Below are 144,179 nucleotides of genomic sequence, written 5' to 3' on the forward strand. Positions count from 1 at the left end.
TTTTCGAAACATTGAGATTTCTATTCAAACTTTTTATGGGAAGGGACGATTCAAACTTTTATCTATTACACATCATAGAATTGCGATAACAAAAAAGTAAAAATAAGTCACAGTAAGTCTAAAACCACATTAAGCATTATATAATATATAGAATTTGATTATAATTATATAAATATATTTATAGAGTGCATGTTTAATCAATGAGCACATAGATAGACGTAGCTATCAGTTGGACTAGTGTTCAATTTAATTTACCTGAAAGTGTATGAGTTCTTAAAATGATGCAATTTAAATATTTGCAACTTCATTGAAATAAGATATTTGTTCAGTAATGAAACCAGTGGAGTCCATAATTTATTGTGTTTCCTTTTTGTAATATTTCCGTGGTGCAATTTGCATGTACAATTTCGTGTATAATGAATTGAATGAATTGACGCGCGGATGCCTTCTTAACTTAACATGCAAAAGCTCGTTTCACTGCATGCATAAATGACATGAGAAAGAATTTGATAATTCATAAATGTCATGATGCATTTATATGACATGAGAAAGAAGAATATAGTGGTTATATATTATTTATGTAGTGTATCTACCGATCATAATTGAATGCGTGAAATAGGAAATAAGTAGTTAACCTTGTACCTAGCAGTTAACTAATCCAGTCCACTGTATACAAACTTGAGAAACTTGATCTCACCTGTTATCTGATTTAAGCTAGAGAGCACAACAAATTAAAGAACTAGTTCCAGAAGAAAGACAATGACATGCGACTTAAAAATAACCAAAACAAACACTCCAAAAAATAACTTGTATTCTCTCCACTCAGCTCACTCACTAGCTATCACCACAGCACACATATATAGGAAACCATTCTCTGTCTGTAATTAATTAACAGCTGGCTTGCTGTTAGTATAGATCCATCAATTGCGCCCTATAAATTATGCAGTCTCTTGTATCTCTCAATCATCAATTGAATCACATTCACTAACTAATTGAGTTTACTCTCAACTTCTTCTAACATAATCCGTTTGGCTACTTAATTGCTATTGGATAATAGCGTTCATTCTAGGTAATTTTCTCATCTTATCTTTTCTTTATTATATTGCTAACTTCTTCATTTTATATATATATAGATATGCTTTTCTCACTAACTTGTTTTCTCTGTGCTCATCCTTTGCTAGCTTCTTTGGTTGGATCCTTAATTTTTCACTTTATGGGAGCAAGCCATGCATTGAGAAGAAGAACAAAGACATCGACCTAGCAGCTCCTTCAACAAATCAAACTCCAACCTTTTCTTCATCTTCAGTTCTGCCGCACGCACACTTTTCCACCATCGACTTTTCCTCCGCATCACCTTCAACATAGAACTTATATACTATACGTAATAGTCTCTCACTCTCTTATTTGTGATCAAAAATATATTTTCTTCACTGATTTCTAATTAACCAATTGCTCCCCTTGCCATATTTTCCAGGGTACGGTGGTGTTGTTGCATAATTATATTTGAACTCAATTTTCCATAGGTAGCCAAGATGATTCTCATTCATGAACTAACGAGTTTTATTTTGCTTTCAAAATATAAAAGAAATTATATTCCCCAAACCTTGTTTTTTAATTTGAACCAAACCATGAAATAAAATTTCACGGTGGTTTTATACTATAAAGTGTTCTATATACTTCTACCCCACTCATGCACTCGATCTGATTCTTATTTTGCTATAGAATGTCTGCAATAAATTGGTTTTTTAATGGCCTTTTCATGTTTTTTTTTTTATTTTGTGCCCTCGGCCGTGTGAAGAATTCATGATGATATGATTGTTATGGAAAAAGAAACATGATAACAAATGGAAAACATGATATATACAAGAGTGTTTCTTTTAAGACATTAATTCCTTAGAAACTGTAATATAATTCTGAGGCTGGTGTTGACTCTAATTGTGATTGCTTTTTGTCTATTTGCATACTTTAATTTGAGGTTACGTGACCTTTTCTTTAATCTTCTATTCATAAATTTACTTTGATTATTGGTTCTCAGATATAATATGATCTATTTCTATTGTGACTATGGCCAATTTTCAGATAAAAAAATTGCACACTAAATGTATGTTCTATAACTTATCCTGTGAGTTCTATATCTCAAAGTCAATTTTCTTGCCTGTAGGTTTTAGGTATTATTTTCCCTTTTATTTTGTAAACCAAATAGAATTGATGGAGAGCACAAGGAGTGCCCAGCTCAAAAATAAGTAAATAGCAAAAGACAACATGCTGTGTCTCTTAATTTTTCTAATATTACATAAATATCACAATTCCACTTCCTCAAGGGATCCCGACACACTTGGTGCCACAGCACAGAGTTAACACTCCCCAAACCACCACTCTCTTCCCCAACAGATAGCCTTGTTTGCGAGTGGTACGTGGTGGCTGTGTGGTAATTGCAACAGCTTTTTTTTTTATAAGCAAACTATGTATATAATAGGGAAGTACTAGGTGTACTTCAAACTAAATTACAAGAGAAGAGAAAGAAAGAAAGAAAGAAAAATAAGGAACTAGCTAACCCATCTCTGGAAAGACTATCTAACAATATGGCCAACACTCAACTACCAATCTTTACAATAATCTTAGTCTACCAGAAACATACAACGAACTCCACTAGAAATCACAAGAAGGCAGCAGCCCAAAAGGACCAGGATCTCAACGTGGAGTGGAGGCAGCCAGCAGAAATTAGAGCAGCATCAATTAAGAGAAGATTTATAGGCTACTCAAACAAATGAGAGGGTTTGACAGCCATTCATACATAGAGAAACAAAACCCTTTCAATTTACCTCTTAACCATAGCCATGCCTTGTATTGGATCATATCCAAAGCTGTTGTGAGGTCCACTACTACTCCATTAAAAATCACATTATTTCTCATGTTCCAGATGAACCAGATTGTAGAGAGCCAAATGAAACCCAATCCTAATTTTTGTCCCTCTCACAGTGGCTTCCTAGGAACATTAAGAGGTGAATATTACCTTCACTTGGCGAAGCCGTTGTAATACCAATCCAACTGTAGACAAGGTTCCAGATTTGCCAAGATTTTGGGCAGGTGAAAAACAAATGTGTTGTTGTTTCCTCATGAGCAGAACATAGAGAGCACAAGGCTTGAGCTGTACCTTGAATTATCCCCCTCCTTTTCAGATTCTCCTTCGATTGCACCCTATTTAGAAGAACCTTCCAAGCCAAGGATACCGCATTCGAAGGAGCTTTGATGGACCAGAGTTTGCGAAAGACCTTGTCTTGAGGTTCAATCACAGCAACTTGTAGAAGTGCATTAGCAGATTTTACAGAATAGTTACGAAAGACCTTGCAACAGCTACTATTCCTCCCTACTACATGAATAAAGAAAATATTCTTCCCTGCTACTTTTAAAATGAGAATGCCACTCTTAATATTAGATAGAAGCTTCTTCATATATATAGTTGCAAGATAAACTAATCGTTTTTCTTTCTTTCTCAAGTACTTTCACCATGGAACCTCCTACACAGAATACACAGCCCACCCCTCTAAGGAAGGTGATTGTTGTGGCATCCATCGCGGCTGGGATACAATTCGGTTGGGCGCTCCAGCTTTCCCTCCTCATGCCTTACATCAAGCTTCTAGGCGTTACACACAAGTCTGCCCCTCTTGTCTGGCTCGGTGGACCCATATCTGGGGTGTTCGTCCAGCCCATTGTGGGCTACTACAGCGACCGTTGCACCTCCCGCTTTGGCCGTCGCCGCCCATTTATCTTCGCTGGCACAATTGCGGTCGTTGTCGCGGTCTTACTCATCGGCTATGCCGTGGACCTTGGGCATGCATTTGGGGACGACCTCTCAAAGAAAACTCGCCCCGGCGCCATCACCATCTTTGTAGTCGGATTTTGGGTACTCGATGTCGGCAACAACATGCTTCAAGGCCCCTGTCGTGCCTTCCTCGGCGATCTTTCCACTGGTCAGACGAGCAGTTTTCGTACCGGCTACACCCTCTATTCATTTTTCATGGGCCTTGGTAATAAGAAAAGAACAATCCTATATCATTTTGCATTAAATTCAAATGACATTGCTATCTTGTAATACAATTGGCATTTGATACTTCAATAGGTAATCTGCTGGGATTTGCGGCAGGTGCATACGGCAGGCTCCACAATATCGTTCCCTTCACAAAGACGAAGGCATGTGACGCGTTATGTGCTAACCTGAAAACATCCTTCTTCATAACGATCATCCTTCTGCTCCTTGTTGTCATCTTCGCACTCGTTTATGTGCGCGACCCTCCAATCGGGCCTGTTCAAGAGACCGGCCACAATGTGAGTAATCAGTGGTTCGTAGGGCTCATCGGCGCCATTAAAGAGTTGAAGAAGCCAATATGGATGTTGATGCTGGTGACCGCCATCAACTGGATTGCTTGGTTCCCTTTCGTCATCTACGACACTGATTGGATGGTGCGGGAGGTGTATGGTGGGGATGCAGGGACGGTAGCGTACGATGCTGGGGTTCATGCTGCCACATTAGGGCTGATGCTGAATTCGATGGTGGTGGCTTTGACTTCACTAGTTGTGGAGCGGGTGAGCCACGGTGTTGGGGGGACCTAACAAACTATGGGGGATGGTTAATTGCATTCTTGCAGTTTGCCTCACCATGACAGTGCTCATTGCCAAGGTGGCAGAGCATGAACGCCAGGTGAGCAGCGGCGCCACCGTCGGGAATCCATCCACTGGAGTGAAGGCCAGTGCCATGATCCTCTTCTCCGTCCTCGGAATCCCTCTTGCGGTAATTTTCATTTCTTTTTCAATCTTTATTGCCTATCGTCAAAAAAATAAACTAATACACTCCTTTTCTTAACATGTGTGCAGATTACTTATAGCATCCCATTTGCGCTTGGATCGATATACTCAACCAGTACAGGGGGAGGACAAGGTAAATCAAGTCACATGCCACTCGCTGTATTTTTTCACGATCTGAAATAATTCATGGATGCATTAAGCTATATTTGAATAAATTATTGAATTTGGTCCCTATTTAGTTTTTTTATTTTGGTTCCTCTAAAATAGCAAATAATTGATTTTTGTCCTTCTGTTCTTTTTATGGCATTGTGTGGCGGTTAGAAAAGCCACTAAAACATGCTGTAATAGTTTTTGTGCATTTGTGACATTTTTTTAAACCACCACAATTTTTTTATGAAATGTTTATTTAAAAATTTAGGCCAACTAATATAATTAATCGTTGTTAACTAAATATAATCAGTTTTTTTCTTTCCATTTTCAGGTTTATATTTTGGAGTTCACAATATTGCAATGGTCATTCCACAGGTTAGAAATCTATTTACTTTAACATATTTGCCTCTTTCTATTCTTAAATACCTTAATAATTGTAACCAAAAATGTTTGAAAGTAAACCAAAAATTACTTAATAATTAGATATATAGGCGCTGAGGAATAGATGGAGGGTGGTTATTTAATTGAAGTGTTGCAACTGATGCCTTTTTCTGTAAGTCTGGTTTGGATGTAAGATGGTTGTTTGTCTGGTATATGAGTCTGCAAAAATGATTGTCAACCTGATATACGCCGGCCTTAAAATTTAGTTATAATGGCAGCGTCCACGTGTGTTGTGCGTTTGATGCTAACCATGCACCTTATTGAGGTAACTTAAGTTTAAATCTACACTCTCTTATAAATTATATATAAGTGTAAATGAGGTGGTAATATATAATAGAAATATTTAAAAAATAAAGATAAATAGGACATGTCATAACTGACATAACTAAAACATAAGAGAGATAGATAGAGACGAAAGTGGAAATGAAATGAAAGGGATGACAATTTTTACCTGCATATGGGGATCCCTGCGGGGATTGCTCCATTTGGGGACCTGATCTAGGGAAATTTTTCTCTGTGGGGATGGGGTGGACGGAATTTCCCTGAGGCAAATTTTGGGATGGGGTGGGGGATCACCCTTCCACCCCATATACATAGGTAAAACTTTAATAATACCCTTAATAATAAAGTCAAGTAGCTAATAAAAAAATATAAAAGATCACAAGCGTAGCTAATCAGGTACTTCAAAATTTCAATTTGAACAACATATATTTAATGAAAATAAAGATGTTGACTGAGGTAAAGAAATAGCTGGTTTTTACATATATATAAACATTTGTGGTCCAAGTATAAATTTATGTATTTTTTATTTTATTTGTAATGATGTATTAGTGATTCTCATGGAGACTCATGGGGACCTGTGGGGAAGTGGAGATTGGGGATATGGTGAAAATTGACCCCACCACGAGATTAGGGAGTATGAATGGGGACAGGGAAGAGGTGCGAAGATGGGAAGTGGAGAAGCACTCCCCGCCCCCTATGGAAGTGTGAATGTGTGATGACCCAATAGTAGTTATTGTCAAATGCTTTAAGTAGTTTTAGACTATTAGGTGTACTAGCTCTTTAGATAGTTGATGAAATTTATCGATAATCTTATTTATATGCCTAATAAAACCATTTTATGTTACAGATAATTTAACTACTTATTGTGCATACATGCAGATAATTATATGGGGATTAAGTGGACCATGTGATGCTTTATTTGGTGGTGGTAACTTGCCGGCGTTTTTGGTGGGTGCCATAATGGCCGTTGTTAGTGCCATATTGGCAATAGTTTTGCTGCCTTCTCCAGCGCCAGCTGATCATACGGCAAATGCTTGATTTATTATGCAACATTGATATTCTTATTGTTAACTTTTGTTTTGCCGTTTCTTTGGCATTGGTTTTTTTTTTTTTGAAATTGCATTGGTTGTTAACCATATTGATGTTTTCTTTTGAACGTAACCATATTGATGTTTGTAACACTTGTATTATACCTTAAAAGTAATAATTGTATTATTAATTTAATGATGAGATCATTGTTTTTCTACTCCACCTTTCATAACTGGAAAAATTGAGTTGACATTTATTCATATTTTTTATTGAAACTATCTTATTCATAGAATCTTATCAAAATAAGAGTTGTACGTATATACCAGAAAGAAAATGAGCCATTAACATCAACAGTTACTAAACACAATCTAATTAAATTGCACGATGCCTTGCTTTTCATCAATATGGGCAGAACTAAATATTAAAAGTAGAGATTCACACCTTCGTTCCTTCCTTCACAACAAATGCTACAGTTCCAGACACCATATTAAGGTAGTTCTAGATCACCAACAAGCTGCATACATTATGTAAGATAGTTTGAATGAGTGATTTTCTCATTGATCTGAACTCAATATAAATACATACAGTAAGGCTAAAGTTAAAATATCTAACTTAATTACATGAAATCAATTGGCTTAATTACAAGAGACTAATTAGCATATATATAATTCATATTCTGTGATGTCCCACAGCTGAAGCGGGAGTTTCACGGACGCTTAAACTGATCCGGAAGGGAGGCCTTTGGTGAAGATGTCAGCAATCTAATGGCAGGAAGGTGCATGTAGGACGCGTGCCTGGCCATGGGCAACATTTTCCCGAACAAAATGAATATTCATCTCAGTATATGTTTGGTACGTTGATGTTGCACAGGATTATCAAAAAGATAGGTCGCACTAGTATTATCACAGAACACCAAAGTAGCCTGAGAAAAGTGGGAAGTGAGGAGCAAACAAGATTCGGAAACAACATTGGCAACGTCGTCTCTGTACTCTACCTCAACAATGAAACGAGAGAGAGTGGTTTCTCTCTTTGAGGACCAGGAAATGAGGTTATCTCCAAGAAACACACAATAACCAGAAGTAGAGCGTCTGGTGTCAAGACCTCCATCCTAATCAAAATCTGTATAAGAGACAAGTTTCTCTATAGGGGATGGATAAAGATGTAAACCATAAAGTAGAGTGCCTAGAACATAAAGCAGGATGCGTTTCAGCGCTAGCATGTGCTTGGTGCAGGGGGCATGCATGTGAAGACAAACTTGCTGAACAACATAAGAAATGTCAGGACATGTGAAGGTGAGATATTGTAGAGTTTCTGCAAGACTCTAATGTGGTAGGATCCTCATACAGAGTGTCAGATGAGGTACTGAGCCTCTGCTTGGTGTCAACCGGAGTAGCAGAAGGGTTGCATGCATAGTTTTAAAACTCGGCTCGGACCGGCCGATCCGACCGGTTGGACCGGGACTCGATCACCTGACCGGTCCGAGCCACACATCAAACCGGTTAAGCATGTAGCTCGGTGGGAACCGGCTTGACTCGGCCGGTTCATAGGTTGGCTCGGTGACTCGGCCGGTTTTTGGTTAGACCGGCGAGTCACCAGTTTAATTTTTTTTTTGTTTCTGCTGATATTGATTTCAAATGTTGGCCCAATTTAATGATAGAAGAGTTATCAAGCTGCCATTTAATATATTGGGCCTATTTTGTGGACTGTAGCAGCAGGCTTGGTAATAATCATACCAAAATCATGAAATAATTTGTAAAAAGTGTTGTGGGGAGGATTTGAACGCTGGCCATGAAGGTGAAAGTGCAAAGCATTAACCATTACACCACAATACAGGTTGTTAATTGGTAACGTGTTTCATTATATATATTTTAACTCCATGTTGCATTGAATTTTATATAATTTTTTAGTAGGCACCGAGTCAAGCAGTCCGCCCATTGACTCACTGGTCCGACCAGTGACTCAGTGACTCAGTACCTCGACCGAGTCGATCACCGAGCCGAGTCTTAAAACACTGGTTGCATGAGGTCATTCCGGCCCGAGTAATAATCTCACTAGCATAGGTACTCTTACTGAGGAAAATATACCACCTGCAAGTCTAATCACGGCAATATCCAGAAAGTAACTCAGAGGACCCAGATCCTTTATAGCAAATTCAAAGGCAAGTAGTGCCATGATAGATTTGCGAAGGTCATGGGAAGAGGTAATGAGAATGATCTCATCAACATAAAGAAGGATGTATGTCATGTCAGAACCACGACGGTAGATGAAGAGAGAGTGATCTGATGTACTATGTTGGAACCCAATGGTAGAGATATAGTCAGCAAAGCGCTGGTACCAGGCACGAAGTGCTTGCTTCAGACCATAGAGAGATTTTCTTATATGACAAACATAATCAGGGTGACGAGAGTCACGGAAACCCAGTGGCTGATGCATGTAGACAGTCTCATGAAGATCACTATGTAGAAATGCATTATGAACATCCAATTGATGAATAGGCCAAGATTTGAAGAGAGCAATGGTGAGAAATGTGTGAATCGTCGCTAGTTTCACCACAAGACTGAAAGTCTCATCACAATCCACACCTGCAATTTGAGACCTGCCATCACCTACAAGACGAGCTTTGCTACGCTTAGAACAACCATTAGATTTCTTTTTATGCCGAAAAATCCCCATGTAGAGAATAACATTAACATCACAAGGTCAGGGGACCAAATCCCACGTATTATATCTAATAAGAGCATTAAATTCATACTATATTGCGGATTTACAATTAGGGTCAGATAAGGCAAGCTTAGGGTTTTGGGGAAGGGGAGAAATGGTTGGATCATCAATGGTAACTAAAAGGTTGAATTAAATTCAAAATGCGTGATCGTGTTGAATTGCTCCTCACCCCTTTGTTATATGTCTTGTTGTTTATATCATTTTTTATTAGTGATAGGAATTGAAGATGGAGACTGTACCACTGAGAGACATGGGGCAAGACCTTAGGTATAAATCAAGTATCGTGTGTTGTGCGCCGAAGCTATTATGTCATGGTAGATATCGGTGGGTAACAACTTAGGACTCATGATCATGCCTCATTGTATTCAATAGAGTTTGTTTCTTAATTGTATATATAATGACTTTGGAAAGTTTCAAATCGAAGTTGTAACTTAGAGATACATTGAGTTTTAGTGTTATCGTTAGTAAAGAAAAAGTTTAAAATTTCTAGCCAAGTCTTACACCATTGGGCTTTAATTTGCATTGCAAGTAAAGACATCGCATAATCCCTTAAGGAAAGTTCTAGTCATTGTCTTGATCTACACTCGTGGTTTTAATTTTTGCAAAAATTCCTTTTTTATTTTTTTAAAATGTGAAGTTTTGAGCTTTTTCCACCTTCATTAAAGTTGTTATCATGAGCTTCATATTCATCTATTTTTTCTAGGAAGATTTAAGGTTTTGAAACTTTACATTTTTTACCAAGCCATATGTCCCCGAAGGATAGCTTAAGTGGTAAGAGCTAGGGACATAAGGGTTGGGTGGGGTGAAGGGTACCAGGTTCGAACCCATATGAATGATTAATTGACTAACATTTCTAACAACTAAAATTTGCCTATAAAAAAAACTAAGCCATATTTTTCAACTTTGAAGATGTTTTTACCATCAAAATACTTATCCTTTGCATGTGTGCTAATAAGTTTTGAAAGAAAAGTTTTTGTTGATGTTTAAAAGGGTGGGCTGAGAGCATCACTTAGAGTTTTGGGGTGGAAAAATATTTTTTGAACCTTGGTTATGTGTTGGATGAGTTGGTTATGAAAATTTGTAAGTCGTGGAAAAGATTTCCAAGCAAAAACGATGTGAATGTAATTTAAAATGGATTTTTAGGTCTTAAGAAAAATTAAGTTTTGATGTTGCGATGAGCCTCAGTGAATACCTCAATTTGGCTTCAAACAACCTAAGAGCAAATGAGAGGAAAAGTTTAGTTTGGTCACTTGGAGCGGAGTGCAACCATTGATAATGTGGAAGTCGAGTCGTGCGTCTGCCCCCAATGCAACTATTTTTAGTAAGAAACATGAACCTAGAGATGTCTTTTCATTTGTTTGACTAACCGTGATTTCTGTCATGTACACATTTATAGCTTGATGGAGCGGTCATATCTATTCTAAGGACAATGTAGCCATTGTGCCTTTAGTTGTTGGTAATGGAGTGGTTACCAACTAAGTGACATTCGTTAGTTAAAGGTCGATAGCGGAGCAGTTATTTGACCGATTGGTTGTTGTCCTGCATCCGCTATGCATTGGCATTTATATCCAGATCATAATGAGCATTGCACGAGCATGACATGTAGACTGACTATTGGTATTGACTATATATGCGTATGTTGTGTCGAGATGTTATAACATGATTCTGATTGAATGTGATGTAATTACTTATTCGATGTATGTGGTTGTCTCCCATGTTCATTGATGTATGTTGATGTGTATCATATTTTTCCATGTTCATTGATGTATGCAGTTGTCTCCCATAAGAAATTGACTCTCGCATTTCTTCTTTGTGGATGTACCTTGGGCGGCTCCCCTAATCGATGGGGAGGATATGTGGCTGGGAATGAGATCCTCAAGGGAGACTATTTTACTATTTCCATCCGCGAAGATTCAGCCTCATTGGAGTACGATCACCACTCCTAACATGCAACATACACATGATGGGTGATGGAGGAGAGCATCGACGTACATGGACTTATGTTGCAACCTATTATTAATCGAAGGACCTGCGTTGGCCTCTACCCCACTTCCCTCTAGCCGGTAGAGTTGGCTCTTCTTTTGCTGGGACCTCGTCTCCATCGGAGGCATAATCTTCTATCGAGGTTCCTGAGGTGACACTTGTCCATCAAGAGGGTGGTGTTTGCTCTAGTGAAGATGGAGCCTCTTGAAGGTGTGAAAAACGACTAGAAGGGGGGGGGTTGAATAGCGTTTTCAATATAAAAACTTTCCCCTTAAGATTTAAAGTAAATCTTTTCGGTTTCTCTAAGATAGATGGTGCAGCGGATAAAGATAGAGAGAAGAGAAAAGCACACAAGTATTTTATCCTGGTTCACTTGATAAATCCCTCAAGCTAATCCAGTCCACCCGTTAAGGTGATTTCTTCCTTCTTAGAATGAAGGCAATCCACTAATCAGATAATTGTTACAACTGCACTTGAAACCTACAAGTGACTAACAATACACCGACTTAGCTCACACTAAGATTCACTCTCTTAGTCTTCTCTAGGATCCGATCAACCTTGATCTCCTAAAGGAATCACCACTAAGATTCACTCTCTTAGTCTTCTTAAGGATACTGACCTACCCGGTCCCTTAAGGAAAATCAAACAACTGTTTGAGGTTGGTGTTTACAAAGGTTTGCTTCTAAATAAGCTGAGTGTAAACTACATAAGAATAGATGAAGAAAGTAGAGTCTTGAATCTTTTCTTGTATTGCAGCTCTTGATTTTTCTCACTCTTCTCGCTCTCTACGTCTTTCTTCTTTTCTTCAGCCTTTTATAGTCCAAGGTGCAAAGGATATTTCTGTTGAGAGAATATGACCGTTGGAGGGCATTTCTGGAACTTCCAGAACCTGCTGTGGCTGAACCTTGGTAGGTAGGCTTTTCAGAATAGTACACTGCTCTTGTACTTCTCGATAGAGACATTTGCCTTTAACCATTGACCTCTGATCAGAGTTATGCTTCGTGTTGGAACTTGTGAAGCTTGGTGATCAGAGTCAGAGGGATGCTTGGATCCTCTGACCTTCGTAACTTCTGCTTCTGGACCTTCAGAGCTTCTGAACCTTCAGAGCCTCTGGTCCCTCAGAGCTTCTGGTCTTCAGATCTTCTGATCCTCAGATCTTCTGATCCTCTGATCTTCTGATCTTCTGATCCTCAGATCCTCTGATCTTCAGATCCTCTGATCCTCAGATCCTCTGATCTTCAGATCCTCTGATCTTCTGAACTTCTGACGAATATATCTTCTGGTGTCAGAATCAGAACCTGTTTGTCAAAACACTCAAGACAAACATTAGAGTATCATAGTTGTTCATCCACAAATAAATACTTGTTATCATCAAAACATAGAGTTGTACCACATGACCAAATCTTGATCTTACAATCTCCCCCTTTTTGATGATGACAAAACCATGTATTTTGATGAACAACTCTAAACAAATAAACTGAATACACTCAGAGTATAAGGTATCAGAGTTAAAACTTATCCTGATGTGTATAGTTTATCTTGCTCCTTCTGAATCCAAGACTCGTGCTTGATTCTGAGCTAAGCTCCCCCTGAATCTAATACTTAATATCAACGTTAGTAAAGTCTAGATTCTGAGCTAAATGATGTAGGAGTTGAGTTGTCAAGATACTATAAGTTCTCCCCCTTTTTGTCATAAGCAAAAAGAAGGTTGAACCTTGGTAGGTAGGCTTTTCAGAATAGTACACTGCTCTTGTACTTCTCGATAGAGACATTTGCCTTTAACCATTGACCTCTGATCAGAGTTATGCTTCGTGTTGGAACTTGTGAAGCTTGGTGATCAGAGTCAGAGGGATGCTTGGATCCTCTGACCTTCGTAACTTCTGCTTCTGGACCTTCAGAGCTTCTGAACCTTCAGAGCCTCTGGTCCCTCAGAGCTTCTGGTCTTCAGATCTTCTGATCCTCAGATCTTCTGATCCTCTGATCTTCTGATCTTCTGATCCTCAGATCCTCTGATCTTCAGATCCTCTGATCCTCAGATCCTCTGATCTTCAGATCCTCTGATCTTCTGAACTTCTGACGAATATATCTTCTGGTGTCAGAATCAGAACCTGTTTGTCAAAACACTCAAGACAAACATTAGAGTATCATAGTTGTTCATCCACAAATAAATACTTGTTATCATCAAAACATAGAGTTGTACCACATGACCAAATCTTGATCTTACAATCTCCCCCTTTTTGATGATGACAAAACCATGTATTTTGATGAACAACTCTAAACAAATAAACTGAATACACTCAGAGTATAAGGTATCAGAGTTAAAACTTATCCTGATGTGTATAGTTTATCTTGCTCCTTCTGAATCCAAGACTCGTGCTTGATTCTGAGCTAAGCTCCCCCTGAATCTAATACTTAATATCAACGTTAGTAAAGTCTAGATTCTGAGCTAAATGATGTAGGAGTTGAGTTGTCAAGATACTATAAGTTCTCCCCCTTTTTGTCATAAGCAAAAAGAATGAAGGTGGAAAAAAATAGTAAGAGTAAAAGACGAAATACTCCCCCTCATAAGTAATACCAAGGGATACTTGGCTTCTGATTAGCATATCTTCTGATGAGAGCAGAAGTGTGGTTCTGGTGACATCTCCGTTCTGGACAAAATTTCATCTTCAGATACTTCAGAATGAGAAGCTAGGAACCTACTCTTCTTCTGATGACGCAAGTCAGAAGTTGTAGTAGCATCTTCTGATGTTGTTGCTTCTGGTTCGTCAAGTTCTGAGTCTTTGTTTCTTTCTGAAACGGTCATGCTCATCTCTGCAAGCTTTTTCAGCTAGCTTTGACTTGTCAGAGTCAAGCTTATCATTAATTCTAACATGAATAGCGTTCAGAATATCAACAGAGGGGTTCATATCAAAAACCAATGATTCCTTGACCAAATCTTGCTCTACTGATGCCTCCAAGATCAACTTCACCTTCAGGTTCAAGTTTTGGATCTTGGGACATATGCCTTTCTCCCGTCATGTGTTGCTTGCATCCACTGTCCAGGTTCCACGGTTGGAGTTTCGATGGACCTATTGAAGATATCTGCAACATATATAATCTTATCCCTAGGTACCCACTTTCTGGGTCCTTTCTTGTTAGTTAGCCCAGAAGTTCTGACAACTTTGGGTCTTTCAACAGGATAATATAAAGGAATTTTAGCATGATATTTTGACATAGAGAAAGTTCCTTTTATAAGAGGAGGTTTAGCAGCTTCAGCAGGTACAGGGTCAGGCAATATGGTACTAGAGGGAACAAAGCATTCATACAAAGATTTAGCTTTAGGCACAGAGGGCTCATTTCTAATTGGTTTAGAATAGCCAATGCCATGCATTCCATTTCTGCTTACACCATAGATCATTGAAGCCATTAAGCTTCTATCTACGCTTTTAGCCAGGAATCTTTGAAAAGATTTTTCATACTTAGATTCATGCTTACTATCAGAGGCATCGCAGGCAATAACTTCTTCTAACTTTGCAATTTGATTCTTAAGCACAGAGTTAGAATTAACTAAAGCATGGTTATCATTTTTCAAATCAGAAATAATTTTCTCATGTTCAACAGAAGTTTCAGAGGCAGCAGAGAAATTCTTTTTCAACCTTTTATGCTTAGTCAAGAGAGAGTTATATTTATCCATAATTTCAGACAAAGCATCTTTAAGTTCAGAAGTCGAGAAAGAATCAAATACCTCATTTTCATCGTCAGAGTCTGGATCTCCTTCTGATTCTGAGTCAGAGTCAACAGCTTCCTTTGACTCTGCTCCTTTGTCTTTGACAATAGCTATGAGTCCTTGGACTTCACCATCAGAGTCAACATCCTCTGACTCTGATTCATCAAATGTCACCATCAGACTCTTCTTCGTCGTGAAGTGCTTCTTTGGCCTTTTGTCCTTTGATGAACCTTTGTATTTGCTCTGCCTGTGCTTCCAGATGCAGTTGAGCTTTCTGGATATCAGAGTCAGCTCATCTTCATCAGAATCTTCTGATGCTTCTTGGAATTCTTCTGTTCCAGCTTGGAGAGTCTTAGCCTTTTCAGATTTGGATTTCAAGGCAATAGACTTCTTCTTGTGATCTTGATGTTCAGCACGCTTTAATTCATGACACTTCAGTATGCTTATGAGTTCTTCCAAACTCATCTGCTCAACATCTCTAGTTAGCTCCAAGGAAGTTATCAAAGGCATCCAGCTTTCAGGAAGACTTCTGATGACCCTTATGACATGATCTTTTGTAGTGTAGCTTTTGTTGAGAGGTCTTATTCCAGCTACGAGCAACTGAAGTCTGGAAAACATATCCTCAATGGATTCGTCAGGTTCCATTTGGAAGGATTCATACTGCTTGATTAGAGACAACGCCTTTGTCTCTTTCACTTTCTTGTTTCCTTCATGAGACATCTGCAAGGATTCAAAGATGCCCTTGGCGGAATCACGATCAGTAATTTTCTCATATTCTTCATATGAAATGGCACTTTGCAGAATAGATCTTGATCTGTGATGATCTCTGAATTCCTTCTTTTGATCTTCACTCATCTTCACCCTTGGGATCTTTACACCATGTTCATCAACAGGAGGGGTGTAGCCATCAACAACAAAATCCCAGAGATCAGGATCAAAGCCAAGAAAGAAGCTTTTGATTCTATCTTTCCAGAAATCAAATCTCTGACCATCAAAGATAGGTGGTCTTGCACTGTATTGATATTTACTTGTAGTAGTGGTGGAATCCATGAGTTTTTCACACTGGCCCGGATCTACTGAACACTGTTAAGTGTGGTAATCAGAACTTGCGCTCTGATACCAATTGAAGGTGTGAAAAACGACTAGAAGGGGGGGGTTGAATAGCGTTTTCAATATAAAAACTTTCCCCTTAAGATTTAAAGTAAATCTTTTCGGTTTCTCTAAGATAGATGGTGCAGCGGATAAAGATAGAGAGAAGAGAAAAGCACACAAGTATTTTATCCTGGTTCACTTGATAAATCCCTCAAGCTAATCCAGTCCACCCGTTAAGGTGATTTCTTCCTTCTTAGAATGAAGGCAATCCACTAATCAGATAATTGTTACAACTGCACTTGAAACCTACAAGTGACTAACAATACACCGACTTAGCTCACACTAAGATTCACTCTCTTAGTCTTCTCTAGGATCCGATCAACCTTGATCTCCTAAAGGAATCACCACTAAGATTCACTCTCTTAGTCTTCTTAAGGATACTGACCTACCCGGTCCCTTAAGGAAAATCAAACAACTGTTTGAGGTTGGTGTTTACAAAGGTTTGCTTCTAAATAAGCTGAGTGTAAACTACATAAGAATAGATGAAGAAAGTAGAGTCTTGAATCTTTTCTTGTATTGCAGCTCTTGATTTTTCTCACTCTTCTCGCTCTCTACGTCTTTCTTCTTTTCTTCAGCCTTTTATAGTCCAAGGTGCAAAGGATATTTCTGTTGAGAGAATATGACCGTTGGAGGGCATTTCTGGAACTTCCAGAACCTGCTGTGGCTGAACCTTGGTAGGTAGGCTTTTCAGAATAGTACACTGCTCTTGTACTTCTCGATAGAGACATTTGCCTTTAACCATTGACCTCTGATCAGAGTTATGCTTCGTGTTGGAACTTGTGAAGCTTGGTGATCAGAGTCAGAGGGATGCTTGGATCCTCTGACCTTCGTAACTTCTGCTTCTGGACCTTCAGAGCTTCTGAACCTTCAGAGCCTCTGGTCCCTCAGAGCTTCTGGTCTTCAGATCTTCTGATCCTCAGATCTTCTGATCCTCTGATCTTCTGATCTTCTGATCCTCAGATCCTCTGATCTTCAGATCCTCTGATCCTCAGATCCTCTGATCTTCAGATCCTCTGATCTTCTGAACTTCTGACGAATATATCTTCTGGTGTCAGAATCAGAACCTGTTTGTCAAAACACTCAAGACAAACATTAGAGTATCATAGTTGTTCATCCACAAATAAATACTTGTTATCATCAAAACATAGAGTTGTACCACATGACCAAATCTTGATCTTACACCTCTTTCTCCATCCCCATGCCCTTACTACACACAATCTTCACACTATGGTATCACATCAAGCATCTCGTCTACGTTGAGGAGATGGTGATTCAGACTTTGGTGATGGATGTGGACGTTGAGGTGATCATCATCAATGACTCGGATGAGGAATTGTACCCTTCGGTTGAAGATGCACTAGACTTCCTCTATGGACAAGGAGATGCAGTTGTAACTAGTGCGGTTAACGGTGTATATATAGGAGGGAAGTCACCTACTACAAGTTAGTAAGTAAGGTGTTTAGTAGTTTACCAACATATGTCTGTATTTTGAAGTAAGGTAGGTCCTTGACGAATTACTTTCTATGTGATTATCCTGCACTTAGTCACAAGGAGTAAGTCGCACATACAGAGTTGTGAGCTTTGGATACTATCGTTGAGTCTGATAACTTTCTTTTGCTAAGTTGTTGCATATTAATTGTACTACCGATGGACGACTAATTTATGGCTACAGGCTTGGTTGTATATATTTATGGGTGGATTATAATTAATTATTGTTGTAAGTCATGCATGGCATCGTTGAGAAAAACACTTTGAAACCGAAAAAATGATCTGCATTTTATGATTAATTGTGGAAAATTTAGAATACTTATTTAGACACATACTTTCGTGACCCTTAAAGTCAGGACGTTACAACTTTCAAAAAGCCACGTGAAGGATAAGGCTTTTGATCTCATTATTGTTCTTATTATATTATTGTTTATATTATAAAGTATATTATTTGTTAATTAAATTTTATTTACAATATATCATATGATAATATTGGTGGGCGTGGGGTGGCCGTGGGGCTTTTTTTGGCTAGTTTTGGTTGGGCTCTCAGGTTTTTTTGGTTGGTTTTGTTTGTTTTTTGAATCTCTTTAAAGAGGGTGAATATGGTGTATATCTCCTCATCTTTTTATTAATTCATTTTTACTTTTGAAAAAAAAAATTACATTATAATAAATCAAAATATATGATATTCTGATTTCTTAGTTACAACCTACTTATTTAATATATATTTTATATTAATATAATATTTTTATATTATGATAATATTATATATTATAATTTAATACATGACAATATATTTTTAATTATTACTAAATTGAATTACCCAATATATAATTAAATATGATGATTAATATTTGATAAAAATTTCAAAAAATTAAAGTTATAGTTAATGATCACATGTTTATGAACTCATCAATTACATCATCATTCATCAATACTTCCACTTTCCCGAACCTTCCTGAAATCAAGATGCATGAATGAACAAAAATATACAACTCTCAATATGCATATAAATAGGTGCATATTTTTTTTTACACATCAAAAGTGAGCCTTCTTTGTTTTATCTTCTAAATAAATCGGGATATCATGGTTTCTTTAAAGATGGGGTTGAAGTTAGCCGTGTTAATTTTTGCTATTATGAGCACTAATCTTGTGGAAATTACATATGGGATAGGTAAAGTACAAGAGAATCTGAATGCTGATGACAAAGGAAACACCCAAGCGTTGGGCGTTGCCCAAGGGATAGATAGTGTAGATCTGATTGTACCAGGTGTACCACCCCTAATTTGTTGCCCTTGTAAGAAATTTTTCCCTTGTTGCCCTTGCCCGCCTCCCTTGTAAATTTACAATGTCTATAAACTTTTTCTGTCATCCTCTAATTTAAATAAATGATTTGGGGTCATGAAACCCAATTCCTGATGTAGTATTTTGATTTAATGATGTGATTCAGTGAAAAGTTTTGGTTTTTTTCCTTTTTCTTTTATGGTTAGCATTTTAGATTGAGAATGACAACATCTTTTTAGAAAATATATTGATTAAATAAAGGTTTAAATATGTTCGGGGTCCTTAAACTATAGTGAGAAATTGGTATACGTCCCTAAATTTTTTTTGGTTGGTTTCCATCATTAAAAGTATTTAACCGGTTGGCTTCCATCCCTTTACTGGCTGGGGTGCTTACCTGGCACAGGTACGTGTTCACATGTCGGTATTTTTTATTTTTTTATTTTTTTTCACGTAAGATTTTTTTTTCTTTATCTCATCTTGATTTTCATATCTAACGTCTTCATCTTCTTCACCTTTTTCAGGCTTCATCTTCATCATCTTCTTCTTTTTCTTCTTCTTTTCAATCTCACCATTTCCCTCCCACTTCCTGCAACTCTTCACACCACCATCACATCCTCTCCATTTTTAACACCACCGTTATCTTCTCCATCACCTTTCTTCACATTCCAACACAAACATAACCCAGACCCCAGACCAGATCTTTTTTGTGCATAACCTATATCAGGTCCACCATAGATTTACGTCGCACCTTCTATCTCTTGCTTCAGATCACCAAGTTCGAACCTTTTCCTCAACAGTTAAGGGATTTCGAGTTTGTGCGGCTTGATTCAGACCCCCAAGTCCCCTCTTTTGGAATCAAGCTTCTCGATCTCTCTTTTTCCATGTGTGGGTTTGTGCTTTTGATGATTTGGTTTCAGATTTGATGTTTCGGTTGTTGGTACTGGGTTGGCTGTGATTCTATGACTGGGCTTGTTGGGGGAGGACAAGAGGCTTGTGGTCCATCTTCATGAGCGTGGAGGCTCCTTCGGTGGTGATGGGGAGGTGCTGGAATTGGGGTTCTTCTTCTTCATCTTCGATTGAGAAGGAAGAAGAAGAAGGGAGCTCTGGGTTTAGTATTCACTTTCTGGGTTTCATGTTCGTTTTTTTCTTTCTTCTAGATTTGTTGTTTTGATTGTTTTTGGTACTGAGTTAGGTAAATTTCAGAACGTTTGACTTGTAAAGATTCAAGCTTTCTATGGATTGGCTTTGTATTATCTATTATTCATTTTCTTTTGATTGGCTTTCTATGGAGTTCTTTAATAAATGGTTGAAGAAGATGAAGTTGTGGGTGGTTTTTTGGACTTTGTTATGATTTTTGGTTTTAGTTTTTTTTGTAATTTGTGAATTTTTGGGCTTGTTGATGAACATAGTGTGATTAGGGAAGAAGATGATAATGTATGTGATTTTGTTTGTTTTGATATAAAACCGTTTTGGACTTTGTTTATTTTTTAAAATATTCTATGTATAAGAAATGGAAAAGAGGGGGGAAATGTAATTATAAATGTTAGGTGAAAAAAAAAACAAAAACAAAAAAAACTAGACATGTCAGCACTTACCTCCTAGTTGGCATGCCATGTCACATGGGAACCGGTAAAGGGATGGAAGTTAAACGGTTTTATAAGTTAAAAGATGGAAAACAACGAAAATTTAGTTGAGAGAAGAATACCAATTTCTCGCTATAGTTTACGGACCCAAAACATATTCGTCCCTTAAATAAAAGTTCTTGAGGACATCCTCCTCAAGTAGGAGATTTAGAATCAATTAATTCCCGAATCGGAACCACCCCATTACATCCTTTTTTTTTTTGCCAAATAATAAGTTAATTGATTGACCACTTTAAAGATGTGAATATAAAAAATAAAATCTATCTTGACTATATATTCAAGCCATTAAGAAGATTCCATGGTCAATGGGTCTTGTTCTGAACCCAGTCAACCGCAAGTGATGCCATCATTTTCAATGATGATATGAGAAAATTAAAATTGTTTAGAAAAGAGACGAGAATTATAGACCACTTTCACTTCCGCTTCAATGGCCCAACATATCACCCAGCCCCTCTGAAAAGAAACCGAGAATATGGCTATAAGACCTAGTTTTCCTACACAGGGCTAAAACAGTCTTTTCACAACATTAATAATATTAATAGTGGTATTTTTGGTGAATATATTGGTTTATTTATGTGGGAGGGAAAAGCGAATTATCTATCATAACTAGCTTTTTTCTAATTGAATTCCATTCAAAAGAAACTTTGACAATATTTTTGGACATCACCATAGTTATTCGTATCTCTGAATTATCTAGTTCAAGAATTTCCAAGATTCGATACCCCACAGTTGCATATGATTCGCGGACTCTTCTTGTAGTCCATATATAAGATAAAGTTAACCCCATCAACCAATACCATATAGTGCCTTTGTCGATTTAGTTTGACTGCAACCTATTGGGTCGGTGGGCCAGCATCCTGCCTACTGGATAACGTTCGAAACGAGGCGTTGACTGCTACGCTATAAGAAAATAACGTTGCACCCTCACTAACACCAATTGCTTTTGGCGTAGTGGTAAGCGCGTGATTTAAAAAGTGGTATCATAGTAGGTCCCGGGTTTGAATCTCACATAAGGCAATAAGGCATGTTGTGAAGTTGGGCTGGCTGGCAGGTGTTGGGGGGATTGTTAGGCTGGTGGGCTAGCATTCTGCTTGTTGGATAGCGTTCGCAACTAGATGCTGACTCCTACGCTATAAGGAAATAACGTTGCGCTCTCACTAACACAAATTGGTTTTGGCGTAGTGGAAAGCGTGTGATCCAAAGCAGTCCTCTATTCACCGGCTTGCCATAAAAACAATAATCTTTGGAGGCACAATTTTCCTGATGCGCTTGGAGATAATCTAATTCAAGGTTCAAGCAGTCGCTCTTCCACTTAATTGCAAATGGATTTTATAGTGAAGAAACAATTTCGATCTTAAATCCAGAGCAATCCATATTCTCACGTACCTACATAGAAATTCCCTTGTTCTTTTAATTCTCATCCAATGCATTATCTTCTAACAGCCAAGTTCCTCTCCCATCCACTATTAGAAAAATGACCCAACTCACTGATAAGAACATGTTTCCTAGCCATGTTTGACTCTAATAGGCTCAAGATTATTTTAGAGAATTGTTTGATGCTTAAGTTGCTTTGTGTGTGCATAACTTGCTTTAGATTTTTGGCTTGAATGCGTAGAAGATAGATGAAGTTCTTGACTTGTCCAACTGTGTAGTCTTCTTTTTATACTACTTCATATGAATGTTTTTGAACGTTGATGAACCTCGAAGCTTAATCATCCATAACTCTGCATAGTACAATGATCATTTGTCTTGCATTAATTGCTTTTGTCCGTTGTTGCAATTGCCTCAAAGAAGATCTTTCAAACAGTGATCTGAGTGTTCGGTGAGATTTCTCGAGCAGTGGATCTTCTATCCTTTGGAAGAAAGTTTAGGATTGATAGGTGACTGTCCAATTTGACTTCATATGGCAGTTATGTGCTTTCACATTTTTCTTTTTGCTTTTTTGCACCTCTCGTGATTTCTTTTCTTTCCTGGAGCTTTGACTTAGTTTCTCCAAATAGTATTATACTATTATTAAACTCGAACTGGTGATCTACTTGGTCAGAGAGCTGGGTCAATGAGTATGAGGTAGAACCAATGAGTCATAAGTTGGATATATTAAATATAAAATATCCGAGTTAACATGCGTTGTCCTCAAATGATAGCTCAAATTATAAGAGTTAGGGGACACGTGGGTTGGGTGGGGAAGTCCAGGGATCAATCCCTAAAAGATGAAATTTATCTTTCCGATGTACCAAAAAAAAATATCAAATGCATGTGTGATATAATTATTAGGACTATATGTGTGTGTGTGTGTTTTTTTTATCATTATGCGAATAGGGTGCACCACCATCCGCTTTCTGGTCTTTATATTACAATAGTTTTTTTTATCAAACAAATTATAATATGTTATAGCCTTACATGTATTAAGTTAAGGGCCAAAAAGACCAGGCCCACTTATGGTACTTATTCCACTAAAAATTAAGAACCTTAATGCTCTCTCATTAACCTTGCACACCAGCTTCTGACATCTGTAAGATATGAACATAGTGGTTGTTGCAGAGCCATCTTATAGAGTGGGAGATGAAAATTTTAGATGACCAAATTCATAAAATCTCAGCCATGAAGCACGAGGAAGCTAGCTTTCGATGGTGGAAAAGGAACCTGATCATCTCATTTTTGTGTAATGCATTTTTTCCATTGTGGTCTTCTTTTTTGATGATCTTTTTTTTTCAAAACATCTATCCAACCATTTTTTCATAAGAACAGTCTGAGTCACCGATTTTTTGGCTGAATCGACTAAGTCATTCCGGTTATCGTCGAGTTAGTTGCATGGTCGATCCGATGTACAGCTCGGAATGGTTAGGGTACTGGTTCACTGGCTCCAATGGATCTATTTTGTTTCTTCAACTAAGTTTTGCGTTCCTTTTGGACGCCAAGGGCTTCAAACCGTGCTGCATCGAATTTATCTCTTAATTTAAATTTGAGGAGCTTAGAAATATAGTTATTTGAAAACCTTACCTTATAATTCCAAATTTTTGTCATCTTTTGAGAAGATGAAGTGTTAAATTTGTGCCATCTTTTAAGAAGATGAAGTGTTTTGTTCAAACTCAAAGATGAGTTGCTGAAAAAATAAAATAAACCTCCCTCTAACTAAGGCTTGGTCGAATGGTAGCTTGTGGAAGGGGATAGGAATTTCCTTCTATAAATAGGGTCATTTGCTTCATGAAAATTCATTCACCTATCATAACTAAAAATACACTTGAGGAATCATAAAACCTCAAGCTCCCATATTCGTCCCTTAGCCGAAAGCCCGAAACCATCACCCTCTCCCTAAAGAGTTCAAGTTTTGTTTCTTTCGTTCCATATAACAAGGTTATGATCCACTCTTTCTTTCCCTTTGATTCCTTAAGCTTTCTTTTCTTTTTGGTTGGGAAATTCTCTTCCTCTCACAAATATTTTTTGGAAAATTTCTATATTAAGGTTTATAGAAATCTCTACCTTGCTCTATTTTTTGAAAATTTTATGAGAAAACATGTTGACACCTTTCTAAAGTTTTGAAAGAAAACCCTCCTTTTTACTCTTATGGGGTCGCAGGTTCATGTACACCATGGGGTGTTAGAAAAGGTTTTCAAACTTCTCCTCTTTTCCTTGTTGGTCATGGATTTAGTATAAGAGTTTGAGTTTATTTCATTAATTAGAACTTATAATTAATTAAGGAAGCGTTGTTTTGTTCTAGGTTTGCAAGTGTATGCATTACGTACTACTTGAAGAGGTAAGGGTAACTCGGTCATGTGTGCCTTAATACCTATAGCATGTATTTGAGATGAAGGTTCTATTGTTTGTTGTTGTTTGGATGAGGTTTTGGCAAGATTAATAACTTTTATGTTTGCTGATTTTTCTATGATTATGGCTTATTGATTTGTTTGTTAAAATGTGTATAAGCCTTGATTTACTCAATTACTTGTTTGCTAGAAATTTTATGAGATTAATCATGATGTTAATGTTGTTTTGGGAAAGTTTTAAGCATGTTAAAGAAATTGTATGTGATCAGGGAGAGATCAAGCTACCCGTTGACAAGGGGTAGGAGAGAGGGGATCTGGACGTGTTGAAGGACTCCAAGAAGGCAAGGTCCCGGGAGGGGCTCCTGCAAGACACTCCGATGCTAAAGTCAGTGAGGGAAGTTGTAAGAATGGTGAGTTTGGAGAGAATACGTTACCTTTAGCTTGAAGGAGTGTTCCCTTTATATAGGAGAGGTGGAATTAGGGTTGGAGCCATGCAACGTCATGCATGGCTCGTACTTGGGGGCACAGACCACCGTTGGATCTCCTGCTGAGGAATAGTGATCCAACGGCCTGGGGGCCCCTACGGATCTGCACCAGCCAACCTACCCCCTAGGGTAGTTGGCCTAGGTCAACCTCTACGTAGTGGGCCCCGGGCTCCTTGTCCTCACCCTTGGTGGTGGGACCCAGGAGTAGGGGGTCCTTAAACTCCCTCAAGGTGTCCCCTAGCCGGGACGTTCCGTGGGGCCCAGCCCCGTCCCGGGTGCCCTGTCCGTTCCCGGTCAGGGTTCCCAGAACAGTAGCCCCCTAGCCCTGGTCGGCTGTTCCAGCGGAGCGAGGGCTATCAATGTCCTGTGTTTGTGGTGTCATAGACGTTCTCGGGGTCGTTACATAGGGGTCATAAATTTAAATCTTTATTCATTAATGGTGGGGGGCCGTTTGGCCGTTACATTCAGTACCCCTAGAAAGGGGGTGTTACTCGCATGGCATTGTATCGAAGGCGAACGGTTCGTAGGTCTCTGTCGAGACTCTCTCTCACGGTCAGGAGGGGGGTCAGCTCGGCTTTGATTTCGTCCATTGTTCCCTTCCCTTCGCCCTGGTGTTCCGTGGCAGAAACCTCAAGGCCCCAAATCAGCATGCTAACCTCCGAGCGGCGTCGGTGTAATTCCCACATCTCCTCCGTCAGCTCCAAGAAGGTTAGCAGCCCCGCCTTCAGTTGGGGGTCAGGGTCCTCTACCAGAATTCTGCCAACTAGGGATCTGATCCTACTGGGGGTGGTGGCTTGCGTTTAGTAGAAGTAGTATAGGTTGTCGTCTAGAGCCTCGGCCCTGAGTGCCTTCAGGTAAGCCTCCATGGAGGTCATTCGGGCCTGAGGAAAATGTGGATCCTACAAGGGGGTGGTTACCATTTATAATCGAAACGTTCTTGGGTGGTAACGCCCATTAGCCTTTTCCTAGGAGTTTTCCTTGGGAAATAAAACGGGGCATTAAATGTAGAGGTCAGTGGTCAACGCGCGCCCTCCCGAGGCTGTGTATACGGAGTCGACCGACCGGATCCGAGTGGTTTAGGACGCTCGGGTATACGGAGTCGACCGACCGGATCCGAGTGGTTTAGGACGCTCGGGTCTCATACCGAGTGGGTTGTCGCCGGGTTTGAATTTGAGAAGTCAAAAAGATGCGGGAGAAGGAAATGGTGTGAGGCTTTGGGCCCACTGCATTTAATGTACCTGACTCTTGAGGTGGTACGTGTCGTTTCCGGGTGGGTCGCGTCGCTTCGCGACTCCTCTCCCACGTGCCTCTAGGGGCGTGTGTCGCTTCGCCGTCACTGCCTCTTTTCTGACGTGGCAGGGCCTGATTGGACGAAGCCCTTTGGTTTCCCCAAACGTCATGATTAGGGAACTAGGGCTGTCGAAACGTCACGTCTCCCTCCTCACTTTCTATAAAAGAGGGAGGAGGGGGATTCATTTGCACTTTCGCATTTCTGGATTTTCCCCAAGCTTTCCCTCTTTCTTTTCGTCAGGTACCGGTGTTTCACGGTGGTGTCTTCTTTCGCACGGTGGTCGTTTGGAAGCTTTTCCAGTTTCTTCTTGTAAGTCCTCGCTTCACTTGACTTTCCTTCTTAAGGCTTTAATTTTTTCTTTCTTCTAGCAGAAAGGGTGGCTTGCTCTTGGGGGAGTTGGGAGTTTCCCCTCCCCTGGCGGCCCCCTCTTGCGGCGGAGGAGATTCTCTCTGAGGGTCTGCGCCGCCGCACGGTCGCGTTGTCCTGCCTAGGGCAAAGATGGATTCCGGGTGGGTCCTTTTTTGAGCCGATTCCAACGACCTAGGTGTTGATACGGCGTTTTCCCTTGTGCAGGTGTTGTTATGGGGAAGCCTACCCAGAAGAAGAAAGGCAAGACCGTAGACGAGGCTTCGGGCGGGGCCTTAACTTCTAGGCCCAGGTCCGGGGCCCCCAAGAATAAGAAGATCGATCGGGAGAAATACCCTCATCTGAAGGGGGACGATGCCGTGTATGACAAGTGGTGCCGCACCATTCTCGATCTCCCGTCGGAGTACGCAAACGAGAAGGAAGATTATTTCTGGAGTCAGCGTTTTATGTCGCAGACTTAGATCGGCCCCGGTCACATGGTGTATTCGCCGGGCAAGGAGGAGCGGCTACCCCACACCCCGCCGTTTGGGGTGTACATGCATATCTACACCATGAAGAAGGTGAGAGTGAGGATGCCAGTCACGGACTTTCAATGTGACGTTCTTCGCCATATGGGGGTCGCGCCGTCGCAGCTCCATCCCGGCGCTTGGGGTTTCGTGCGAGCGTACGAGGTTGCTTGCGTCTTGTTTGGCCAGAAGCCGTCGATTCCGCTCTTTTTCCATTTATTCGAGGTGGCCCACACTCAAGGATATGGCAGGCACGGGATCGTGACCCTGAGGTCGGGTAAAGATCTCCAGATCTTTCACCCGTTCGCAGAGTCTTACCGGGACTTTAAAAATCAATTCTTCCGGGTGGCGCCTACTACTCCGCCCCCTTACTGGTGGTTCGAGAGAGCCCCGAACGGCGGCAGTCGTGCCCGGTTCCCGCTGACCTGGAACGCCAAGCACTACGACGTGAAGATCAGTGCTTTTGGTTACGAGGCTGGGGCCTTGTCGGAGGTGGACTTGGCCTTCAAAAACCTCTTGGTGGCCGCCATACGGAAGGAAGTGAGGGGTAATCCACCCAAAGAATTTTGCATTCGGCCATTGCGCTGTTACGATCTTTGTACTTATAGCGTTCGTAGGAACGCTTGCTTGCTGCGCGAGAGAGGTAGGGTTTTTTTATTACTATGTCTAAAGCGATGCATGTTTCTTTGTCTGACTAACTTTCTTCTTGTGATGTTTATGCAGGAGCTAAGATGGAGGTCAACGCCGCTTTGGTCGCCGCGCTGCAAGTTCCGGTCGACGAAGTCGAGACCGACAGTGAAGGGGAGCGGGAGGTTCCTCGAGACGAGGGCGATGGACTTGGTAACCAGGGGCAACCTTTAGCCGGGGCCAACCCCGTTGGGGCCGGTCAGAGTGGCCCGGTCGGTGGCGAAGAAAACGCAGACCCCGGGTCGGGCTCAGGGAATCCCGAACGTCAGCATGAGGGCTCCCTTGAGGGGGATAGGGTCGGCTCGGAGCGCCCGGTCAAGAGAAAACGCCGCTCCTCAGGCGAGGAGGTCTGTTCTCCTGAACGAGCGACTCTGATTGCTCAAGTGTGTCCCTCGGAGCCAATTTCTGTGTGGGGTCGAGATGCGATGGACACGGATGAGCACAACAACCAAATCGATGATTTGGTGTACAATGAGCTCGACCATTCGTTCCTGAGCACAAAGGAACCCTACAATCTCTTGAACTTTGCTCTGAAATCAGTGCTTCAGACTGCCTCCATCATCCGTCATGTGCAGCAGGGGCCGGTGCTCGACGTGGAAGAAGTCAAGGAGCAGTTGAACGCCCCCGAGGATAAGTTCGCTAAGGCGGACAAAGAGTTGGCTGACTCCAAGAAATCGGTTCAAGAGCAGACCGCTGCTAAAGCGAAGTTACAAGGGGAGGTTCACGAGGTGACGGCTGCGGCCAAGAAGTTTGCGGAGAAGCTGGAGCTGAGCGAGAAGGATAACGATTGGTTGCGCTCCCGGGCAGAGAAAGTCGAGCAGGCACTGAAAGACGAGAAGGCTGCTCGAGAGAGTGAAGTTAAGGAGATGGAGGCCTTGAAAGCAAGCAATGCCGAGCTCAAGAAGAAAGTTGCCGATCTGGGGGCTGAGAGAAAGAAGCTGAGGTCGAATCTGAAGGAGATTCACAAGGCTTCCTTTGACAATGCTTTGGCTCAGCTTGAGGTGGTCCATCCGGGACTGGATGTGGGCCCTCTTCACTCCCGGAAGGTTGTATTGGGGGGAAAGATCGGGACTCTGGACGACCAGAAGCAGTTTACTCCGACCTTCCCAGCCGAGCCAGCTCCTTGAAGTTCCTGTCTTTTTATTGTAATTTGATGTGTTTACTGATCGTTCTGTGTTTGTTTAAACTTGTTTGTTCCGTTTTTGTAAAGACTCGTTGTTCCTACCTTTCACCTGGTGTTTGTAAGAACTTATTATTATATTTTCTTTTTGTGTTGTATTCTTCGTTCTTTACTCGTCTTAGAGTTATTTCGTGCCTGAAAGGTCTTTAATGTTTTTGTGCCCGACGGGTCTTAGTGCCCGGAGGGTCTTTAATAATCTCTTGCCCGGCGGGTCTTGGTGCCCTAAGGGTCTTTGTTAATTTCGTGCCCGGTGGGTCTTAGTGCCCTATGGGTCTTTAATAGTTTCTTGCCCGGCGGGTCTCGGCGCCCTATGGGTCTTTGTTAACTTCGTGCCCGGTGGGTCTTAGTGCCCTATGGGTCTTTAATAGTTTGTCAATGCGGTCGAATATATTGCCAGTTCGAATAATTCAAATTCAACATAAAAAACTGCTTCATTTCTGCGTTTGGAGCTCGTGGCTCTAGTCGTCTACAAACTTGGACGAGATGGGTGTGTACCCTTGATTACAAAAGACTAAATTAAAAGACCATGCTTAGGCCGATAGCGGGTGCCTGGTCGGTCGCGGCTTAACTATAGTATCTTCTCAGGTTGGCTGCGTTCCATGTACGAGGGATTTCCTTTCCTGCTAGAGTTTCCAGTTTGTAAGCTCCCGTGCCGGTTGCTTCGACAACCCTGTAAGGGCCTTCCCAGTTGGCCGCTAGCTTTCCCCGTTCGGTTGATCGTGCTCCGACGCTGGCCTTCCGGAGGACCAAGTCCCCTGCGGCAAAGGAGCGGAGAACTGCTTTCTTGTTGTAGCGAATGGCTGCCTGCTGCTTTGCGATTAGCTCTCTACAGTTGGCCACCGCTCTCCTTTCAGTCAGGAGGTCGAGGTCTTCCCCTATGAGTTGATCGTTCTGGTTGGGGTCAAAACCCGCTGTTCGAGCGCTCGGTTCTCCTATCTCAGCCGGAATCACAGCTTCTGTGCCAAAGGTGAGGCGGTAAGGGCTCTCCCCCGTAGTCGAGTGCGGAGTGGTGCGATATGCCCACAGGACGTGATCGAGCTGTTCGGCCCAGTCGCCTTTGGCACTCCCCAATCTCTTCCGGAGGCCTCGGAGAATGACCCTGTTGGCCGACTCTGCCTGCCCGTTTGTCTGGGGGTGTTCGACGGAAGTGAATCGCTGCTTGATGTGCAGCCCGTCCAAGAGGTCCCTAAACCCTTTAGAGGTAAACTGGGTTCCATTGTCTGTGACCAGGATCCCAGGGACTCCGAACCTGCTGATGACGTTCTTGTAGAAGAAGCATTGCACTCGAGCTGTGGTGATCGTTGCTAGTGGCTCGGCTTCGACCCACTTGGTGTAGTAATCCACTGCTACCACCAAGTACTTGAGTTGACCAGGCGCAGTGTCGAACGGGCCCAATAAATCCATGCCCCACTGGTGGAAAGGCCAAGGACTGACTAGAGAGGTAAGATGGGCCGGAGGAGCGTTGTGCAGATCGGCGTGCCTCTGGCAGGGGTCGCATTGCTTCACATGCTCCGCGGCGTCTTTCTCTAGGGTTGGCCAGTAATAGCCGGCTCGGAGTACCTTTCGGGCAAGGGAACGCCCACCCGGATGATGGCCGCAGCTGCCCTCGTGGATTTCCGCCAGGACATAGGCTGCTCTGTCTTTAGCCAAGCACTTCAGAAGGGGGGTGGAGAATCCCCGCTTGAAGAGATCATCATTAACGATAGTGTACCAGGAGGCGCACCGTACCAACTTCTTGGCTTCAACCTTCTCTTCGGGCAGCCATCCTGATCTGAGGTACTTGATGATCGGGGTCCTCCAGTCTTCTTCGGTACCGATCGGCATCATAACTTGTCCTACTGGACGATCGGGGTCAGCTACATAGGGGAGGGCTAAGGTCCCCTGAATGACCGTTCCGTTCAGGCCAGGCTTTCCAGTGCTGGCCAGTTTGGCCAGGGTGTCTGCTCGATCATTCTGGGCTCTGGGGACGTGGCGGAACTCCACTTTGGTGAAGGTCGAAGCCAGTCGTTTCAAATGGGTCAAGTACTGCTCCAGGATGGGATTTTTCGCCTGAGCGTCTCCGTTTGCTTGTGAGACGACCAGAAGTGAATCGCAGCAGACAAGTATCTCCTTAGCTCCCAGGTCTCGAGCTGTGACTAGCCCCGCAATGTAGGCCTCATACTCAGCCTGGTTATTTGTAGTTGGGAAATTAAAGCGGAGGGATTGTTCGACCACCATCCCGGTGCTACTTTGCAATACGATCCCAGCCCCGCCACCTTCCTTGTTGCTCGAGCCATCTACGTTGACCACCCAGGTGGTCTCGGCCGGGGGCTCTTCCTCATTGGTGAGTTCGACCAAGAAATCCGCTAGGACTTGTGCTTTAATGGCTCTCCTGGGCTCATAGCGGATGTCATGCTCAGAGAGCTTGATGGACCAGCTAACCATCCGACCGGCTAGGTCGGGCTTATGAAGGACCTGTCGGACCGATTGATCGGTTCGCACCACGATGCGATGAGCTTGAAAATACCTCCTTAGTCGTCGCGCCGTGGTCAGTAGGGTCAGCGCCACTTTTTCCAGCATCTTATACCTGAGCTCGGCACCCTTCAATGAACGGCTGACAAAATAGACCGGTAGTGTCTCCCCTGGTTTTGGGCTAGCCAGAATAGGGGGAGGAGAGGGTCTCTTTCAGCTGAGTGAAAGCAGCGTCGGCCTCCGCCGACCACTCAAAAGTTGCTCCCTTTTTCAGGAGGGTGTAAAGAGGCCGGGCCAGGAGAGCAGCCTTTGGCAAAAAGCGGCCGATCGCGGCCATGCGACCAGCCAGCTGTTGGACTTCCTTGACCGTGCGTGGGCTCTTCATATTCATGATCGCCTGACATTTGTCAGGGTTCAACTCAAAGCCGCGGTTGGTGAGCATGTATCCCAGAAACTTCCCGCTTCGAACGCCAAAAGTACACTTGTCAGGGTTGAGGCGAATGTTGTGCTTCTTTAACTGCTCGAAAACGACTGCGAGGTCCGCTGCGTGGTCTCCTCCCTTTGGGGTCTTGACTATGATATCATCGATGTAGACTTCGACCGATTTTCCCATTAGGTCTCCGAAGATTCGGGTCATCATCCTTTGGTAGGTTACCACTGCGTTCTTGAGGCCGAAGGGCAGCATAGTGTAACAGTAGGTGCCCCGGTCGGTGATGAAGGCAGTTTTCTCTTCATCGTCCCTATGCATGGGAATCTGGTTGTAGCCTGAATAGGCATCCATAAAGGAGAGGTATTCGTATCCCGAGGAGTTGTCGACCAGCGCTGAAGGTATGAAAAACGGTAGAAAGGGGGGGTTTGAATAACGTTTTCAGTATAAAACTTCCACCTTAAAGATTTTGACAAATCTTTCGAGAACTTAAGTGCTAAAGATAAGAGATAGAAAAGCACACAAGGATTTTATCCTGGTTCACTTGATAAATCACTCAAGCTACTCCAGTCCACCCGTTAAGGTGATTTCTTCCTTCTTAGAATGAAGGCAATCCACTAATCAGGTAAGAGTTACAACTGCACTTGAAACCTACAAGTGACTAACAATTACACTGACTTAGCTCACACTAAGATTCACTCTCTTAGTCTTCTCTAGGATCCGATCAGCCTTGATCTCCTAAAGGAACTAAACAAACTGTTTATCAAGGAATTGTTTACAAGAGATTTGCTTCTAAAAAGCTAAAAGTAAACTCAATGAATTTCAGATGAAAGAAAGCTTAGAAGAATTTAAGTTTGTCTTGCGCGTATGTGAATGCTTCTTGCCGTTTCTTTCAGTCTTCAGCCTCTTTATATACTCCAAGGATTAGGGTTGAGCGTTGCATGGGAAATGCTACCGTTGGAGGGCAGTTCTGGAAAATCCAGCTTCTGCTGTGTCTGAGACTGTTAGGTAGGTCGTCAGGAAGGTACAGTTGCTTTTGTACTTGGATAGCGACTTGACCTTTAAACCTAAGAGACTTCTGATCAGGGGAATGCTTCATGTTGGAACTTGTGAAGCCGGTTGATCAGAGTCAGAGGGAAAGCACAGATCCTCTGACCATTGTATCTTCTGATTCTGAACTCAGAGGGAAGAACATGGCCTTCAGAGTTTCTTGCTTCCGGACTTCAGATTTCCACTATTCAGCTTCTGCAACTTCAGAGTCTTCTACACCATCAGAACATCTGAACCTTCAGTGTTTCTTGGTTATCAGAACTTCTGGATCTTCAGAGCTTCTAGTGACTGAGTCCATATCAGAGTTTGTGTAGCTTCAGAACTTCTGAAGCTTTTCCACTGTTCATACTGAACATGGTGAATGCGAAAGCGTTGCTTGGGTTGCTCTTTATACACAGTGCTTCTGATTTGTGTGAGATTGAATAGAGGTCAGAGCCTGTAAATAGCACACTCAGAAAAACACGTTAGAGTACCACAATTGTTCATATCAAAAGATTAACTTGTAATCATCAAAACATAGAGTTGTACTACTAGATCAGAACTTGATCTTACAAGCGCATCAATGCTCGGTAGGGGAAACGGGTCCTTGGGGCAAGCCTTGTTGAGGTCAGTGTAGTCGACGCACATGCGCCACTTCCCGTTTGCCTTCTTGACCAAGACCACATTGGAGAGCCAGGTTGTGTACTTGACCTCCCGAATGATCCCGGCCTGAAGCAATTCTGTGGTCTGTTGCTGGATAACCTGCTGCTTCTCGGCGCTCATTTGCCTTTTCTTCTGAGCGACTGGTTTGAACTTCCGGTCGACTGAAAGTCTGTGGCTGCAGAACGCGGGGTCGATGCCAGGCATATCTGCTGACGACCAGGCAAACAGCTTCCCATTGGAAAGTAGTAATTTTTCCATCCGTTTGGAGAGGTCTCTGGGAAGACCCCGAGCGAGGTTGGTGGTGTTCTCTGGAAGGGGACCGACCTGGATGGGGTGGGACTCCCCGTCGGGTTTGAGGCGCTGATCGTCTCTAGACGGGTCCACGCGGGGGTCGAGGTTGGTCATGAGACTGGTGTGCTGAACGTGACAGTTGTCGTGCTGGTCGTGCGCTTTGGACTTCTTTCTCTTCCTTTCCTCCCTGGCCAGCCTGCAGCTGGAGTTGTAGCAGCTCCTTGCCATTTCTAGGTTGCCGCGTACTGGTACCGCCCTTCCTGCCCAGGGGTACTTAAGCATTAGGTGGTGGGTGGATATGATAGCCCTGAAGGTGTTGAGGCTTGGACGGCCAAGAATGGCGTTGTACGCCGTTGGACACTCCACCACCAGAAAGCGAGCCTTTATAGTCCTGCAAATTCTGTGATCTCCCAAGGAAAGGCAAGTATCAAAATATCCTAAGGGTAGGACTCTGTCCCCTGTGAATCCGACCAAATCATGGTCGTAGGGGAGCAGATCCTTCACAGATAGTCCTAAGCTCTTGTAAGCATCATAAAACATAATGTCAACAGAACTACCTGTATCGATGAGTGTCCTTCGGATCTTACCGTTGCCGATCAGGGCTTCAATGACGATGGGGTCATCTTCTTCGCCGGTGTCCTCGCCGTAATCGTCCTCCGTGAAGGTTATGGCCACCTTCTGCCTTGGGGGGTGGAGGGACCCTGGTCGGGGCCGTCCAGCCGCGGACATGATGACGCGGGTACTCCTCTTCCGGCTGTTGTTGGTGGGCCCGCCTGCGGCCCATCCTCCTGCTATTGAACCGACGTCGACTATATTGCTTCCATGTTGTCTTCTGACTTCATCCCGGTCGTGGCGGTCGGGGCTTCTTCTCCGTTCTCGGCTTCGTCCGCGACGCTCGGGGCTTTGGCGACGCGGTGGAGTTCTGTCTCGACGTTCCGCCGATCGGCGTTTGGGGGGAGTCCGGTCTCGGTGTCTTGGAGGGGTCGGTGTCCGCCTTGGGGGTGGCGAGCGCCGGCGCGGGAGGGCCCCCGTCGACACAGCTACATACCTGGACAGTCTTCCTGCTCTGATCAGTTCCTCCACCTTGTCCTTGAGGTTCAGGCACTCGTCAGTGTTGTGGCCCGGGCTGTCGTGGAACTCGCAGAATCTCTTGGAATCCAGCTTGTCCCCTCTCGTCAGGAGTGGGGTGGTCGGTCTCTGAGGTCGGTGGAGGCTTTCTCCCTCAGGATACGTGAGAGGGAGGAGTTCAGTGGGGTATAACTATCATACTTCTTCCGTTTCGAATTCCGTTCGTCCTGACCCTTCCGTCGGGACTCCCGGGTCGAGGGCTGGTCCTTATGTTCCTTCATCTTCTGTGGTCCTTTGATCGCGAGTGTCTGACTCGCGGCTCTTAGGGTCGCGGCATCCTCCATATTTATGAATTTCTCTGCTCGATCTAGAAATTCCTCTAGAGTGTTGGTTGGCTTGCCGTCCAGCGAGGTCAGGAACGGTCCTGGTGCAAGGGCTGCGGTAGCCAGGACCAACCTAGTGTCGGGGAGGAGACCGGTGATATCGCCGGCCTCTTTGTTGAACCGATTGAGAAACGCTTTCAGAGATTCCTTCTCTTTTTGCTTAACCAAAGCCAGAGTCTGCGCGGTCTTCGGTATGCTGCGCACCGAGGAGTACTGGGCTAAAAAGCAGGTCACGACCCCGTTCCAGTCGTGCAGCGAGTTGCTCGGTAAATTCTGGAACCAGTTCATGGGTCCTTTTCCAAGGCTCATGGGGAAGCATCGGCAGTATAAAGGGTCGCTGGCCCCAGCATACTGCATCGCGCCCACGAAGAAGTTCACGTGTTCCTGCGGGTCGGAGTCTCCCTCGTAGAGTTTCACTTTGGGCCGTGCCCACCCCTGAGGAAAAGGAAACGCCATGATCTCCGGGGATAGAGGACCTCCGATCGGCGCTGGATAGGTGACAAGCGCGTTGTTGGACCTGGGGCGGTTGTACGTCCTATCCCGAGTCGGAGATGGGCTCCTGCGCCTGGATGGGCTCCGGCGGGGGGAGTAGCGTCTCCGCGGTGTATGGCTGGCCACCCGCTCGGCCGCGGGTGCCCGGCGGCGTGCTTCCTGGTAGTAAGGGGGTGGGATCGGGCCCCCGTTCGTCTCCTCTTCCTGGGAATACGCGGGCAGGGGGCGCGATTGAGTTTCCTGCTCTTCAAGTTGTCACAGGCGTGCTCGGAGCATGTGAATCTCCTCTTGAGCGTCTCGAATCCTCATACTATGGGCCTGCTCTCGCCCCGCCCCATTGTCCTCTTCCATCGCCCGGATGCGAGCTTCCAAGCGGCAGAGTGCCTCATGGGCCGCATGTGGGGTAATGGCCGCGGGTTCCGGCGAGCGAGGGGGCTGTGGTTGAGGAGTCGGGGGAGGAGGATGTTGTGGAGGAGGGGGAGGAGTTCTGCGGTCCGTAGTTTCGTTTACAGTCTCCACATGGCCCTCAGGAGTTGGTACAGGACGGCGCGAAGTTTGACGTGTCTCTACCATAGCTTGCTAGTTGGTGACTTGAGGCGACGACACGCGGTGTTGGGGAAGAGTTTTACCAGATCCCCACAGACGGCGCCAATTGATCAGGGAGAGATCAAGCTACCCGTTGACAAGGGGTAGGAGAGAGGGGATCTGGACGTGTTGAAGGACTCCAAGAAGGCAAGGTCCCGGGAGGGGCTCCTGCAAGACACTCCGATGCTAAAGTCAGTGAGGGAAGTTGTAAGAATGGTGAGTTTGGAGAGAATACGTTACCTTTAGCTTGAAGGAGTGTTCCCTTTATATAGGAGAGGTAGAATTAGGGTTGGAGCCATGCAACGTCATGCATGGCTCGTACTTGGGGGCACGGACCACCGTTGGATCTCCTGCTGAGGAACAGTGATCCAACGGCCTGGGGGCCCCTACGGATCTGCACCAGCCAACCTACCCCCTAGGGTAGTTGGCCTAGGTCAACCTCTACGTAGTGGGCCCCGGGCTCCTTGTCCTCACCCTTGGTGGTGGGACCCAGGAGTAGGGGTCCTTAAACTCCCTCAAGGTGTCCCCTAGCCGGGACGTTCCGTGGGGCCCAGCCCCGTCCCGGGTGCCCTGTCCGTTCCCGGTCAGGGTTCCCAGAACAATATGCTTGCTGAAAATTTGGGGTAACATGAGTTTCTTGAACATTACGTATTAGCTTATCCAACTTAGATTCATATGCTTGCCTCAGCCTCAGAACTCTATCTTGTTCCTCGTTCCTTACACATTCTGAAACATGTGTGGATTGATGATGCAACAACTGCGGATTAATTAGTTCATGATTAATCATTCTTTTCTCGACCATTTCCAATACCTCTATAAAATAAAACCTGCTTAGTCAATAAATTAACAAGGTAATAATTAGTAATTAAATTACATGACGTAAAGTTTGAAAGTGATAAGAGAAGCGTTTGAGTGTGATGAAGTGAAATGTCGATTGTGTGAGAGAAGGGTGAAGTGTTGAGTATGTGACAAAGAATAAAGATTTAAAGAGTGACATGCACACAATGAAACTCACCTAGCATGAGGGGGAGGTGTGTCTTTATGTAGCCTTGCACTCCTAACTCCTGTCCCCTGCCACACTTCCTTCGTGCAGATTGCAAAAATTGGTTTTATGTTGAGTACAATAGTGATCCAACATAGAACCAACTTTCGCAGCCATTGGCTGCAATAATGACACAGTTGGAACTCGCCCCAAACTAGGCGGTTTACGTACACACCACTACATAGTAGATGTGTTGATAATCGATCTAATCCAATAAAAACTAAAAAAAATATAAAAAAGAACATCCAATCAAACTGAAAACCAGAAAAACAATTTTTTTTTATTGGATTAGATTGAATTTTGGGTTTGATTTTCAAAACCGAATATTTGCAAATATATATAATTTATCTATAAATATATAATATCATTTGTAATATATTAACATCCTTATATGTTTATATATTTATTGTATGTTACATACTTGTTTATAATATTTTAGTAAATAGAGTTTCAAGTAATTATTTAAATAAATATAGACCAAATGAACACATTATTATAAATTTTCAAAATATTGGCTAATGTTATAATTTATAAATGTTATATTAATAATATAAATTATTTATCATTGTATTAATTATATATTGTATATTTTTAAGATTTATATACTACAATCTCAAAAAATAAAAGTTAAACTAAAAAAAAAAATCAATCCAATTGAAACAACAATAAATTGGATCGGATTATAATTGAGTTTTGAAATAAATCCATCGAACCAAAAACCAGTAAAATAGAACTACATAGTTTTTCAAAAACAAATCGATCTAATCTAATCCGCGAATATCATCCATGCGCCAAAATGTGCCCCATATGTTTCATAAAAAAAAGAGGCAAATTGTTAATTTTTTTTTAGAGTTATTATTTTTACTTAAAAAATAAACCGGATTTATATTGGTGGTGTGGTCACACACACACACACTCCCCAACACCAGCACGTAATGTAAAGAAAACCAAACGATGAAAATCGGAAAATGACAAGAATGCATTGTGTCCGGATTAAAGAAAACCAAACCTTCGTTTCTCAGTTTCTCTCTCTAAGAACCGCACGCACTCTCTCTCTCTCTCTCTCTCTCTCTCTCTAAAACCCACCACGAGCTTAGCTTTCACTTCACCAAGATCTACCCCGGTACTGCACTCTTTCATTCATGCCTCTCAAATTTTGAATATTTATGCTCTTCTCTTTAATGGGTTTTCTTCAAAATCTGTTTTTTTGTATCTAGCTTTGCAGTGTTTGTGTTTTCTGCAAAATATGTTTTTTATTATTTTCTTGTGGTTTTGTTGAATTGTTGAAGTTTTAATTGTTGCTAGATACACTCTCCATGGAGGAACCAGAGAAGGGGTTGTCTACTTGTACAACTCTAGAATCCCATGATGAGAAAGTGGGTGCTGAAACCCTAGATGGGTCTGGGGATTGTGGGGGTCAGGGTTTTTTCTCAGTTGGAGAGGGCGGGCCTTGTAACGGGAAGGATGTAATGTTGGAGGTTTTGGGTTCAGATGTGTACATAGATGGTGTTTGCACTCGTGGGAGTGACGCTGAGCCGAATGTTCAAGTGGGTTGTGGTGATTCGGTTGAGTCTTACTCGGTTGTCGATACAACATCCAGCTACATTGAAGTTCCCATTATGGCAAATGTCGGGGCTGATGGGGCCCTGGATCACGGGGTGTCAAATACTAGACGTGATAATGCTTTTCGATGTTCATTAACAGGTAGTTCTGTAGGGGGAGAAAATGATTGTGGAGCTCTAGAAGATGGAAATGATGTGACATTAGAAACATTGGATGAACAACAGAACATTGCTAACTCGCATGGTCATAAAATAATGGAGAAAGAAGCACATATTTATGACAAAGTTGAGTTTGATGATGAGTTAAATTCAGTTGGAGTGCAGCAAATGGGGAACAATAAAGTTGATGACAACTCCAATAATACACTAGAAGATGTGGCTGGGGGAATGGAAGTTGCAATAGACAAGGCTCCTTTGAATTCTGAAGAAATGCAGCGCTTTCGCTTTCAAAAGTGCACTGCAGAAATTAAAGGTACAATCTTTGTAATCTCGTAGAAGTTTATTTTCCAGTTCAAGTAGTGGTTAAATATGAAAGTGCTTTAGGAAATGAAAATATTATTCTAATTCCAAATAATGATGCTTGTAATTCTGTAGCTGCAGATACATCAGTATCTTTTGGGAGTGAGAAAAATTTAGATGCTAATGCAATATCCATGATTGTGGAAAAAGATACTCATGTTGCTGGCCTAGGGCACCTTGCAGTGATGGGTGCTGTAGAGGAAAAAATCCATGATGAGTCAAATATTAGGCAAAATGTTGAACTGCAAGTTGGCGTTTCTGAGCAGGTTGGTTTAAATGGAGGTCAGGAAAATGAAGATGAATTTAAGGAAGCTGGGCAGAGCAAAACAACAGATGAAAATGCCATAAAACGTGCATCCATGAAGCTTGGGAATTCAGAAAAGGAAGGTGAGTTTTCTGTATCTGATATGGTTTGGGGTAAGGTGAGAAGCCACCCATGGTGGCCTGGACAGATATTTGATCCCTCAGATTCATCCGAGAAGGCAATGAAGCATTATAAAAAGGACTGTCATCTGGTAGCGTATTTTGGGGACAGAACATTTGCTTGGAATGAAGCATCTCAGCTAAAACCTTTTATGACACATTTCTCTTCTATTGAGAAGCAGAGCACTTCAGAAACATTCCAGAATGCTGTAGGTTGTGCTTTGGATGAAGTCACCAGACGAGTAGAATATGGGTTAGCATGTTCTTGTATACCTGAAGATACCTATAACACAATTAAATTGCAGACTGTAGAAAACACTGGGATTCGGCGAGAACTAAGCTCTAGACAGGTGGTAGATGAATCTCTTAATGCTTGCTCCTTTTCACCTAATAAACTTGTAGAATTCATGAAAACACTATCTGAGCTACCAACTGGTGGCTTTGATCGTTTGGAGCTTGCGATTGCTAAGGCTCAGTTGCTTGCATTCTATCGTTTCAAGGGTTACACTTGCTTGCCAGAACTACAATGTTATGAAGACACCTTAATTGATGAAGATGAGGAAAAATTGAGTGAGATTATTGAGCATACAACTCCTGTAATCAAGAATGATGGTCAAGCTGGTCTTGGAAATTTAAAAACCCAAGGTAGCTCTCGTCGCAAACGGAAACATAATTTGGAGGACACCATTCATCTGACAAAGAAGGAAAGAACCATGTCAGAACTAATGGGTGGGACTCCAGATTCTCCTGGTGGTGATTATTGCCCTGATGTGAAGGTAACTGATAATCTGGTTTCACGTGGCCGTCCCAAGAAAAGGAAGACTACTGATCTCCATGCTGATGACTCAGGGCTGCAAGATGGGAGAAAAACAATATCTCTTGCAAAAGTTTCAAATACCCCAAAGCAGTCATTTAAAATTGGAGACTGTATTCGAAGAGTTGCTAGTCAACTTACTGGGTCACCGTCTATGTTGAAGTCTGGTGACCGGTCTCAAACCACAGATGGAAGCACTGATGGTTTTCCTTGGAATGAATTTGACGTTTCTTTCCCGAAACTTGAGGAGGCACCGAGGTCAGATGTGATTGTTCCGACAGAATATTCATCACTAGATGATTTGTTATCTTCACTGCAGTGGGTGGCACAAGAACCCCTTGGAGAATATAGTTTTCTGAATGCCATTGTGAGCTTCTTCTCTGATTTCAAGAATTCTGTAGTTGTGACTGATGATTTTGGAAATGAGATGTTACATACAGATAAAGTTGGTAGTAAAAGGAAGAAACCACCCATAGCTGGACCATCTGAAACATTTGAATTTGATGATATGAGTGATACATACTGGACAGACAGGGTCATTGACAATGGTAATGAAGAGCAACCAGCCCAACCACCACATGAGCAACCAGGACGTGAGCAACCAGTACAACCAGCACGGAAAAACCGGAAAAAATACTATCAATCTGTCGCTGCTGAGCCAGAGAAGCCTGTTAAAGTTAATCGTAGGCCCTATTCCAGGAAACAATATTCCGAGAGCAATCACGCTGAGGCTCCTGAAAAACCTTCTGGTTATATAGATGAGAATGCCCCTGCTGAACTCGTTATGAACTTTGCTGAGTTGGATTCTGTTCCCTCAGAAACAAACCTCAACAAAATGTTCAGGCGTTTTGGACCATTAAAGGAATCTGAAACAGAAGTTGATAGAGTAAGCAGCCGGGCAAGAGTGGTTTTTAAGAAGTGTGTGGATGCAGAGGTTGCACTCAGTAGTGCTGAAAAGTTCAGCATATTTGGATCAGCACCTGTAAATTACCAGCTCAATTATACTCCAAGTGCATTGTTTAAAGCTTCATCTGTTGCCACAACACAGGATCAGGAGATGCATCTTGATCTCTCCAATTTTGAAATGAGTATGATCTAAATTGTTCGGTATGTAATTCTAAACTATATTTCACATTCCTAGATATTAATTGGTTCTCTTTGATAGGCGTGCTTTTATGCTATTGTGAATTATTGATGGGTTATGCACTAGCTTCATTTAAATTATGGTTGAAGATCCAATGATCTTGGAAAAGGCTACTTTAGAATGAGCTTGTTTCTAAATTGAGCAAATAATGGTGTATCCGCCTTTAGTTTGATCAAAGGTGCTTGATTTAAGGGTGTATACTCCCTTACTTGCTAATTTTAAGACAAGCACACTTGAATATTTAAAAATATTAAGGGGTAGTTGAAACTTTTAAAAATATTAAGGGGCAGTTGCAATTTTAAAGAAATATGCCATCCACACATAATAGAACACAATTAGGAAGAGAATGCTCCGGAACACAATACTTTACGACCTAGAACTTAAGCGAAACAAATGATTTTCCAGAACAACCGGAGAGTTGAACTAGTGAAGAAATTATTTTGGGAAATAACGAGGGTATTATATCTTGGACCGTTTGATTATTAATATTTTGCTCACGTGATGTCAATAGGTCCTACAAGAATTTTATTTTCTTTCTTAGAAATGTCATGTGCATTACAAAATGAAAGTTCCAGTTCTGGAGCAGGTATTCTGAAGAATTTTTTAAGGATCTACATTGATGTTCAATTGTATATTGGCTTGAGAACATTGATAAGTAAATCATGCTTCCTTTGGTAGAAAAAAAAAATTTGAATTCGGTTCTTGTGTTAGATCTGTTCCAGTTTTATGTTTGGGTCAAATTAATATCCAATTCAAATGTAATATTCTATAAACAGTAAATGATGTTTGTGATTCTCATTTTAGGGAGTATTGGCAAAATAATGTGGCGGCATAAATTTGACTGAATGAATTGCGGAAGCAACTATTTACCGAGTGGCTGCTGAAGGAGGTAGCCAGAATGTTAATTCATCTGGTCATCCATTTTCTCTAAGGGATATATTGGCTGTAGGATTCCTTTATTTTAGCTCCATAATTCAAAATCTATTGCCTAGTTTTCTGTATAGCCTTTTCAACTGACCCTCTTTTGTAGTTGCCATCTCTCTCCTCCTAGATTTGCTTTAATTTCTGTAGTCTGAATACTGGTTTTGTATCAATATCAATCTGCATATAATACTCATCTGGAATTATACTTACCCTTCAGGGGGATAGATGTTAATGCTAGTCATATTGATTTTCTGCCTTGGTAATTTTAAGTGCACAAGTATGTTCCTCATTGAAATCTTCATATTTTGTTGCATGTGTTTGATAAGATATTGTGAGATCCTGATGAGTACCAGCTGGAAAAGGTGTAGGGATTGAGCTGAATTTAAGTACACATTGTGGTGAGGTGTATATGAAATCTCTAGCCAAAAGATTGCTGGAAGAGACTGCAATAATTTCACGGCTGCTGGCGCCAGGAACAGCTCCTCCACCTGTGGTGCGCTGGGCGGTTCAACCCTTGAACCTCATTTCAGCTGCCCCCACCACCACCGTTGGTGTACTACCCCAAGATCATCCACGGTTTTTGTTTGCATTCAGCAGTTTTGAGATACAGTGAGGGAGGGGTTGATCCGTTGATGCCTATCTTGAAGTCCGTGAACCAATCCCTATTTCTTTTCTATTTGCGGAAAGTGTATGTAAATTAACCTAGTGTGTTCCTATATCCTTTCCATATCACCAAAGTCTTGCCAATGGTAAGCAGAAAGAAATGCTTTGGAAATTTCCGAATGGAGAATGCATAAGTGGGAGTGCTGAATTTTGATCTTTATAGCACTCCCTTTCCTGAGTTTTCTGTTTATATGTTGGTCTGATGCTTTGTTCTACATTTCAAAAGCTGAACCAATTGATATGAATCTGAAGAAAGCAGGATGTAGCTATGCAAAGCAGTGTTCTACTTCTAGAGCTGTCCATGTGTCTACAACTTTTAGGCCTGCTCATTGAGCATTGTTTTCAGTGATGTAGATGACTTATTCTGCTAGCAATGGCTTTGAAACCTTGACACACCACTTGATCCTCTCTACTTGTAAGTTATGTAAGTCAAAGGTCCTGGACCTTAGCACTCGTTTCTAGTCGCAAACCTGGTGTCGGCTATGGTGCGTTAGTAAAACTGCGTATGCGCGGTACAATAACAACGAATTTTTCTAAACGTTTTAGTTTAGCCCTTTTTTAAAATTCAGGTTAATCATAGTTTACCCCTCATTTTACTAAAATTGATATCCTGCCTTTGTTGGAATATTTGGAAGTGGAGGAATAGCTTTGTGTTTGACCAATTACCGTGGCAGCTAGGAGAAGTTCTTCAGCGAATTCACTTGGATGTAGTGGAATTCCAGCAATGGGGAGGAGGCTCAGCTCGAAACGACTCTGTGGGTGTGCAGGACGTAACAAGAGTCACGTTACACACTGACGGAAGTTGGCAGCAGAGCGTCGATATGATGGGTGGCGGTGGAGTTATTAGGGACAGCGCGGGGCGCTGGGTTTCCGGGTTTGCAGCGGCGTTGGGGATGAGTGATGCGTTCAAAGCGGAGATCCTGGCAGCAATCAGAGGCCTTATGCACGCTTGGGACAGTGGATGTCGCGACGTGGCTTGCTATGTTGACTGTGTTCAGCTTCAGGAGGTGCTCATAGGTACTGAGAATGTTCATACCTTTTGGCATAGGGATGAGATTGAAATTGCTCGTGGGCTACTCCAGAGAGATTAGAGGGTTACGATTAATCATGTACCGTGGGAACAGAACAAGATTGCCGACGCTCTAGCCAAGATCGTTGTTCGTGAAGGTTGGGATTGAAAGATTTGGAAGGTTCCCCCGTCTGAAATTGTTCCCCTGCTTTGCCAGGATCTAGTTGCTTAGTTTCTTTGTTTGTTTAATTTCCATCTTGTACCAAAAAAAATAATCCCTTCTGTTCGCTAGGGTTCCATTCTATTTTTCCCTAGAAGTCCGTCCATCAGCATCACCGGAAACTCCACTGCCAATTACTCCCTCGACGACATTCCAATCACCCACCTCGACCTCTACTCCACCCCTTCCCTTGCGTCCACGACCTCCCTCCCCTTCGGTGTTGCACCCCTTACAACATCCCTTTCTTCTTCCCCTGTTTGCTGTTTCGCTCTTCTACAACTCTTCTTTATGTTTGCAGAAAGGGTTTATTTAATTTGGTTTTTGTCACATGTTTAGTTTCTGTTGATGTGCATGCACTGAATTTTTTCTCTATAAATTTCTTTTCCCTCTCCGCCTTCATGTGTTAGATTTCACATTAGCGTCAAAAAGACGAACCCAGTTGCCCTTGCTTGAATACCGCCCTGGTTATGTGCTTGAAATCGAAAATCATGGGTAGAAAATCCCAACTGTCATGAGGGACTTCATGACAAATAAAGATTCATTTTTAACGTTTGCACCATAGCAGCACCATGCCAACCTCATATATAGTTTTTTGGGCCCCAAGCACCAATTTTAGACCTCATTTTAATGTAGTAGTTTTCTAAATTTTACCATTTTTTTTGCTTTTCTAGTTTTTGAAAACCCAGTAATATATTTTAACATTCTCAGACATAAAATTCGGTTGTGTGTGTATTTTTTTTACATATTGGGTTTTTTTTGAAAACTTAGTATGTTGCTTTTAACATATTGGAGTTTTGAAAATATGGTACGTTGTTTGTTTTTCATATGCCGGTTTTAGAAAACTCAAGTGAATTTTTAATATTTCCATATTTTAAAACTGCAATTGTATTTTAACATTCTTGAGAGAGAACGTATATGAACCTTTTAAAAAATCACTTTTTTTACTTATTTTTTTATCTTTCTTCTACTCTAGATATTATTTTAAGGAAACTATTAAAATTAGCTTCTCATTATAATCTAAAAACATTATATTAAAAATAGTTATTGGAAAAGCTTACCCAAACACCTAAAGCATTTTAAAAAAAAAAAATTATTAAAAAATTTGTGGAAAAAAACATAATCAAATAGAAATAGGCTCTAAATGTACTCTTTTTTTTTAATTTATCTCCTTTTATTGTTCTAGTTTTTTTTATAAGCCAAATAGATTTAATAGAAGCACAATGGGTGCATCAACTCATCTACAATAAAATGAACAAGGTTCTAGCATATTAGATTGACATTCAATATGTTGACAGTACTACTGCAACTAGTGGGTAAATGAAAGAGTTTAATGAATACTCATCTTGAGTGTAAATAAGTTTTGCACCAAGAACCAAATCAAACTATATCTCATAGGACTAATTAGTTACATATTTTTTTTTAATTTTAATTAAAATAAAAATAAATTTCTAATGTGAGGGAAATTGGATGTTGTAAAAGAAATTTTTAGACTGCTTCTGATTTACCCTAGGTCTCTGTTTTTTCTTATTGCTTCTATTATCTGAATATCTATCTGATATTCTGATTCTAATGTAACTAGTTAACAGAAGCAAGTTGATGCTAGAAGAAACTGCTACCACTCACGCACGCATCAAGGGTGGTGATGAACAACTGCTACCACTCCAACTCCATGCCTTGCTTGATAAGCTGCTGCTGCTGCATCTACATTCTATTTTATCAAGTCTGAAGGTGGTGGTGGTCTCCACTTTACAGGTATTGTCCCTTTCCAGCACTCACTGCAGTATTATTTGGCCGTGTTAACTACATTTGTAAAATTTGTGCCTTGTTGTTTGTCTAAATTGGATCTTGTTTTGCATTTCGAAATAGAGACTTTGCATGCTAACTGTGATGCTCCCTGATTAGTGTCCTTAATTTTCCATGGAACCATAAAATTTTAATTAAACCTGTCTTATGAGTCCTGTAGAGGTGTTAATTGAGTTGAGAGGCCAGCTAGGTTGGTCCTCTCTTATGAGTCCTGTAGAAAAAATGTTCCAGTGTCTTCTTCCTCAGAAAACACCTCCTCAGATGATTTTTATCGATGAAAGGAAGAATTCTACAGTGCAATATTTCTCTATCATTTCATGCGTTTTGGTAATAGTCCTCGCCGAAGGACGGAGCATCAACGAGGCCTCACGTGGCACGGTTACGTGTTAAACTAGTCCTTGTTGGAATTATATTTTTTTTAATACATTACACATCAGATAATTAATTAAAATTGAAAAAAAAAACTTTTAAAAACCAAGATTACCCTTCTATTTAGAGGTCTTGGAAATCTCCTACGGTATTTTTGTCGGACCAAAGATCCCTATCTCTACCAACTAGACTTTATGTAGCCTATAACCCTTTTACAACATGTAACAGACCCCTAATTAGCCGTTAACAGACTTCTAACTAACAATACTAGCAGCCTGAAACAACTTTTAAGTTTTAACTGCAATAAGAGATTCTTTAGTTCATTTTCTCCTAACATAGATCCGAAGTTCCAAACACATTATATCTCAAGGAAGATTGTCATTCTTGCAGTTCTCCACAATAATGCTGAGGAACATCCACTCACCACCAACAGCAGCAATAGTCTTGTCGATCTTTAGAAGTACAGAACTTTACCTTTGTGAGAATGAAATTAGCCATAATTTCTCTCGTTCATTTTAAATAGTAAACAGCAAGCCACTCTCACTGTTTTTGAAGGACAACTTCTAAATTAAAGGATAACTTCTACTAACTTGATTATTTCTCGGTTCCTAAATAATTACACCTGTATTTATAAAGTTGGTTTATAATTGACTTCAGGAACCAATTTTGAACTGGTATGAAGCCAGATTGGATTTCCAATTTTAAAAAGAAGCTTTGGTTTAAAACCCCGTTTTGAACCACAACCCGTTTAATGAATCAGTTTTTCCATTTTCGATTACCCATGGTTGGTAGCTGGAGAATGGGATCAGTGTCAGGATCCCTTGCTGTTAAAATTTTACATATTAAAATATTGTGTAAGTCTTTCTGTTTGCTTTAAATAATTGTGTTTCCATTGAAGTTTTTAAATATTTACAGAGAGACATAAACAGAATGAAGTGATTATGTTCCAATGATATAAGCATCAGGATCCTCTCATATTTGAAGCAAGGAAAACAAACAAGTTCAAACTATATAGCCGTTGTTTATTTATACCAACAAATGCAGTATCAAGTTTAAGGAGTGTCATGTCACACAGTCACAGCGCAACAAAATAATAAAGGGAACATGTATTTCTCTTCTCAAAAGCTGCAAATCCATGCGGGAGTTGAAGCAAATTCAGACCCTCATATTCTGTGCAGGCCTGGAACAAGACCGAGACACCCTCAACAAGCTCATGGCCATTTGTACAGACTCCTTCATTGGAGACTTTCACTATGCGCTTAGAATCTTCAACAGCATCCAACAGCCATCTTTGTTCATCTACAATGTCATAATCAAAGACTTCGCGAAAAGGGGTAGTTTGAGAAGAGCCATTTCTCTGTTCCAGCAACTGAGGGAAGATGGGCTATGGCCTGATAATTACACCTTATGTTTTGAAGGCCATTTGGCTGCATGGGAGAGGTTGGTGAACGGGGGAAGGTTCATGCCTTTGTGATCAAGACTGGCCTTCAGTTTGATGCTTATGTTTGCAACTAGCTGATGGACATGTATGCTGAATTGGGGCATGTTAGTGGTCTCAAACTGTTATTTGAGGAATGCCTGACAGGGACAGTGTTTCTTGGAACATCATGATTTCGGGTTGCATAAGGTGGAGTGGGTTCCTGGAGGCTATTGAATATTTTCAGCAGATGAGAATGGAAAGCGAGGAGAAACCTAATGAAGGCACCGTTGTGTGCACTCTAACGGCATGTGCAGTGTTGAGGAATGTGGAGGTTGGCAAGGAAATTCACAGTTACATTGCAAAGGAACGGTATTTTACAACCATAATGGGGAATGAATTGTTGGATATGTATTGTAAGTGTAGGTTTGTGAGCGTTGCCTGGGAGATTGTTAATGGGATGACCATGAAGAATGTGAATTGTTGGACCAGTATGGTTACCGGGTATGTGAATTGTGGTCAGTTGGATCAAGCTAGAGATTTGTTCGAGAAGAGTCTTTGGACAGCCATAATTAATGGGCATGTGCAGTTTAATCGTCATAGGAGTGAAGCCTGACAAGTTCATTGTGGTTTCTCTCCTTACATGTTGTGCTCAATCAGGAGCTCTGGAGCATGGCAGGTGGATTCATGATTACGTAAATGAAAACAGAATCATGGTGGATGCGGTGGTTGGTACTGCCCTTATTAAAATGTATGCTCAAAGTGGATGTGTAGAGAAATCTTTGGAGGTTTTTAATGGATTAAAAGAAAAGGATACTGCCTCATGGACCTCAATTATTTGTGGACTTGCCATGAATGGTAAGACAAACAAAGCACTGGAGCTGTTTGAAGCAATGGAAACATTGGGGGCAAAACCTGATGATGTTACCTTTATTGCTGTTTTGAGTGCATGTAGTCATGCAGGTTTGGTAGAAGAAGGCCGCAAGCTATTTCATTCCATGTCAAGTACATACCATATGAAGCCAAATTTAGAACACTATGGGGGTTTCATTGATCTTCTTGGTCGAGCTGGACTGTTACACGAGGCAGAGGAGCTGGTAAGGAAGTTACCAGATCAAACTGATGAGATAATAGTTCCACTTTATAGAGCTTTGCTAAGTGCCTGCAGAACTTATGGCAATATCGATATGGGTGAAAGGCTTGCTACAACACTAACAAACGTTAAATCTAGTGAGTCAAGCCCTCATTCACTTCTTGCTAGCATTTATGCTTCAGCTGACAGATGGGAAGATGTGAACAAGGTGAGAAGTAAGATGAAAGATTTGGGTATCAAAAAGGTTCCGGGTATCAAATAGGTGGGGCCTTTTCCCATTCTCTGACCAAAATTGGTCTGCAACATGGAATGGGTAATCAGCAATTGATGTGTAATCTTTTAAAATCCTAATCATTGATTTTTTGACTGGTGAACTGTAAGTCCAGTAAGGTTCGGTAACTTCTCTGCTCCCCTTGATGAAGCATTAATACACGTTTCGCTGGTATGTTGGTTGCTGATTGTGGATATTAATAATTATTTCAATATTTTACCTGTATTAAGTATTAACACAAATCTGGTGGTTGGGTGGGGTGGGGTGGGGGGGGGGGGGGGGCTATGAAGAACTGAAGCATGGTTTTTCCATACAAATATGATAAAATAGATTAGAGAACCTCTGAATCTAGAAATTTCATAATTTCTATGACATCTGTGATTTTGAAAGTCATATCTATTATGTGGTCAGTTCAACAATGTGTATCAATATAGATGCCGATGACTCGTAAATTTTACCTATTTTCACGCATTAAGGATACTGATAATGTGAAAGTTTTGTACTAAATTTTGAAAGTTTTGTTGTCCATTCTGATCATACTTACAAATTCATTCCTTCTGATTAATTACTGCATCATTTGTTTAAGAATTTGTCCATATAGCTTTTCTTGACTATGGATTTTTTTGGATTATTTTCTTGTAAATATCTCGCTGGAGCCAGGAAACATCTTCTTGGGTGTTGTCAAGCCCTTAAATATAATTTTTCTTTCGTCTGGGATTATGTTCTTAGCTTAGAGCCTAGGCAGCCCTTCGGTATTTTTGGTATTGTTCTTTTATGTTACCTTATTGTCATCATCACTGTACTTCATTTCCTCTCTTTAATAACAGTTCCTTTTCTATAAAAGAACCACAGTTACTTATTACTTTTTCAATGATTTTTTTATCATCATTTACTGATGAATTTGTTGGATATCATTGTCTGTAGTTGGTGGAGCATTTTTTCCAGTCTTTTCTAAATACTTCAGGTATGACACTTCACATTCGCCAGGTATTAAAACCTAGAATCTAGTTTTTTTTTTTTGCTTTTGCTTACAAGTAGCTGCAGTCGTTGTTAGTAAACTGATCAGATTATGCATTAATCATCTGTGTGTACTTTGATCAGATTACTTGAAGAAATCAAAGGAGGTGAATTTGTATTTCTCTATTCTTCTGCAGTTAGTGTGTGTGTATATTGATCTGTATGATTCAGTAATGTTGAATAATTTATAATAATGTTGAATCTTGTAGTTGGCTCAATTGATAAAGAAAGGATCTGTTAGAGTGGGTGATGTGGGCAAAGTTCTTTGTCAAGATTTGGATAAGTATTGCAGTCGAATAAGGTAAAATTTAGAGGGATCTTATTTTACCATAGTGGTTCACTTGATTGGCCAGTGTATTGCACGAGGTAGAAATCATTGATGATGTAGATAGAGGGGAGACTAAAACCTTATATTAATGATTATGACTTTAGGATGACTGGAAGTGTATGCTTTTGGCCTTTGGGCCTAAAATTTGACATAATGCGTACCAACACTGATGATGTTTTTTCTTTCAGTTGGAGTTAAGTGACCCTTAAAAGTCTTTTATTTAACATGTGGTGGATCCAATCAAGTGATAATTGTGATTTCTTGCGCACTACACTATATTTCTTTTTCCTTGTTAACAGTTAGCAATTGAGAGTGATATTGCGTATACAAATAAATATGTTCATATTACCTTTTGTATTTACAATTTTGCGAACACAAGTTAGCATTTGCATTTTAGTATTGCAATCCACATGTGTTCTCCTGTAGGTAACACTTAATTTGCTTTATTATCTTGCAGCCTCCAAGACTGGCTCTTAGCAATTGTCTATTACAGCATGCATTGGCCCTGGTATGGATGTTTAATTCGTACTTTTCATACTGTTTATGAGAAACCAGTAAGAAAAAAATGGTATGCAAACTAGTTTGAGAAAGTCTATATCTGATATGTGTTTGGTATATAAGCTTCAAAGAACCTGGATGTGTCTGTTTTAAAGCTAACTGTTGCTTAATCGAAATGTTTGAGAAAGTCTATTGTTTAAATGCGTTTCATGTGTTCTTACAACTTTTTGAAATAAAAAACAAAATCATATGAAAATTGTTGTTGTTGGAAAACAATGAACCAATTTAAGAACAGAGACTGAAATACATCTCTTTATTACTAACAATCTTGTTGCAAACACAACAAGATACTGACATGAAAGTTCCCCAATAAATACTAAAGCAATCATACATGAATATATATAATAGTGTAAGCCAAATAAATTAGAAGGATTGGCATTTCAAATCTCGCTTCCCCGTTTTGGTTGGACCATCACTTGAACACAATAAGATTAGGAAGTGCAAGATGGCCATCAGAGAAGTAAAATCAGCCTCGTTTGCCTTTGTTTCTTGATAAACACTAGAATCTGGAAAGAAATAGTAATATTCATTAATGATATTCACACATATAATGATAAAATGTGCTGTGTGCGTGTGAATGTAAAGATAAAAATTACTTACATGATTTATCCCAAATAGTGAATCCGCATTTCAAGCTTAATTGTACACTGGTGGTGGTGGAGAAGCATAGATGTAAACTGGTGGTGGAGGAGACTTCGTTGGTGGGGGAGGTGATTTGTAAATGTATGGGGGAGGGGGAGATGGTGATGGTGGTGGTGGGCTTATATAGTGGTAAGGAGGTGGAGGAGATGGCGATGGTGGCGGAGGGGACCTGTAGTAGTACGGAGGATGAGAAATATGGGATGGTGGAGGAGGACTCTTGTAATAGTATGGAGGTGGAGGTGATGGGGATGGCGGTGGAGGTGATTTGTAGTAGTAGGGTGGTGGTGGAGATGGTGATGGTGGAGGTGGAGATTTGTAGTAGTAGGGGGGAGGAGGATAGGGAGATGGTGGAGGGGGACTCTTGTAGTAGTATGGAGGCGGAGGTGATGGGGATGGTGGTGGGGGAGATTTATAATAGTATGGAGGGGGAGGAGATGGTGATGGTGGGGGTGGTGACTTATAGTTGTATGGAGGGTGTGAGATTTCTTTGGGTGGAGGAGGAGATTTATAATAGTAAGGTGGGGGTGGAGATGGTGACTTATAATAATATGGTGGAGGAGGGGATGGTGATGGTGGGGGTGGTGACTTATAGTAGTATGGAAGGTGTGATGTTTCTTTAGGTGGAGGGGGGGATTTATAATAGTAAGGTGAAGGAGGGGATGGTGATGGTGGGGGTGGTGATTTATAGTAGTATGGAGGGTGTGAGATTTCTTTTGGTGGAGGGGGGGATTTATAATAGTAAGGTGGAGGAGGGGATGGTGATGGTGGGGGTGGTGATTTATAGTAGTATGGAGGGTGTGATATTTCCTTAGGTGGAGGGGGGGATTTGTAATGGTAAGGTGGAGGTGGGGATGGTGATGGTGGGGGTGGTGACTTATAGTAGTATGGTGGGTGTGATATTTCTTTAGGTGGAGGGGGGGATTTGTAATAGTAAGGTGGAGGAGAGGATGGTGATGGTGGGGGTGGTGACTTATAATAATATGGTAGTTTAGATACCGGTGATGGTGGAGGTGGAGACTTGTAATAATAAGGAGGTGATGATGATTTGACGGGAGGAGGAGGTGACTTATAGTAATATGGAGGAGAATAATAGTGGAGTGGTGGTGGTGGTGGTGACTTATAGTAGTAAGGAGTTGGGGAAGGTTTGGACTTTTCACATTCTTTAAAGTGCTTCTTTGATGCATAAGCAAATGGCTTTGCCTTGAGCACAACCTCATACTTGTTATTGGATTTCAGCTTCAAGTTGGTTCCCTTATTCAGTTTAGTAGGTAGGTCGAAGGGTGAGTGTTTAGGTGGAGCATAAAGCACAGCCTTGCACACTGTCGGGCCATATTTTACATAGTCAAAGTCCTTAACTGTGATGCTGTACTTGCCATTGCTCTTTGTTTTACCATAGGCTTTGATGATATTCTTCCCTGCTTTGCATTTCACCTCCACAATGGCACCTGCCCCATAGCAAAATTAATTGCAATTTTAAACATAAATGAAGTCGAAGAAACATATTATACAAGACTACATTGTTATCAAAGATCTGCTAGTTAAACTATCCTTGTTAGTTGTCATACAACATATTGATATTAGGTAGGGTTATTAAAACTTAACATGTCAACTAATGTATCATTGCCATATGATTTTTTTCTTTGGATATTACAGCTTGCATCCAATTCTAAAAATTATATTCTCTGCTTTAAAACTTGGAGTTAAGTAGGTTTCAAGAGTTGATTTTTCTGTTGTGAGAGTCATATATTTCGTATAATTAAATATAGTTTATTGTTTTGTCAAATTAAAGATTATGAGTATGATAAAATATATCTACATATGTAATAATAATAATAACTACTATCATAATTTTGAGATGCATAGCAAAGCCTCATTTACATATTTCAAATTATATTCTAATCCTAAGGATGAAGAATTAAATTCATCGTACCTTTGAGGTGTTTCTTGTTATGAGACTTTTCAGGATACTCCCAGTCATAGCACCTGTAGCTGTAGACTTTACCAACAACCTTCACAATCAATGGGTGGTGGTTGGGATGTGGGTGAGGATACACAACTGGTGGAGGAGGAGAATTATAGTAGTATGGTGATGGTTGGTGCTTGGGTGGTGGTGGAGACCTGTAATAGTATGGTGGATGGGGTACAGGTGATGGAGGAGGAGGGGACTTGTAGTAGTAGTGTGGTGGAGGAGATGGTGAAGGTGGTGGTGGAGACTTGTAGTAGTAAGGTTGGGGAGGGGAGGGTGATGGAGGTGGAGGAGATTTGTAGTAGTAAGGAGGTGGAGGTGAAGGAGAGGGTGGCGGAGGAGACTTGTAGTAGTATGATGGAGACTTGTGTTCATATGGAGGTGGAGGAGACTTGTAGTAATAGGGTGGTGGAGGAGATGGTGAAGGCGGTGGTGGAGACTTGTAATAGTAAGGTGGGGGAGGGGAGGGTGAGGGAGGTGGGGGAGATTTGTAATAGTAAGGAGGTGGAGGTGAGGGAGAGGGTGGTGGAGGAGATTTGTAGTAGTAAGGAGGTGGAGGTGAAGAGGGCGGTGGAGGGGACTTGTACAAGTAAGGAGGTGGAGGTGATGGGGAAGGTGGTGGTGGTGATTTATACTCATAGGGAGGTGGGCGTGATGGTGAAGGAGGTGGAGGTGACTTGTATTGGTAAGGTGGATCTTTATGCTCAATTGGTGGTGGAGACTTATAAATGTACGGAGGTGGAGGTGATGGTGAAGGAGGTGGAGGTGACTTGTATTGGTAAGGTGGATCTTTATGCTCAATTGGTGGTGGAGGTGGTGGAGACTTATAAATGTATGAGGGTGGAGGTGATGGTGAAGGAGGTGGTGGTGATTTGTACTCATAAGGTGGTGGCGGAGGGGAAGAGTAAATATAACCATCAGCAGCAGCAGAAACCACAGTTGTAGAGATGAAAACAATGGCCAATGCCATAGTCATTTGTGGCCAGAGGCGACCCCTAACGGGGTTTCTGGCCCTACCAGTCATGGGTGGAAGAAGAAAACTGGTTACCCTCTTGCCAATGCTTTTGATAATTAGATCCCAGTTGATATTCTTAGAAGAGGGGGATTCAGATAGTGAAAGAGTTTGGTGTTAGTGATGATTGAGAAAAGGTGCATGATAATTAGTACTTATAGTGAGAGCAAGTCATTGTAATGAGGGACCAATTCAAAATACTTAGCTGGTCTCATTTTGATTTCAATGTTTTATATATTATGTTTCCCCGGCAAGCAGGCCACTTCTTTCCCATTTCTCCAAATGGCCATAATAATGTCTAAAACCATTCTCTATATTCTAATTTCCAGCTACTAATTATAAGGCAAATTAGCACCTTGACGACATGTAAGTCCAAATTTACAAGTAAATGAATAATGTATTTAGCATCACTTATCGATGAGTAGTCATGAGTTTCGTTCAAATCGTTGATGGCAGCTATTGCAAGATTTGTATTAATTCTTTTCTTCTATGTTGTTTAAGCGTGATGACATTTGGATTTTTCAACTATTTCTCTCTTACATTTTGAACACAAGCTAGCTTTTCGTAGTTTACGTACGATAAAGATTAATTCAATTTTACCTTATCTTTTGCTACTTAGTGGGGTGTTATGATATAAGGGTAATGATGATGGTTACAAGACAAATATTAGACAAGTAAAAGAATGATTTCTATTCACATGATTGTTCTTTGTTAAGTTTTATTTATTTTAAGAAAATAAATCAACGACCCTTAATGAATTTGTGTGCGTCACTTTTCTTGATGTTTCTTTATCAATAGCATTACTCAACATGATCCCCTAACCTCACTATGAGCCCATTAGACGCACATGTGACCCCTTTTAAAGCCTCCATTGGCCCCTGAGCCCTAGCGAAGGAGGGTTACGCTTCACCCTGAATCATTCGTCTTTACAAGTTATAGGCACAATAACGAAATATAACGACATATTGATGAAAAACCTTTAGATTCTAAGGGTATAATAACTAGCTGGCCGTCACAACCGCCCGCCCAATAATTAATTATAGTGGCTACCGTTATTCAATGAGACATGATTACAGACACATCCTAGGAGTTCAAGGGGCAAAAAAGAGGCATATAAAAGAAGCCACAGAGTCGGAGAAGAACCAACTCACTCCTAGGCCCTAAGCTTGGACTCTTGACTCTGAATTTAGAACCCACGAGATTTAGGAAGAGCCTAACAAATGAAAATTAATGTTATAATTATTCATTCATTTATTTAATTTCTGAAATACTTCTGAAAAATGCGATATCCTAAAGGGGTAGTATAAATTACCCATGAGAAAGTTTGGGTTAAATAACTCATCGTTCAATCACATTGAAAATAAATTTTTTAGAATTTATATATTTTATTTATTAATTTATTAATAAAAAATCATCTTGGTCTATTGATTTGTGAATTTAGTATGAGAAGAATACTAGTTCATCTCATAATGTTTTGGTTCACTGTTAGTACTTTTTTGTTTTGTTTTATTTCACTTTTCTTTGAGAAGTTTGCTAGCCATGTGAGTTCTCAATAATGTCCACGCATGTGATATGGTCAACACCCGGATGAAGTGCAAATTACAGCTTTTGAGGACGAAAAATAATAATAATTGGAGTTATTGTTAATTTTGAATTTTAGCTGTCCTAAATATATATATTTGATTAATGGATTAAAGCAATCTATATATATATTTGGTCAATGGTTATTAAGCAGTGTAAGAAGAATAATTTATTGAGAGATTTATCCACTTAATTTTAATTTGATATTAAAATTTTAAGGGAATTAATATTATGATTATAATGGCCTGGATACCTTTGTGAAAAAAAAAAAACCAATTGAATGATGTTTTTATATAGAGCAATGCTATATGACACGACAAAAACATGCACGATTCGCGTTTCTTGGCGGTTTTAAACCGCAAAAAATGTATAAGCTATCACAAATTGCAAAAACCCGAAATGATATTTACTGGTTGCGCCCGTAGTTTGCGTCAGTCCATGAAGTCCTAACAATCCTTGAGATACCACATTTACAAACTCTTCCATCGGCCACAAAATCTGATCTTCTAGGTGATGAAATTGACTGGGATTCATATAATTGCTATGTGGTATGTTAGTTTTTCTCACTGAATTTGTGGTCTGCAACTCTCCATGTTCATCGCTGATCTAACACTTGATTTATGTTGTGATTCCTTTGTTTCAGTGAGTTGAATCGTTGAGCTGGAATGACTTGACTCGTTCGTTCCCTTCCTTCTGCTTCGAATCAAATCAAACTACTTCACTCAAACACCGTCTTTTTAGGTCTCGATTCTGGTTATTGTGACTGGAGAAATCATGAATAAAGCGCCGATTCTTAATATTGAACCCAGGGAACTCGAATTTATGTGAGTGAATTTGCTCAATTGCTCATGCATGTGGTTGAATCTCTACTGTAACTTTGTTCATATGCTTGATCAATTTTTTGTCCCCAAAAACTTGAGGTGAAGCCGCACAATTTATTTCCTTGCTTCTTCTTCCTGATTAGGGTTAAATTTGGGGCCAATTTGGGGGAATCGGGTTTTACATTTTGGGGGGATATATTTCGTGAAAAAAAAATTAAACAAAGTTTTATTACACGTGGAGGCCACGTTATTTAATGAAAGAGAGCTCCGTTTGATCAACAGACGGAAACAAACAGATATAGACGGAAGGGCTTGAATCGCACGTTTTAGGGACATCAGGGATCTTGACCGCACATTTTAAATACGGGGGGTGCAGATCGCACATTTGTGAAACATCAGGGGCCCAAACTGGAATTAAGCCTAATGTTTTTCCATTGCCTCTGAACAAAATCTCTAATGAAAAACCGTGACAAGCACTGTTAAACATTACAAGACAAAGTTTATGTTAGTTAGACAAAGTTTTGTACTTCTAAAAAATGACAAGACAATGTGTACTCCCCAAAGACTGTCCTCCAGAGGCTAAAGCATCGGTGACCTTCTTCCCAAAACCATATGTAATCCTATTTCTGGGAGGACCACCCTCAATAAAACTGTCAATCTTAACACCTTGTGCCTCACCCTCATCAGCATCAATCCCCTCACCCTCACCAGCACCCTCATCACACTCAGCAGCTACATCATCATTGTCAGACTCACAAACATCCTGTGGCTCATCCTTTATACCAGCTTGACAAGAGTATGGTATATGTTTCAGTTCAGCATTGAAAATTTTCATTTCAAACTTGTTTCCCCCATTTTGAGTAAGATTCATCGTGTGATTTTCCTTCAGACCATACCTTTTAACTGATCTGGGAACCATCTCCCACAGAACAACACCATGTCCACCACTCATCAAATAAACAACCCCATAGTTACCCATAGGATTACTTAGATGAACCTCAAATCCCAATTCAGATCTCATGTTTTTGAAAAAAGAAGGGAGTGCCATATGATCCTACCATTATAGTTTTCAAACAAGAGTGCACAACAAATAATAAGCTTTAACATAAAACTTTCCAAATAGAATTAAAAAAAATTCAGCTTGATTTAGACATTACCAATGTCAGGTCAATTGGAACTGTAAATGTAGACTAAGCTCTACTACTCCGTTTACCAGTTGAATCCATATCTTCTAAACTTCATTCCCAAAAATCCATCAAAAAACAAAGTTAGATAGAATCACACTAACCTAGGAGTTTAAATCGTTTCAAACAACACACAACCAACGAACAAAAAATGGCCTCATGCATGTCAATAATCGATAATCGTTTTCAAGATACGAACACAAAACCCCGATTAACATTGATCCTCAGGTCAATCCCTATCCTATAACTGACAAACAAAGAGCATTTGAGAAACATGACAACGCATGGTTAGAAGAATCATACCTTACACTTCGTCGCGGAGTAGAAAACTTCGAAGGCTTAACTTTCGAGGCGTAACGTTCGATGTTTCTTGCTGTGCTGATGACCATGGAAACGGAGAAGAACTGATGAAGATGAACATAGAAGCTTCAATGAGAAGATTGAGATAAATGTTTCAAATTGCTTAGTGTTAACCATGGGTAAGTTTTCTATTATTTACCATGAGTTAATCTATTTATCAGGGTTACTTAACTTAGGGACTAATTTATGAATAAACATAGTATTGGGGGTTGAAAGTATTTAACAATAATAATTACGAAAACTAATTAAAAGGAAAATAATATGTAGAATTTATGACGTCATCATCACAACTGGTTGGTACACGTCATTCGGGGTGTCAAACCCGCGCCTGTAGTCGGGTGTGGTAGAAGGCACCTTAAAATAGTACCCGGAAACAGAGCGGCAAATAAAGTACTAAAAGTTTTTGATTTCCAACGGTCGCTTAGACACGCCTCTGCCATTTTTACTATAAATGTCATGCAAACCCCAAATAAAAAGATCATTACCTGCCTATCATAACCATTGTCTTCTCCAATATAATAGACCAACCACATGACTAAAGAAATGAAAGCTAACAGAGAAGTATTGTAAAGAAACAAGTAGGTTCACACAAGAAGAAGTAAAGAAGAAGCACAACTCTACCGCAGTTCTGAAGAACGGAGTCTGTAACATCCCTTTGAAATCAGCGCATTTCTTCAGGAGAGAGGCAGTCCAGAGGAAGAACAGAAATAACTGCACCACCATGGAAAGGCCCAAGAAGAGTAGTAGATGAGGCAAGAATATCATGATAATCAGTTGTAATAAGATTGCAATGGCAGATACATAGAAACACTTTAGATATGTCTTCATTTACAGTATTTTGGTACTAGTTGGCTCGAATAGAATCCTAATGTTACCAATGGTATATTAGATTACTGGGAGTATGCACACAATTGCTTTGTCTTGAGACAACTTATTAATATATGTATACCATATATTTTTCGTGCACTTTTGTGTTATTATGACATAGTTTTAGAGCCATTTTATTGTCATATACTCTAATGCGTACTTTGATAATTGTATGACATATTCTTTTGGAGACTTTGATATTCAGTCTCATTCTAATGTAATGAGATATATATGTATATATATTTTGTTGAATCTCAGTTAGCACCTTTAATGAGTGTTTGGGGCTATTTTGTTGGTACAACTCATTTGACATGCAATTTTATGGTGCTTTTGATTTTGGCCAACATTATTCAGTTGATACAGCACATTTGGCATGCAATTTTATATTGCTTTTGTTTTGGGCAACATTATGTTATGTACAACACATTTGACATGCAATTTTGTGGTGCTTTCGATTTAGGTCAACATTATTTTGTTAGTACAGTACATTAACATGTAATTTTACTGTACTTGTAATCTTAGCCAACATTCCACGTTATGTATGGTCAAATGTATAAGTAACTTGTATGTATAGTATCACTACTCCTATCGAGTATGATTTCTTGCATTCTTAAAGTGCTTATACTCTTGTTTTAGACCAATGGTCATAAGTGCTTGCTCATTATTTACATTTGGTGTTTTATTAGTTCAAAATATCATTTTTACAAAACAAGTATCGTCCAAAGTATTTGTTTTGTAGGAGTAGACTTACTGGACAACCTTACAATTTGGTTGGGTCATCTATGTTTCGTTGTATTGACACTGTTATGTGCGAAGAACTCGTTTCATTGTAATGGCACGTTCATGTGCCATGATCCTTGTACTCCGGGCTCTGTCACCTTTTATGTTAATAACATTTGATATTTCAAAAAAAAAGTATTGTCCAAGCAATTATAAAGCTCTAACTTCATATGAATTTATAGTCACTTGTTTAGGAAACCTTGAATTGATTTTCTGTCCAATTATGCTGAGCATTTTGTTGTTTAGCCAACATGTAATTATTACTTTTGTAGGGCTAAAATGCACAAAGACCTTTGTAGAATTTCGTTCGTGGCTTTGATGCTACCTAAAGAACTTGTAGACCCCTTGTGGTTAAATTTCAGACTCAAATTGAGCATATTGCTACAAAAAAACATGTTAGCAAATCAACTAATCAAAGGCTTAGCTATTAGAGTCTTTTAGAATCATGTGACTCATATGCATGGTTATAAAAACCGGACCGGACCGGCCGGTTCGACCGGATGAACCGGGAACCGGACCCCTGTCCGGTCCAAAACACTCACAGAACCGCCTGGGAGAAAAACCGTTGTTGAACCGTCTGAACCGGTGTTGAACCGGGCGAACCGGTGAAAACCGACCGGTTGGCGGTTTTGGGCGGTTTATGTTTTTATGTTTTTTTTTTCCTTTTTTTTTTGAAACAATGGGCTAGGCCCATGCCCAATATTAGGATTCAGAGAAAAAAAGATTGAAAACTGAAGGTTTTGAAAAAAAAAACAAAAAATACCCTGAAAATTGAAATTGAATAGAAACAGAAACGCTTTCACGTAATGGCTCAACAACCAGCAGCATCAACCCTAGTCACCCATCTCCGCCGCGCCGCCCGCCGCTGTGCTACTCTCGCCTCCGCGCTCCGCCCGTCGTTGCCACTGTCGTGCTTTCTTTCTGGTGCGTTCCTTTTCTAATTCTTCTTCTGTTATGCTGCTGTCTTTGATAAACCATTTCATTTTTTTTCTGATTGGCCCTGGCTAGAGGATTGGTTAGCGGTGGTGGGTGGAGATCTTTGAAATCTGGCATGTGATGGAAACCCTTCTCTTTGATCTGTCGATGGAGGCAAGGCAAGAGGTTGTGGACAGCAACGTGTTCTGCATTCCCTCTTGTTTCCCTGTTATGTTTTCAATTTTCATTATGTTTAGTTTGTTATCCCTCTTTTCTGTTTCTATATTTTACACCCCTTGTGCCTTTTAAGTTTCAATGACAATTTGGGCTTATATATAAAAACATTAAAAAATAGTACTATTCCCATTTGCATAGGTCACATAATAAATTAGGCTTCAATATTACCTTATATATACTATATGTTTATTTTAAAATAATATTATCTAATTTATAGCGATAAAACCGGTTGGACCACGGTTGAACTACGGTTGGACCAGTGAACCTTGAACCGGTACCCTCACCGGTTTGATCACCGGTCCGGTTTTGATAACCTTGCTCATATGGCTTTTGTTAAGTCTTTTGATATATTGGTTTAGTGAGAGTCTGAAATTTATTTTGTAATGAGATATGTTTGAGATGACGTGACTTTTATCATATCTCTTTAGCCTTTTTGGATGCTTGGGTCATTTTATGGAATAACACTTCTGTTCATTATTGTGCTTCCTATATCCATCTTTGTTTTGTATGAAATATAAGCCTTTGTTACATATGATTACTATCTCTATCAGATATGATCTTTTGTTGAGTAACTTTTGGTGTACAACTTATATTTCTTTGGCTTACATGTATTTTGCCATAATTGATATTTCGTTTAATGATACATTAATTTTATATTAATTGACAAATGTTAATCCAAGTGGGAGAATGTTAGATTTATTTACAATTAACTCTCTCTTTTGTCATGTGGATTAACATTATCAATTAATTAAGATATATTTTGTTTGGTCATTAATATCAATTATGTGAATGATTAATTTGATTCAATTATATGTATTATGATGGATAGTAGATTAGGCTTTTGTTATTAATTGTCTTATGATGGGCTATGTCAGTTAACTTTGCCTAATGAGGAGACCCTGGTCTCAACTGGTAATGTATAAACTGCTGGTCTTAATTGAGATAAACGTTTCAAATTGCTTAGTGCTAACCATGGGTAAGTTTTCTACCATTTACCATGAGTTATTCTATTTACCAAGATAACTTAACTTAGAGACTAATTTATGAATAAACATAGTATTGGGGGTTGAAAGTATGTAACAATAATAATTACGAAAACAAATTAAAAGGAAAATAATATGTAGAATTTATGATGTCATCATCGCAACTGGTTGGTACACGTCATCCGGGGTGTCAAACTCACGCCTGTAGTCGGGTGTGGTAGAAGGCACCTTTCTCAATGCAATATATTGTAGCCTTGATAAAGAAGATATCATTGTGAGATGACTCCATTGCTATATAGTTTTATATCAATAACAGTGTAGTTGTGTCAAGATAGTATCTGTAACGCCCCGACTTTCAGGGGTTACGGTAACAACCTGATAAAATAAATATGCAATATTTTCCCAAAATGATTGATAAACACGAGTATTATTATTTTTTTCCTTTTCGAAGTATTTCCAAAGCATGTCATGCATACTCCAAACTGTAAATAAATTTACATCTAGCCTTGAAACAAGGCAAGTACCCGATGGTAAACCGAAAACACACAACCTACAAAACCTAACAAGAATCAGATTCCACTAAGAATCTATTATGCAAGGACACCGCAAAACCGACATACTCCTTACGATCTCCACATTGGGGAACCGCCTGAAAGCAATTCATCGGAACCTACCCGAGACCCTCAAATATAAATTCCTAAAATCATTATGCAAGCTTAAACCAATAACGGTAAGCTCTCTAACCCAAGGCTCTAGCCTTAAACCTGACTCTACTCTTCGAGTACTGCACTGTCCTCCAAGTCTTCATCTCTGACTCGCACAAATGTCATGCTCCATCGAAGGTTCTCCATCACCTAATAGCGTTAAGCGCCCAAACAACAAGTAGCAAGCAGAAAAGGTTAACTCCATGCAATTACCACGTATAAAATGGAAAAGCTTGCTATCAAAGTTTAAGTGCGTAACATGGCACATAAGCTAGCAACTTAATTCAAGATAGATAACGACATATATCCAACAACCTAAATTTAATTCAGATATCAACAACATAGATTTAAATCAGATATCATCAAAATCAACAACATATAATCAAACCAGATATCCACAACCTCAACAATATAAATCAAATCAGATATCAACAACTTCAACAATATACATCAAATCAGATATCAACAATCCTCAATGAGTGTCCTGTAGTACAACTATGTGTTACTGCCAAGACAGGTCCAATCAATAGCGTCTCGCAAGACGGGACAGTCACCTGGTACGAAAACCATTGATCTGCCACTTAATATGCCATGAAGGCCCCACAATATGCCACACAGACTCCACAATATAATCCAATAACACATATAGTAAAATCAGCAACATAGAATTTAATCATATATATAAACAGAATCAATCAACCTAGAATTAAATCATGTATCAACAGAATCAGCAAAATAGAATTAAATCAAGTATCAACAGAATCAGATGTTAGTGCCCTATAATGCAACTATATGCTGCTACTAATATGGATCGATCAGTATCGTCTCGCAAGACGGGACAATCACGCGGGACCACACCCCACCTCATCGCCACTTTAGGACATCTCGCAAGATGGGACAATCACGCGAGACCACACCCCACCTCATCGCCACTGTATAACGTCTCGAAGGACGGGACAATCACGCAGGACCACACCCCACCTCATCGCCACTGTATAACGTCCCGAAGGACGGAACAATCACGCGGGACCACACCCCACCTTATTGCCACTTAAAGACAAGCCCTATATGCCAAGTCAGTCAACAACAATGCCCAAACCAATGATTAATTCGGAGTAACCACATGTTATTCCTATTATCAACGAACATAACTCAATTTAATTGCATACCAACTCAGTTCAATGACAGAAACCAGTAAACGACCGAAGCCTCTCAGAAAACGGAGACACACGTCTCAATAAGTTCACTCGGCCGAAGCCTCCATAAAACATTTTCCCAATTCAACATAATAATCAAAATCAAATGCCAATCAATATACACATCTTCATCTCAAATGCATGCAGTGCGATAAATACATGCAAGACTCAAGGACACTCTAAAACTGAGTTACCCTTACCTTAGCCAATTTCCTGCCTAAACTGCAACTCCAATCCAATCACATCCTTTCTTTCCCGTGTCGGCTCGCTTCCTTTTTGTCCTTTGGCTTCGTCGCCAAGCGCTCCCATTATTCGTACCCTTCATAAGTACATATGCTAAACTTTAGCCTCTGAGGTCATATCTAAAGTTCCAAAGTAAGCTTAGCTAATCATTCTAACTCACTTAGGTTAATGCATATGCTTTATGTTTCAAGGACTAAAGTCCAAAGAGAAGATACTTGTGAGTTTTAAAGAAAGGTCTTTAAGAAAACCCATTTCGCAAACCAGTCCTCAAATTTTAATAAATTTATCAAACAAACCCCAAGACTTTTAAAACTCAAGTTTAACCCAAAACTTCTAAACATATTGTGTTTTAGTCCTAAGGTTTTCCCACAATAAACTTTTAGTCCTCAAACTTAACTTATGATTTTCACTAAACAAAAACAAGTTTCAGAATTGATTTTCCAAACCCAAAACACATGCCATAGGCTCGGCCACGTCTACATAAATATGTATAAATTTTCCTTTTTCTCCAAATCACTTCCAAAGCCATTTTTAACATTTAAAAATAACTAATCAAGGCTTAAATTAATTCATTAAAATCTCAAAATCACTTAACTCAAAAAAACAACTTTTTAGAAAACTAATCGGTGAAATCCATAGATCCGGTGATGGGGAATAACATTTGTAAAATCATTTTGGAAAATGCTCTAATTGAAAATTTTACAAAGACATGAACTCAACCTTTTTAGAAACAAAAACCATGGTTCAGTAAATCATTTCCATAATCATAACTTTAATGAAAACACTATGTGTAAAAAGGATAGATTTAATTTACTAAAAACATGATCAAAGAAAAGAGGAGAGGTTTTTACTGTAAAAAGGCCTTAGAGATGGTGGTGGTTTTCTTCAAGAGAAAGAAATGGTGGCAGCTTGCTCAAGAGGAAGGAGGGGACGGTGGCGCTGTTACGTTGCTCTATTTTGGGTGGGAAAATGTCCATGGTGGCTGTTGTGTTGCCAACGAGAAAGAGGATCAAAATGATGTTGATGCTGCCAGGTGAAAAAGGAACGAGAGAGAGGATGAGTGAGGATAGCATGGTGGTTGTTGTTTCATGAAGGAAGAAGAAAAAGAAGAATAAAAGAAGTGGAAAAGAAGAAGAAGAAAAACGTGATTTGTAGAAGAAGAAAGAAAATGAGAAAGAAAGAGGAAAAGAAGGTGGTGTGCGTCGGTTTGTTGCTGCCAGGGGAAGAAAGAAACTTGAAGGAGAAAGGGAAAGTAAAAGTATGGAAGATTCGCCCCTGTTTGGTTCAAAGGAAGGGAGGAGAGGGGCGTGATTTTAATGGAGGGGAGGGGAGGGGAGGGGAAGGGAGAGGAGAGATTTTAATACTTATTACGTTTGGTTCATAGGAGGGGAGGGGAGGGAAAATAAATTTTTTTTGGTACATGAAGGTAGGGAAGAGATTTTATGATTAAAATTACTTTTATACCTTTTTATATATTTACTTGAATTTAACAATACAATATAACATCCTTTCTTCATCAACAACTTCACAAACCATAATTTTCCAGACCTTACACAGTGACAAAAAGGAGAACGCAGATGCACTATTCAGTTCACAAAAGTAAGGTAATGACAATTGCAATTAAAGATGAAACGAACACTGGTTGCCTACCACAAGACCTGTAAATGGGACACAAAGCCAAATAAATGAAGAAAATGCATATGCTATTCCCAACATCTGTAGCAAAAGGCAAGAGTACATATATAGTTATTTGCAAAGCTTAAATATAATGGTGGACATATACGAAATTGAGGCCTATAAAAAAAAATACGAAATTGAGGTCGATCCGATGGTCAGGTTCGTCAACGCCAACGGCGGCGGCGAGAGAGACCAAAGATGGGGGCTGGTGTTGGTATGAAGAAGGGAAACCCTAGGATAAAAACTTAGAATTTTTAAATTTGTGCAGGGTTATTTTTGTCCGAAATTTATTTCCCCTCCTAATTCCCCCACTTTTGGGGGGAACAAAAAGTTGAGGTTGGAGGGATTTTGCTCCACTCCATTTCCCTCCCCTCCCCTCCTAAAGTTTGAACCAAACAAAATCAGGTTTTAAAAATCCCTCCCCTCCCCTCCCCTCCCCTCCATTCTCCTCCAACCAAACAATCCAGGAAATGAATAAATATTGAAGTCTGGTGGTGATGCTTCTGAGAGAGAGAGCGTGAGTTGCAAGTGGGAGAACAAGTGGTGAGATATTTATTGAAGATATTTTGAGAAGATATTTTTAAAACCGGTACGAATTGATTTAGACACCGAATGATTTAACTTATAGAGTTAAGAGAAAATATAAGGATGATATATTACTATATCAAAAATTATGAGAAACTCTATGAAATAATGAAATATAAATTTGAATCACTTTGAGCAAAATAAAATGATACAAAGATAGAGGAAATGAGTAAGAACTATGTCAACAGATGATTTGAGATAGTTAGAGCAAATATGACATTGTCATATTATGCATTTAAGCTAGAATAAATTATAAGGAAAATGATAATAATATTAGGTGCTTGCTGTGGTACCTTAATTTAAATGAGGGTACGATACCTTAAATGATGTAAAACCTCTTTATCTCCAATTTTTTTAACTTCTAAAAGCCTCTAACACCATCATTCATGAGCATTTTAGTAGATTGCCTCATTATCTTGTTGTTCGCCAGACCCCAATTTCCATATCTCACCCTTATTGTGGTCAATAACTCTCTTGTTCTAACATCGCATACATTTTCACTTCCACCACTAGATTCTAACTTAAAAAGAGCTGCAACAACCGGCATGACGTCAAAGATTCCAACAAAAGTTAAAAAGTCTAAGATTCTCTCTTTCTCTACCCTTCAATTTCACAATTTCATCTAGTCGGGGTACCGCACCAAAAAAAAATTCAGGGTACCACAGAATTTGCCATAATATTATTATCATTGGAGGGGAAAAGATAACCGTTAGATAGCTCAACCAACGTTGAATTGAGCTTATCAAATGAAACAAGGAGTTATGACCTATTAAAAATAAGAAGACTAATAATATTATTTCTATTTTCAAGGGAACTCTAGAAAATAAAATATTTTGAAACTAATTATCATTTAAATAATTTCCTTGATTTGTAATTAAAATCAAGTCAGAAAAATAACTTAAAAAAATATAGAATATAACCACCCAATTAATTAATATAACAAAATTAAATAAATAAGCTAGTTATTTATTTTGGGTCTTACAAGTATCAAAGCTTTAAATTCCACCTACTCATTGTGGGTAGCTAATTAAGATAATGTTTTCTTCTCACGATATTGTAACTAAGTTGATAACTTCCTTATTAGACATTGACTTCATATATAGGTGACACTAATTCTATTTTATAACTAGTGATTAAACATATTTATTTTACAATTTGTGAGCTTGTAGGTAGCATAGGTTTGAGCTTCTGTCCGTTAGTGTATAGATATAGTCATGTGATAGTGACACCATTGTACTTCTTACTTTGCTTTGTCCTTTGTCAGAATATGTGATCTTGACTTTGCAAAGCTTCTTCAAGAAGCTATTATGAGCTCTTTTCTAATTTGTCTTCAATGGTCATTCTTCAGACTCTACATCTTTCATCATTTGATAAACCTTGTTCCACTCAGACGATCTGCCTTGATTGCTTTCATGCTTATGCCATATTTCCTTTCTTCAGACGATACTCTGCTTCATTCATTCTTCATGTTGGTCACTAGGAGTTTAGAGATAAGCTTTGACCAATTACTTGAAGCTTCTTTTCAGTAGATGGATTGTCTTGATAGTGTGTTGCCCGAATGAGTAGATGATAGTAGGCAAAGACAATAAGCTTTATTCCATTTCTCCATTTATTGTATGAGAGAGAAAGACGAAACTTGATCTTCTCGTCGTTGTGCTTGTTTTCTTGATCAACGTGCTTCATAGGGTATCACTTGGTTTCTTGCACTTGACTTTCTCCTCTAGCTTGTCAGAGATGTATTTCAAATTCGGTTGGCGCTCCTTCTCTGAATATTGTTTCATTCGTTCAATCTGAGATAGACGATGAATGTAGACGTTGAGTGCAGTCTTCTCATACGATCTGATTGCTTGAGTTGTTCTTGCATGAGTTGACCTAAAGCGTTGACTTCTTCTTCCAAATACGGTCTTGATTCTTTGACTCTAGATGTGTAGTTTGTCTCGTATCTTGATCATTCTTCTCTTCTCTTGCTCAGACGATGTAGCATATTTGACTTTCTTAGCTTGTATCGTCTTCCCTTGTTGCTTTGGTTTTTCTCCTCTTAAGTTGAGAATCTTCTTGCATAGTCTTGTACTTTGAATATCATACGATAAAGGATGTGAATCATAACTGTTGTTTTCCTGAAAAGTAATTCTTGTGAAGCTTTAAAGCATAGGACCTAAATCCCTAAATCTCATAATTCCATGGTGGGAGGATCTTTCACACTGCATTTGATTGATATTGATGATGCACCTTGGCTATGTCGTAGATTTTCAATACATAAATAATGATTCCTTTTTGTGAACTTTCATTTGCGTGACTGTTACCATCAAATGAATTATTTGCTTGGGAGACCATTTTAAAATTATCTAGTAAGTCGTATACCGAGTGCCCATAATAGTGAGCATCAAACATCTGCGCATTTATAATAACATTAAATAATGACTCAGAATACCAGCGTTTGAATTGATCTTTAGGAGGCGGAAACCCCCTCAATTTTCACCACCACTGATAGGTTTGGATGATGCTGGCATATAGTGCGAAAACTTTTCGTTGTCACGTTGCGTGGGTAAGAAGTAGACCTTAATGAAGAGTGAATGCTTGTGTGCAATTTTTGCATCTAGAATGACTGCGAAATTAGCATGTACTTATAAGTGTTCTAAGTCAATTTCAACGATTGAGTTAACTTTGCATAGAGGCTTATGCATCTACTTCTATTATTACTCCTACTATCAAAGAGAGGAAATGAGCTAGTGTGTGTTTCGACAATAAATCTAAACACAAACCCCACATCAAACCATATCAAAAGGAAAAAGAAGTTAATTAAATGAAAACAAAATGAAAAGAATCATCAAAATATATAGGGAATAACCAATACTCCATAGGGCACCAACCTTCACTTAAAGAGCTTCTATCCTTGTTTTTGCATGTTAAAAGAACAATAAAAGAAATTTATGAGGGAAGAATAAAGATATTTTAGCGTCTAGTTCTCTATGTGTGACCATTGAGAACTAGAGCTATTTTATCTTAAGTTTATGTTATAGTTTTTGCTGATCTTGATCCTGTCTCTTTAGTTGAACCCAATTAGCGTATTCTTTCTAATGATGAGATGTTAGAAAAGGGGGACAGACCATAACGCCTTATTTAATAGGAACACACCCTTTCACCAAGAATCATGTCCTAATGTTTTGTTATTTCTATTTCAGCCTATCAATAAATAAAAACACTTATGATGTACACATTATGAAGTCGATACCAAGTGAAATGTTACAAACCGTAAAATTAATCTATAGTAGACCACTCTAAAAAAGGACAATCTTTAAGATAAACTTAGAATACATGTTTAATTGTATATGTAGGACCACATATTACATAAATATCTAACATCCACCTCAGAAACAACAATCCAATGCACCTCGCATACCCAAAAAATCCAAATCCTGAAGAAGTAGAAGAAACCTAGAAAATTTATCTAAGGAAACACTAACATCATCGTAGAACCTAGAAAGAATAAGAGACATATAATTTGTTCATCCAAATCCCAAAATTTCAAAACCCAGAAACCCCAAAAATTAAAACTACATGCATTTGCAACCTCTTTCTATGCTAACATCATCCTAGAAAATTTAGAAGAATAAACCTAGAAAATTTAGAAGAATAAATCCCAAAATTTAACTATGAACCTCTCCCTCTTCAATTTGTCAACCAACTCTTATCTCTCAAATTTTGTTGTTTTTGTAACAAATGGAACAAGAAAAACATAAAAAAGAAAGACTATCTTAGAACATTCCGGCATAACATTGAGATCACTAACGAAGGTCTCCTTCCAAACACGCGGAAGTGCATGCATCCCAGAAGCATACTAAGCTAGAGCATCCGTCACACTATTCCGCTCGCGAGCAATGCAGATGAACGTAACACTCCACTCCCAAACCAGCATCATCGCTTGAATAACATCAACTAATTTATGAATTGAAAAAAATTGCTTATTTTTTCATGTGTTTTTTTATGGAGAAGCAAATACGTGACCTTCTGAAAATAATAATAAAAAAGGGTTAGTTGAAGTGTATGATCGTCTCACACTCTCACCCTCCTTGTTTGTGTGTTGTGACTGCAACCCAAAACAAAAGATGTGGCGCACCTTAGACACCACCCATTTCACCCTCAAAACCCTGCGCCTTCGCTCCTTCCTCTTCTCTTCTTCTTCTTCTTCTTCCACCACCAACATTTCATGTTCTTCTTCTTCTTCTTCTTTCGCTTTCACTGCATCACTCATTTCTCACTCTCACACTTTTCTTCCTCTTCCTCCACCAGCACACTGTAATATCCAACATGTTTCGTTCTCCACCACCAGCACCCGCCATTTTGGCCCCTCCGCCGTCGTGCGCTGCGTTTCGTCATATCCGACGCTCGACTGGAACGACGCCGTTTCATGCTCCGAGGTTGATGCCGATGCAAATGCCAGTGATTCAACGCTTGAAGACCAAGATTCCAAGCCTTCCATACCCGTTAGAGCCTTCTTCTTCTCTACCAGGTATCTCATAGCAATTTTATTTATTTTATTTTATTTCTGGGTTAAGCAATTCATGGTTAATTTTCATTTTATTTGTTTTCTTGGGTTTTGTTGCTGTTAATTTGAAATTCAAAACAGAAAAATTCGAATGAGCTGTTTTCAAATGTTCTTATTAGGTGATTTTATTTACCAATATTACATTTTTTAAAACATATTCTAGACCCATGAAAATAAAAGAAAAGAAGAGTTTCAGAAAACAGAATAATTGTTTTGGATGAAACACTTGAATCCAAAGGAATGACAAAATAAATATTATAGTGTGTGAATGTTAGGCATATGTGTTTGATAAAAAACTGATGTTTTAGAATTAAATTGGGAACAGATTGTCTATGCATTTGAATCATGTTGCCAATAATTCATTGTCATGTATTGGTCATATTCACACACGTTCACGTGACATGTAGTGAATGGTGATTGCCTGCAATGCTACAACTACTTGACAAGATAAATCTTCTTCATGAGTTAGAGCTATTAGTGCCAGAGATATAAATAGATTTCGGCATCATTATGCAGTGGTCCTTAATTGCTGCTACATGACCTTAGGATTTTGGGGTTGTTAACAACAAAAGGGGTGATATCTTGAGTGTGTGAACTTTTGGAAAATTCAGCTATTACGGGAAAGTAATGGAGATTTTCCTGAACCAGATAACTAAACTTTCTATCTATTTGATTGCTTTCTGTCCTATATATTTATATAGCTCACTTTCATTTTTTATGTAGTGTTGATTTAAAAAGCTTGGTGGAGCGGAACAAACCAAACTTTGTCACACCCTCGTCACGGATGACTAATTATGTAGTTCTTAAGTTTGGTGAAGTTTGTGATTCCAAGGTCCGTCTCTTTTGAACTATGCTTGTGTTTTCCCTCAGTGCATACCCTTGTTCTGCTATGTTTTTCTTATTTAATAATTCTTCATTATTGTGAACATGCTATCTAGGCACTACGTATCCTATATGGTGAGAAATAAGTTACATTGCTGCTGTTGCCTTTGTTATATGCCTTTATCCTCAGTACTATATTAGAAAGATGTATAATTGTATACATTTAAAGGGCATAATAAATTCATACCACTACCTTGACATTTGGCACATATAACACATAAGTGCGTGGACTTAATCGACATGTTTTGTTTTAATTTTATTTGGCAGAAAGATAATGGAATAGTATTATGACTTCAAAAAACTATTTGCTGACTATCAATTCTTTTTTCTTATCTTTTATTCATGAAAGTTTTGGATATCAAAAACACAGAGACCAAACTCTTGCCATAGGTATATAATAGATATAGACATAGATAGAATCCCTTTATAGTGAGGTTTAGAGTAGAAAGCGTGGATATGACACTGGACATGAATACGATATGACATTGACATATGAAATTACGAATAAGACAAGCTCTGGAAGTTATAAGAAACATCATGGAGATAAATACAAACTTAAGAAATAGCAGTTTGCATATCAGGGCTGGAAATTGCAGTTTTCTTGAAAGCATCAGCTGCATTGTTTTCAATCCAATGTTTGTACTTAATCTCAAATCAAATCACACTAGCTTTTAGATCCACCTTTGTTTCTTATCTCCGATAAGCCTCTTCTCAGCCTAGAGTTTGAGACCTTTTTGGTCTGTGATCTTTAAAATGTCTTCCTACCAAGTAAATTTTTCCACTTTTGTACGGCCAACACTACAACCATTATCTCTTTCCCTTTATAGTGAGGTTTAGAGTAGAAAGCGTGGATATGACACTGGACATGAATACGATATGACATTGACATATGAAATTACGAATAAGACAAGCTCTGGAAGTTATAAGAAACATCATGGAGATAAATACAAACTTAAGAAATAGCAGTTTGCATATCAGGGCTGGAAATTGCAGTTTTCTTGAAAGCATCAGCTGCATTGTTTTCAATCCAATGTTTGTACTTAATCTCAAATCAAATCACACTAGCTTTTAGATCCACCTTTGTTTCTTATCTCCGATAAGCCTCTTCTCAGCCTAGAGTTTGAGACCTTTTTGGTCTGTGATCTTTAAAATGTCTTCCTACCAAGTAAATTTTTCCACTTTTGTACGGCCAACACTACAACCATTATCTCTTTCCCAGAAACTGACTTATTTTGAGCCTGTTCTGACAATGTTTGGCTCATATACGCAACTAGTTTTTCTTCTTGGATAAACACTGCTTCAACACCTTTCTCGGAGGCATTAGTCTCAATTAAGAAGGTTTATTCAAAGTTTGGGACTGCGAAGACAAGGAGTGTAATGTCATGGTCTAATTGGGCTTGTCAAAAACCCACTGAGCATCCTCCTCTAAGTCCTTCTTCAGCTGCTGTGTAAGAGTCCAAGCTCTCATTCCATAAGTCTTCACAAATTTTTTGCAGTACCCGGTCAACCTGAGAAACCCACTGAACACCTTCACATACATTGGTGTACGATAGTCCAACAATAATTTAGGCCATGGTCCCATGCACTCCCCCCTGCCACTGCCAATTAGGCAGTTATTTTGACCACCATCTCTGTCCTAATTCTTATCAGCCGCATTGCACCTCATATTTTGATCAGGTGCATCACACCCCTTATGATTCCTAGCATTAATGGAGAGTGTTAGTATAGCTACCTGTATAGAATTAGTTTCAGTTACTGTTAGTATAACGAACAGGTTTTTATGGTGTAGGTTCTGTTTTAGTTAGTTGAGTTGCTTCCTTTAGAAGCTTTCTCTTCAGATCAGCATATATACTAGTTTTTGTAAGTGTTAGTTTCTAAGGTGAATGTACTTCAGATTCCTCTAGGTTCTCTCTCTCTCTCTCTATATATATATATATAATTCTAATATAGTATCATAGAGCTTGTCGATCCTTGGCCATGGAGGGATCACCACCGCCGCCTTCGCTTCCTCCACCGCCTTCTCCGCTGCAAAACCCTTTTGCGCCTCTTTCTTCTCATCCGATAACCTAGAAACTTATGGACAAGAATTTCTCGCTGTGAAAACATCAAATTGAGCCAATTGTTAAAGCTTATTGTCTTCATTGCTTTGTTGTGGATCCTTCGATTCTGATGAGGTAACAGAATGAATTGCAAGATTTATAAGATGAAATGGTGCTGGAAATGATAGTATTGATGACAGAAAACGATTACAGAATGAAAGATAGAAATATTGCTAGAAAACTCTAACAATCCCAAAGAGGAGCACTAATGGCTCTCTCCCCAAAAGAGATCTTACTCTCTCTCCTCTAACAGAAAGATAACAATCCTTGGTCCCCTAAAAGACATTCCAATATTCCCTTATACTAACTAACTACAGCTCAGCATTATGCAGCATCTTTTCCCTTCCTCCTCGTGTAGACTTTCCAAGCCTTGGGCCCGCCAAGGCCCACCCTAGGATTTGGGTTTCTATCAACTCCTTCTCCCTTAAGAACAGCCTTGTCCTCAAGGCAGAACTCAGGGAATTGGCCTGCAAGAGTCTCATTATCTTCCCAAGTGACTTCTTCTACAGATTTGTGCTTCCATTTGATCAAGCTTTGCTGAACCTCTCTGTCTCCATGCCTAACAGTCCTGATCCCGAGGATGGATTCAGGATATACATCATCAGATTCCTCTATGCCCAGATCTGTAGGTAGTTCCCCTTGGACTTGATAGTTACCAATGGCTTTTTTAAGCACTGACACATGAAAAACTGGATGGATCTTTGACTCTGCTGGGAGCTTCAGTCTATATGCCACAGCACCCACTTTGGCTTCTATCTGAAAAGGACCATAGAACCTGGCAGCAAGCTTTTGATTAATTCTCTTAATCACAGAGTGTTGTCTATGGGGCCTGAGCTTGAGAAATACCCATTCTCCTACCATGAAACTCAAATCCCTTCTCTTCTTATTTGCATAGCTAGCCATTTGTTCCTGAGCTCTCTTCAAATGTGCCCTGAGCTGCCTTAGTGCTTCATCCCTCTCACTCAACTCTACAGCAACAGCAGCCACTTTGGTTTCATTGGTGAGGAACTTAACCACAGGAGGGGCCTTCCTACCATATACTACCTCAAAAGGTGTTTGTCCAATGGAACTGTGGAAAGTGGAGTTGTACCAGAATTCAGCCCAAGGAACCCAATGGGACCAGGTTTTGGGATGATCAGAAGCAAAGCATCTCAAATAGCTCTCAAGACACCTATTAATGACCTCTGTTTGGCCATCAGTTTCTGGATGATAAGAAGAACTCATCTTCAATCTAGTCCCCTGCAGTTTGAACAACTCCGACCAGAAATGACTCACAAATATAGGGTCTCTGTCACTGATAACTGAATTAGGAATCCCATGTAGCCTTACAATCTCTTTGGCAAAAACCTCAGCAATGGATTTTGCAGAATAAGGATGTTTCAACAGAATAAAATGGCTGTATTTAGATAACCTGTCTACTACCACTAAGACAGCTTCATACCCTTTTGATTTTGGTAAACCAGTGATGAAATCTAAAGATAAGTCTTCCCACACTGCATTGGGAATAGGTAGAGGCTGTAGCAACCCCCCTGGTGACACTGCACTGTATTTTTGTCGTTGGCACACATCACATTCCCTGACAAAATCCCTAACCCTTTTCTGCATTCCTGGCCAATATAAAGAGTCAGCTAACCTCCTATAGGTCCTCAAAAACCCCGAGTGTCCCCCTGAAAGAGAAGCATGGAATTCCTGTAACAGCCAAGGAATTGATGGGGATGTAGGTGCTAAAACCAATCTGTCTTGGTATAATAGAATTCCCTGTTGGACAGTAAACCCTGGCTTAGATTGTGGAGATTTCAGGACTTCCTGAGTGAGGTTCTGAATGTAGGGATCACTAGCAATCTCCTCCAGAATTTTCTTCCTATCTTTCCACAAAGGAAAAGACACCAGAGTGTGGAATTCACCCTCATCATAGCACCTGGACAAGGCATCTGCAGCCTTATTCTCCAGCCCTGGCTTATACTTTACCTCAAATTGATAGCCTAAGAGCTTGGCTAACCAACATTGCTGGTCTGGGGAAGAGACTTTCTGTTGAAGGAAGTGTTTCAAGCTCTTGTGGTCAGTGTAGACAGTGAATGCTCTTCCTAACAAGTAATGCCTCCAATGCTGGATGCATAAAACCAGGGCCATAAGTTCTTTTTCATAAACAGACTTTGCAAGGTTGCCATTAGATAGAGCTTTGCTGAAAAAAGCAATTGGTTGCCTTTGCTGCATTAACACAGCCCCTATCCCTCTCCCTGCTGCATCACACTCTACTTCAAAGGGCTTGGCAAAATTGGGCAGAGCCAAGACTGGGGAACTTGTCATAACCTGCTTGAGCTGTTGGAAAGCTTTTAGTGCTTCTGGATTCCAAGAAAAATTGTCTTTCTTGGTGAGCTCAGTAAGAGGTTTTGCAATTTTTCCATAGTCCTTAATGAATTTTCTGTAGTACCCAGTGAGTCCCAAAAAACCTCTCACCCCTTTGACATTTTTTGGCTCAGGCCAATCTATAATGCATTGGACCTTCTCAGGATCCACTGCTACTCCCTTCCCTGAGATAATGTGTCCAAGATAGTCTATCTGTGCACAGCCAAATTTGCATTTGGCTTGATTGGCTACAAAACAATTTCCCAGCAGCACAGTTAAGACTAGATGCAAATGCTCCTTGTGTTCTAACAGATTTCTACTATAAATCAAAATGTTATCAAAGAAAACTAACACAAACTTTCTAAGGTAAGGTCTGAAAATGTCATTCATGATAGCTTGAAAGGTAGCTGGAGCATTCATTAAGCCAAATGGCATGACCAAATACTCATAATGACCATTGTGAGTTCTAAAAGCAGTTTTAGGAATGTCATCTTCATGTACCCTAATCTGATGATAGCCTGATTTTAAATCAAGTTTTGAGAACATGCTTGCACCATTTAACTCATCTAATAATTCATCTACTATAGGGATTGGATACTTATCTGGTACCGTAGCTTTGTTCAAAGCTCTGTAGTCCACACACATCCTCCAAGTATTGTCTTTTTTCTTCACCAAGATGACAGGGCTGGAAAATGCGCTCATACTAGGCCTGATGATCCCTGCTTCCATTAGCTCCGCCACTTGTTTTTCTATCTCCTCTTTCTGATGATGTGGGTATCTATATGGCCTCACATTGATTGGACCATGTTCTGGACTCAGAGTAATTTGGTGGACCTTGCTTCTTTCAGGAGGTAATTGAATCTTCTTCCTGAAACCTTCTGGGAACTCTTCAATTACTTCCCTGAGTTGCAGTGGTATATCAGCCACTTTCCTGGTGATTTCTGCTGATTGTAATTGAGGCCACCACCCCTCCAAATTCTCTCTGCCTTGAGTATCCTTTAGGAAGGAGTGAAGGTTACTTTGGTTGCTATCATTTCCCTTCATTCCTTGCAGGGTCACCATCTCTTCCCCATGGACAAATTGCATTGTCAGAAGTTTCCAATCCATCACCACTTTCCCTAGTGTACTGAGCCAGGAAATTCCCAACACCAAGTCCAAACCCCCTAAGTCTAAGACCAAGGCATCAATGACTATCTCAATCTTCCCTAACTGAGCCTTAATTCCTCTACAAAATCCTGTAGTAGTCACCCTGTGGCCATCCCCCAACTTGATTCCCCTTGAGGAGATAGGGGTAATCTCTAGTCCCAGAGCCTTGGTAATCTTGGGGGAAATAAAATTGTGACTCGCTCCACAGTCAATTAAGATAAGTAAAGCCACACCATCGACTTGCGCTGCGAGTTTCATGGTTTGGTACTCCCCCATACAACCCAGAACACCCATGAGCTTGCATTCCACTGGTTCTTCTTCTTCACTCTCTTCAAGTTCTCTTTCCAGCATCACTATCTCACCATCCTCACCCATGGTTTCTCCTTCACCCAGAATTAATACTCGCAGTGCTCGCTCAGGACACTTGTGCAGCGTGGGATGATATTTTCCCCCACACTTAAAGCATAGTCCCTTCGCTCTCCGATTCTCTATCTCATCCGCTTGAAAGCTTCTGACCCCTCTCCACCGATCAGAGTTGCCGGTGCGATGGTCGCCGTCAGTTTTCCTCGCCGTCGATGACAACGACGAAGCTGGTTGCGCGTTCGACCCATACGAGCTAGAAGATCGATTCAGACTTGACCCACTGGATTTCACGAATCGGGTTGTGTCTCTACTTGAAAACCCGCTTCTATTGGCGGTTGGGCCGGCCCAATTCATTTGACCCGATCGCTCCAACCCGTTTTTCCTAACAACCCGTTTCCCGTCATCTTCTTCTTCCCTCAACTCTTCCTCCACATCCTTCGCGATCCGCATCATCTCCATACGAGTACTCGGATTCAGTGTTCGCACCCGTCGTCGAATCGGTGGCTTGAGTCCACTCATAAAATAGCCCAGGTATTGATCCTCTGGTAACCTCCCCACTTGTGAGGATAACAGCTCGAAAGCCTCCACAAACTCCTCAACGCTACCGTTCTGCCTCAGCGTCGATAGTTCCTCAAAGGGATTCTCCAGGCGCCGGCCTCCATAACGCGCAATCAAAGCTCGTTTCAGTTTTTCCCAGGATAGCTCGTCTTCCGTCTCCATCAACAGATTGAACCAATGGATCGTCGATCCTTCCATGCTCAAGCGAGCCAGTTTCACCTTCAACTCATCAGGTGTGCCCTGTACATCAAAATAAATCTCAGCTCGAGTGATCCAAGCAACTGGATCATCTCCTTCAAACACTGGCAGCTTCACCTTCTTCCCGGCGAGGCGCGATTCTCCGGGACTGGAATCCCCAGATGATGCTTCACCCTCATGAACCACTCTCTTTCCCATCTGCTTGCTCAGTTCAGTCAGCAACAGACTCTGTTGTTGCAGTTGAAGAGCAAGTTCTTGAAGCGTCGTGGTCACCGTACCCATTTGGTTTTCCAGAGCTTCCATACGATCAGTCATCTTCGGTGGCATCTACCAACACTGGTTCTCGTGGGATGGGATGATCCGGCAGGTCGGACCAATTGATGAGGTAACAGAATGAATTGCAAGATTTATAAGATGAAATGGTGCTGGAAATGATAGTATTGATGACAGAAAACGATTACAGAATGAAAGATAGAAATATTGCTAGAAAACTCTAACAATCCCAAAGAGGAGCACTAATGGCTCTCTCCCCAAAAGAGATCTTACTCTCTCTCCTCTAACAGAAAGATAACAATCCTTGGTCCCCTAAAAGACATTCCAATATTCCCTTATACTAACTAACTACAGCTCAGCATTATGCAGCATCTTTTCCCTTCCTCCTCGTGTAGACTTTCCAAGCCTTGGGCCCGCCAAGGCCCACCCTAGGATTTGGGTTTCTATCAGATTCCACGTCGTTTCGCCTCTGATGCTGTACGAGAAGCTGGTGAAGTGAATCCTTTGTACACTGCTTGGGAGGTTCAGGATCAATTTCTTCTTTCCTGGCTTCAATCATTGCTTTCAAGCCCCATTCTCATTCGCCTGATCGGCTGTGCACATCTTATGCAGCATCAGGTGGAATCAACAGTGGCATCGCTCACCTCAGTGGAATCAATATTGAAATTCTTCCTCTCCAAACCTTCATCAGGTTCCTGGCCAGAATTATTCATCAGGATTTCCAAGTTTTCATTCGCAGATTCCTCCTTCACAAAGGCCTCATGGTTCTACCGATGCTTTCTCTTCCTATCCTCCACAGGCAAATGCTATGCAGCATTAGGTGTCAGTGTGTCACCTTCATTGCCTGGTTCCTTCGGAGCACCATCCTCCTCTATGACTTCTCGATCTTGGTTCCCAGGTTGGGAGCTTCTCATCATGTTACTGCTGATATTCAGAGTTTTCAGCACTTGACTCCATTTGAGGGACCGGATCTCCTCTATCGTTTCACTGTTAGGATTTTTCAGATCCTAACAGTTATTAGTTCTTCTTCTATTTCTTCCTCTAATCCTCATACTAGTCTTACTCTTAGGAATCTTCTCTATGTTCCTTCCATTACTACAAATCTAGTTAGTGTCAGCCAATTTGCTAGGGATAATAGAGTCTTTTTTGAGTTTCATCTTTATGTTTGTCTTGTCAAATCTCAGGAGACAAATCAAGTTCTTCTCCAAGGTTGTCTTGATTCTGATGGTCTATACAAATTCTCCGATTTCAAGTTCACTCATCTCTGTTCCAGTCCTGCTGTCATTGCTGCCAGCACTCTTGGTAGCACTAGTTCTTCTTTTTCATCAAATAATGCTGCCAATGTTTGGCATTTACGTTATGTGATCCTAAATCAATGTTCTTAAAAAGCATTACAATTTTGTAAGATACCTTTGTCAAATGAAGTAGATGTTGATTTTTGTAAACCGTGTGTTTTGGGCACGTCTCATAGACTTCCCTCTTCTCTTTCTACAACTGTGTATTCTTCACCATTAGATTTGGTTTTTAATGACTTGTAGGGGCCCTCTCCCTCTACTTCTGGTTATTCATATTATATTACCTTTGCTGATGCCTATTCACGTTTTACATGGATTTATCTTCTTAAAACAAAATCTGATGCTCTATTAGCCTTTAAACAATTCAAAATTGCTTTTGAGTTGCAACTTAATACCAAGATTAAGTTCTTATAAACATATTGGGGGGAGAAGTGTTGTTACTTTTCTTACATATTGCTTTGTTGGAAGGGAATGGAGTGGAGGGGAGGGGATTTTTTAAACTTACTATGTTTGGTTAAATTTTAGGAGGGAACCAAAACCCTCCTAACTCAATTGTGTCCCCTCCAAAAGTGGAGGGAATGGGGGGGTGGGGGGTGGGGGGGAAATAATTCACATGACTAAAATGCCCTTACAAATTGTTTAAATTCTAGTGTACCCTATCAGATGCCATTTCTTCTGAGTTCTTCGCACTTCGTAGCCTGTTCCTTCCTTCTTCCAAATTTTATCTTTGCTTTTTATATGTTTCTTTATCTTATCTGATTTTTTAATGTGTTTTCTTTTTTACGTTAATAACAATACTGTTATTTTATACTAATAAACAACGTTAATAATTTTTTTTTATTTCTTTTATATTAATCAATGTTAATAACAACAATTGTTATTTTCTAATTGTTGTATTTTTAATATATTTTTTCTTACATCACAGATTTTATGATTGTTTTTTTCAAATAACCAATAAATATATAAAGGGTGTAAAAGTAATATAGTTATAAAATCTCTTATCTCTTTATAAGTAAATGGTTACTTTGCCCCCTCCCTTCCCTTGAACCAAACAAGATAGCTAATTAAAATCCCTCGCCTCTCCTCCCCTTCCCTCCCCTCCCCTTCATTAAAATCCCTCCCCTCCCCTCATTTGAACCAAACAGACCCCAAACAGACCCTTAAGGAAATTTTCATCGCTCATAGGCTGATTTGCCCTCATACACACCATCAAAATGGTGTTGTTGAGCGCAAGTATTGGCTTATTGTGGGTTTGGGTTTATCTTTGCTTCCCCACGCTTCCATACCTACTGATTACTAGGATTTTGCTTTTCAAACTGCAGTATATGTCATATATCTTCCTTCCTCTTCTATCAATTTTGATATTACTCTCTTTTTTTTCAACAAGTGTTTGGGTGCTCTAGTTTTCCCTTGTCAGACCAACACTCATATGCTTGATTTCAGGTCCCAAGGATGTCTATTTCTAGGCTACTCAACATCACATTGTGGCTATAAATTCCTTTCACCTTCTGGCCGTGTCTACATTTCCAAAGGTGTTATCTTTGATGAGTCAAAGTTCCCTTTTTTTTTTTTTTTTCTCTTTAGGTCCCATCAATCTGTTTCTGCTACTCCTCCTTTAACTTTGCCCAGTATTCCCACTGTCCCACCTGCTCCTGACCCTCATATATGTATGTCTCCTACCCCTTCCCCTCTTTCCTCTATACACTCTTCTGCCCATTCTACCCCCACAAGTTACTGCACCAGTCTCTAATGTTTCTGGGCCCACTTCTTCACCCTCTTCTTTAGTCTGTCAACCACGTCTTGAATACACTCCCAAGCAAACTAGGTGTAAGTTTGCTTGGTTAAGCCCGTCTTCATCCTACTCTTCTTCATGTCCAAATGGAACCTACCACTGGTAATCAGGCTCTTGTTCATCCTCATTGGGTTGCTGCCATGCAGAGTGAGTATGATGCCTTGATTAAAAATGGAATTGGTCCTTGATTCCTTTTCCGCCCAATAGAGAGGCGATTGGTTGTAACTGGGTGTTTAAAATAAAAGAGAATCCTAATGGTTCGGAATAAATACAAGGCACGCCTTGAAGCAAAGGGTTTTATCAACAACCCGATTTTGATTACACGGAGACTTTCAGTCTAGTTATCAAACCAATTACCATATCTATGTTATACTCACTCTTGCCCTCACACAGCACAGGACCATCCAATGTAAATACTGCCTTCTAGAATGGCATTCTTGAAGAGGAAGTGTACATGCAAGTGCAACAGCCTCAAGGGTTTGAGGTTGACAAGAAAAGTGTTTGAGGTTGATAAAACAAGTGCAACAGCCTCTTTCTTTGACACGCTTCTTGGAACTGAAGACCAAGCTCAATGTTCGGGATTTTCTTTCAAGAGACCCTCCTTCAGGTTGAGGGGGGGGGGGGAGTAATAGTGTTAGTATAGCTACCTATATAAAATTAGTTTTAGTTACTGGTAGTCTAACCAACAGGTTGTTATAAATATAATGTCGGCTTTGTTATAGTTATTTGACTAGCTTCCTTCATAAGCTTCTCTTCAGATCAGTATAAATACTAGTCTCTGTAACAGTGTTAGTTTCTAAGGTGAATATACTTCAGATTACTCTAAGTTCTTTCTCTCTATAATTCTAATACACATAAACCCTATTAATCTCTGTCCTTGGGCCTGCATCGGTTTATGCTTTCTACTTATACTTGTGTGCTGTCTTGGTTTTCAACTTTCTCGTTATTCTTTTAATCTGAATCTAAACAATAACGACTATAACAACAAGTTTGAGATCTCCATTCTCACATTATAAGCTGTAACTATTTCGATTTAATATTGTGCACCTACTGCATTCTCAGCTGTTTTATAGATATTTAAATTCATAAGACCAGTGTAGGAACTGCAAACTACTTTTCGTTTCAGGGTATGGGTACTTGTTTCTTGAATGGAAGCAGTGGCTGTTACATGGTGGTTTTTCAGTATGGATCCATTGTATTGTTTAATGTCCCCGAGCATGAGGTTGATGGCTATCTGAAAATTGTTAAGAAGCACGCGTCTGGTTTGCTTCCTGAAATGAGAAAGGACGGTGAGTAGTTTATACCTTATTTGACATTACATAGTGCATAGGTTTATTTTTTTTCGTTCATCAAATCCTGTAAACAGCATATCTGACGTTCTTAACTATACTCCGTATTGACTGAGGTTAACATCTTAAATGGTTTTCCAAATTTTTTTAGTAAAGCAAAAATTTATGAATTCGGAATGACTGAAGTGATGTTAGCATATTAGAAGAGCGGATTTGGTTGTTGTGATTAAATTTATTTATGGATTATATAAATGGTTCCTTGGTCTCAAAAGGTTTTATAGATTAACATGCTTTAACATAATCTGATTTTTACTCTGTTCGGAGATTTTAGAGTATGAAGTAAGAGAAAAACCAGCTTTAAGCACATGGATGCGAGGAGGACTAGATTACATAATGTTACAATACTTGGACGTTGATGGAATTCGAACTATTGGTAGTGTTCTAGGTCAAAGTATTGCTCTTGATTACTATGGACGACAGGTATGTTTTACGAAAGGTTTAGATATTCTGATATTTAGATATACCTTATTTTCCGCTAACATCTTCCTTTCATTTTTATTCTAGGTTGATGGAATGGTTGCAGAATTTACAGACATAAACCGTGAGATGGAAGCAACTGGAAAATTCAAAATGCAGAGGAAAAAACTTTTTCAGTTGGTGGGCAAAGCAAATTCAAATCTTGCTGATGTGATTCTAAAGCTCGGACTATTTGAGAGGTAAGAGTTCTGTTCGTCATAAAAAATTCTGTTGGTTAATTTTTAATATTTGAAGTTCGAAAGAGATTTAATTGTGTCTAGTTTCAAATTATTGGAAGTATTTTTATAACAATAACTACCACCAAAGTATATCATGTATGCTAATGCCATAATGTTTTCTCATGAATTAACACCAAAAATATACCATTTAACTCGAAATATCTCTGATTGGTTTGGCTTATAGTTTCCTTGTAATGGGCTATACTTCATCTGGTAGCAAAAGATCCTGCTATGACATGTTGCTTCTTAGAGGTCCAGGAAATTGGAGCTCCATGACCTGAAACAAGTACCCAGAAGTACTTTTCTTATCATCCAAATCACCGCTGTAATCAGAATCTGGAAAACCAATCAGGTCCAGCTCCTTTCCAACCATCTTCTGTCTTGGAAACAATATGCCATAGTTTGTAGTACCCTGCAAATACCTCAGAGTTCTTTTGGCAGCAGCTAAATGCGATTTCTTAGGTGCACTCATGAACTTGCTGATGAGTCCCACACCATAGGAAATGTCAGGTCTTGAATTGCGCATAAATCTGAGTTAACCAACAAGTTGCTTGAATAGAGATGCATCAGCATCACCTTCATCATCCCTCCTCAACTTGATATTCACCTTAGGTGGAGTTGTCCCTGGATGGCAACTCCCCATGTTGAATTGCTTCAGAATGTCTTTGGTGTACTTTTGTTGGTACATGATGACTCTTGCAGCAGTATACTTGAATTGCATGCCCAGAAAGTAACTCAACTCCTAAATCTGACATCTCAAACTCAGACTTCAGAACAGATCCGAGCTTTGCTTTGGTTGGCTCTTTATCTTATGTTGCAAACCCACACTCTAGGCCCAGATTTGGCAAAGTCTATGAGAGGAGGCCCAAGCAAGGGACAGCTGTACCTGAAGATCCACCTTCTAGAAGCTTGGATCCCAAGATAACCGACTAATGAGGTGGCAACACACACATGGGTGAGGGGGGGACCATAGGGTATCAACCTAGGGAATATATGTTGGTTTGGAGAGAGAGTGAGGTAGGCAGAAATTAGTCTGGACTGGGAGAGATTGAGCACTCTCGAATTGCTCAAGTTTATCTTGTTATTTTCTTCCTTGTATTTCCCTAAACACTGCTTCTGGGTTCATACCAGAGGATTCAGTGCCTTAATAGCATTCAATCTTCTTCTTTCCTATTACATTTTTCTGGTACCCAACATTGGTATCAGAGCTCCCGATCCAAAGGGAGCTTTGTATGGTACTCACCCGCAGCGCTATGGAGAATCGGGTTGACAACTTGGAGCGTTCCCTCACCGAGATGAAGGAAGTGGCTCACGAACAGTTTGAGGAGCTCCGACGACTCTTCCTGAGTCGCGACAATCGGCGAAGGGGTTGTTCCAACACCCCACGCCATCGAAGAACCTCACGCGATGCGAGCTCAGTCACCGCAAGGAGAAGCGATTTCGGGTCACAACCCGGGTCGCGCTCTTGGTCTCGAGCTGCGACGCACGATCGTGAGCAGCACGAACCCTATCATCACCGTCACCATCTGCGAGCAGTCACGGGAAGGCGAGTCGACATTCCGATGTTCAACGAAAGCGACGCGTATGGCTGGATAACGAAGGTCGAGCGTTTTTTCAGGCTCAGTCGGGTCGAAGAAAGGGAGAAGATCGAGATGGTGATGATCGCCATGGAAGATCGTGCCCTCAGCTGGTTTCAGTGGTGGGAAGAGCAAGCTCAGGAGCGAGCTTGGGAACCGTTCAAACAAGCTCTGATCCGCCGTTTCCAACCGGATCTTGTCCAGAACCCGTTTGGACCTCTACTCAGTGCCAAACAGAAGGGTAGCGTCATGGAATATCGAGAAGCCTTCGAGCTCTTAGCTGCACCCATGAGAAACGCTGACAGGGAGGTGTTAAAAGGGGTATTCCTGAACGGTTTGCAGGAAGACATCAAGGCTGAAATGAAATTGTACCCAGCTGATGACCTCGCTGAGCTGATGGACAGAGCACTGCTGCTCGAGGAGAAAAACTCCGCTATGAGAGGAGGGAAACTGAGAGATGATGACAAACGTGGGTGGAAGGAGAAAGGAGGAACTGGGGGAAGGTATTTTCCCAGTACTGGAGACAACAAGGGGAGGTTTGCTAACTCTGCTGCGAATCACCAAAACAGAGGGGGAACTGGAACTGCTGAAAATGAGGGGAAAAATCTTGTGAACAAAGGGGGAACAGGAAGCAATGAAGGAAAAATTCCTGAGAAGAAGTGGAATGGAGGGCAAAGGCTCTCTCAAACCGAGCTACAGGAAAGAAGTAGAAAGGGGTTATGCTTTAAGTGTGGGGAGAAGTGGGGAAGGGAGCACATATGTGCCATGAGGAATTATCAATTGATTCTGGTAGAGGGGGAAGAGGAAGAAGAGGAAGATGAGGTTTTCGAAGAGGCTGAGGATGGGGAATTCATTTTGGAAGGAAAGGTGTTGCAATTATCCATGAATAGCAAGGAAGGGTTAACCTCTAATAGATCTTTCAAGGTCAAAGGAAAGATTGGGAGCAGGGAAGTTCTGATATTGGTGGATTGTGGGGCAACCAGCAACTTCATTTCTCAAGAGCTGGTGGTGGAACTAGACATACCTGTGATTGCCACTTCAGAGTATATAGTGGAGGTGGGAAATGGGGCTAGGGAGAGAAATTCCGGAGTATGTAAGAACCTGAAGCTAGAGGTTCAGGGGATTCCCATTACTCAACATTTTTTCATCCTAGGCCTAGGGGGAACAGAAGTGGTGCTGGGAATGGATTGGCATGCTAGTCTTGGCAACATTAGAGCAAATTTCCAAAAGCTGACCATTCAATGGGAGGTTCAAGGACAGAAAATGTTCTTACAAGGGGAACCATCTTGGTGTAAGATTGCTGCAGGATGGAAATCTATTAAAAAGACTATGGAGAAGGAGGGTGAAGCATATTACCTCTCTTATGAGGGGTTGACTGAGGATACAAGGATTGCAACTGAGATTTCAGAAGAGATAGAGGGAATCCTAGCAGAATTTCCTGAAGTTTTTCAAGAACCAAAGGGGCTACCTCCCAAGAGAGCAACAGATCATGCCATTTTGCTTCAAGAAGGAGCTTCCATACCCAACAGTAGGCCCTACAGGTATCCATTCTATCAGAAAAATGAGATTGAAAAATTAGTAAAAGACATGCTCAAGGCAGGGATCATTAGACCCAGTACAAGCCCTTTTAGCAGTCCTGCTATATTGGTGAAAAAGAAAGATGGAGGGTGGCGATTTTGTGTGGATTATAGAGCCCTCAACAAGCTTACAATCCCTGACAAATTCCCTATACCAATTATTGATGAACTGTTAGATGAAATAGGAGCAGCTGTGGTTTTTTCAAAACTTGATTTGAAATCTGGTTATCACCAGATTAGAATGAGAGAGGAAGACATTCCTAAGACTGCTTTCAGAACCCATGAGGGCCACTATGAATACCTAGTCCTACCATTTGGCCTATCCAATGCACCCTCAACCTTTCAAGCACTCATGAACCAAGTCTTGAAGCCCTATCTTAGAAAATTTGCACTTGTATTTTTTGATGATATCTTGATATACAGTGAGAGTGAGGAAAAGCATAGGGAACACTTGAGGAAAGTTTTGCAAGCTTTAGAGGATAACCACCTGGTGGCAAACCAAAAGAAATGTTCTTTTGGTCAACTGGAATTGGTGTATTTGGGGCATGTGATATCAGGACAAGGGGTAGCTGCTGATCCTAACAAAATCAAAGATATGTTGAACTGGCCCACTCCAAAAGATGTGAAAGGATTAAGAGGTTTCCTTGGGTTAACAGGGTATTATAGGAAATTTGTGAAGAATTATAGTAAACTGGCCCAACCTCTCAACCATTTACTCAAAAAGAACAACTTCAATTGGAGTGAAGAGGCAGCTCAGGCTTTTGAGAATCTGAAGGTGATCATGACAACTGTGCCAGTTTTGGCAGTGCCAAATTTTGCAAAAACCTTTGTTCTAGAGACTGATGCATCAGGAAAAGGGATAGGGGCTGTACTAATGCAAGATGGGAAACCAGTGGCTTATATGAGTAAGACACTTTCAGAAAGAGCACAGGCCAAGTCTGTATATGAGAGAGAATTAATGGCAGTCGTGATTGCAGTTCAGAAATGGAGACACTATCTCCTAGGGCAGAAATTCATCATACATACAGATCAGAAGAGCCTAAGATTCTTGGCTGAACAGAGGTTGATGGGAGAGGAACAGCAGAAATGGGTATCCAAATTAATGGGATTTGATTTTGAAATCAAATACAAGCCAGGAATTGAGAATAAGGCAGCAGATGCATTATCCAGAAAAATGCAATTCTCAGCTATATCTTCAGTTCATTGTGCAGATTGGGAGGATTTAGAAACTGAGATTATGGCAGAGGAAAAATATAGGAAAATCATGCAAGAGCTGATCACTCAAGGCACTTCTGTGGCAGGGTACCAATTGAGGAGAGGGAGATTACTCTATTAAGGGAGGATTGTCATTCCCAAAGGGTCTGGGAAAATTCTCACCATATTACAAGAGTTCCATGATTCTAAACAAGGGGGACATGCAGGCATTTTCAGAACCTATAAGAGGATTTCTGCTCTCTTTTTCTGGGAAGGGATGAAGCTGGATATTCAGAGTTATGTACAGAAATGTGAAGTATGTCAAAGGAACAAATATGAAGCACTCAGCCCAGCTGGCTTCCTACAGCCACTACCCATCCCTACTCAGGTATGGACTGACATTTCCATGGATTTCATTGGGGGGCTACCTAAAACCATGGGGAAAGACACAATACTGGTATTAGTGGACAGATTCACCAAGTATGCTCACTTCTTTGCACTCTCACACCCTTATAATGCAAAAGAAGTTGCAGAACTCTTTATCAAGGAGGTAGTCAAACTACATGGATTTCCTACATCCATAGTCTCTGATAGAGACAGAGTTTTCCTAAGCACCTTCTGGACAGAACTATTCAAATTAGCAGGAACCAAATTGAAATTTAGTTCTGCATACCACCCACAAACAGATGGACAGACTGAGATTGTAAACAAATGTGTGGAGACCTATCTTAGGTGTATGACTGGGACCAAACCCAAACAGTGGCCTAAGTGGTTGTGTTGGGCAGAATTTTGGTACAACACCAACTACCACTCTGCCATCAAAACCACACCCTTCAAAGCATTATATGGGAGGGAAGCACCTGTGATCATCAAGGGGACTGATTCTTTAACTTCAGTAGAGGAAGTTGAAAGGATGACTGCTGAGAGGAACTTACTTCTGAAAGAGCTCAAAGAAAATCTGGAAAAGGCCCAGAACAGAATGAAACAGCAGGCCAATAGACACAGGAGAGATGTGCAGTTTGAGATTGGGGACATGGTATATCTCAAGATACAGCCTTATAAGCTCAAAAGCCTGGCTAAAAGGAAAAATCAGAAGCTTAGTCCAAGGTACTATGGACCCTTTTTAGTGATAGACAAGATCAATCCTGTTGCTTACAAGTTGCAATTACCAGAGGGCAGTCTAATCCATCCAGTATTTCACATTTCCTTGCTCAAGAAGGCAATTAATGAGGGAACTCCTTGCCAACCATTACCCAGCTCATTAACAGAAGATTGGGAGCTCTTAGTAGAACCAGAAACTATTCTAGGAACAAGACAGAAGGAGAATGGGAGCATTGAAGTTTTGGTTAGATGGAAAGATCTTCCAACTTTTGAAGATTCCTGGGAAGACTACACTGCTCTGCTGGAACAATTCCCTAATCATCACCTTGAGGACAAGGTGATTCTTCAAGGGGGGAGAGATGTTGCAAACCCACACTCTAGGCCCAGATTTGGCAAAGTCTATGAGAGGAGGCCCAAGCAAGGGACAGCTGTACCTGAAGATCCACCTTCTAGAAGCTTGGATCCCAAGATAACCGACTAATGAGGTGGCAACACACACATGGGTGAGGGGGGGACCATAGGGTATCAACCTAGGGAATATATGTTGGTTTGGAGAGAGAGTGAGGTAGGCAGAAATTAGTCTGGACTGGGAGAGATTGAGCACTCTCGAATTGCTCAAGTTTATCTTGTTATTTTCTTCCTTGTATTTCCCTAAACACTGCTTCTGGGTTCATACCAGAGGATTCAGTGCCTTAATAGCATTCAATCTTCTTCTTTCCTATTACATTTTTCTGGTACCCAACATCTTACAAAATTTAGTGTAATACATTGTAGGTTTTATAGTTTTGGGGTAATTTTCTTTAAGCTTAGCGGTAGCATTTCTTTTTTATCACAAGTCACTTTGAAAATATTCCTCCATTTCATCTACCTTGCCTGGATATATGATTGATATCATATGGACTATGTGCAATGGGAGAGAGATCACAAGGGGACGGCAGAGAAGGAAGATGAGTTTTTATGATGTGGAAATCCACATAAAAATTATCTTTCTGAAGAACTAAATATAGGTATGAAAATTTCCTTAAACAGTACATTGAAATCAAATTTTGAAAAACAATGTTTAATGATTCATTTTGAATTTGTTTCCCAGAGACTAGGAAGGGAACATGAGTAAACCATTTGGGAGAGGAGAGAGAATATAGGGAAATCTGAACTCAAGTTATTGAGTTTTAAATTTCATTGTATGTGTGTGTTTGTATGTATATTTGTCTGTGTGTGTGTGTGTGTGTGTGTTTGTATGTATCTATGTCTGTGTGTATACTGTATACATGTATGTACGAAAACATGATTACTTGATTGGATTAGATACATTCCACAATTAATTATGTGGTTTAAATATAATAGTTTGACACTGATAGGTACATTGAGTTAGTTACTTAGTTAGAGGGTTACTGAGCCATGTTGCTTTTAAATAAGAGTGAGTTAGAGAGCATTAGTCATCTTTTGGGATCACTATGTAATTGGGAATTAGGGAGAGTGGCTTGGTCTCTTGGTTTACTCAGCATTGTTGTAGTTCTCTATTATAGAATAATATTTGTTTCTTGGTTGGTTCCTTTTATTGATATCAGAGGCTCAGAGCACCGATTCAGGTGCCCTGGCCGTGAAAATCCTTCAGCAAACAGCATCTGAAGTAGATGGCTGGAAACATAAGGGAGGATTACATGGGTTGTTCATTGTCACCACAAGTGAAGGAAGTAGGTGCACTTCTGAGAATTGTGGAACGAGATGGAAGATTGGAGAAAGGAAGATGTGAGAAGGCAGAAGGAGGAACAAGAAAAGAAAGAATTGGCAGCCACAGGGGAGGCATAGCAAGTGGCAGCGGAGGCAGATATAGTAGTCTTGAGTCTCATGATGATGGAGAACCAGGAGGAGGACGAAACAGGGGTCATTGTCCTCATTCAGCAGTTGTAAGACGGTTTGTCAATGGTGGAAATCCGGACGCAAATCTTTCGAAGGTGGAAGAAGGAGGAATTCACCGTTCTATTCATGGTAGAGTCAAATATTTGACCATAAGGCTGAAGCCCAAAATACTAACAAATGGGGGTCAGATGGAATGGGCTTTTAGGGAAAGGTTCTATGCTGCCAGAAAAGGGATTTAGGTGGGAGGAGGAATTTTGGGATTTGGTTTTAATGCCATCCTTATAGATATTCATCTCAACCCCTTCCGCACTTTTAATGTGCTGAATGTATACTTTGTGTACTGCACTTATAAGTGGGGTATGTAATTGATTCCCGCACTTAGAAGTGCGGTAAAATTGAGTCACGAGAAAATGAGTGGGTGGCATTAAAATCAGTTCCCAGGAATTTTTGTGATTTTCCCTGTTTTCTAATTTTAGGCTTGTATTCAGAGATTGTTCCCTATGTTCAGGATATTGGTCCAACACATCATACATAGCTTACTATTCACAATGGGAGCTTAGCTATAGATTGGACTTGTGCCCAGTTCCAGACCTTCTAACCCATTGGCAATCAAGTGCTATGTCATGCAAACCTAATGTTTCTGCTGAATTAGGAGCTGGGTTTCAAAATGTAATTGTCACCATTGGGTCGTTGGAATAACTGTTCATTTTTGTAGCTTGTATTCAGTCCTTCACCTTGAGGACAAGGTGAATTTTCAGGGGCGGACTATTGATAGGTACTTACTACTTAAGAGTTATTTACTCAGAGGGTTTGTGAGGCATGTTGCCAAGAGTGAGTTAGAGAGCACTAGTCATCTTTTGGGATCATTGTGTAATTGTGAATTAGGAAGAGTGGCTGAGTTGGTTTACTCAGCATTGTTGTAGTTCTCCGTTATAGAATAATTTCTGTTTCTTGGCTCGTTCCTTTCAGAAACCTGATATTAATTAATTTTATCTCATATGGAAGTGTATGTGAGCACACAATCATGACGATCAGGGTTAAATTTAACTACAATGATCTTGACACATGGTTGTTAATGGTGGATGGCGGCCTATGGCAGAGAGCCAAAAACCTGCCATATATGACAAATAATGTCGGCCTTTGGTAGAATATGGCGCATTATGGCAGGATCTCACCCATGGTTGGAGCCAAAAAAAAACTGTCATGGCGCGCCATGACCGATATTTGATAACACTGGATTGACCACCTGTGTATGAGATGATTGCATTAAATACTGACTGTACAATATATGGATTGTCAAAATTGAAAGTTATTTGATAAAGTCATGTGGCCATGTTTAAATGTAATGGTTACAATCTACTCCTTATCTCTCACGACAAAAGATACTCGTAGTTGATACTTCCACGCACACGCATGCACACACACTCTCTCTCTGTCAGATTTCGAAGTTAGAGTCACTTTATATGGGCTTCGTCGAACTTTAGAAATTTTAAATGGTTTTTGCAGATCAGATATTGCTTGGAAAGATGCCAAATATGGTCAGATATGGGAATATCTCAGGGATGAATTTGAATTGACTCAGAGATTTGCAAGTCTTGATTTCAAGTTGAAATTTGTGGAGGTGTAACTTTTATCTTGGAAACACATTTTCTCACTTGATTCTCTCTATCTAGGTTTTCTATTGATTTTTTACTTTGTATTTGTAACTTTCCCCCCTCTCAAATTTGCAGCACAATATCCGGTTTCTACAAGAAATTCTTCAAAATAGGAAATCTGATTTCCTAGAGTGGCTCATTATTGCATTGATTGGTGCTGAGATTCTTTTGTCTCTCTATGACATTATTCAACGGTCTCCCATGAAACTTTAGTAGCATGATTTCTGCTGGTAAGCATGGCCAGCGTGCTTTTGAAGGAGTGTAGCTTCCTAGCACTTGGAGCTACTCATTAGTTTAAGATATTGGTGGCCCATGCTCTTGTAAATAGCTATTTGAAACCCTTCAACGTAGTTCTTTAGCAGTCAGTTTGTATAACTGAAATCTATTACTGCATATTTTGTTGTAATGTAATTTTTGTCTATTGCATCAATAAATTATTCTGTTCAATTTTGAGAACCCAGAGCGTTGCTAATTTTGATGACCTATTACTGATCAGAATGATAGGTTAATTCCTGTGCTTATGAATCTCTTTTAGAACTCTTGCACTTGCCACACAAGAATGTATTAACTTTAGGTAACATTTGAAATGGAAATGAAGCGAAAGAGTAGTTTGTTCTATTCTCACTAATCTCATTTTTTCAGTGGAGATAAATGTGTTATGTTCTAGGTAGCATGTGTTCACTAACTTTAGGTAACATTTGTGCATTTTGCTCTGCGGCTGGGAAGGAGTTAGTGCTCCATGCAATTTTGCTTAGCCTCTCTGCCCACGACGTCTAGTTCGCTCCTCCCATCTTAGTGAATGTTTTTGGAACTTCTTACAAAAGAAAAAGATAGTCCCTCTCAAAAGAAAGAAAAAGAGAAAGAAGAAAAAGGAGAGCCAAAAGATTAATTTGTATAAATTAATCAAGCATCATACAAAACCTAAGTAGATGAAGCGAAACAATTGAAGAAAGAATTCATGGAAGAACTAGCAAGTGCTTGATTAGTGAAAGAAGAATGCAATTGATTAAGAGAAACAAATAATTGTACCTAGACAAGTGTAACCTGTAATTGAAGAAGTATAAGAATTTATAGAATAATGTGGACTGGGATAACCCTAAGTTGTGTGGTATGTGATGTCTAGCGGTGATGTTAAACATCATGATTTATCGTAGAGATAACACCCGGTTCGTGACCTCGACAAAGGAGACAAGCATTGAACTCTCTGACTCTCTGAGTAGATGAGGACTTGGATAAGGAGCGCCTTCAGACTCCTTGAGGACCTGCATTGGAATCTAGGTTAGCGAGGAGAGGTTACCTCTTGGCTGCTGGCTAGAGTTGTGCTATAATTCCTGTCTGGAATGAGAAAGAGAATGAAAGAAATCTAGAGTACTATGTTTTGAGACCCGGTATTTGGTTGAAGAGAGAAAAGGGGTGGGCCTACCATGTTGGAGTGAGAGATAATTATGATTTGTTAATTAAGTGAAATATTAAGTTAGAGGCCACCGAATTAGTTTTAATTAACTTTCTGAGAACAAATATATTGAATTAAAGGAAAGAAAGCGTGGAGCTGAGGAAGGGAAGAGGAGGAGATGATGGAGAAAGTGTAGGTGCGATGGTTAATGGTGGTGGCTCGCCGGAAACAATGGTTGGGAGAAAGTGTGGTGGCTGGGAAGAGGAGGATGAAGTTGAAGAAGATGGGAAAGGAGGGAATGATTAAGTTTGGTGAAATAGATTTTTTAGCGACTAAAGTGAATGTGAAAGTTTCACGTGAACCGCCTATGTGGACTAATGACTCGGTAATTTTTTTTAAAAAATGTCAAATAGGCTTTTATGATATCATAGAAATCATTTTAAATCAAACAATTTTTTTTTAATAATCGATTGATCTATTTATTTGTCTATATATACTTCTCGGATGAAGTGAGATGTATTTTATATGTGTTTTTTTCCTTTCTTGTGTCTTAGTTGATATTTTGATTTTATAATTGTTGATTTGTTGTGGTAGTAGATTATACTATGCCCAACGTTTTATTCTTCTTTCTCGTGCTTGAAAGGTTTGATAGAGTGAGATAGTAGGGGAGATGGTTTGTGGGAGTGAAGGAGTGAAGAGCTGAGGCTTATATATATCAACGGTGGGCACAAAGAAATCAGCAAACATTAATTAGGATCGTCTAGGCCGATGAACACTTTAACATCAGTCATAACCGACAATATGTTCAATGTTAATTGTTGATAAGCAAGTTAGCACTTGCTTTAAGTGATTTTTTTGACACATTATACTGACTTCCGTTGAGATTTACTAAAAAGTTGATATGCAAGACTCGAGAAAAGTAATCTCATTGTTCTCACTTTGGAGATAGTTATAAAAAGTTAATGAAATTTGTTTTGTGAATGGGTCAAAGTTCTTTTTGATATTCAAAATTATTGCCTTGTTTCATTATGTTATGGTATGTTCGGTTTCGATACTAAACGCTACAATAAGTCACATGATCTATTGACAAGGAGGGTAAAGATTAAATAAATGATGAATAAAATGCTAATATTCAATTTTTATATTTATGGTGTTTGATTTTACTGAAAAAAAAAAATTAAAAAGGTCCCTAATTTGATATACCTTCTTTGATTCATGTTATGTCAAATGATTTTCAAAATTATTGTTTTGTTTCATTATGTTCTGGCGTGTTCGGTTTTGTTACTGAACGCTACAATAAGTCACATGATCCATTGACAAGGAGGGTAAAGGTTAAGATAAATGCCGAATAAAATACTAATATTTAATTTTTATATTTATGGTGTTTGATTTTACCGAATCAACAAAATTGAAAAGATCCCTAATTTGATATACCTTCTTTGATTCAAAGTTTTTTTCTCTGTGTTTTAACATTCTTTTGCTTAACATGGACCTACAATAGAGCTTATAGGCGCCAGAGGTAAGGGATAATCCCAGGCGTAAGTGAAGGTGATGGTACCTTTAGCCTTCAAGAGACCGCCATTGATAAGGAGGCAGGTTTCGGTTCTATGATCCTCGAAAAAAACAGCAGGGTTAACTTCTTCAACACTCTGAAACCCTTCGCAAGACAATCGTATATGGCTTTGTGCACACGAGCAGTTGTTGACCACAATTACTACCCACTCAGGCTTCCCCTGTATTACTCGCCAAGTTTGTTGTGTCTGAATAGTGATAAAGTTCAAGTTACAGATACTTCGAGCCCCTGAATATTTTATGGATAAGATCAAACACAAAGAGAAGAGGGATCATTAGAATCATATGGTGAAAATCATGAGAAGTAGCTAAGAAGAGAAAAAAAGATAAATTTTAAAGGAACAAGAACATACCTTCGGTGATAGCAAGAGCACTAAGGAAGAGGATGAAAATAAGGCACTTGAAGTTTGATGATGCCATTGTGCTTGGTGACTGATTCTTGTGGCTTTGGACTTTAGTTGTCTATGACTATTTATATACGAACCAAGTACCAAGTATTGACCAATAATAAGTACTTTCTATGTGATTGGATAGATGTGCAATGTTTTGCGGTGCATAAATCATTACTGTAGTTGGATCTCAACCCATTCAAATATTTTAGATAATAATTAAAAATTAATAAATAAATAATATAACTAAATAACATTCAATGGTTAGATCAACAGGAGAATTATAGTACTAATTAAGTTGTAAATATTTTTATAACTTAAAAATATTTATAATATAAAATATATTTATGTTAATTTAAATATCCTTAAAAATGGATTGATAAAATATGAAACTAATGTAAGCAAGAATCATTAACTATAGTACTAATTAATTATTATCTTAAGTTAAAAAAGTTTAATATTCTAAATATTTTGAATATTATTAATAAGTAAAATGATACTAAATTATTTAATAATTTTTATACTATTAAATACATTAGTAATAAATTTAAATATTCATTATTGATAGATTGATAAAAATAGGAAACCAATGTATATTATTAAGAATAACTTAATTATAGTATTGATTGATTATAACTTAATATTTAAAAATATAATAAATGACTTAATATTAATTAATAATTACATTGATTATTTTCAAAATGAAATAATTACATTGATTATTAAATTATTAAATATTATATATTTTTATTTAAACGTTTTTAAATAATAAAATATATCAATAATGAATTTAAATATTCATTAAAGATAGGTGGTTCATTGGCATTTGTTCTGGTTGTGTGTGCTTTGGTGGGTTATAGCACTGTAATAGACGTCCTAGCTTTTAGTATACTCTTTTTCCTATTCTAGTTTTTTATCCCTAAATGGATTTTTCGTAGGAAGGTTTTAATGAGGCACAAACGCTATACGTGGGTTCTCTCATGGGATGATGCTCTGATATAACTTATCTTTGAGAGGGTTGTTCTCAGGAAGTTTCTGTTATTAATAATATTTCAGTTTTGTTGTAAAAAAAATATTCATTAAAGATAGCTTGATAAAAATATGAAAAATAATGTTCCTTATTAATAATAAATTAAATGTAGTATTCATTGATTATAAATTATGGCGCGTGGTAAAGTCATCTAACTTTACAGAAAAAAAAACCAAACATTTATGAGAGATGAAAAAAAAAACAAAAGAGGATGGCATGCCCCACTTGCTCTGCTAGGGTTTCACAGAACCAAGGAGAAAGATCAGGAGGAAGACGACTTCATGAGAACTATGTAGATCAGGAGGATGTGTCTTCTCCACAAAAACCCAGGCCACATCCACTCTGTCCTTCTTCAGTGTTTCATCTTCAACACACAACACTACTAGAAATTCGCCAATTGCCTGCGAATTTTTCTACGAATTTAGCTCAAAAATTCGCAGGACACGAATTTTCAATACACAGCTAATACCTTCGTGGAATTTCCTGCGAAACTTGCTGCGATTTTCACTTCAAAATGCGCTGCAAAAGTCGCAGGAAATTTCCTGCGATTTTCACATCAAAATGCGCCGCAAAAGTCGCAGGAAATGGCATAGCAAATTCGCAGGTAAGAAAAATTCCCTAGTAAATTCGCAGTAAATTTCTAGAGGTAACTTTGTTTTAAAGCCCAGATTTTGCGTTGAAAAAAATAGATTTAAAAAAAAAATTGAAACAGAAGCAAACAAGTGTGGAATAATGGTACATGATAATAGTAATCAAGACTTAAAAAGAAAAGTAAATAAGATTGAAGTTACATTTTTCATAAACCACATGAATATTGAAATGAAGTACAACCCAATACAAACAAAAGAGTCAAGTTAAAATCAGAAAAATTCTGTCAAAAGCATGAAATAGATAACTGCTTCAGCAGATAGTCACAACCCACTAAAAATCATTAACTGATACTATAGCTAATATGCACCCTACACTTGATTACTATGAGAAATGCTCATAAATGTCAATTTAATTAATCTCAGTTCCAGCCATTATGCGCAGGTAATAAACACATTTCTAGTAGTGCAAACAAAGCATCCAATCTTATTCCCAATTGCAGTAAAGAATTCAATCCCCCAAACTCCCATAATGCCATCCACATGAGCTGAGTTACACCACAGGAGTACAACCCACAATGTTGAATATCACAGAGTTTCTGCTCCATAAAATCCCTGCATTCGTCAATTGTGATCTCCATTTCCTGTTTGGACTCAAACTCCAAAAGAACCTCCTTAGCCCCCAACGGTATCAACCGGAAGTTAAATAGGCTAATTGAACCAAAATACTCCTGAAGGTTTTCAACATTATGTATTTCTTGAACCCTGGCCCTAGCGCAATGCTCTACCCAGGCCTTCTCCCCCTCCTGAAACGTAAAATACTCCACCTCAATAGTAGTTCCGAAACGGCTGAAGTATTTCAAAAGGGATACCATGGCTTTCTTCCAGCCAACACCATTTTTGTGATAAAACGATAACACTATTATCTCAATAATATATATAAAAAACATTACAATATTGTGTAGTTGCGGAACATGACCACCGCAATAAATGTTTTCGTAAATTTTATATTCATGTTTTCATTCTTACCACATCTTATTGCTTACCATTATTTTAAACACTTCTAAACAATTATATTAGACTTTGAGTATATAATCTATATTTTGAAGAAGCAGAAATAATATAAAAGGAGAACAGTTTCTTAGAATTTTTCAGAAATCAATATACATACATATCCATAATAGAAGGGTCTGCTAAAACACATCGATATATCTATTTCATTTAGGTTGCCCTCTTCTTGCTGCAACTTTGATAATTTAACTAATTAACCAAATTAAATGCTCTCTCTATGTGCGACTCTTTCCAGCACCTTTAACCTGGTCGCAAAACTTTTCACAAGCTGGGCCACACGCATCGATGGTAGCACCGTTCTCTTTCAAGCACACAGGCATGCATTGTTTTGCACAATCAGAGAGAGACTCAACATTTTCAACACAAGCCATAACAATCACTAAACAGATCAGCAATGATGCAGTTAATGTTTTCTTTGAGGCCATCATGTACATATATGGTTCAAAACTTTTGCTTCAAGGGCACGTAGCTGTGATAATTTATTACGAGGGTAAGAGGATGTAGGATAAATTCGATCTATTTATATGTGGCTGAATAAAGAATGTTAACGTATAATTAACATGTGGTGAGGAGAAAAACATGGTAATCTACTAATCTTATACATTTTTAGGTTAACAAGGAGAACTATATGTGGTATGTTTTTAGATCAATCGTTGGAAGTCTTTCATGGTCTTCATAATCTCAACAAGTAAGTAGTAATAGTAATAAGCCATATTTGGCAGTGAATTAACGTTTTAGTTAATGACTTATGTAGAGATAGTTCTTGGTAATATATTTTTGTAGCGTATTTTTCGTATGCACGATTAATAGCCATTAACAATTTAGTACGTGGTTAGCTTGTTAGGATATATATATATTGCTTCAAGGATAATTATATCTTCACACCTCACTTTTGAGGTGTGGAGAGGTGGAAGAAGAGAGAGATAGAAAAAAATAAGAGAGAAAGTAAAGATGTGATATGTGATTTGATTGATAAGCAAGAGATAAATAAATAAAATGGAGGTGGAAAAGAAGTAGAGAGATGTGTATATATCATAACTCTTGCTTCAAAGTTGGATTAGCTATCCGTTGAAAACAACGTAACGTGCTTACAAATATGCATAATTATTAATGGGCAAAGGCAAAACTATTAGAATATTTGACAATATTATTTTCCGACGAAGCAAAAAGAATATTTGACAATATTTGATTTTTTTTTTGTAAGGATCGATTGTATAAGATTTTAAAATCAGGGATTCAATACAATTCTTTTTAAATTTTAAGGACTTAAAATGTAAGACTCAAGTTTTAAGCTTAGAATAAGTGGAAGAGACTTCCATTTACGACTAGGCTTGATGTATCGCGAAGGAAAAACCTGAACAAGAGTTTATCGGATGAAATAAATTTATGAAGGAGAAAGTTTAGGAAAAGTCTAAGGATTGTATCAAAATCGATAAAAGGTATAGCACGATCGATTCGCTTAAACCTAGGAAAAGAACCTTAGGAAAAGACTATGTTCCACCCTTGGAACACTATAGTAATAAAATTTCCAACAATCTTCCACCCTTGGAACACTGTAGGAATTTAGTCCAAAAATCTTCAGAGAAATGTTAGAACTTCTCTTTTTCCATATATCACAATCGTTTCGAGGCGAAACTCTAGGATCTACGAACGTCCGATTCCAATCATCGGAAGTTTGCCGAAACTGAAACCCTGGTATTTCAAAACCCTAGAATCACCCGACAATGAAGACTTTTTCTATTCGGAGCTTCAAACGAAGATTCCACACGCGTTGGCCCACTCTAATCGACGTTCCAAATCTTTCTTCAGAAGGAAGTTTCTGCATCCGAGGTCAAAATCAAAAAGTGCATAAAGTGCATTTTAAGCCAGTAAACATTAAAAACAAGCCTCGAAAACCAAAAATCATACTGATATTTCTTTGAAGAATTAGAAGATTCAGCGGGAAGAATATCGTGTCTAAAATACGTTGGAATCAGTAGGAAAAATCGGAATCGCGAAATAATCATTTTCTCGCGTTTTCAATTTCCTATATATAGGACTTCAGAAACTAAGAAAAAATCACACCTTCATTTTCTTTCTTCTTCTTCTGCAGACCACGTTCTCTTGTCTTTCTTTTCTTTTTCTTTTCATTTTCTTTGTTGGTTGTGGGTGAGCTTGAGGGAGAAAGGAGGAAGAGTTTTTTTCCGGTTCTTGCCTGATCGTCGTTCTGTTCGTTGCTACGCGTAGGCCTCGAGGTACTGATGTTATTTCTTTCTTCTGATCTTAAATTCCGTCGCTTTTTGTTATGTCTTTCTGTGCTCCAAGTTTTGAGCTTTTTGTAAAACTGTCCAAATAGGTTGATTTTAGTGTCTAAATATATTCTCTTCGTACCCAAGAGTACTTCTAGCGGATTACATTTTGCCGAATGTCGCCGAAATGCTGCCGGAATTCATTTCTGTAGGAAATACCCATTTTTTGCTAAAGTTCCGTCCTTTGGGCTTAAAACTCTCGACTGAGCTTAGCGTTAGTAGGATTAGTCGTCATAATCGTCGTTGGTGTCGACCCCATCTAATTTGTTTTTCGAAATTCTGATTTTGAGTTTCCGAGCTAAAAATATTGACCAAAATACCCCTGTGACAGTTTTCGATCCGATAATTTTTCTGAGAGTTTCCCTGGCCTAGATATCGCCTAAGAATACCTAGGAATCGATTTAGATCGAAGGAAAAGTTCGGGAACCCTATTTTACATAGTGGCCGAAACCTATTGCTTAGGGTACCGTGTCCAAAAATAATTTTTGGGTCTCTTAACCTGAGCCATTGCGTAGCTCTTTCAATTGTCGAAATTTTGGCGCCGGTTTCGTGTCATTCTGAGTTCCGTAGCTCGAGTTATGCTCGTTTTAGCGAACAAAGTCTCCGTTGTCAATTTGTGCCTAAATAGGAACTCTGAAGCTTTAGAGGCTTTCTTTACGATTTCGATTAGTATTAGTAGATCGTGTTGCTCCTAGTGAAGCTTGTGTTGATGATTGTGTTTTCTTTGTTCTAGGTTCGCAATTTCCATGCCCAACTTCTACTCACGAAGGTAAGGGTAACTCAGTTTTAGCGTGTCTTTGAGTCTTGCCTGCTTTTATCGCACTGCATGTGTTTGAGATGAAGATGTTTATATTGATTGGCAGATGATTATGATTATTATGCTTGCTTATGTTGACTGTTTTTGAGGCTTGTGCCAAATGTTTACTGAAGGCTTCGGCCGAGTAAACTTATTGAGACGTGTGTCTCCGTTTTCTGAGAGGCTTCGGCTGTTTACTGGTTTCTGTCATTAAACTGAGTTGGTATGCAATTGAATTGAGTTATGTTCGTTGATAAAATGAATAACATGTGGTTACTCCGAATTGATCATTGGTTTGGGCGTTGTTGTTAACTGACTTGGCATATAGGCTTTGGTCCTTAAGTGGCGATCAGGTGGGTGTGGTCCCACGTGATTGTCCCGTCTTTCGAGGCGTTATAAAGTGGCAATGAGGTGGGTGTGGTCCCGCGGGATTGTCCCATCTTTCGAGATGTTCTAAAGTGGCGATGAGGTGGGTGTGGTCCCACGCGATTGTCCCGTCCGGAGTGGCGTTAAGTGGCAATGAGGTGGGTGTGGTCCCGCGTGATTGTCCCGTCTTGAGAGACGTTGCTGATCGATCCATTTTGGTAGAAGCATATAGTTGCATTATAGGGAACTAACACCTAACCCTATGTTGTTGGATTTTAGTTATTAGTTTATTGATATCTGATTTGATGTTATATGTTAGGTTGTCGATATTTGAATTGATGTTATATGTTAGGTTGTCGATATCTGAATTGATGTTATATAGTTGATATATGAGTTTAGTTATGTTGTTGGTTTATTTACCATGATAGGTAGTTAAATTTGAATAGCATGATTTTCTCTTTCATACATGGTAATTGTATGGAGTTAACCCTTTCTATTTGCTACTTGTTGTTTGGGCGCTTAACGCTATTAGGCGATGGAGAGCCTTCCGCTGAAGCTTAGCTGTTCAAGTTGGAGACCGTGATCGTGGGCGGTCGAGTAGAGGTGGATGAAGCAGTTGCTTCTTCCTTTTGCTGGACTATGTCTGAGTTTCTTTCCCCCCATCTGAAAACTCTGTTGTTTAAACTTTATCTCTGCCACTGTTCCAGTGAGCGTACTTATTTTGGAAACCTGCTTACGATATTGTATGACACTATTATTATATGTCGGGAACGGGTTGTTGAATAAAGTCTATGTTAAGTATTCAATTATGTTCAGTTGTTTCGAAAAGGAAAAAAAAAATATATTGTGTTTTCTCAGGATTACGAAATAGTCCTTAGACTTATTAGGTTACTAATGTGACTCCTCGGTTGAGAAATTGGGGCGTTACAATTGTGGTATCAGAGCTTTGGTCTAGAAAACTAGAGCTTTTGGGTAGAGTGTCTGCTTAAGATGTTTGAACTCTGAGACCGATTAATGTTGTGTTAATCGGAGGAAGAGTGTGCTTGATTACTGTTTATATAAATTATTCTTGAAGGTTGTTCGTAGGTGAATAACCTTATGCTAGTTATCGTTAATTATACATTTGATATAAGTATATACATAGTTAGTTATTATAGAGCCTCGTGTTGTTCTGGCCTGAGTATCTGTTGTGGTCTTTGACTGTTTATGAAAACAGGAACAGGAGGTTTCCACAACTGGACGAGACTCAAGGTTCAGACAACATGAATCCGATGGAGCAAGCTATTGCTAACCTGACTGCCCTTATGGCACAACAAGTTACCAACTCCGCTGCAAGGGAGGAAGCTGAAGCTCAACGTGTTGCTACTGCTGCTTTGGTGGCTGCACAAAACCATGCTGAAGAAAATGCTCGTCGTGTTCAGCGTGAGGAGCGTGAACAAGCTGCTGCTCAGACCAGGGGTCTGAACGATTTCAAGCGTCAGGATCCGCCGAAGTTCTCTGGGGGCTTCGATCTGGAGGAAGCTGACTTATGGCTCCAGGAGTTGGAGAAGATCTTCACCTTTCTGCGTACCACTGCAGAGATGAAAGTGGATTATGCGACTTACCTGCTGACTGGTGAAGCTGAGTATTGGTGGCGCGGGGCTAGAGCTATGATGGAAGCCGACCATCAAGCTATCACTTGGGAGTGCTTCCGGGGAGCTTTCCTGGACAAGTACTTTCCTAATAGTGCTAGAGCCGCTAAGGAAGCACAATTTCTGAGACTCCGTCAAGGAGGCATGACCGTAGCTGAGTATGCTTCTAAGTTGGAGTCGTTGGCGAAAGATTTCCGCTACTTTCGAGGACAGATAGATGAAGGCTATATGTGCGAGCGCTTCATTGATGGGCTGAGTTATGAGCTGCAGAGGGCGGTGCAACCGCTAGGACTGAATCGCTACCAAGTGCTGGTGGAGAAGACCAAGGGGATTGAGGCCATTGATAATGCAAGGGGAAAATTCCAAGGTCAGAACAAGCCTAACCAAGGAAATGGAGGTCCGAATAGGACTAATCAAGGAAGAAATGACAAGGGTAGGCATTACCAGAAGAAGCCGTATGTTCGTCCTCAGGGTCAGGGGACAGCTTCTGGTTCTTTTTATCCCACAGGTGGGAATGCTATTGCATCGAGACCTCTAGCAGTAAGTTTGGACGGTGTGACATGCTTCAAGTGTAACCAAAAGGGACATTATGCCAGCCACTGTCCCGAGGGTCCTCTGATGTGTTGGAACTGCAACAAGCCAGACCATCTCGCTAGGGATTGCAGGATTCCTAAGGTTGAGGATGCTGCAAATGTTGCTGGGGCTAGGAGGCCCACTGCTGGTGGAAGGGTCTACTTCATTAGTGGAACTGAAGTTGATGAAGACGAGGGTCTAATCCACGGTAACCGCGAGATCCCGGGTAATTCCCTTATCGTACTATTTAAACTATGGTGCTACACCTTCTGTTATAGACTTAGCTTGTGCGACGTGGTTAAAACTAGATGTGACAGAATTACCATTCAACCTGATAGTATCTAATCTTGTTTCATAAGGATGAAACAGTAGAAGGAATAGAAGTTAAGAGACGGATTCTGATGAGAGGTCGTATGAGTTCCAGGAGTAGGGTAGTATCTTTTGCAAGGAGGAGTGTGAGAGAGCGAAAGGATAATAGAGGTCCAAACTTATTAAAGGTATAGTAGACCTTAAGTCTGAGAATTCTTGTCCTAAGTGGATAAAACCTGGAGACTGTCAGACTTTGGATAGTAAGCTAAGGATTTGATTGACATAGGAGTGACAAGGTTAAGAACGGAAAGTTCTAGCCTTGAGTTGCAGACTGAAGGTTGTTATTTGTGAGAGAGTCACCAAGAACCTAAGGGCAAACGAGACCTAGAGGATAACTTAGAAAATGTTATGTGAGGGAATGGCACTCCCGAGTTCCTCTGACACCAAGTTTCGAGGACGAAACTTTCTTTTTGGGGGGTAGTATTGTAAGACCCAAGTTTTAAGCTTAGAATAAGTGGAAGAGACTTCCATTTACGATTAGGCTTGATGTATCGCGAAGGAAAAACCTGAACAAGAGTTTATCGGATGAAATAAATTTATGAAGGAGAAAGTTCAGGAAAAGTCTAAGGATTGTATCAAAATCGATAAAAGGTATAGCACGATCGATTCGCTTAAACCTAGGAAAAGAACCTTAGGAAAAGACTATGTTCCACCCTTGGAACACTATAGTAATAAAATTTCCAACAATCTTCCACCCTTGGAACACTGTAGGAATTTAGTCCAAAAATCTTCAGAGAAATGTTAGAACTTCTCTTTTTCCATATATCACAATCGTTTCGAGGCGAAACTCTAGGATCTACGAACGTCCGATTCCAATCATCGGAAGTTTGCCGAAACTGAAACCCTGGTATTTCAAAACCCTAGAATCACCCGACAATGAAGACTTTTTCTATTCGGAGCTTCAAACGAAGATTCCACAAGCGTAGGCCCACTCTAATCGACATTCCAAATCTTTCTTCAGAAGGAAGTTTCTGCATCCGAGGTCAAAATCAAAAAGTGCATAAAGTGCATTTTAAGCCAGTAAACATTAAAAACAAGCCTCGAAAACCAAAAATCATACTGATATTTCTTTGAAGAATTAGAAGATTCAGCGGGAAGAATATCGTGTCTAAAATACGTTGGAATCAGTAGGAAAAATCGGAATCGCGAAATAATCATTTTCTCGCGTTTTCAATTTCCTATATATAAGACTTCAGAAACTAAAACTAAGAAAAAATCACACCTTCATTTTCTTTCTTCTTCTTCTGCAGACCACGTTCTCTTGTCTTTCTTTTCTTTTTCTTTTCATTTTCTTTGTTGGTTGTGGGTGAGCTTGAGGGAGAAAGGAGGAAGAGTTTTTTTCCGGTTCTTGCCTGATCGTCGTTCTGTTCGTTGCTACGCGTAGGCCTCGAGGTACTGATGTTATTTCTTTCTTCTGATCTTAAATTCCGTCGCTTTTTGTTATGTCTTTCTGTGCTCCAAGTTTTGAGCTTTTTGTAAAACTGTCCAAATAGGTTGATTTTAGTGTCTAAATATATTCTCTTCGTACCCAAGAGTACTTCTAGCGGATTACATTTTGCCGAATGTCGCCGAAATGCTGCCGGAATTCATTTCTGTAGGAAATACCCATTTTTGGCTAAAGTTCCGTCCTTTGGGCTTAAAACTCTCGACTGAGCTTAGCGTTAGTAGGATTAGTCATCATAAATTTCGTTGGTGTCGACCCCATCTAATTTGTTTTTCGAAATAATTTTTGGGTCTCTATGACCTGAGCCATTGCGTAGCTCTTTCAATTGTCGAAATTTTGGCGCCGGTTTCGTGTCATTCTGAGTTCCGTAGCTCGAGTTATGCTCGTTTTAGCGAACGAAGTCTCCGTTGTCAATTTGTGCCTAAATAGGAACTCTGAAGCTTTAGAGGCTTTCTTTACGATTTCGATTAGTATTAGTAGATCGTGTTGCTCCTAGTGAAGCTTGTGTTGATGATTGTGTTTTCTTTGTTCTAGGTTCGCAATTTCCATGCCCAACTTCTACTCACGAAGGTAAGGGTAACTCAGTTTTAGCGTGTCTTTGAGTCTTGCCTGCTTTTATCGCACTGCCTGTGTTTGAGATGAAGATGTTTATATTGATTGGCAGATGATTATGATTATTATGCTTGCTTATGTTGACTGTTTTTGAGGCTTGTGCCAAATGTTTACTGAAGGCTTCGGCCGAGTAAACTTATTGAGACGTGTGTCTCCGTTTTCTGAGAGGCTTCGGCTGTTTACTGGTTTTTGTCATTAAACTGAGTTGGTATGCAATTGAATTGAGTTATGTTCGTTGATAAAATGAATAACATGTGGTTACTCCGAATTGATCATTGGTTTGGGCGTTGTTGTTAACTGACTTGGCATATAGGCTTTGGTCCTTAAGTGGCGATGAGGTGGGTGTGGTCCCACGTGATTGTCCCGTCTTTCGAGGCGTTATAAAGTGGCAATGAGGTGGGTGTGGTCCCGCGGGATTGTCCCATCTTTCGAGATGTTCTAAAGTGGCGATGAGATGGGTGTGGTCCCACGCGATTGTCCCGTCTGGAGTGGCGTTAAGTGGCAATGAGGTGGGTGTGGTCCCGCGTGATTGTCCCGTCTTGAGAGACGTTGCTGATCGATCCATTTTGGTAGAAGCATATAGTTGCATTATAGGGAACTAACACCTAACCCTATGTTGTTGGATTTTAGTTATTAGTTTATTGATATCTGATTTGATGTTATATGTTAGGTTGTCGATATTTGAATTGATGTTATATGTTAGGTTGTCGATATCTGAATTGATGTTATATAGTTGATATATGAGTTTAGTTATGTTGTTGGTTTATTTACCATGATAGGTAGTTAAATTTGAATAGCATGATTTTCTCTTTCATACATGGTAATTATATGGAGTTAACCCTTTCTATTTGCTACTTGTTGTTTGGGCGCTTAACGCTATTAGGCGATGGAGAGCCTTCCGCTGAAGCTTAGCTGTTCAAGTTGGAGACCGTGATCGTGGGCGGTCGAGTAGAGGTGGATGAAGCAGTTGCTTCTTCCTTTTGCTGGACTATGTCTGAGTTTCTTTCCCCCCATCTGAAAACTCTGTTGTTTAAACTTTATCTCCGCCACTGTTCCAGTGAGCGTACTTATTTTGGAAACCTGCTTACGATATTGTATGACACTATTATTATATGTCGGGAACGGGTTGTTGAATAAAGTCTATGTTAAGTATTCAATTATGTTCAGTTGTTTCGAAAAGGAAAAAAAAAATATATTGTGTTTTCTCAGGATTACGAAATAGTCCTTAGACTTATTAGGTTACTAATGTGACTCCTCGGTTGAGAAATTGGGGCGTTACATAAAACATATTTAAGCCTTATATGATATCTATATAGAAATTAACTAATTTAATTTTATCCGTAAAAGTAATTTTACTTTACTCTATCTCTAGCTCAGTTGGTTTTCTGCCATGCCGGCATACTATGTGAGCTAGATGTGGCACCCGATTTTTTGGTGTTACTTACTAACCTTATAATATGAAAACGCTGGTTGTTTTTCGAATAACCAAACTTATGATTTTTTTTTTGTTTTCTGAAAACATTTTCATTCCGCAGTAAATATACTACCCATAACTCTAACTTAAAAAACTAAACAACATAACAATAATACATGACATTCACAAGCGAACTACTCCTATTACAACTGCATCATTTCGAGTTGATTCTCCTCTTCATCCAGGGGCGGAAGCACAGGGGTGACTTCACCCCTGGCTTCTTAACATTTCCAAAGAGAATTTTTTTGAGTCATAGTACTTAGTCTGTTAGTCACCCCTTGGCCTAGACACAACACGTGAGCGGGCAGCACGGCACCTCTTCTTTTTTTAATTTTTATACGTTTACAATTAGAATTTACAGCACGGGGCAGCACCTCTTCTTCTTTTTTCTCTTTTAATAACACATGTGGGTCCCACTTGTACAATTTAAAAAGAACGAGGAAAACTACCATTTAAAAACAAGGAAATAAAAGTCGTGGTTAAGGAAATAGAAGCACAGAGAAAGGGAAAAGACAAGGCAAAGGCTAAAGAGTAGAAAATTCATTGTCTAATTGAATTTGTTTAATTGAAGAAACAATTCAAACAGAGCAAAGAGAAAGAACAAGGGATTTTGCTTAATTGTTTAATTGAAGAAACAATTCAAACAAAGCAAAGAGAAAGAACAAGAAATTTTGCTTAACGGGTACAACATTTAGAACCTTTTTTATTTTTTCTTTTGCTATTCACTTTCTCATGTATCAGTTTTTATAGATATTCAAATTTTCATGAGTTCAAACTCGAATTTATTGGTTCAACTTTTTTTTTTTGCTTAATTGGTCTGATTATATGATATTGAATTTGTGGTGCTTGTGTTTTACTTGAAAAAAAGTATGCACATCAAGTGTTTGTAAAAAATCCTCTTTAAGATTTAGCCTTCAATAAAGGGTTTTTGCTTTCATTGCTTCTTTCTTGTTATGTAATGGCTTTAATTTGCTGTTTTTCGATGAAATTATTAGTGTTAATTGTTTATTTTAATGTTAAGAAAAAGATTAAATATATGAAGAACTTCCAAGTTATAATCAAAGTCACGTATTGTGTTATTATAATCAATTTTGTTCCACTAGTATCTCTTGCACCCAAATTAATCTTATATTTCTTATGCTCATATAAAATATATCTTGCACTCAAACTAATTTTTTGTTTTCACCAAAATATCTATGTTTTTTTTGGCAAATTTTTTCTTTGATAAGAATTTGAAATTTTCTTACATTATATTCTTTTAGATCCTAGTCCCCCTATTATAAATTCCTGCCACCGCCCCTGTCTTCATCAGCACCCTTCATCTCTATCACTTGGAGTTAACACTAGAGGGCACATCCCAAATCCAGAGGCTGTCCACCATCGTTTGGTGGAGACGCGCAGAGTACATCCACAAGAAAAGAATAAATGCAAGGGTCAACTTCATCCACAGAGCTTATTATAGGAAGTGTAGGCACAAAAATACAACATATCATGAACTAAGCAAACATAGAATTAAATCCAATCTTTCTCACATAATTCTCCCATGGAACGTTCTGTTCTCAACAATCATGTGTGGTCTAAATCCATCACGTATAAAATCATTGAGTAAATTTGAATTATTTGAAATCAAGTAATAAGTTATAGGAACATATTTTTTATACTTTAAAAAAAAAAGTAACTTGAGCTTCATTTTTTTAAAAGAGAATAATTTTATTGATAGATAGAATTCATGAGAACAATCTTCTCAAGTAGGAAATAAATAGAACTTAAAGGCGCCAGCAACATACAAAAGAGTGATTGCCAAAAGCAAGAAAAAATAAAAGCACATGGCCTTCCTGCATCGAATAGCATGGGAAGATAAACTAGAGAAATAAACAAATATCAAAAGGGAATTGTTATTCAGACCCCTCAAAATTAGTGAATTCTTTAAAATGCCCCTGTTTAAAAAAAAACTTCTCACTTTCCCCACTAACTCCCCCTCCCACTTTTTCAAACTTCTGAACCCCAACCCCTCCCCTAAACACATTTCACTCATTCAAAATCTACCTCCCTCTCTCACGCATATCCTCCACTGCCTCCGCCGGTCGCCGCCATCGCTAGCTACACCGCAATCGTGTGGAGTCGCCGTCACCCCCACCGCCACCTTCTGCTGCCAACAGCCCAACATTCTTCCCGGAACCCAGGTTCGTTACGCGACCCGACCCATTATGTTATGGTTTTGATCGAACCTTATAGATGCGTCTGTGTCGTAGCTTGAAGGTGCGTGTTTAGAATGCACGCACCTTAAGGGTGCGCTTGATACATACCCTTAAGGGGCGACACAGACGCACCCTGAACGTGCGTCATAGACCCTTATCTGTCAAAGCTTCAATGCTATGTTTTTGTTCTGTTTTGAGTCTTATGTTTCCAATGTTGGTTCAGATATGGCAAGAACAAAGAATCTGAGTTTGTCCCCGGCCAACCGTTCTAGTCATGGTAGTAGAATCCCCCCACGACATCGGTACGTAAGGAGCGTGCAACCGCTGCACTACGAAAGAAAGAAGAAGCACGTAAAAGGCGTGACGAGGCAACCCGTAAAAGGCGTGCAAGTAGTGCAACGACTGCTGCCAGTGCAGTACAGGAGCCTGAGCCTGAACCTGAACTTGAAGATGATGATATGGTTGATGCAAAACAGGGTTCTGGTCAAGGAGAGGAGGAAAGTTCTGGTGAAGAAGAGGAGAAGGGTTCTACTGAGGAGGATGAGGAGGAGGAGGAAGAGGAGGAGGAAGAGGAGGATGAAGAGGATGGCGGGCATACACAAGAAAATCAAGGTGAGGAAGATGATGATGATGACATATTCTTTCCTGGGGGGCCTTATGTCAATACCTTGCTGAAGAGCTTCAAGCAACATATATCACTGGAGGTGTGGAAGCATTACAAGAAACCTGCTGAAGTGCTTGATAGGGGTGTCTTGAAAACCTACCACCATGGGAATGCCATGCTTGGGAATGATAAGAAGAAGCATAAGGATGTGTTAAAATGATTTTCGACTTATGTAAAGGGAAGGGTTGTGGTTGCTGGTTTATTGCCTTTGTTGACATGCAACCTTCCCTCTGTTGACAAGACCATGCTAACAGCGTTTGTGGAGAGATGGCAGCAGGATACATCCTCTTTCCATATGCCATTTGGGGAGATGACCATCACATTGGATGATGTTAGTTCTTTGCTACACATTCCTATGAAGGGAAAATTCTTCACTCTCCCAGTCCTGACTCGTGAGGAAGCAGCCACTGTATTGCATAAACAGCTTGGTGTTACACAAGCAGATGCTGAAGAGGAGATCCGAAAGTCCTTAGGACCTTACGATTGTTATACATGGTTGTTGAAGGTGGCTGAGGACATGGCTAAGGAAGGGAAGACCAAGAAAGCTGCTAGAGCCTTCTTGCTGCGTTTGGTGGGCATGACGATCTTCTGTGGGAAGACAAACAACAAGGTGGATGTTGCATATTTGGGGATGTTCATGGATTTGGAAAAGGTTGGGGACTATGCATGGGGCGCCATGGCATTGACTTTCCTTTATGACCAGCTGAAGGACGCCACCAAGGTCTGCATCACTAGTCTTGGAGGATACTTAAATCTGTTTCAGGTATGATTCTACAACTCTTATTTTAGTTAAATTGTAATTAACGTAATTTAAGGTATCACATTTTGATGTATGATTATTTGATTACAGGCATGGATATTTGAGCACTTCCCTGCTTCATTGTTTGATAGAAACCTGAACAGGAAATACAATGAGAAAGACCCGCGAGCTTGCAAATGGGTCACCAAGAGGGGGATTCTGGACCTGCATGCGAAGAGGCTAATCCTAGATGACCTTAGGGATAACAATGTTATATGGACTCCATATGACGGACATAGAGTGGATTGGACCTTTCAGCAGAAGTGTCTTTACAGTGGGTGGATTCGGCATTCAGGCATCATCCGGCCATATCTGCCAGAGCGTGTGTTGAGGCAGTTCCATATGCCCCCGGAGCAACCTAATTTACCACCGACAAACATTCCCCCTATCGAGGATATTGATGAGAGGTTTGAGAACATGGCTCATTGCGTGGCTGCACAACATACTGACACTCGACAACACCTTGCTACTTTGAGTGGTACAAGTCAATCTCACACCACTTTGTGGTCCCTCCTGAAACAAGAGGTCCTGCGGCAGTAACTCTTGTGGTAAGGATCAATAATTTAATGACTAGTTTGATTTTGTTTATGTTACAATTTATGATTCTGTTTCATTGTTGCTTGTAGGATGTTCTCAAACAATTACGGGAGTTGAGTGATAACACAGTTGACACCAGTGAGACCCCTCAGCGGATCCTCGAGGCAAACCAGCGTATGCGGGATATCATAATGCATCACTTGGAGTATGGAGGTGATGATGATGACAGTGGCGGTGACAATGGAGTTGCACCTCATGGTGGTGGTGGCCCTGACAGAAAGAAGAAAGGAAAAGCAAAAGCATCTACCTCGAAGACTAGTTAGGTCTAGTGTTTTAGGATTAATTAAAGGATGACTGTATTGAAGACAAATTACTTTTCACGTAGGTTGTGTTTAAAAGACAAGTTATGTTGTGATGTGATTAATTTAGTCTCCAATTGTTCTGTTTTGGTAACATGTAACATTTACTGTTTTAATGTTTCTATTTTGAATGAAACGTTTCTGTTGTAGAGTTCCTTTCTCATCACACACTCAGGGTGCGTCTCAATCGCATCCTTAAGATGCGTCTAAGATGCACCATGAGAGTGCGACGTGTAACACCCAAACAATGTTCCATGCCAGAGTCCCTATACACGACACAAGTTCTGAATTAATCGCACTCTCAAGGTGCGTGTTAGACGCTTCTACATGGTGCGTTGCAAACGCTCCTTGGAGCAGCGTCTAAGACGCACCCTGAGAGTGCGATTTGCAACTCGAAACCAGAACCAGATATGAAACAGAAACATGATGAAACAAATATGAACATAATCATATATTCATAATTTTTTGATGATAAATTACAAAGTTTTCGAACATACAAGTACAATGACCCCTAGACCCTAAGTCCTAACCCTAGTACTTGACATATACAAGTACAATGACCCCCCCCCACATATGGGATACAATCAGGAGAGAGTCTTCTTCTTCTTCAGGTCCTCTTCCTTGGCTTCTGAGCTCCTCTTCCTTGTCTTCTCCTCCTCGGCATCCCGGATGGATCTAGTGCAGCCACCTGAGCCTGGGTGAGCCTTGATGTTTCCATCTCAATCTCACACCGCCGGAGGGCATTTTTTAGGGGAGCGTGGACCTATTCTATTTAGCAACTTTGAGTACTTTGAACAAGCAAGGATAAGCAAGGATGATCACCCCTACATTAGCAACTTTGGCACTCTGAATTTGAAATTTCACTTTCAAAGTACTCAAAGTTGCTAATGTTGGAGATAACATCCACATAATCCTCAACCACTCAAAACCCCCTAAAAATAAGACATAAGAAAAGCATAGAAGAGGAGGGGAGGAAGAAGAGAGATTTTGTGTGAAAAATGAAGGATTGGGAAGCCCTTTTTATAGAGCTGCGGTGACCTAGGTTGTAACAACGCACCTAATGACTCCTTTAATGAGTTTTACCGGTTGTTGACTCATGGTCAATGGCTGGTGCGTTGTACATGCACTCTCAAAGTGCGTCACCAGCGCACCCTCAGTGTGCGTCCGTGTCGCACTTTGAAAATGAGGTTCAAACTGCGACCATCACACTAGTTAAAGGTGCGTTTGAAAGGGGTAATTTCGGGTTTCGGAAATTTTCTTCGGTCTAAATAGGGTGGGGGGTCTGAATGACAATTCCTATATCAAAACCAGCCGGCTAGCCCGTGTTAAATTTTTGCCACAAGGAACATGATACTACTCTCCCACCCGTAGTCTGTAAGGAGGAGGAGGAAATGTATAATTTAATCGATTCCACACACCAAAAAGAGTGCAGAGACAGCCAAGAAACAAGAGCAGCAGAGTACAACAGCTTCAAAACTATCCTCAAAAAAATAAATTATAATAAGTTATAAATTTAATATTGTAAAATATTATTTAGTAAATTTAAAATTATTCAACTTTGGTTATAATTATTTTTCTCTCTTAAGCTTCTCTATTCATTATTATAAATATATAATATATCAAAATAAAGTATTTCAAGAATGTTTTCAAATAATACACACTGTAATAAAAAAAACAAATAATACACACATACATTATAGCTAAGTTATTATTTTAACTAAACCTTAGTCTTATTTTATATTTGATTTTTATCGTGAATTTATGATTGATAGCAAATATTGTAAATACGTTTAAATAATAATTAATAAATTATATATTTGTATAAAATATTTTAAAGTTTGAAATTCTTCAGCTTGTGGTTAGTAATAAAAAAATATTAATATTAATTTAATATATGAGAAGTTTAAAAGTTTTACAACTGGTCATAAATAAAAAATAATATTAGTAACTAATTATATTTTTATTAATTTTAAAGTCAAGTCAATTTTAGTTTTATTATTATCATTATCATGATTATTATTATTTAAAATATTTCATCAAGTTATGATTATTGATAAAAGTAAAAATGATGTCAATATTCAATATTAAATATGAGCAATTAATTTTTTGTAGAATTAGCAATTAATATAATGAATATCATAAAAGGTTATTAACAACTAATTAATATATTTGTGGTTACAAGAGGAAGGATAATAACTAATTAATGATTTAATTAATGTGAAGGTAAAAAAGTAATAATTTTAAGGTTTTTTCTCTAGTATTAATTAATAATTACAGTATAAATTATAATTTTTAATTATGAGAAATTATTTATTTTTACAATTTTATTAATAAGCAATTATTTATATGAAAAATAGTAATTATTTTTATTTATTATTTGAAAAATCCTCAACATGATTTAATAATGTAGGTAATTAAGTTTATAATTGTTGTAATTTAATGTAGGTATTTTGTTTTTAGAAGAGGAAAATATTTAATGTAGGTAATTGAATAGCTTTTAACAATGAAATTTTTTTTCATTTTTTATTCATTAATGTAATTTAATACAAAAGTAGGAAAATTTTAATTGCTATTAAATTGACGATGCATATCCATTAAACTCAATCGTTATTATATGGATCGATCCACACCACTTTTGTATTTAAATAGGTCACATGACTCATTTGATATCAAAAGAGATTTGCGAAGCTTCACCATAATCACAAGAATCAGTGAAGGTTTTATGTTTTTTAGTTTCCTCCATTTTCTTTTCATTGTGTTTTCCCCCTCTATTCCACTCGTATTTTTACTTTAAATCTTCTTATCTAGTGTAGTTCAAAGGTACACACTCCACACACACATAAATCAATAATGTTTCATAGTTTCTACATCAATAATGTTTCATATATAGTAGTAGTATAGTGATATATGATACAAATTTATAAAAAGAGATGAAAAGCAAAAAAAAAGTTCAATATGGGTATCAACAATGTTTGAGAATTTTTTTTATATACATGCACATAAATAAATATATATATATATATATATACAAAAAATTATATTTTATTATGTGATTGGTCAGGATGAATATGGAGAATCATATGGAAGAAGTAGCACTACAACTAAGAGATTGGTCGAAGATGCCAACAGAGATATTGGAGCAGGTGTGCAAGCGTCTGACGATTCCAGATCAAGCTGCATTTATTGCTGTGTGCAAGACCTGGCTTTCTGCTAACACCTCCAAGAAAGCGTCTCACTGGATCCCTGACGCACCCTGGATCGTTAGTAACAACTACACCAGTGCTCAATTTCAGGTTAAGAGTCTTGATTTTTAAACACCCAAAACTATACATACACATCACATACACTATATTCTTTTTTTTTTCTATAAATCTTCTCATCACATCATATCACATATCAAAACCTTCTATTGTGTAACATTTCTCTATCTCACCAATGAAATGAATTTTTTCACTTAAAAAGTCCTCATTTAAGTTTATAGTTGTCATATCCATGCATACTAGTTACACATATTTTCTAATTGACATGCAAGACGAGAAAATAAGACACGTTGAGATAGAATAATATTCTTATATGCCTCACATAATCTCTTATGTTCTCTTTTTTTCGCACTCAACTAATTTGGTTTGTTGGTTGTCTATTAAATATTTTCATTTAGGCCATAAGCACCACAAACAATCAGGCCTACAATATTTACAAACCCTTCAACCCTTTGCGAAACACCTATATTTTAGGGTCCTCAAAAGGGTGGTTGATCCTCAAATCTGATCAAAATCTCTTCATCCTTAACCTCTTTTCGAAGCTTCGCCTTGATCTCCCTCCTCTTAGAACGACGCCTTGTTCTGGTGGTGATTGCTTTGGGATACACAAGCCTATTGTATTCACAATTGACACGTGTCCCAATATGAACCCCACTTCGGTTGCAGTGGTCACTTACAAGGGTGACCTAGGATGGTGCAAGGTCGGAGACACTACTTGGAAAGGTTATCACACAAATGATGAGTTCTACTCCAACGTGGCTTTTTACGATAACAAGCTTTATGCTGTGGAACGAGATGGTTTGAAGGTGAACATATTCAAATATGATCAGGGAGTTCTCATTAAGGTCGGTTGAAATTTATTTATTATTCATTTAAATATAATATTAATTAATAAAATATAGTATAAGGTTGAAATTTATGTATTCTTTAATAGCCTCTTTAGAAATACATTTCAATTAGGTACCAATACTTAAGTTTATTTGATTAAAATTTAAGTCTTTGATAAATAAGTTTGGGGTCTATACCTTATAGCTTATCATATTTTATTTCATTTAACATTCAATAATTTGATAAAAATCTTATATTACCCATTTTTTTAATCTAGGGTTTTGTCGCCCAACCAATCACTCCCCATATAGTATCTCTTAGCATATATAATTTATTTTAAATATTATATTATTTATAATCATTTATTTCCAATTTGAATAAAATTATGATCTTTAAGCAAAATAATTTTAGATTTCAAATTAACTAAAAAAATAAAATTCTAATCACCTAAAAAAATTCTATCAATTTTTTCTTTTTGGAACAATTAATGCAAATAAGTTCTATATTATTGGACATTTAACAGAAGTATATATATAAATGTCGTATTCACGCCCCTAAATGTCTTATCCTTGTTGATTTTTTTTAATATTCGTTAATTTTTAACTCCAGTTACTAATTTTTTCTTCCTCACCTTGCAGATTGGTAGTGTGGAATCCACTAACCCAAATGAACATATTCCTGATCTATCAATACCCATGTGCTTCATTAACATGAGTGTTTACTTGGTGGAGTGTGGAGGAAAGGTGTTTGTTGTGAAGAGATTTTCTGATAACACCAAACGTAACACGCCAACTAGAAACTTTACTATTTTTGCGGTGGAAGAAAACTGCACCACACCTCAGTTGGTGAAGGTGGAGAGTTTGGATGATCATATTTTGTTTGTGGCTGGCCTCAACATTGAATGTCTGGATGCTAAGTATTGTCCAAAGTTTCAACGTGACAACGTGTACTTCATTTGCTACTATGAAAAATCTCACCGTGCTGAAGTGAAAATGTTTTCAGTTGCGGATAGAACTATTCATAAGACTCTTCTCAATAGTACCAACATGCCCACTCCATCTCCAATTTGGATGATTCCAAGATTTCCATTTGAATGTGTTTGTGAGGTGTGCACCTCTGCACCGTGGTTTAGGCCTAGGGAATTGAAGAAAAGACTTATGCTGCGCAAAACTAATGTTGCGTGAGTAGTTTTTGGATCTGCCGGTAGAGTGAATTTCACAAAGGAATAATACATTGTTATTTTCATGTTCTAATTTACTAGAAATTAAATAATCTTGCAATGTTTTGATCTCTAATAAATTACTTCAGTTCATTACATGGCTAACAATATGAATGTGAATTCGTGATGAGAAAAAAAAAAGTAATTCAATCTGCGAATAAAAATTATAAGGATTGTCTTCGATACATTATAAGCACTTTTTTTTTTAAATTCGGATTAATTTTCTGGAGGAGAGGAGAATAAAGTGATATTAATCCATCCGCGCGCATTCACTTTAATTTAGTTAAGTTTTTTTTTTCACATTTTGAGAGTGCTTCAGAATACAAAGCATTGTTTTCATTTTTTATTATTGAAAGGCTTTCATTATATGAGGGGAAATATTGCTTTTGGCTGCAATGAACTGCCTTATCATCATGGTCATCTTTTTTTACTTTGTCCTGACTCACTTCCAGTTTAACAGAAACAAACCAGAAAAGAGAGAAGAGAGAGAAAGGAGAGAAGAGAGAGAAAGCTTTCTAACTGAATTTTGTTATTATGATAATTGGTAACTGACACAGTACACAATTAATCTATTTATAACTAAGACTAGCAGCTTACACAATAAGCTACTTCTGCCTAATCCTAATAGTACCATACATCATATATTCCTAACAGAGTGATATACACTCCATTACTCCCCCCTCAAGCTGCACTGGGTGTGTGTGCAGCATCACACACAGTCAGCTTGTTCCTTAAGGTAAGAAATCTAGTTGTAGGCAGAGGTTTAGTCATGGTATCTGCTATCTGCAGATCTGCTGGCAAATGTTGGACCTGAATTTGCTTTTGGAGCACTTTCTCTCGGACAAAAAACAAATCAAGCTCAATGTGCTTTGTTCTGGCATGTAGAACTGGATTGTGAGCAAGGGCAACTGTGGACTGATTGTCACAGTAAAGCTGAGGTGTGGAGGCTGAGACTTTGAGTTCCTGCAGTAAAGATTGAACCCAAAGAATTTCTGCTGTAAGGTGTGCAAGGCTCCTGTATTCGACCTCTGTGCTACTGTGAGCAACCACTTGTTGCTTCTTGGACCACCAAGAAATTAAGTTGGGACCAAGATAAAGAGCTGCTCCTGAAACTGACCTTCTGTCATCAGCATTGTAACACCCCGATTTCGGTGGCGTCACTCTAGTAAACAAAAATAAACTTAATGCGGAAAAACGTGAATATTTTTTTTTTTTGATAATAACTAAGACCAGACTGAATTAAATAAAACCCAAATGCGAAAAACAATAGAACTAATATACAATATATAAACAGCCCCCGCTGCATGTAACAACCTCGTCACGAGTAAACCTCCAGTGACGGTAATAGAAGAGTAGCGCCCGTAGGCAATATGTACAAACCGAATATAAAGGTAAGTGTCCGCAACACTATCCCTCAAAACTGAGAATAAGCTGACCCAATGGCCTGAAAATAAGACCTCCTAAGTCCAACCAACTCTCTGTGATTCCCATAAGGAAACCACACAAAAAGCTATAGGCGGTACTACCCTGTCTCCCAAAGAAACAAATGAAGCAAAGACTGTCAGAGCTAAACTCTACTCCTACACTAATCCTAACTCGAGGAGCTCACACTAACACTCAAAACTATGTGTCAGCATGATCGTCGTCTGAATCAGAATCCAGAACAACTAAGTCTACCAACCCTATCCGTCCTCCCCTCGCAACCGCAGTGCGCTCCGATGCTGGGCTCACGGGCTTAGGGCCCGAACCCTGATCATCAATGACCGCTACGCTGGGTGCACTAGACCCTGCCGAAGGCACTCCCACTGGCTCCTCCTCTGAGGGATCCTCCTCGTCTGAAGACAACGGTGGTGGTGGTGGTCCTCCAAGTCCTGGTCCACAGTGAACGCCCGGTGGCAAGTTGAAGCTGATAGAGCATCTCCTCAGCACTCCTGACCTCAAGAGTCCTCCACTGTCTACGTGGTCCTCCATGATACGCCCCGAATACGTCGCTCGATGGCTCGCGGGGTCAACCACCCACGACCCGGGGTCGTCCTGATCGATCATCTCGTACCTAATCCCCCCCGAAGGGTGGACCATTGTGAACCAATCCGCAATGGACATCTGACAAAGGCGTTGTCCGCCAAAACACACACAGAAGACGCGAGGGTCAACTCTAAAGAACTATGTAGATAATAAACCCAATAGGTACAAGTAATAGATAGCCACTTAGGCTTATAACTAGAGATAGCATCCTAGGGTTTCATGTTCCATAATGAACGTAAATGACAACAATAACAAATAGCATGTTCCAAATAGGATTAACAAATAACAATCACACTCGACAACTAAATTAGTATGCATGTTGCATGATATGCAATGCAGGTTAACCCAGTCAACCAATATGCATTCCGGAACGGATGGACATCATCGGATCAGTCCTAGAACCAGCCACGGTGGGACCATTTCGGCCCGTGTGCCTCTTACTCCAACAACAACATGTAGTCAGATCAGCATAAAACCCGAAGGCCTGCCATTTCGGTCTGCTACTAAGAGTCACCTAGCAACGCTCTTACGCGGAAATCCTGGTCTTATAACCAATTTTGGAATCCGCCGTGGTCCGGTATCTCGTCGTGTTTAAACCACTTAATGAGTGCATGCAATGCAGTGATTAGCCAAACAACGTCTCCGACCTCACTCGACACGTCGCCATGTGTTCTAGCTAAATTAATGTCTCTAAAAGCTTACCCTAAGGTAAAGTCGATTCTGCGACAAAAGACACTTCTTCCCAACACACGTAATCCACGATGATCTCCAAATCATCCGACTCATCTCAATCCGATGGTCACAACTGCTCAACGAGCACAGAGTATCACACTCTCGGAAACTAACGGTTTCCCGGACTTATCCCCAGGATAGCCCAACAACATCGCTGCTCCAACAGCACCACAACAAACGCTGCTCCAACAGCACAACCACAACACATACTCAACGCCTCTCAATTTTCTCAACACTCGGATCCGACGACACTTCTCGTTTTCCAAAACTATGATTTGCATCCGAAGCTTCCTTTCGAGTTTGTTATCATTACTTAAAGATTTAGAGGTTGTTTAATGTCTTATGAGTTTTCTTTTCAAAATTATATCCTTTTAGTCTTATCGCAAATCCTATCAGTTCTCGGGATCTCCTAATCCCCAAATGACTCCAGAGAATGTCTCGATCCATAAACATCCTAACAAGGCCCGAATCTCATTCGTCCTATCAAGCTTTCTCAAAACTCTCAAAATAAAATCGGCATGACCTGCCCGCTATTCTCACCGTTCAGAAACTCAGATTTCATTGCATAATTATAAATAACTCAGCACAATCAATCAACATGTCATATATCAATATATTAAGCAATAACCACATAGCACTTAGCATATAAGGCATGCACCACACATCCTAAATTACCCAATTAGCACTTAGCATGAAGATTCAATCTCAAAAGCATTCAGTAGATTCATCATCTACATTGTCAGCCGAAGCCTCAGAAAACATTTTCCAATCACACACAATCCAGTGCATAAACAGTAAACAATGTCGAACGTACCCTAAGCATTAACTAGAGATTCAGTGAGAAGCCCTCACCTGCAGATTCTCCAGGATGAACTTCCAACTCTTCCTCACAATCAAGGTGTTGTTCCTCAGGAAATTCCTCAAAAGTTCATTTAAAACAAAGTCACAGAAATACTATCAGAATCTATCGAAAACTAAGCTATCGATACTTACTAAGGTTACTCGAAGTAATCTATACTCTAAGGTACGATAATCTAGCGCGAAAGACAAGTTTTCGGAAAAGGAAATTTTCCTCCTCCTCCCCTATAGGGCTCGGCCACTTTTGGTAATTGTGGGGCTCGATTTTTCTTCGATCAAACTTGGTTCCTATGCTATCATTAGCCGTAACTAAGGGGTATTCTGAACTCGGAAAAATTATCGGATCAAAAACTGTCGCAGGGGTATTTTGGTCATGATTTTTAACTTAGAAATTTCAAAACTGAAATCCCAAAAACCAAATTTTGCAGGGACGTCACCAACGACGTTTATGACAACTAATCCTACTAGCACTAAGCTAAGGCGATAGTTTTCAGCCTAAAGGCTGAAGCTTTACTTCAAAAACTCCAAAAATGGGTATTTTAGGCTAAAATTGATTCCGGCGGAATTCCGGCGACATAACGGAAAATCTAACCCGGCAGAAGTGATCTTGGGCACATAAGGAAGAGGTTTAGAATCAGAAATGAAAGATTCGGGATAGTTTTGCAAAAACCCATAAACTATCAACTCAGAAAAGTCTACAGAAAAGCTATGGAAAAAGCGATCAGAGGTAAGGATTAACGACTATACCTCGAAACCTTGAAGCAGCAACTGATTGATCGACGATCAAGCATGGATTGAACAAAATCTCTTCCTCCTTCTTCTTCTTCTTGGCCGCGGGTTTGGGTGGGGAAATGGGTAGTTTTTTTGATTTTTTTCTTCCTTTCTTTGCTATATATAGAGGTTGGAAATTCGCGGGAAAATGAAAGTTTCGCGAATCTGATTTTTCCGGCGTCATTCTCCGTGAATTCTAAGATATGTTTTGGCAAAAGAATTCCAAAACTAAAATGAGGTCTCCTTGTATTTTTAGTAACTAATGCATAGTCGGTATAAAACTATTTTACCCGATAAGTTGCTTTTTGCATCGGATGTCGGAATGGAAAACTTCCTTCTGAAGAAAGATTGAAATCATCAAGAGAAATGGGTGTACGCGTGTAGAATATTCATTTGAAGCTCTGAATAGAAAAAGTCTTCATTGTCGAGAAATTCTAGGGTTTTGAAATACCAGGGTTTCGGTTTCGGCAAACTTCCGATGATTGGAATCGGACGTTCGTAGATCCTAGAGTTTTGCCTCGAAACGATTTTAATATATGGAAAAAGAGAAGTTCTAACATTTCTCTGAAGATTTTTGGAATTAACTTCCATCGTGCCTAAAAGTGAAAATTAGCTATATACTAGGGTTTCTGACCTAGGTTAAGCGTATAACGATCGTGCTATAACTTTTATTGATCATAATGCAATCCTTGAACTTTTCCTGAACTTTCCCCTTCATAAATATATTTCATTTAATGAACTTTTGTTCAGGTTTCCCTTCACATTACATCAACCCTAATCGTGAATAAGAAATTTATTCACTTAGCATAAGCTTAAAAACTTGGGCCTTACATTACTACCCTCCAAAAAGAAAGTTTCGACCTCGAAACTTAAGGGTTAGTAAAAAGTTCTGGATACTGTGCTTGAATCTTCTCCTTCAGCTCCCATGTCGCATCACCGGTGTCTTTATTCCAAATGACTTTCACTAACTCGATCTCTTTTCCTCTCAACTGTTTTATTCTGGTGTCACCGATGCTAATTGGCGGTGTCTCGAAAGACAGATCATCCTTCAACTCAATGTCATCCAGCTCGATAACATGTGTCGGATCCGCAATATATTTCCTCAGTTGTGACACGTGGAATACGTCATGAATGTTTGATAGAAATGGAGGTAGTGCAATCTGATATGCGACTGGTCCAATTCGACGAGTGATCTGATAAGGTCCAATAAACTTCGGCGTAAGCTTCTTTGACTTGATTGCTCGACCAACTCCCGTCGTCTGAGTAACTCGCAGAAACACATGATCTCCCTCTTCGAATTCCAGAGTTCTGCGTCTTTGATCTGCATAACTTTTCTGTCTACTCTGAGAAGTCTTCATCTTCTCTCTGATCTGCTTGATCTTCTCAGTTGTCTGTTGCAGAAGTTCCGGTCCTACCAACAGATTTTCTCCGTTTTGGCACCAACACAAAGGTGTTCTACACTTGCGGCCATACAAAGCCTCATACGGTGCCATACCTATGCTCGTATGAAAACTGTTGTTGTAGGTGAACTCAATCAATGGCAATAAGGTATCCCAACTGCCCTGGTTCTCTAACACGCAAGCGCGTAGCAAATCTTCCAATGACTGGATTGTCCTCTCAGTCTATCCATCAGTCTGCGGGTGATAAGCAGAACTTAGTCTCAGCCTCGTTCCCAAAGCCTCTTGAAGAGCTCCCCAAAAATGTGATGTAAACTTCGGGTCTCGATCGGATACAATACTTGTCGGTACTCCGTGAAGTCGTACAATCTCGGATATGTAAATCTCTGACAGTTTCTCCACGTTGTACGTAGTCCTCACAGGTACGAAATGAGCCGACTTTGTCAGTCGATCCACGATTACCCATATAGAATCGTATCCCTTCTGAGTTCTTGGCAAAGCCACGACGAAATCCATCGATATGCTATCCCACTTCCACTCTGGTACATCTAAGCTTTGTAGCATACCTGAAGACTTCTGATGCTCCACCTTTGCCTGCTGACATGTCAAACATGCAGCTACATATTCAGCCACTTGTCTTTTCATCCCTGGCCACCAAAAATTCATCTTCAAGTCTTGGTACATCTTTTTCATTCCAGGATGAATGCTTAACTTGCTCTTGTGACCCTCATCCATAATCAATCTTCTCAAGTCAGGGTTGTTAGGCACACAAACCCTATCCTTGCACCGTAGGATATTGTCACTTCCTACCTTGAATTCTGGGTCTTTACCTTGACTTACCAAATTCCTTTTTCCGAGCAGAAACTCATCTTGTAACTGTTGGTCTCGGATTTCTTCCATCAATCCATTGGTAATTCTGATCATTCCGAACTTCAGTTCTCCCTCGGATAATCTCACATCCAAGCTCAAATCTCTAAATTGTTCCAGCAGTTGCAGCTCCTTCACCATCATCGACGAGATGTGCATCTTCCTGCTCAAGGCATCAGCAACTACGTTCGCCTTTCCAGGATGATATTGCAGAGTGAACTCGTAATCTTTGAGAAATTCCATCCACCGACGCTGCCTCATGTTCAACTCCTTCTGCTCAAACAAGTACTTCAAGCTCTTATGATCACTGAATATGGTGAAATTGCATCCATATAAGTGATGTCTCCAAATCTTCAGCGCAAATACGATTGCAGCTAGTTCCAAGTCATGAGTTGGATAATTCTTCTCATGCACCTTCAGTTGTCTTGAAGCATAAGCAACCACCTTCCGATGTTGCATCAGCACACATCCCAAGCCTTGATATGAAGCATCACAGTATACCTCATAAGGTTCCTCTGGTTGCGGTAAGACGAGTACAGGTGACGTCGTCAACCGTTCCTTCATCGTCTGGAAACTAGTTTCGCACGCTTCAGTCCATGCAAAAGGTTGGTCCTTCCTCGTGAGTTGAGTCAACGGTCCCACAATCTTCGCGAAATTCTCGATAAAGCGACGATAGTATCCCGCTAAACCGACAAAACTTCTGATCTCAGTCACAGTCTTTGGCCGTTCCCATGACAATACGGTCTCTACCTTTGCTGGGTCCACAGCTATTCCCTCCTTAGAGATCACATGACCTAAGAATTTTACCTCTTCGAGCCAAAACTCGCACTTAGAAGGATTGGCATACAACTCCTTCTCCCTTAACACTTGTAAAACTTGTCGCAAGTGCTCCTCATGGTCTTCAGCATTCTTTGAGTAGATCAGAATATCGTCGATAAACACCACGACGAATCGATCCAAGAATGTATGGAAAGTCATATTCATGTAAGCCATGAATATTGCTGGTGCATTTGTCACCCCAAATGGCATCACTAAGTACTCATAGTGTCCATAACGGGTTCTGAATGCCGTCTTCTGGATATCCTCGGTCTTGACTCTGATTTGATGATAACCCGACTTCAGGTCGATCTTCGAGAATATTGTAGCTCCCCGCAGTTGATCCAACAAATCGTCAATTCTAGGTAACGGATACCTATTCTTGACGGTTACTTTGTTCAGTTGCCGGTAGTCGACACATAGTCTCGATTTCCCGTCCTTCTTCTTCACCAATAAGACTGGCGCTCCCCAAGGTGAAACACTTGGTCGAATGAATCCCTTCGACAGAAGATCTTCGAGTTGGGACTTCAGTTCCACTAGCTCCGCAGGTGCCATACGATATGGTGCAATCGAAATCGGCCCTGTTCCCGGTACGATGTCTATAGCAAACTCAATGTCGCGTACAGGCGGCAATCCAGGTACATCGCCAGGAAAAACATCCGTGAATTCCTTCACCACTGGAATACTGCCAACTTCTGGGTTCCCTTTGCTCTCCAAGCTTAGCAAAACAGAATACTCCTGAGATCCCTCGTTCAAAGCGACGCTGATGTGATTGGCAGATAGATACTCGGAAAGATCCGAATCAGGGAATACCACTCTCTTTCGGTTGCAGTCCAAGAGACAATGATAGCGGGACAACCAATCCATTCCTAGGATAACATCTAGGTTCTTAAGAGTTAGGCATACTAGGTTAGCATGGTAGATCCTATTGTTATATGTTATCGGACAATACATGCATGCTGAATTAGCAAGTAAAGTCTTGGCAGGAGTAGCAACTATCAGATCGAAGCCCAAAGCAGTAATAGGAAGTCTTAATCTGATTGCACACCGTCTAGAGATAAAATAATGTGTTGCACCGGAATCGAAAAGTACGGATAGAAGGTTACCGTCAATCTCGCAGTCGCCTCTAATCAGTCCGTCGACTCCCTCAGCATCTTCACCATCCATGGTGTAGACTCTCGCCTTCGCAGCAGGACGCTTTCCTCTAGCAGTGTTGACGGTTGGTTCCGCCTTTGGTAGCCTGCACTGTGCAGCAGTATGCCCCGGTTTTTGACAATTGAAGCATTGGGGTCTCGTGCGGGACAATCGCGAGCATAGTGCCCCGGCCTCCCACACTTGTAGCAAGTCAGCTCCCTGTTTTGAGTCTGACCTCCAGAACCACCAGCAACACCCATCATGGGCCTGTAAGATCCCGAAGCAAACCCTCTACCAGCAGGACGCTGATACGGCCTCCTGTTCTGAAACCTCCCCATGTTCTGAATATTCTGGGAGCCCGACCTCATCGGCCCTCCAGTTCCAGCCCGGTTCAACCTCCGGTTCTTCATCAGCTCTACTTCTGTGGCTTTCTCCACCAATGATTGGAATCGCATGATTCCCAGTGGCCTCACTGAGTCCTCAATATCCGGCCTCAGTCCATTAACGAAACGCTTGCACATGTAGCGCTCGTTCACGTGATCATGAAAGAATTGGAAATGCTTCGCCAAAGACTCCAGCTTCGAAGCAAATTCCGGTACAGACATACCTCCCTGACGGAGTGTCAGAAACTGCGCCTCCCTCTCATCCCGGGCACTTGTCGGAAAATACTTTTCCAAGAATGCGGTCCGGAACGAGTTCTAGTTAATTTCTTCATGGTTGGCTTCCATGATTCCCCTGGTGCCCTTCCACCAGTACTCAGCATCTCCTAGCAGAAGATAAGTCGCCATGCCCACCTTGGCACCCTCAACAGTTTGCAGAACACCGAAAATCTTCTCGATTTCCTGGATCCAGAGATCCGCTGCGTCTGGGTCAGTACCACCAGAGAACTTTGGTGGGTTTTGCCTCCTAAAATCATTGAGGCCTTTGTTCTGGTCCAGAGTTACTTCCCTCTGGCGTTGATGCTGTTCACGTGCTTCTTCAGCAGCACGCCTCATGGCATTATCGTTTGCCTGTGCGGTAACGGCTTGGGCCATAGTGGCCATCATCTCAGCTAGCTGATTGGTATTCACCATGTTCTGTTAAAGGAAGCAAACAGTCAGTACTCATCATAAGATAGCATCTAACATCACTATACAATATGAGTAAGCAATAACTTCAATCAATTTTTAAGCGAAAGATCGCTTGCAGACAATCAATTTTCACTCTTTGCAGAGTCACACAACCTAGCACAGAAGACCTATTCCCCAACAACTCCCGAAAGACTCGACCGTGCTCTGATACCACAATGTAACACCCCGATTTCAGTGGCGTCACTTTAGTAAACAAAAATAAACTTAATGCGGAAAAACGTGAATATTTTTTTTTTTGATAATAACTAAGACCAGACTGAATTAAATAAAACCCAAATGCGAAAAGCAATAGAACTAATATACAATATATAAACAGCCCCCGCTGCATGTAACAACCTCGTCACGAGTAAACCTCCAGTGACGGTAATAGAAGAGTAGCGCCCGTAGGCAATATGTACAAACCGAATATAAAGGTAAGTGTCCGCAACACTATCCCTCAAAACTGAGAATAAGCTGACCCAATGGCCTGAAAATAAGACCTCCTAAGTCCAACCAACTCTCTGTGATTCCCATAAGGAAACCACACAAAAAGCTATAGGCGGAACTACCCTGTCCCCCAAAGAAACAAATGAAGCAAAGACTGTCAGAGCTAAACTCTACTCCTACACTAATCCTAACTCGAGGAGCTCACACTAACACTCAAAACTATGTGTCAGCATGATCGTCGTCTGAATCAGAATCCAGAACAACTAAGTCTACCAACCCTATCCGTCCTCCCCTCGCAACCGCAGTGCGCTCCGATGCTGGGCTCACGGGCTTAGGGCCCGAACCCTGATCATCAATGACCGCTACGCTGGGTGCACTAGACCCTGCCGAAGGCACTCCCACTGGCTCCTCCTCTGAGGGATCCTCCTCGTCTGAAGACAACGGTGGTGGTGGTGGTCCTCCAAGTCCTGGTCCACAGTGAACGCCCGGTGGCAAGTTGAAGCTGATAGAGCATCTCCTCAGCACTCCTGACCTCAAGAGTCCTCCACTGTCTACGTGGTCCTCCATGATACGCCCCGAATACGTCGCTCGATGGCTCGCGGGGTCAACCACCCACGACCCGGGGTCGTCCTGATCGATCATCTCGTACCTAATCCCCCCCGAAGGGTGGACCATTGTGAACCAATCCGCAATGGACATCTGACAAAGGCGTTGTCCGCCAAAACACACACAGAAGACGCGAGGGTCAACTCTAAAGAACTATGTAGATAATAAACCCAATAGGTACAAGTAATAGATAGCCACTTAGGCTTATAACTAAAGATAGCATCCTAGGGTTTCATGTTCCATAATGAACGTAAATGACAACAATAACAAATAGCATGTTCCAAATAGGATTAACAAATAACAATCACACTCGACAACTAAATTAGTATGCATGTTGCATGATATGCAATGCAGGTTAACCCAGTCAACCAATATGCATTCCGGAACGGATGGACATCATCGGATCAGTCCTAGCACCAGCCACGGTGGGACCATTTCGGCCCGTGTGCCTCTTACTCCAACAACAACATGTAGTCAGATCAGCATAAAACCCGAAGGCCTGCCATTTCGGTCTGCTACTAAGAGTCACCTAGCAGCGCTCTTACGCGGAAATCCTAGTCTTATAACCAATTTTGGAATCCGCCGTGGTCCGGTATCTCGCCGTGTTTAAACCACTTAATGAGTGCATGCAATGCAGTGATTAGCCAAACAACGTCTCCGACCTCACTCGACACGTCGCCACGTGTTCTAGCTAAATTAATGTCTCTAAAAGCTTACCCTAAGGTAAAGTCGATTCTGCGACAAAAGACACTTCTTCCCAACACACGTAATCCACGATGATCTCCAAATCATCCGACTCATCTCAATCCAATGGTCACAACTGCTCAACGAGCACAGAGTATCACACTCTCGGAAACTAACGGTTTCCCGGACTTATCCCCAGGATAGCCCAACAACATCGCTGCTCCAACAGCACCATAACAAACGCTGCTCCAACAGCACAACCACAACACATACTCAACGCCTCTCAATTTTCTCAACACTCGGATCCGACGACACTTCTCGTTTTCCAAAACTATGATTTGCATCCGAAGCTTCCTTTCGAGTTTGTTATCATTACTTAAAGATTTAGAGGTTGTTTAATGTCTTATGAGTTTTCTTTTCAAAATTATATCCTTTTAGTCTTATCGCAAATCCTATCAGTTCTCGGGATCTCCTAATCCCCAAATGACTCCAGAGAATGTCTCGATCCATAAACATCCTAACAAGGCCCGAATCTCATTCGTCCTATCAAGCTTTCTCAAAACTCTCAAAATAAAATCGGCATGACCTGCCCGCTATTCTCACCGTTCAGAAACTCAGATTTCATTACATAAGTATAAATAACTCAGCACAATCAATCAACATGTCATATATCAATATATTAAGCAATAACCACATAGCACTTAGCATATAAGGCATGCACCACACATCCTAAATTACCCAATTAGCACTTAGCATGAAGATTCAATCTCAAAAGCATTCAGTAGATTCATCATCTACATTGTCAGCCGAAGCCTCAGAAAACATTTTCCAATCACACACAATCCAGTGCATAAACAGTAAACAATGTCGAACGTATCGACCCTAAGCATTAACTAGAGATTCAGTGAGAAGCCCTCACCTGCAGATTCTTCAGGATGAACTTCCAACTCTTCCTCACAATCAAGGTGTTGTTCCTCAGGAAATTCCTCAAAAGTTCCTTTAAAACAAAGTCACAGAAATACTATCAGAATCTATCGAAAACTAAGCTATCGATACTTACTAAGGTTACTCGAAGTAATCTATACTCTAAGGTACGATAATCTAGCGCGAAAGACAAGTTTTCGGAAAAGGAAATTTTCCTCCTCCTCCCCTATAGGGCTCGGCCACTTTTGGTAATTGTGGGGCTCGATTTTTCTTCGATCAAACTTGGTTCCTATGCTATCATTAGCCGTAACTAAGGGTATTCTGAACTCGGAAAAATTATCGGATCAAAAACTGTCGCAGGGGTATTTTGGTCATGATTTTTAACTTAGAAATTTCAAAACTGAAATCCCAAAAACCAAATTTTGCAAGGACGTCACCAACGACGTTTATGACAACTAATCCTACTAGCACTAAGCTAAGGCGATAGTTTTCAGCCTAAAGGTTGAAGCTTTACTTCAAAAACTCCAAAAATGGGTATTTTAGGCTAAAATTGATTCCGGCGGAATTCCGGCGACATAACGGAAAATCTAACCCGGCAGAAGTGATCTTGGGCACATAAGGAAGAGGTTTAGAATCAGAAATGAAAGATTCGGGATAGTTTTGCAAAAACCCATAAACTATCAACTCAGAAAAGTCTACAGAAAAGCTATGGAAAAAGCGATCAGAGGTAAGGATTAGCGACTATACCTCGAAACCTTGAAGCAGCAACTGATTGATCGACGATCAAGCAAGGATTGAACAAAATCTCTTCCTCCTTCTTCTTCTTCTTGGCCGCGGGTTTGGGTGGGGAAATGGGTAGTTTTTTTGATTTTTTTCTTCCTTTCTTTGCTATATATAGAGGTTGGAAATTCGCGGGAAAATGAAAGTTTCGCGAATCTGATTTTTCCGGCGTCATTCTCCGTGAATTCTAAGATATGTTTTGGCAAAAGAATTCCAAAACTAAAATGAGGTCTCCTTGTATTTTTAGCAACTAATGCATAGTCGGTATAAAACTATTTTACCCGATAAATTGCTTTTTGCATCGGATGTCGGAATGGAAAACTTCCTTCTGAAGAAAGATTGAAGTCATCAAGAGAAATGGGTGTACGCGTGTAGAATATTCATTTGAAGCTCTGAATAGAAAAAGTCTTCATTGTCGAGAAATTCTAGGGTTTTGAAATACCAGGGTTTCGGCTTCGGCAAACTTCCGATGATTGGAATCGGACGTTCGTAGATCCTAGAGTTTCGCCTCGAAACGATTTTGATATATGGAAAAAGAGAAGTTCTAACATTTCTCTGAAGATTTTTGGAATTAACTTCCATCGTGCCTAAAAGTGAAAATTAGCTATATACTAGGGTTTCTGACCTAGGTTAAGCGTATAACGATCGTGCTATAACTTTTATCGATCATAATGCAATCCTTGAACTTTTCCTGAACTTTCCCCTTCATAAATATATTTCATTTAATGAACTTTTGTTCAGGTTTCCCTTCACATTACATCAACCCTAATCGTGAATAAGAAATTTATTCACTTAGCATAAGCTTAAAAACTTGGGCCTTACAAGCATCAGTAGCCCAGTCTGCATCTGTGAATCCCCTTAATTGTAAAGGATAGTTAAGGGCTGGCTTCATATAAAGACCATAAGAAATTGTACCATGAAGATACCTCAGAATTCTTTTTACTGCTCCCCAATGAGTATCCAGGGGTGATGCCATAAACTGACAAACTTTGTTGACTGGAAAGCTTATGTCAGGTCTAGTAATTGTAAGGTACTGCAAGGCTCCTACTATGCTTCTATAATGTGTTGGATCCTGAAATGGTATACACTGATCCTTGGAAAGTCTAGAAGTGCTGACCATAGGAGTAGGAAGTGGATTACAACCCTGCATCTTTGCTTTGTCAAGCAAATCCCTGATGTATTTCTGTTGTGTCATGAATAAGCCTCCTGTGGCAGTTCTTTTGACTTCAATTCCCAGAAAATAATTCAAAGGACCCAATCTTTTCAGAGCAAAGGTAGTGTGAAGATGAGTGATAATCTCATTAATCAAGGAAGGAGAGCTACCAGTAAAAATTATATCATCTACATAGATGAGTGCATACACAACACCATTAGACTTATGCATAATGAAGAGAGAAGGATCACACTTACTGCCTTCAAAGCCCATCTGCAGTAGAACTGTGTGTAGCCTATTGAACCAAGCCCTTGGGGCTTGCTTGAGGCCATAGAGAGCTTTCTGAAGCTTACACACCTTGAGAGTATCCTTGGTTTTGAAACCAGGAGGTTGATCCATGTATACTTCTTCCTCTAAGAACCCATTAAGAAATGCATTATTCACATCTAGTTGTTCAATAACCCAACTCTGTGTCAAATCCATGGTTAGAAGAATTCTAATAGTGATTGGTTTGATTACTGGAGCAAAAGTCTCTGTGTAATCAAACCCTGGTTGTTGATGAAAACCTTTGGCAACAAGCCTGGCTTTGTATTTCTGAACAGTGCCATCTGGGTTTTCTTTGACTCCGAAAACCCATTTACACCCTATAGACTGTCTTCCAGCAGGTAAATCCACCAAAGTCCATGTCTGATTCCACTGTAGAGCATCAAACTCATCTTGCATTGCTTGTTTCCAGTGTGGATCTGCCAAGGCCTGCTTTACACTTGTAGGTTCCATGTGAGTTAACAAAAGTGTGGGGTGTAGTCTAGGTTTAACAATCCCAGCTTTCGACCTAGTGATCATGTTATGTGTGTTTTGTGGTGCTAAAGACACAGGAGAAGTCTCACTGGAATCACTTGCTGAAACAGGAGCAATAAGTGCATGAGAGGAATGAAAAAGAGGTTGAGAATCAGACCCTGAGGAGACAGGTGAAGAGGGAACTGAGACACTTGCTTGTTGTGCTAATGAAGGAGTAGAACTCGGGTTCTATGACTGTAAGGAGACACCAGCAGTAGGAGAGGAATTATTAGATCCATGTTGATGCATTGAAGGATTAAAAGAGGAACATAAGGGTATAGAGGCTGTGACTGGTGCAGAAGGTAAAGAGGCAGTGGGGTTAGGAGACTCAAACAACTTCTGGTAGGGAAATGAAAATTCAGTAAAAATGACATCCTTTGATATGTACAATCTGCCCTAACCAGAGAGACACTTGTAACCCTTATGAGAGTTGGAATAGCCAAGAAAAAGACACTCTTGTGATCTGTAGTTCAGTTTGTGAGAATTATAGGGCCTAAGAAAAGGAAAGCATGAACAACCAAAGACTCTTAAGAAGGAAAAATCTGGTTTAGTGTGAAACAAGACCTCATAAGGAATTTTCCCTTGAAGAGACTTGGAAGGTTGTCTATTTATGAGGTAAACAACAGTTTGGAATGCTGGAATATTTGGAAAGTTTCTGATTTAGCCTTAAGCAAGTAAATCCAAGTAAAGCGGGTATATGCATCAACAATGGAAAAATAATACTGAAAACCACCATAAGATGTATAGGGTGCTGGCCCCCACAAGTCACAAAACACTAATTCAAGTGGAAAATGATACACTGTAGTAGATTGAGTAGAAGGCAAGCGATGAGCTTTACCTAAACAGCAAGCATTACAAAAATCAAAGGGAGCTTTCTTAGGTATGTGTATATTACAAGAACTCATTACATCATGTAAAGCATCACTACTAGGGTGGCCTAACCTATTATGCCAAACAGTATAGAAATTAGGTAACATCAAAGTATTGGCTACAGGGAAAGTAGACTTATTGTAACTAGATGATGAAGGAATCAGCAACTTGGAGAATGAGTAGAGACCATCAGGTTCAAGTTTGCCATGAAGAAGGACTTGACTAGTGCCCTGAGATTTCACAAAACAATCATTAGCATGAAACTCAAAAAAGACATTATTGTCTCGTGCAAATTTACTCTCACTTATAAGATTTTTTGTTATACCAGGGACATGAAGAAGATTAGTGAGAGACAAAGAAACACTAGGATTATAAGGAGACTTAAAAACAGTAGAACCACAAGTATTTATATGCAGACCTTGGCCATTACCCACAAAGATCTGGTATGGTCCTTCAAAGAGTTCAGACTTCTGAATGTGGTGCTCTTGTGGTGTCACATGGTGTGATGCACCAGAGTCAGGGTACCAAGCTGAGCTTGCCCCTGTGGTATGATGACCCTGTTTTAGTAGTGTTTTTAGGGTCATTTCTTTGTTTGTTTTGAGTCTTTTTGTGAGTCTCATGTAGTGTTTCATGCATTCTCATGCATTTTTATTCTTTTCTTTAGTCTTTATTTTGTTTTGGTAATTTAGTAGTTTTATAGGTAGTTTTCTTGCATTTTAAGTAAAGTTTAGGACTTGCATGGTTTTGTTGCGTTTTATGAAGGACCTCTTGTGCTAATGAGCTCTTCGAGCTTCTAGAATCTTCCTTGACTTGTTGGTTAGGTTTGGAGAGCAGAAACTGAAGAAGAAAGAAGGCCAAGAAGCATGGAATTGATGAAGAACTTAAAGAGGATTGAAAAGAGGAGTTTCAGAAGCCAAAAAGTCCTTTTCAGGCGAGCTTAAGCGCCTAGGCGCTAGGAATGGGCGCCTAGGCGCCAATTGGGTCCAGAGGCATGTTTTTCAACATGCAATTGGCGCTCAGGCGCTCTGAATTGGCGCCTGAGCGCCCAGCCTCGTTCATTTTGCCTATAAATAAGGCTTAGGCCAATTTCTTTGGGAGACTTAGACATTTTTACTCATTTTGATCAAGTTTGAGAGCTGAGGAGAACTTTGGGGCCAAGGGAGACTTCCAACTTGTATTTTTCTCAGGTTTTCTTTACACTTTCTTCATGAATTCACTAGCCATGAGTGGCTAGTTTCTTTTTTGCTTTGGGTTAAGAGATTCTATGAAATTTTAGTTTGTTAAATCCTATCTCTATGCATGAGTCTTGATTTAATCTTGTATTTCAATTCCTTATTGCATGTTTAGCTTTGGTGCACCTTTGCTATAGGCTAGATTATAATCAAATGGAAATTTGTTATGATTTAGGGACATGAATTGGAATAGATCCTTCTATACTTGCTTCTAGGCATAGAGTGAGGGTAGGGTTTTGTTGGCCTGAATATACATGCTATTATACCTCTTATGAATGTTTAAGTACACAAGGAATTGGGCTTAACTTTCAATTTGAGAGAATTACTTTTGTGAGGAATCAACTAGTAAGTACATAGGCTATAACAACAAGAGTTAAATCAAGGTTTCACATGCATAGGATAGGTGGACTAAAATGGATTAGATGATCAACAACCCAAGGCAATTTTCCATCTATTGTTATTTACATCATTTTCAACATTGCTCTTTTGCAAATCTTTTGTCACAATCAACCAAAATCAATTTCTGAATTTTACTGTTTTAAGAACTTGCAAACTTTAGGCTTAAATCAACAATTCTCACTCACAATCCCTGTGGTTCGATATTTTAAAACCCGGAGGTATTCGTACACTTGCGAATTGACCAACATGGTAGCGAGTAATGCATGTGGAACCTGAGACTGAGAAGTAGCCTGAACTGAAGAAGGAGCTTGAGGTCTAGGAACCAATTGCTGAGTCTGCCAAGAACCTTGGACAGAAGACACTGCTTGTTGAGGAAAGGTAGGCATCTGCATCTGACCATAGACTGAAGATGATGGAAGTTGTGGTGGAAACATAGGAAATGGGACTGAAGGAAGTCCCTGCAGCAAGGAAGGTTGAGAATTCTGAACTGTAGTGTAACCATGAGCAGCAGGCATGTAGCCTTGTGGCTGTGAGGGAACATAACCTTGAGTAGGAGACACAAAGCCCTGTGGCTGAGATGGAACATAGCCATGAGGAGGGGGCACAAAGCCCTGTGGCGGAGATGGAACATAGCCTTGAGCTGGTGGAACAAATCCTTGTGATTGAGAAGGTGAATAAGATTGGTCTGAAAAGTAACCATTTGAAGAGAGTGGTGGAGGTGGAACAAAATGAGGGTTAAATATATTGTAGCACACTGAGGCACTGTGACCAGTCTTGAAGCACACTTGACACCTAACAGTGCCTCTTCCTCTTCCTCTACCACGATTGTCTCTTCCTCTGTTATCATAAGAACCATCCTGATACTGCCGAGAGCCATAAGATTGTGCAGGTGGAGCACTCACTGGATTATTCACTGCTGTGTTTACTTGCTGCTGTATTGGTGATGCAGGCACTGTACTTTGTGCTTGGGAAGATTGTGGAAACATTGCAGTCTGAGTAAGATTCACAGAGAATTCTGGTATAGTCTTCTTTGATTTTGCAACCCTAACTTCTTGAGCCAAGAGCAAGGCTTCAATTTCTTGCAATGACAACAATTGAAATTTTGCACTCATATGAATTAGGTTAACTAAAGATTCATATTCAGTTGGTAATCCTTCAAGAACAGCATCAACTTGCTCTTTAGCACTAACAGGATCACCAATAGCACTAAGGGAATCAGAAATTGCCTTGATTCGTGTAAGATAATAGTCTTTGTGCCTAGTGTTGTGTTCCTCAATTCCATGCGTAACAGTTGAGACTTAGCTTGAGCCTGAGAATGATATTGTGAATGCAAATTTTCCCAAAGTTCATAAGAAAACTTACAACCAATCAGTTTTGTGAGTACTGAGGCTGAAATTGTAGACTGGAGCCATGATCGAAGTAGAGCATCTTGCTGCTCCCAAGCTTCATATGCTGGATTCACGATTCCAGCAACACGCTCTGCATCAGTGTGGAATCTTGACGGAATTGAAGGCTCAACCAGAAGCTTATTCAAGCGATGACCAACAATTGTTGGGTCCAGGTGGGCCAGCATCCTGCCTGCAGGTAGCATTCGAAACGGGGCGCTGTCTGCTACGCTATAAGAAATAACGTTGCGCCCTCACTAACACCAATTGGTTTTGGCGTAGTGGTAAGCGCGTGATCCTACAAGTGGTATCAGAGCCAGGTCCCGTGTTCGAATCCCACGGAAGGCATGTTGTGCAGCTAGTTTGGCTGGCAGGTGCTGGGGGGGGGATTGTTGGGTCCAGGTGGGCCAGCATCCTGCCTGCAGGTAGCATTCGAAACGGGGCGCTGTCTGCTACGCTATAAGAAATAACGTTGCGCCCTCACTAACACCAATTGGTTTTGGCGTAGTGGTAAGCGCGTGATCCTACAACAATCACAGGCTCAACTTGCTGTTTCCAGAGAAGAAAGTTCGAATCTGACAACTTCTTAGTGATCGCATGAGAGAACGTTGTAGAATTGCGTGGTAACAGTGATGACGTAACATTCAGGGGTTGAACGCACGGCTGCGAACGCGGCGGTGACGGCGGCGCTGGGCGTGGCGAGGTAGGTAGTGGATCTCCGGCGCTAGCCATGGAGTCTCCAAGATTTCAAGCTCTTGATACCATAACAGGAACAAACCAGAAAAGAGAGAAGAAGAGAAAGGAGAGAAGAGAGAGAAAGCTTTCTAACTGAATTTTGTTATTATGATAATTGGTAACTGACACAGTACACAATTAATCTATTTATAACTTGTAACACCCCGATTTCGGTGGCGTCACTTTAGTAACTCAAAATAAAATAAAGCGGAAAAAGCAGGTATTTTTTTTTTGTTTTGTTTAAATAAAAAGACTTGTCGAAATAAAGACTCAACCCAATCGCGATTAACAGCGATTAATATACAATACAAGCACAGCCCTCGCTGCAACTAAACATCGTCACGAGTGACCTCCAGTGACGGAAAGGTAGTGTCCGTGGGCAAATATGTACAAACTAAAACAAAGGTTAAGTATTCTGAGTACAGTCCTCCAACGAAAGTAAGTCGGCCCAAAACGGCCTCAAAAGACTTCCTACGTCCGACAAACTCCCTGTGATCCTCATGGAAGGGAATCACATGAAAAGCTAATAGTCGGGGACCTGCCCTGCCCCAAAATAAGGAATGACAATCAGAGCTATGACTCTAACAACCATCTCAAAGACTCTAACCACCCATGACCCACACTACTTTCATCGACCCTTCCTCGATCAGGCCTGAAGTCCGGGTCCTCGTCGAAAGCTTTAGTAATAGTCATTACGCTCCGGGTCTTTCCCGCACAACGAATCATCATGAACCGGCTGACGGACGCCTGGCAGCAGGCCGACCGCCCAAACACAAACATACACACAAAGCCAAGGCGCTAGGGTCAACTCACGGAATAAAATAGATAATACAAACAACATGTGTTAAAGGGGGTATATATATATGTTGTATATATACGTATAAGTCATGTATTGCCTACCCTAAGGTTGATACATAGCATGTTTATCAACATAAAATCATCAAGATATATATAACGATGTTTATCAACAACAAATCACAATAACATTCACAAGTATGGTTAGGTGCATGGCGTGCCAGTGCAATGTCATGCTCAAAAGATGATCCGGATAAAATGTCACCATCTCGATGGATGGGACAAGCCAAGCACCTCGCTTCGCTAAAGCATCTCGCTTTTATGAAGCAGCACGCTCCTGGGAAGCAGCACGCTCTTGTGAAGCAGCTAGCTCCATTTGGGGCATCAAGCTCCGTTGAAGTCCGATCTGAGATCGTCCTTCGGAAAGCAGCACACTTTCCAAGAAATGTATGCATGAATGCAATATGGTTAGCCAAACAACGAATCGTCCTCACCAAGGCACGCGTGTCTAGCTAGAGTACATTGTCTCTACAATACTCTAAGGTAAACAAAGAAGTGCTAATCGCATTTGGTAACTTTACTAGTCACTTGGGCTCACCGTCACGATGGCCAAACAAACTGCTCAACGAGCAAAAGAATGCATCTGGCATTCAGTGACTTTTCAAGTTACTTTGACTCACCAGCTCGATGGTCGAATAGACTGTTCAACGAACAAGGAGAATGCTGCTCGCACTCAGTGACTTTTCAATTTACTCAGGCTCATCAGCTCGATGGCCGAAAGGCTGCTCAATGAGCATAGATGGTGCACTCGCACTTGGGGACTTTCCAATCATCCCAGGCTCATCCTTTGGATGGCTAGATAAACCACTAAAGAAACAAAAGGTGCTATCGCACTCAAAGTTTTCCTCACACTTAGATTGTCGACCCTTCCCGTTTTCCAAACCATTTTCACATCCTAAGTCTTTTCCAAGAGGTTATCATCATTATTTAAAATGTGTTCTATCTTTGATTAGTGTATTATGAATTTCATTTACAAATCAAGTTCTGATTTCGTTTGTTTCAAAACTCTATAAGTAATAGATCCCAATAAACCCAAGTAATTCCCCGGGAAGGTCTCGATTCCTAAAACAATAAAGGCTCGAACCTTGGTTCGACCTATCAAACATTCCCAAAACAAACCCGTCATTGCCATGACGAAGATAAGTGTAATCCACACTCCGAAAGTCGCATTAAATGCACGAATACAGTCAGCACATTTTAATCTTAAACACAAATAAATCAAGCTCTATTGAGCGATGAAACATTAATGCAGTGCTGCAAAACATAACCCTGTCATGTCCACTAGAAAGCGATAAGACAGAAACCAGTAAACGGCCGAAGCCTCTCAGAAAACGGAGACACACGTCTCATATAAGTTCACTCGGTCGAAGCCTCTAGAAAACATTTTTCAGAACAGTTCATGCAATATTTGTGCATAATTTAACAAATAAGTCGAACAAGTCGACTCTAGGTCATTAACTAATAACGGTGAGTTGCCACTCACGATCACAATACATTCAAGTCGAATTTATCGACGCCTACACACAAAAATAGCTAGTAAGTAAGTTGCCCTAACCTCGAGTTGTTCCAGTCTCGCGGTGTAGGTCTCCCTCACAAGCTTGTTCAGTCAATCCCAAGGTTTCCACAATTGAACCTTTGAGCAAACAAAGCAATAATGAATCAACACAAGTCGATACAGTCGAAACAATCCTAACTAATGTTCGACTAAGCTCAAGAAACTTCAGAGTACAACATTTAGGCACGAAAGGAAGGGCTTCCCCCGAATGGATGAGTTTTGACTCGATTCAGGTTTTGTACAAAAACACTTTATTCGCTAAAACGTGCATAACTTGAGCTACAGAACTCGGAATGACACGAAACCGGCGCCAAAATTTCCACAATTGAAAAAGCTACGCAATGGCTCAGGTCATAGAGACCCAAAAATTATTTTTGGACACGGTACCCAAGCAAATAGGTTTCGGCCACTATAGAAAATAGGGTGTCGAAAATTGTCGCAGGGGTATTTTGGTCATTATTTTTAGCTCGGAAAGTCAAAATCAGAATTTCGAAAAACAAATTTGATGAGCTCGATCCTAACGACATTTATAACAACTAATCCTACTGAAGCTAAGCTCAGTCGAGAGTTTTTGATCCAAAAAGCGGAACCTCTGTCAGAAAATGGGTATTTTCAGAAAACTTGACCTCTGCGACGATTCGACAGGATTCAGTCGAAAACAACTGGATATTCATGCTCTAGAGCACGTGGGCATTAAGTTTAGACACCAAAATCAGCTTATTTGGACAGTTTTACAAAAAGCTCCAAACTTTGAGCTCAGAAAAACATAGAAAAAGTCGACAGATCTGACGATCAGAAGTGAGGGATAGTAACTATACCTCGATGTCTTCGATTAGCAACGAACGGTGAAGCAATCGGGCAAGAAACGACGAAAATCAACTTCTTCCTTTTTCCTCCTTGCACCCCTCGGCCGTGTGTGTGTGTTTGTGAATTTTTTTGTTTTTTTTTCATTTTTCATACTATATATAGGAAATGGGAAATGCAGAAAAATGAGAATTTCGCGATTCCGATTTTTCCTACTGATTCCAACGTATTTTAGACACGATATTCTTCCCGCTGAATCTTCTAATTCTCCAAAGAAATATCAGTATGATTTTTGGTTTTCGAGGCTTGTTTTTAATGTTTACCGGCTTAAAAATGCACTTTATGCACTTTATGATTTTGACCTCGGATGCAGAAACTTCCTTCTGAAGAAAGATTCGGAACGTCGATTAGAGTGGGCGCACGCGGATGAAATCTTTATTTGAAGCTCCGAATAGAAAAAGTCTTCATCGTCCGTCGATTTTAGGGTTTTTGAACTATCAGGGATTCCGTTTCGGCAAACTTCCGAGAATTGGAATTTGACGTTCGTACATTCCAGGGTTTCGCATCGAAATACTTGTTTACTGACGAATAAGAGAAATTCTAACATTTCTCTGAAGATTTTTGGAATTAGTTTCCATCGCGTCCTAAAGTGTAAATTAGCTATTTACTAGTGTCTTTGACCTAAGATTAGGCGAATGTTAGTCGTGCTATACTTTTATCGGTTTTGATACAATCCTTGAACTTTTCCTGAACCTTCTCCTTCATAAATTTATTTCATCCAATAAACTCTTGTTCAGGTTTCCCTTCACGATACATCGAACTTATTCGTTAATAAGGAATTTCACTAATTTATTCTAAGCTTAAAATCTTGGGTCTCACATAACTAAGACTAGCAGCTTACACAATAAGCTACTTCTGCCTAATCGTAATAGTACAATACATCATATATTCCTAACAGAGTGCTATACACTCCATTACAATTGGACCAAGTTTCTCTTCTCCCAGTACCAAGTTACTAATTTAATGGCAGAATACTCACCGATTTAAAAAGAATAATTATTACTTCACACCTAAAAAATAGGTGGAATAAGGCGGAGGAGGAGAGAGATAGGAAAAAAAGAAAAAGTAAGAGAGAGAAAGTATAAGATATGATAGATGATAAGAGGAGAAAGATATATAGAAATAAAAATAGATGGAAATGAAGCGGAGAAAAAATGAGGCGTGAGTATATAATTATTGAATCCATGGTGAAGATTTTTTTTTGAGTAAAATACACTTACCCCCCTCAAGGTTTGCTAGAAAAACACTCCACCCCATTCTTATTCAAAATATACACTCCACCCCACTCATTTTATCATGTTAACTCCATCCAAAAGATGCTAACAGAATATTCCATTCAAATCAAAATTATTTAAAGTAAACTTATTTTTCCATTTCTTTTTTTTTTTCTGGTTATTTTTTATTTTATTTTTTTCAAAAAAAAACCTCACTTTCAAATAAAAATCGTTTAACGTCAGTTCCATTTAAAAAAACGTTAGTTTCAACAAAAAAGAATATAACTTCACAATTACTAGTAATACCCAGTTTATAAAGGATTTTTATAAATAGTGAATTATATAAAAATATTTTGAAATTAATTTCATACTAATTAAAATTTCACCAAATAAATACTAATTAAATTTCTTTTTCCTAGATTTATAAAAAAATGTTGCTTATGAATTTATTGAGTAATGTATGGATATTATTTAATAAAATTCTCTTATCATATATCAATAACATCCCTCATTTTCAATTACTAAAAGTAATATATACTTTAACATTTAACATGTTATAACCAACGCGATCATATTATCCAAATTAATTAATTAATTAAAATAATAATATAATTTTATATTCTTTTATGGAGTGAAAGTTTAATGTACTTTAACCATAAGTTTTAATTTAAAACTATTTCATACAT

General features: G+C 40.0%; 5 protein-coding genes, 1 long non-coding RNA gene and 2 pseudogenes across 8 annotated transcripts; 5 read left to right on the plus strand and 3 right to left on the minus strand.

The window, feature by feature from the left end:
• The first annotated feature begins 2,409 nt into the window (after positions 1-2,409).
• LOC130726751 (sucrose transport protein SUC2-like) lies at positions 2,410-6,910 on the plus strand (annotated as a pseudogene).
• A 28,087-nt stretch (positions 6,911-34,997) lies between these two features.
• On the minus strand, positions 34,998-35,729 carry LOC130723020 (uncharacterized). The gene has a single exon (XM_057573928.1). The coding sequence runs from the start codon at positions 35,727-35,729 to the stop codon at positions 34,998-35,000; it is 732 nt and encodes a 243-aa protein (XP_057429911.1).
• A 2,624-nt stretch (positions 35,730-38,353) lies between these two features.
• LOC130722173 (PWWP domain-containing protein 5-like) lies at positions 38,354-43,836 on the plus strand. 3 transcript variants are annotated; one of them, XM_057572822.1, is made up of 4 exons: positions 38,354-38,515; positions 38,698-39,426; positions 39,549-41,817; positions 43,105-43,836. In XM_057572822.1, the coding sequence occupies exons 2-3, from the start codon at positions 38,709-38,711 to the stop codon at positions 41,807-41,809; spliced, it is 2,979 nt and encodes a 992-aa protein (XP_057428805.1). In that variant the 5' UTR covers positions 38,354-38,515; positions 38,698-38,708; the 3' UTR covers positions 41,810-41,817; positions 43,105-43,836. The 3 variants fall into 3 exon arrangements, with proteins under 3 accessions (XP_057428805.1, XP_057428804.1, XP_057428806.1); XM_057572821.1 differs by lacking the exon at positions 43,105-43,836 and adding an exon at positions 42,659-43,041 and having other exon boundaries at positions 38,355-38,515; XM_057572823.1 differs by lacking the exon at positions 43,105-43,836 and adding an exon at positions 42,659-43,041 and having other exon boundaries at positions 38,355-38,515; positions 39,555-41,817.
• A 4,021-nt stretch (positions 43,837-47,857) lies between these two features.
• LOC130723022 (pentatricopeptide repeat-containing protein At1g31430-like) lies at positions 47,858-51,605 on the plus strand (annotated as a pseudogene).
• Positions 51,606-51,750: 145 nt separating this feature from the next.
• LOC130722814 (extensin-2-like) lies at positions 51,751-55,275 on the minus strand. The gene is made up of 3 exons (XM_057573662.1): positions 54,099-55,275; positions 52,127-53,613; positions 51,751-52,032 (listed from the first exon to the last, which is right to left on the minus strand). The coding sequence occupies exons 1-2, from the start codon at positions 55,156-55,158 to the stop codon at positions 52,163-52,165; spliced, it is 2,511 nt and encodes an 836-aa protein (XP_057429645.1). The 5' UTR covers positions 55,159-55,275; the 3' UTR covers positions 51,751-52,032; positions 52,127-52,162.
• Positions 55,276-63,283: 8,008 nt separating this feature from the next.
• On the minus strand, positions 63,284-66,324 carry LOC130724070 (uncharacterized). Its single transcript, XR_009014422.1, has 3 exons — positions 65,869-66,324; positions 64,975-65,093; positions 63,284-63,728 (listed from the first exon to the last, which is right to left on the minus strand). It is a non-coding gene; the product is annotated as an uncharacterized LOC130724070 (long non-coding RNA).
• A 5,004-nt stretch (positions 66,325-71,328) lies between these two features.
• On the plus strand, positions 71,329-94,241 carry LOC130726655 (protein RETARDED ROOT GROWTH-LIKE). The gene is made up of 7 exons (XM_057577959.1): positions 71,329-71,789; positions 72,549-72,657; positions 83,904-84,066; positions 84,398-84,546; positions 84,631-84,782; positions 93,637-93,751; positions 93,861-94,241. Exons 1-7 carry the CDS (start codon positions 71,386-71,388, stop codon positions 93,996-93,998), a joined length of 1,230 nt encoding a protein of 409 aa, XP_057433942.1. The 5' UTR covers positions 71,329-71,385; the 3' UTR covers positions 93,999-94,241.
• Positions 94,242-117,005: 22,764 nt separating this feature from the next.
• LOC130723026 (putative F-box protein At5g66830) lies at positions 117,006-119,209 on the plus strand. Its single transcript, XM_057573938.1, has 3 exons — positions 117,006-117,230; positions 117,596-118,042; positions 118,664-119,209. The coding sequence occupies exons 1-3, from the start codon at positions 117,006-117,008 to the stop codon at positions 119,207-119,209; spliced, it is 1,218 nt and encodes a 405-aa protein (XP_057429921.1).
• Positions 119,210-144,179: the final 24,970 nt, after the last annotated feature.

Source organism: Lotus japonicus, chromosome 6, assembly GCF_012489685.1.
Source record: "Lotus japonicus ecotype B-129 chromosome 6, LjGifu_v1.2".
Taxonomy (NCBI): Eukaryota; Viridiplantae; Streptophyta; class Magnoliopsida; order Fabales; family Fabaceae; genus Lotus; species Lotus japonicus.

Excerpts from the sequence above, each read along its gene's own strand:
- LOC130722173 (XM_057572822.1), top strand. The coding sequence starts at position 38,709 with ATGGAGGAACCAGAGAAGGGGTTGTCTACTTGTACAACTCTAGAATCC. Across the intron at positions 39,427-39,548 it reads GTGCACTGCAGAAATTAAAG|CTGCAGATACATCAGTATCT; the intron begins GTACAATCTTTG and ends GTAATTCTGTAG.
- LOC130723020 (XM_057573928.1), bottom strand. The coding sequence starts at position 35,729 with ATGGCGTTTCCTTTTCCTCAGGGGTGGGCACGGCCCAAAGTGAAACTC.
- LOC130722814 (XM_057573662.1), bottom strand. The coding sequence starts at position 55,158 with ATGACTGGTAGGGCCAGAAACCCCGTTAGGGGTCGCCTCTGGCCACAA. Across the intron at positions 53,614-54,098 it reads TAACAAGAAACACCTCAAAG|GTGCCATTGTGGAGGTGAAA; the intron begins GTACGATGAATT and ends GCTATGGGGCAG.
- LOC130723026 (XM_057573938.1), top strand. The coding sequence starts at position 117,006 with ATGGAGAATCATATGGAAGAAGTAGCACTACAACTAAGAGATTGGTCG. Across the intron at positions 117,231-117,595 it reads ACACCAGTGCTCAATTTCAG|GCCATAAGCACCACAAACAA; the intron begins GTTAAGAGTCTT and ends ATTTTCATTTAG. Across the intron at positions 118,043-118,663 it reads ATCAGGGAGTTCTCATTAAG|ATTGGTAGTGTGGAATCCAC; the intron begins GTCGGTTGAAAT and ends CTCACCTTGCAG.
- LOC130726655 (XM_057577959.1), top strand. The coding sequence starts at position 71,386 with ATGTGGCGCACCTTAGACACCACCCATTTCACCCTCAAAACCCTGCGC. Across the intron at positions 71,790-72,548 it reads GCCTTCTTCTTCTCTACCAG|TGTTGATTTAAAAAGCTTGG; the intron begins GTATCTCATAGC and ends TTTTTTATGTAG. Across the intron at positions 93,752-93,860 it reads TCAAGTTGAAATTTGTGGAG|CACAATATCCGGTTTCTACA; the intron begins GTGTAACTTTTA and ends TCAAATTTGCAG.